Source organism: Pristiophorus japonicus, chromosome 7, assembly GCF_044704955.1.
Source record: "Pristiophorus japonicus isolate sPriJap1 chromosome 7, sPriJap1.hap1, whole genome shotgun sequence".
Taxonomy (NCBI): domain Eukaryota; kingdom Metazoa; phylum Chordata; class Chondrichthyes; family Pristiophoridae; genus Pristiophorus; species Pristiophorus japonicus.
The window spans coordinates 141956402-142100580 of NC_091983.1; the positions used below are offsets into that span (position 1 = coordinate 141956402).

Sequence of the window (144179 nt, forward strand, 5' to 3'; positions counted from 1 at the left end):
GCGAGAACTCTTGACATTTGGAGTCCCTGCCCCCTTATGTCGATGGACTTGTAAGGAGTAGGAGGAAGCTCCATCCGAAAAGACCATCCTGGAAACTTGGGCACAAGGCTGAAACCTTGGGTGCAAGGTGTATCCAGTTTCCAGTATATTTTCTGACTGTTCTGGGAGACTACCAGGAGTTTGCTAGAATGGCTGTGGATTTTGGGGGCCTTTTATTTAAAACATCGGGCCTGAAATCCCGGTGCTGAGCTTCCCGCGGGCGCTCGCCTGAAAATAAGAAAAAAGATCCACACCTATCTTTTGCTCCTGCGCCCTCCAGCGATTCTGGTCGGAGGCCTCCTCTTCCTGCGCATCGGAGCGCGTTCACGTCTTGGAGATGCAGAGGAAGAAGCTGGAGTCACATGGCACTGGACAGCCAATGAAGGTACAGTATTCTCATTGATAATAATGGGAACTCCATAAGTAGGAGTTCTCATTATTATGAATGAGAACCCTCCCCCCCCAACACCCAAACACAAATAAAAAATAAAAAAAAACTCACATATTTAACATTAATTTCAATTAAAGTTAATGAAATGTGTTAGAAAAAATATATATTTTTTGGATTTTTTTTAAGTGTTGTAATTAGGGTTTAAAATAAACGCCTTAGTGGGCAGGATTTTTAACATAAAAATGTGTTTTTTAATTTTATTTTTATATGTTTTAAAACTCTTATGCCGGTAAAAGAAGGCTATGCGCCTGCTTTTACCAGGTGCAAGAGTTTTAAGGACATTCACTGGGCAAGAGATAGGCAAGTAGCACAATCTCACCCATGCGAATGTTCTAGCTGCGGGGATGTGTTGGATCTGTCAAGCTAAAACTTGACAGATCGGAAAAGCTGGTTTTCGGCACATGTGCATTGCACGGTGAAAACCGGCTTTTGTGGGGCCTCGCATATTCCATACGAGGCCGGAATTTCAGGCCCATCATCTGTTGTAACTTCAAAATTCAGCAGAAGAGCCACGGAAACCCCAGAAAAATAGTGTAAATGAACATTTGGTGAAAATATGGCAGATAAGAGGTAGAATCCCCTGTGGAAATTCATTCCAATAGTCTCCTCCGTTGACATTTGATCCAATTTGCTTGTTATTGTAAAAATCTGAATTTATGGCACATGTAATACTCCATATCTATCAAATGGCGCATTATCTGAGTTTTTCTCAGGTTGTTGTGAGTAGACATGTGCAATTGTACACATGCACAACAGTTGAGTTACGAACATATGAAAAGAAGGTCAAGGGGCGTCTGCCAGGGCCATCACTCTGTCTGTTAGATAGCATACCAACCTCCTTGTCACTGGTGGGTCATTGAATATATTTAAGGTGGAGATGGACAGATTTTTGAATGATAAGGGAGTCAAGGGTTATGGGGAGCGGGCAGGGAAGTGGAGTTGAGGACAAGGTTAGATCAGCCATGATCTTACTGAATAATGGAGCAGGCTCGAGGGGCCAAATGGCCGACTCTTGCTCCTATTTCTTATGTTTTTATGTAAGGCGAATTCCTGAGGGAGGGAGAAGAAAATGTGGCAAATTTCAAGGAAAACTTTGGGAAATTCCTACCCAAACCCTTAATAATAGCAGCTAAGCTTTGAGACACAATGACTTCCCATATGCATTACTAGACACACCTGGTCCTCTTCCCTCAATATGTCCCCATTTTCTCAAAAACATAGAACTGGAAGAAATCATGGAGTTGAGGAAATCCAGAACTTTGAAAATGAATCCTAAACCAAAAGCCCACAAGTTTGTTCAATGGCCTTAAACCTTCTAAAGATAAAAAAGAGCTGATAGGATGATCTACAATAATAGATTAAAGGCTGGTTCAGGAAGCTGGGTGAGTACTTTATAAACTTTTTCTTGGCTTCACACCAGCAGACTTCAATCATGTGGCTTTGTAACTGACACAAAGAGAATGAATTTCCACAAAAGTTCTCTTGCTTGTCTGTGCTTCAGCTGTGGAAACTCTCGAAAAGTGGCGCAAAGGGTTTTAAGTTCTTTTTCCAGCATCTACGCAGCTCTTCCACTGAAATTACGGTGGACGAATGGGTGAACACCCACAGAAATTCACCCCAAAACTATTATATTGCATTCCTAAAATCCACGCCAAGAAAAATCAGGAGATAATACAGCCTAACTAGGACATGGGTCATTCCACTAGTGTTTCAATTAAAAATTAATTGGAAAATAAGCAGAATCAGTATTTTCATTGTACTGGGGTTGATGCATCAGCTAAATCCTTCACTTTTTAAGTCAGCTTTCAAAGTAGTTTCACCAAATGTTCTCTTGTACTTATGCTTTGGCATTATGAGGTAGTGCTTTTATGTTATTTTTTAAAATGATGCTCTCTAGCTTGTGCCCTCCAGTAGATCTGCAAAGTAACTTTAATCTAGGCCCATAAATCAGGTTGCAATCCCGATGGTTGTGCTAGAATTCCTCCTGTAGGTGGCATCCAGAACTGACCATGTCTATCCCAGGCCATGCGTATCATCCTGCCCAGTTAGTCTGCTGTAGACCCCTATTATTAACTCAGATCAGATTATTTCATTTTATGTCTTCCTCCGAATATCAAATCAGCTTCCTTAATTTTTAATTATCCTCTTCTTCTCTGATCTTTTCTGTCCTTCCTGAACATTCTACAGCCTTGCATTTACTCCCGTCTTCTGGAATGAGCTGTGTTTCTGTGATTACTGTAATATAGAGGGTGAAATTGGATCGTGTCGGTCTGTGCCGAAATGGGTAGGCCCATAGCACCCCTGATATTGAGCCCTGGCTCTTCTCATTTAAATTAGACTGGCAAGCTGTGGACATCTGCTGCACATCCCCAAACATCTCGCCAGTGAAGCGGGTTTAAATGTACGGCTGCGCCACTGACAGTGGACCTCAGGTAAGTCCTGGGAGAGGGGGAGGCGATTAGGAGGCGGGGTTGATGATGTGGAGAGGAACATAGAAAAATAGGTGCAGGAGTAGATCATACGGCCCTTCGAGCCTGCACCACCATTCAATATGATCATGGCTGATCATTTTTGCAACTTTAGTACCCCATTCCTGCTTTCTCTCTCTATCCCTTAATCCCTTTAGCCATAAGTGCCACATCTAACTTCCTTTTGAATATAGATAACGAACTGGCCTCAACAACTTTCTGTGGTAGACAGTTCCACAGGTTCACAATTCTCTGAGTGAAGAAGTTTCTCCCCATCTCGGTCCTAAATGGCTTACGCCTTACCCTTCGACTATGACCCCTGGTTCTGGACTTCCCCAACATCGGAAACATTCTTCCTGCATCTAACCTGTCCAATCCCGTCAGAATTTTATATGGTTCCATGAGATCCTCTCTCATTCTTCTAAATTCCAGTGAATATAAGCCTAGTCGATCCAGTCTTCATATGTCAGTCCCGCCATCCCGGGAATCAGTCTGGTGAACCTTCGCTGAACTCCCTCAATAGCAAGAATGTCCTTCCTCAGATAAGGAGACCAAAACTCTACACAATATTCAAGATGTGGCCTCACCAAGGCCCTGTACAACTGCAGTAAGCCCTCCCTGCTCCTATACTCAAATCCTCTCGCTATGAAGGAGAACATGTCATTTTCCTTTTTTATCGCCTGCTGTACCTGCTTGCCAACTTTCAATGACTGATGTACCATGACACCCAGGTCTCGTTGCACCTCCCCTTTTCCTAATCTGTCACCATTCAGATAATATTCTGCCTTCCTGTTTTTGGCACCAAAGTGGATAATCTCACATTTATCTACATTATACTGCATCTTCCATGCATTTGCCCACTCTCCTAGCCTGTCCAAGTCACCCTGCAGCCTCTTAGCATCCTCCTCACAGCTCACACTGCCACCCAGATAAGTGTCATCTGCAAACTTGGAGATATTACATTCAATTCCTTTGTCTAAATCATTATATGTATATTGTAAATAGCTGGGGTCCCAACACTGAACCTTGTGGTACCCTACTAGTCACTGTCAACCATTCTGAAAAGGACCTGTTTATTCTTACTCTTTGCTTCCTGTCTGCCAACCAGTTCTCTATCCACATCAATACATTACCCCCAATACCATGTGCTTTGATTTTGCACAGTAATCTCTTGTTTGGCACCTTGTCAAAAGCCTTTTGAAAGTCCAAATACACCACATCCACTGTTTCTCCCTTGTCCACTCTACTAGTTACATCCTCAAAAAATTCTAGAAGATTTGTAAAGCATGATTTCCCTTTCATAAATCCACACTGCCTTGGACCGATCCTGTCACTGCTTTCCAAATGTGCTGTTATTACATCTTTAATAATTGATTCCAACATTTTCCCCACTACCGATGTCAGGCTAACCGGTCTATAATTCCCTGTTTTCTTTCTCCCTCCTTTTTTAAAAAGTGGTGTTACATTAGCTACCCTCCAATCCATAGGAACTGGTCCAGAGTTTATAGAATGTTGGAAAATGACCACCAATGCATCCACTATTTCTAGGGCCACTTCCTTAAGTACTCTGGGATGCAGACTATCAGTCCCTGGGGATTTATCGACCTTCAATCCCATCAATTTCGTTAACACAATTTCCTGACTAATAAGGATTTCCTTCAGTTCCTCCTTCTCGCTAGACCCTCGGTCCCCTAGTATTTCTGGAAGGTTATTTGTGTCTTCCTTAGTGAGGACAGAACCAAAGTATTTGTTCAAATGGTCTGCCATTTCTTTCTTCCCCATTATAAATTCACCTGATTCTGACTGCAAGGAGCCTACATTTGTCTTCACTAATCTCTTTCTCTTCACATATCTATAGAAGCTTTTGCAGTCAGTTTTTATGTTCGCTGCAAGCTTACTCTCATACTCTATTTCCCCGCTGCTAATTAAACCCTTTGTCCTCCTCTGCTGAATTCTAAATTTCTCCGGGTCCTCAGCTTTGATGCTTGTTAGCCACGGTTGAGCCACCTTCCCCGTTTTATTTTTCCGCCAGACAGGGATGTACAATTGTTGAAGTTAATCCATGTGATCTTTAAATGTTTGCCATTGCCTATCCACCGTCAACCCTTTAAGTATCATTCGCCAGTCTATTCTAGCCAATTCACGTCTCATACCATCGAAGTTACCTTTCTTTAAGTTCAGGACCCTAGTCTCTGAATTAACTGTGTCACTCGCCATCTTAATGAAGAATTCTACCATATTATGGTCACTTCCCCAAGGGGCCTCGCACAACAAGATTGCTAATTAATCCTATCTCATTACACAACACCCAGTCTAGTATGGCCAGCTCTCTGATTGGTTCCTCGACATATTGGTCTCGAAAACCATCCCTAATACACTCCAGGAAATCCTCCTCCACCGTATTGCTACCAGTTTGGTTAGCCCTATCTATGTGCAGATTAAAGTCACCCCTGATAACTGCTGTACCTTTATTGCACGCATCCCTAATTTCCTGTTTGATGCCATCCTCAACCTCACTACTACTGTTTGGTGGTCTGTACACAACTCCCACTAACGTTTTCTGCCCTTTGATGTTCCGCAGCTCAACCCATATAGATTCCACATCATGCAAGCTAATGTCCTTCCTTACTATTGCGTTAATCTCTTTAACCAGCAATGCTACCGCATCTCCTTTTCCTTTCTGTCTATCCTTCCTGAATATTGAATACCCCTGGATGTTGATTTCCCAGCCTTGGTCACCCTGGAGCCATGTCTCCGTAATCCCAATTACATCATATTTGCATAGTTAATTCATCCACCTTATTACGAATGTTCGTCGCATTGAGATACAGAACCTTCAGGCTTGTTTTTTTTAACACTCTTTGTCCTTTTTGAATTATGTAATGTGTCCCTTTTTGATTTTTGCCTTTGATTTCTCTGCCGTCCACTTTTCCTTATCTCCTTTCTACCTTTTGCTTCTGCCCCCATTTTACTTCCCTCTGTCTCCCTGCATAGATTCCCATCCCCCTGCCATATTAGTTTAAACCCTCCCCAACAGTACTAGCAAACACTCCCCCTCGGACATTGGTTCCGGTACTGCCCAGGTGCAGACCATCCAGTTTGTACTGGTCCCACCTCCCCCAGAACCGGTTCCAATGTCCCAGGAATTTGAATCCCTCCCTCTTACACCATTCCTCAAGCCATGTATGCATCTGAGCTATCCTGCTATTTCTACTCTGACTAGGACGTGGCACTGGTAGCAATCCTGAGATTACTACCTTTGAGGTCCTACTTTTTAATTTAACTCCTAGCTCCGTAAATTCAGCTTGTAGGACCTCATCCAGTTTTTTACCTATGTTATTGGTACCTATATGCACCACGACAACTGACCGTTCACCTTCCCCCTCCAGAATGCCCTGCAGCCGCTCCGAGACATCCTTGACCCTTGCACCAGGGAGACAACATACAGCAAACTTGGTTATACATCATCCTAGTGAAGTCATTGAGCCTCTTCCTGCATTGTGTGGCATCCTTACTAGCACTAAGGCAATGACATGTATTTAGGAGGTCACCTTATTTAAATATTGGCAGCAACCATCTGCGCCTTTGGGGAATATTAGGTACCCACTATGGGTGGGTAGGAATTAGTAGTGGACACCTTCTGGATTAAGGGATCATGGCAATCTTAGGCCAGAAGCCTTGACGGGGCCTATTATCCCCTGTGTACTTACGTTTGGCAGCTAGTGTTCAGGCCTGGACCCTGTAAGGGTCGAAGATCCAGTGCTACACAAAAAAAAAGGCACCCGGTAACAAGGAAACAGAGCATGGGACCATTCCATACACTCTTTTAATCGAACTTTGGCCAAGGCAAGTCGCAGGAAGAAAGGCAGGCTAGGAAATATGTCTGTGGCCAGACACTATGTTAATTCGGGGGCCACAGGCAGGCTGAGAAGCCAGCCAATCCCGGGAAAGTGCATCCTGGGTCGGCCAATCAGTGAATCGAGCCGGGAAATCGTCGACCAATGGGGAATACCAGGCCCATTTTGTAAAGAACAGCTTACCTGGATCTAATCAAGGAGATGGGCCTATTACCAACCCATTACCCATGTACATAAAGACAATGGGAAAGCCTAACACCTCAGTACATCCTGACCCTGACACAATAGCCAGCCAGACGATTAGGCACCGAGGTGCACAAGAAACAATGCTTTACATTTAACACCTCATCCCCATCTCGACTCAAACAATGAGACATTGATTCAGTTTGGGCGTAACTGAACCGGATATAAAGGCAAGAGCAAGAAGAACACACAGGCGAAGAAGGAGACGCACACAAGAAGGACACACACTCGGAAGGAGACACACTCAGACAGAGACAGAGACCTGACGACACCTCGAAGGAAGAGAGAGGGACTCAGCCTCGCAGCAGATAAAACCTCCGAGGACGACTGGAGAAGCCCGATTTAAGGTGGGACCCACTATACCTGTCAAAAGGGAAACTGTGAGTATCACCCTGGAGTCTTTTCCCAACTGTCAGCTTAGGCGAGTTAGGTGTAAAGGAGGGGGTGGGTGATAGAGTGGGTGTAAGGATTTTAAACTTGTGTAAAACTTTTGATGTGTCCATTCCTCCCATAGACCTTTTCATAGTTCAAGGTGGTTCAACAACCCAATGTGTCGACCTTGTATTTTACTTGGTCCACACTTTGAGGGCTCGTACCAAATGTACATGTGTGTATTAGTCTTTGTGTTGTTTTAGCAATGTAACCTTGTTTAAACGCTCACCTGGGTTTTAATAAAGTAGGACTTACCTGAATTTTCCAGGAACATTTCTTGTCTTTTGCATCTCTGAGTGTTTTATTGTGGGAAGCTCACTATCCACCTAAATTCTGAGGTCAGAACCAGATAGGGGTACAGGACGCCTCAAAAACGTCAAGGTTGCGATTGGATATAAGCGGCCGCAGACATATTGGTGGTCTCAAATATATCACTAAGCTGTAATTGGATATAAGCAGCCTCAGTCATATTGGTGGTCTCAAACATATCACTAAGCTGTAATTGGGTATAAGCAGGAAAAAGAAAAGGTCCACTGGTGATAGCAACTCAAATCACCGTAGTCTGAAGGTTGCGCCCGGTAACCAGCAACTGTAGAAGGAAAAACCCCTACAACCCCTAGGTGAGCCTCACTTTTACTATAGGAAAGGCTCTCGTTTCTCAATGTACCAGCCCTCTAGCTGATTCCAGGTTGGGGGACAAGGAAATTCCTGGCCTGGGACTCCCCTGCCCCAGGTCATGCTCCCTCTGATATGGTTGATATGGGGAGATGGAATTTTGTGGCAATCAAGGTTAAATGGAAATTAGCAAAGCAGACCAAGACCCAGATGCACTGAGCCCTAACCTAATTTTCAGGCCTTCTGCTGCAATCGCGCCGAGCATATGATGAGTGTACAGTGGAAATCCTGTGAAAATTCAGCACTTTTCGCTCCAAAATTAAGGGTATCTGCTTGACTGCCATTGCCTCATCCAGCCCACTACTCAGTTAGCATCATAGAAACATAGAAAATAGGTGCAGGAGCAGGCCATTCAGCCCTTCTAGCCTGCACCGCCATTCAACGAGTTCATGGCTGAACATGAAACTTCAGTACCCACTTCCTGCTTTCACGCCATACCCCTTGATCCCCCGAGTAGTAAGGACTTCATCTAACTCCCTTTTGAATATATTTAGTGAATTGGCCTCAACTACTTCCTGTGGTAGAGAATTCCACAGGTTCACCACTCTCTGGGTGAAGAAGTTTCTCCTTATCTCGGTCCTAAATGGCTTACCCCTTATCCTTAGACTGTGACCCCTGGTTCTGGACTTCCCCAACATTGGGAACATTCTTCCTGCATCCAACCTGTCCAAACCCGTCAGAATTTTAAACGTTTCTATGAGGTCCCCTCTCACTCTTCTGAACTCCAGTGAATACAAGCCCAGTTGATTCAATCTTTCTTGATAGGTCAGTCCCACCATCCCGGGAATCAGTCTGGTGAATCTTCGCTGCACTCCCTCAACAGCAAGTATGTCCTTCCTCAAGTTAGGAGACCAAAACTGTACACAATACTCCAGGTGTGGCCTCACCAAGGCCCTGTACAACTGTAGCAACACCTCCCTGCCCCTGTACTCAAATCCCCTCGCTATGAAGGCCAACATGCCATTTGCTTTCTTAACCACCTGCTGTACCTGCATGCCAACCTTCAATGACTGATGTACCATGACACCCAGGTCTCGTTGCACCTTCCCTTTTCCTAATCTGTCACCATTCAGATAATAGTCTGTCTCTCTGTTTTTACCACCAAAGTGGATAACCTCACATTTATCCACATTATACTTCATCTGCCACGCATTTGCCCACTCACCTAACCTATCCAAGTCACTCTGTAGCCTCATAGCATCCTCCTCGCAGCTCACACTGCCACCCAACTTAGTGTCATCCGCAAATTTGGAGATACTACATTTAATCCCCTCGTCTAAATCATTAATGTACAATGTAAACAGCTGGGGCCCCAGCACAGAACCCTGCGGTACCCCACTAGTCACTGCCTGCCATTCCGAAAAGTACCCATTTACTCCTACTCTTTGCTTCCTGTCTGACAACCAGTTCTCAATCCACGTCAGCACACTACCCCCAATCCCATGTGCTTTAACTTTGCACATTAATCTCCTGTGTGGGACCTTGTCGAAAGCCTTCTGAAAGTCCAAATATACCACATCAACTGGTACTCCTTTGTCCACTTTATTGGAAACATCCTCAAAAAATTCCAGAAGATTTGTCAAGCATGATCTCCCTTTTACAAATCCATGCTGACTTGGACCTATCATGTCACCATTTTCCAAATGCGCTGCTATGACATCCTTAATAATTGATTCCATCATTTTACCCACTACTGAGGTCAGGCTGACCGGTCTATAATTCCCTGCTTTCTCTCTCCCTCCTTTTTTAAAAAGTGGGGTTACATTGGCTACCCTCCACTCGATAGGAACTGATCCAGAGTCAATGGAATGTTGGAAAATGACTGTCAATGCATCCGCTATTTCCAAGGCCACCTCCTTAAGTACTCTGGGATGCAGTCCATCAGGCCCTGGGGATTTATCGGCCTTCAATCCCATCAATTTCCCCAACACAATTTCCCGACTAATAAAGATTTCCCTCAGTTCCTCCTCCTTAATAGACCCTCTGACCACTTTTATATCCGGAAGGTTGTTTGTGTCCTCCTTAGTGAATACTGAACCAAAGTACTTGTTCAATTGGTCTGCCATTTCTTTGTTCCCCGTTATGACTTCCCCTGATTCTGACTGCAGGGGACCTACGTTTGTCTTTACATCCCACCCCTTCCACCTTGCAAACTCTAGTTTCTCTCCAATATTCTCCCAACCCTCAACAGAATCATAGGCCTCTCCATGGTTTGAAACTCGAACGCCTCAATATCCGCCCCCATAAGAAGGTAGCTGGTGTGTGTGCAGCGTGTTGGAGACATGTTCACATATGTAAGTCTTTAACAAACCCCTGACTCTTTTCCGCCCATCATGGGAGGGTTACTATCGATGCCATTTTGTTTATGACACCCACCACTTGTTTCCTCAATTTGTTCCTGACCCAACTCTTCGTCAGTCAATTACTTCAGCCCAATGCTAGGTAGCCTCATCAAACTCTCATTCCTCATTTCTCCTTTAAAATTACTGTCATCGTCCTTTCTTAAAATGCCTGCCCTGACCATTCTGTTCTCTAAAACTACTGTCCCATCTCCAATTTTTATTATTTAACATACCCAGCATCCTTAAAACACTGCAATTACCAACATACAAAGTGCAGAGACCACCAGATAATTTAATTAGTGGGCATGATGCAACAATGTGACATATGGCACCCATTTGTTTGCAACAGCATTTGTGATTGTTATGAAGGCCCCTAAGTGAAGATTTGAAGCACAGTGTTCCTGTCTAGTTTGGAAGGGGTTAAGACGCGCCCAACTATGACATGGCCAGTTGAATCCTGGTTGACAGTCTACATAATAACGTAAGAAATAGGAGCAGGAGTAGGTCATACGGCCCCTCGAGCTTGCTCCGCCATTCAATACGATCATGGCTGATCCGATCATGGACTCATGTCCACTTCCCTGCCCGCTCCCCATAACCCCTTATTCCCTTATCGGTTAAGAAACTGTCTATTTCTGTCTTAAATTTATTCAATGACCCAACTTCCACAGCTCTCTGAGGCAGAAAATTCCACAGATTTACAACCCTCTGGGAAAATAAATTTCCCCTCATCTCCGTTTTAAATGGGTGGCCCCTTATTCTAAAATCATGCCCTCTAGTTCTCGTCTCCCCCATCAGTGGAAACATTCTCTGCATCCACCTTGTCAAGCCCTCTCATAATCTTATACGTTTTGATAAGATCACCTCTCATTCTTCTGAATTCCAATGAGTAGAGGCCCAACCTACTCAACCTTTCCTCATAAGTCAACCCCTTCATCTCCAGAATCAACCTCGTGAACCTTCTCTGAACTGCCTCCAAAGCAGGTATATGCTTTCGTAAATATGGAAACCAAAACTGCACGCAATATTCCAGGTGTGGCCTCACCAATACCCTGTATAACTGTAGCAAGACTTCCCTGCTTTTATACTCCATCCCCTTTTCAACAAAAGCCAAGATTCCATTGGCCTTCCTGATCACTTGCTGTACCTGCATAGTAATCTTTTGTGTTTCATGCACAAGTACCCCCAGGTCCCGCTGTACTGCGGCACTTTGCAATCTTTCTCCATTTAAATAATAACTTGCTCTTTGATTTTTTTCTGCCAAAGTGCATGACCTCACACTTTCCAACATTATACTCCATCTGCCAAATTTTTGCCCACTCACTTAGCCTGTCTATGTCCTTTTGCAGATTTTTGTGTCCTCCTCACACATTGCTTTTCCTCCCATCTTTGTATAGTGTAGGAGGCCATGGACAGAGGGGTCAAGCTGGGAGTGCCTGCTGAGTATTTCCGACATTTTCTGGTTTTATTTCAGAATTCCAGCATCCGCAGTATTTGGTTTTGTAACAGATTGTAACATCTGTATTTCACACTGTTATTCAATGTGTTCTTTATAAATGCGATGGCCGTCAGGGTAGCAGCTCCCGAGGGAGCTCCCCTGCTAAACAGCCCCTCGGCACCTTTCCACCCTCAACCGCCCCCTCCCAAAGTCTAAACTTCCCCAACCCCAGCCCTAGCCCTATTGGACACTTAAATCCCCACTTTAACCCCAACCCCGTGAATCCCAAAAGTTTGGGCCTACCTCAGGCCTCCCGCCATAACACACATCGGAGACTCGGCGCGACCTGGACCTCCCAGCTGGACCTCCTGCGGCGACTCAGCGCAAGATGGGCCTCTCGGCTGGACCTCCTGCGGTGACTGGGCGGCTGGACCTGGCTATCGGGCCTCCACCCACCCCCCCACCCCCCCGCCGCCCATCTAGACCTCTCCTTCCCCACTGATGGCCTGGCTTCCTCTCCTCTTCAAGCACGTGGTGAGTGCAATGGCTGTGACTCCCTCTACTCGCCCACTCTGAACCCCAGTGGACCACTGGCTCCCCCAATGCCTGCCCCCAACCAAGCCTTGGACCACCTACCATTAAGGGCGCTACCCAGTGCCGAGCCTGCGGCCAACATCTCACCATAGGCAACTAGGCCCATACAGCAGTGCCTGGTCTCCAGTCATCTTGGACCCCCCCTGCCACTGGACCAAGACCTCACTCAGCTAAGCCCGTGCGGTAGCCGCTGTGCAACGACCAACCCATGTTAAAAGAAATCACGCACAGGCATCTTCCACTCCTCTAACATGAAGGTCGGGATCTGGAACGTCAGGACCCTCATGGACAACTCCAACAGCGACAGACCGGAATGCTGCACCACCATAGTTGCCCGGGAACTTAGACACTTTGATATCGACATCGCGCCCTAAGCGAGACCCGGTCAGCAGGGGAAGGCCAGCTCAAGGAACAAGATGGAGGTTACACCTTCTGCTGGAAAGGGAAAACAGGGGAAGAACGCCGCCTTCACGGAGTCAGCTTCGTCATCAAAAACGAGCTAGTTGACCGTCTCAAAGGCTCCCCTGCGGGGCTAACAAACACCTCATGACTCTTTGACTCACCCTATCCCAGTGCGCCACAGTCATCAGTGCGTACGCTCCGACACTCGATGCAACAGATGAGGCCAAAGAGGGTTTTTACTCCACCCTCGAAAAATCCCTGACCTGCGTCCCCGCGGGAGACAAACTGATCCTCCTCGGCGACTTCAACGCCAGGGTCGGCAGGGACACAGACCTCTGGGGAGGCATGATTGGCAGAAAGGGGGTAGGGAAAGCCAACTCCAATGGTACCCTACTCCTGACAAATTGTCTAGAGCATGAACTTGTCATCACCAACACCTTGTTCCGACAGAGGGACAAATACAAGGCATCGTGGCAACACCCTCGCTCCAAATACTGACACCTGCTCGACTATGTCATTGTCCGAGCCAGGGATCACAAGGATGTGCACATCACCCGTGCCATGACAGGAGCTGACGACTGCTGGACGGACCACCGCCTAATCAGATCCATCAGTGACATCAACATAAACCCAAAGCAAAGGGGGCAGCAGAGGCAGTGTCGCAAAAAAGTCAATGCCGGGGCACTTAAGAACCCAGCTAAGAGAGCCCTATACACCCAGCGCCTCACAGCTAACCTGACGTGCCTTGATGACCCCGAGATGCAGAATGCCCACAGCGCTTGGTCTGCCCTCCAGGCCTCCATAACTAATGCCTGCAAAGAGACACTCGGTCACTCAACCAGGAAACACCAGGAATGGTTTGATCAGAATGATCAGGAGATCCAAGAGCTAATAGATCGCAAGCGCGGAGCATTTCTGAGTCTGAAACAACAACCCAACTCGGGAGCAACAAAGCAGCATTACAGACGGCTAAAGGCTAAGGTCCAACAAAAAACCTGGGACCCAAAGAACAGGTGGTGGATGGAGAAAGGACAGGAGATACAGCAGCTGGCCGACAGTCATGATGTGCGAGGATTCTTCATTGCAGTCAAGGCCACCTACGGTCCAAACACCCAAGGCTCCACCCCACTACTGGCCAAGAACGGGGAAACACTCATCAAGGACACTGAGGCAGTCAGGGCCCGCTGGTAGGAGCACTTTGAAGATCTCCTCAATCGAGACTCTGTCTTTGACTCGAGTGTTCTCGACTCCATTCTGCAGCATGCTACCCGCCACCACCTCGAAACCCCAACACTGCATGAGGTAGAAAAGGCCATAAGACAGCTAAAAAACAACAAGGCTACGGGAGAGGATGGAATCCTTGCTGAGGCACTGAAGTATGGCGGAGAGGCACTGTTGACGTGAATACACGACCTCATCTCTCTCATCTGGAGGGAGGAGAGCATGCTGGGGGATCTCAGAGATGCAGTGATCATGACCATCTTTAAAAAGGGGGACAAGTCCGACTGCGGCAACTACAGAGGAATCTCCCTGTTATCAGCCACTGGGAAAGTCGTTGCTAGAGTCCTTCTCAACCGTCTTCTCCCTGTGACTGAGGAGCTCCTCCCGGAGTCACAGTGCGGATTTCGTCCCCTCCAGGGCACAACGGACATGATTTTTGCAGCGCGACAGCTGCAGGAAAAATGCAGGGAACAGCACCAGTCCTTATACATGGCCTTCTTCAACCTCACAAAGGCCTTTGACACTGTCAACCGCGAGGGTCTATGGAGCATCCTCCTCGGTTTCGGATGCCTCAAAAAGTACGTCACCATCCTCCGCCTGCTCCACGACGACATGTAGGCCGTGATCCTTACCAACGGATCCATCACAGACCCAATCCACGTCTGGACTGGGGTCAAGCAGGGCTGCGTCATTGCCCCAACCCTCTTCTCAATCTTCCTTGCTGCCATGCTCCACCTCTCAGTTGACAAGCTCCCCGCTGGAGTGGAACTAAACTACAGAACCAGTGGGAAGCTGTTCAACCTTCGCCATCTCCAGGCCAGTTCCAAGACCAGCCATGAACTCATTGAATGGCGGTGCAGGCTAGAAGGGTCGAATGGCCTACTCCTGCACCTATTTTCTATGTTTCTATGTTTTCTATGTAACCTCTGTCGTCGAGCTACAGTATGCAGACGACGCCTGATATTTACCGAGGCGTACAAAAGCATGGGCCTTACACTAAACATCAGTAAAATAAAGGTCATCCACCAGTCTGCCCATGCCACACAGCACTGCCCCCCAGATCCATGGCGTGGCCCTGGACAACGTGGACCACTTCCCTTATCTCGGGAGCCTCCTATCAACAAGAGCAGGCATTGACGACGAAATTCAACACTGCCTCCAGTGCGCCAGTGCAGCCTTTGGCCGCCTGAGGAAAAGTGTGTTTGAAAACCAGGCCCTCAAAACTGTCACCAAGCTCATGGTCTACAGGGCCGCAATAATATCTGCCCTCTTGTATGGCTCAGAGAAGTGGACCATGTACAGTAGACACTGGAGAAATACCACCAACAATATCTCCCCAAGATCCTACAAATCCCCTGGGAGGACAGACGCACCAACATTAGCGCCCTCGTCCAGGCCAACATCCCCAGCATTAAAGCACTGACCACACTTGATCAGCTCCGCTGGGCAGGCCACATGGTTCGTATGCCAGACACGATACTCCCAAAGCAAGCGCTCTACTCGGAACTCGTCCACGGCAAACGAGCCAAAGGTGGACAGAGGAAATGTAACAAGAACACCCTCAAAGCCTCCCTGATAAAGTGCGACATCCCCACTGACACCTGGGAGTCCCTGGCCAAAGACCGCCCCAAGTGGAGGAAATGCATCCGGGAGGATGCTGAGCTCCTCAAGTATCGTCGCCGAGAGCATGCAGAAATCAAGCGCAGACAGCGGAAGGAGTGTGCGGCAAACCAGGCTCCCCGCCCCCCTTCCCTTCAATGACTTTCTGTCCCATCTGTGACAGAGACTGTGGTTCTCGTATTGGACTGTACAGCCACCTAAAAACATGCTAAGAGTGGAAACAAGTCTTCCTCGATTTCAAGGGACTGCCTATGATGATGATGTATCATGAGCAAACTTGGCTACGTTACACTCGGTCCCTTCTTCCAAGTCGTTAATATAGATTGTAAATAGTTGGGGTCCCAGCACTGATCCCTGCACTAGTTACTGATTGCCAATCCGAGAATGAACCATTTATGGTTTCTGTTCGTTAACCAATCCTTTATCCATGCTAATATATTACCCCCAACCCTGTGAACTTTTATCTTGTGCTGTAACCTTTTATGTGGTACCTTGTCAAATGCCTTATGGAAGTCCAAATACACCACATCTTCTGGTTCCCCTTTATCCACCCTGTTTGTTACATCCTCAAAGAATTCCAGAAAATTTGTCAAACATGACTTCCCCTTCATAAATCCATGCTGACTCTGCCTGACCGAACTACCCTATAGTCTGTAGGGTCGGAGATGATATGGTGAATTATAGAAGCATCTGCTATCTGCTCTTTACACCAGTGAGTTGGTAAGTTAAAGTCAAAGGAATCTCCAATTTTCACTTTCTCTAAGTTTATTTAACCCATCTCCACCCACATATCACTTAATCCATGTTCAAATACCTCTGACTTGTTTCTGCATCACCTATAGCACCATAACCACCCTAGTCAAAGTCACCAATGACATCCTGTGTGACTGCGTTATGTTGTGATTTCCACCCTTAACCTCACACAACCTTTGCTATGGTTGAACATTCCATCTTTCTCCGCTGTGTCTCCTCCATGGGTTATCTTTATATGACCGACCTCGCCCCGTTTTGATCCTATCTGTTCCAAAACTATGTCCATTTCCCCCAATAGTTTCTTCTCCTGTGTCCTGTCGTACATCCTTTCCATATCTATATGTTCCCCTCATCTGCAAACATGGGATCAATTTCTATAAACAAGCTGATGACACCTCTACAGTAAAACTAATTTCTGCCTGAAACTGTCCTTGAGAACTATTACGATGAAAAGTGCTGTTTCTTCCCACAAGGTGGCAGCATTGTGCTGCTGCAGTAAATCTTTGGGCTCAATTTTCCCCAAAGCTGTTTTTTTGGTGTACTTGAAGAGTTACGCCTGTTTTTTTTGGGCCCAAGTACGCCAAAAAAAATCTTTCAAGTTTCCCCGTTTGAATTCTTCATTTTAGCGCTGCCTAGCCTGTCGTTTAGTTTTGGGAGTGGAGCCTTATTCTGCGCTAAATAGATCGGGTTGCCATGGTAACCAGGGACACAATGCGGGCTAAGGCTGGAAAGTGAAATATACAGCCAGCTCACAGCAACCAAGCACAAGCACATTACAGCAACTTACCAAGCACATTAAACATTGCAGCAACTTGCCTTCATTAAATAACTAAAGTCCCCTCCACTGCATGCCGGAGCCGGTTCCCGCTCCTATCCAAGACCGAAAGGTCTCCCGGTCCCCACTCCTATCCCTGGCTGAACGGTCTCCCCCCTCCCGGTCCCCGTACCTATCCGAGGCTGAATGGCCTCCCGGTCCCAGTCCCCGTACCTATCCCTGGCCTCCCCAGTCCCAGTCCCCGCACCTATCCCAGGCCGAATGGCTTCCCGGTCCCTGCACCTAACTATACCCGAAAGGCTTCCCTCCCCTCTCTCTCACTCTCTCTTACCTCTCCTGCTGCTGCTGTCTGGGCATCTGCTGTGCTGATTTCCTTACCTGCGCCGATTTTCTTAACTCACCAGAAGGTTTTTCCACAGAGGCCACATACGCCGGCCTAAGAAGAACTGGAATAACTCTGAGTTGGACAAACTTGTCTAACTGGCCAGAATTGGCACGGGTGACAGGTTACGCCCCCATGACTCAAAAAAACAAACCTAAAAAAATCGTAACTCAGTTACGCTGGCGCACATTGATTGGAGAAACTGTTTTTTAACTTAGGCCAAAAAAATTGCCATGCGCCAAAAAAACGGTGCAAATCACTGGGGAAAATTGAGCCCAATATCTTTTCTCCACAAATTCATTGCATACATGCCGATCATAAAAAACTGGAAAAAGCTGGCCAACAATATCAAAAACCTTAAAATCAGTACTGAATATACTAAAAGTGCAGTTATTTATGAGCTGGTCATAACTGAATTGGCAGGTTTACTCAGTATTTAATCAAAACCAAAATATTGTGGATACTGGAAATCTGAAATAAAAACTGATGAAAGGGCATCAACCTGAAATGTTAACTTTGTTTCTCTCTCCACAGATGCTGCCTGACCTGCTGAGTATTTCCAGCATTTTCTGTTTTTATGTCAGTACTTAATCACTTTTACTGCAAAGAGAAACAAAAAAAAAGCATTCCATAGTTATGAATTCTGAAAGTACAGCAGGAGGATGTAACTGGTGAGGTACAGAGATTCAAGACAAATAATTGCACTGGGTGCAAGATTCAAAGGATAACAGTGGGCTAATGAAAGTTTTTGGCAGCAATAAAGTCTGCTGGTTTACACACAGTCTGTGGGGTAAAATGTTTATTGTATCTCCCACACAGCAGGATAAATACTAATCCTCTTAATCAGTTGTGAATTGCAATTAGGAAACATTGAAACAGCTGAACTTTTACTACGTGAAGGTGAGATCAAATACTTATTGAGCAAAATTGCTGTAGAATTGGGCATCACAAAGTGAGGGAAGACAAGATATCTGGTCAGGAAAAGGAGGCACACACTTTATGGGACTCACGAACAAATCCCTGCTCCTGTACCAGACATGAAAGGAGATGGTAGAAAGCAGGCAGCACCAGTCATCCACCACAGTCTCAGATATGATTCCTCACAAAAATCAGTAAAAAGAAATCTGAGACCAACAGAATCCCAGCTGGCCGTCAATGAAATCCTGTAACCAGCCAGCACATACTTACTCCTTCCATGAAGCATTCACTTAGAAAAAAGTTGTAGGTTTGGTGTTTTGGGAATGTGTCGGGTGATTGTGTTCACTTTGCAGTTATTGTATTAATCTGGATTGTGCTTTGATGGGGCGCTTTGATATTCATAGAAGTCACAGACATGCAGGAAAGGGGCAAAGAGGGCTGATGTGTTGTCATGTGATTGTGGTTTGAGGGAATCCCCCTTTATTTGAAAGTCAGAGGAGAAAGAGGTAAGGCTGTGGTGTCTAAGATAGACTTTGGTCTATAGTGATGACATCTGCTATGATGCCTTTTGAGGTCAATGCAGCCTGAAACGCCTTTGCTCCATCCTGTGCTGCTCCTGCATTCTCTGTGCTAATGGCATAAAGGATACACCCTTGGGAGATGCCTGACTTGTTCCTGAGAACTCCTGACTGTGGCTATGGGGTTCAAAATCTTCTGGGGATCTTACACTGTAAGAAGCAGTCAGAAGAAATCCAGATGTAGGCAGAATGGCAAAAGAAAAACACCCGGCTGTAGAAGTTTGTGTTCAAATTGAGCTCGAATGTCAACAGCTTTGCGACCATTTTTGTGCCCGGGCGAAGCGGAATTTATTTATTTTTTGGCGCGAAATGAACCGCACAACATTTTGCGCCCGAGCAGAAATTTTGGCTTTGGTTTTGCGCCGGTGCTAAAACTTATCGCCCGTCCGATTTTTTAAGCATTTTGATGATGTCAATCGGTGTGCAACGCTGCGCTATCGCCCCGGGCGAAAAATTCGTCGATATCGTACGTTTTATCGTCCACCCGGAAATCCTCCCCGAAAAAACAGTCGGACCCAGGTCGGACCCAGGGCGCACCTGGCGCCATCTTGAAAACAGAGCAGAAGTTGAATGCATAAAAGGATTTGGAGAAGGAAGGCTGTGTTTTACACAGTGAAGTTTTATGTGAGTTTATAGTTCATTTTAAAGGATATTTAAGGACATTTAAAAAAATGGAGGTTATACTATCTCAGCCATCATTCCTGGCTGCTTTTTCTATGCAGCGTCGAGCTGGAAGAAGGCTTATTGATGAGCATTTTGAGCGTAATCGAAGAACTTGCAGATGTATAGGAGGGAGGCCTTACCCCCCACGAGTTTACAGGGAACAGTGCTCATACCTGCAGCTCTCTGAGGCACAATGCATTAGAAGGCTGCGCTTCCGAAAAGAGGTGGTCACAGAGAAAAGCCAGCTCATACAGGCAGACCAGCGGAAAGAGGACTACACTGCCCGTCGAGTTGAAGGTGACTGCAGCACTTGCCTTCTATGCCTCCAGTTCCTATCAGGCATCAGCAGGGGACTTATGCTCCATCTCGCAGTCTTTTGTTCTTGGCAGTCCCCTGTATTGAGGATAACCTGCTTCCACACCAAAAAGGGATGCGTTCACAGGTGTTTCAATGAAGGACCTGATATTCCAGTCCCGAACTACATCTTGAAGGGTAGAAGATACCTGTGCGTGGATTTTTTTAACGTATGGTAACCGTTGCATACCAGCCACCACACGGTCTTGGTCCAGTGGCAAGGATTAACCAAGACGACTGGAAACCAGCTCAGCTGCATGGATCTAGTCTCACACATATCGCAGTGTGGACTGGCTGATGCTGACCCTGGGCCCTCAACTCTTCTAGGTCCCGAACTCATGCCTCTCCTGGGCCCTGATCATGTCACTCTACAATCTCTTGCTGCTCCTTCACCATGACCCTATAATAGACTGATGAACAAGGTCAGAGAATGCAGAGTCAGAGGACAAGTAGCAGAATGTCTAGCCAGCTGGCTTCAAAACAGAAAGCAGAGAGTAGGGGTATTCCTATTCTTCTTATCAAAATGTAATACATCACATTTATCTGTGTTGAACTTCATTTGCCAATTATATTCCCATTCTGCAAGTTTATTAATGTCCTCCTGTAATTTGTTGCAGTCCTCCTCAGTATTGACAATTTAGTGTCATCTGCAAATTTACAAATTATGTTTTTGATTCCAAAGCCTAAATCGTAATATAAATTGTGAACAACAGTGGTCCAAGCACTGATCCTTGTGGAACACCACTACCCACCTTCTGCCACTGCAAATAGCTACCTTTTACCCCCACTCATCTCGCAGTACGCTACACATTGCTGCATTCGCCAGGTGACTACTGCACTGTACGCACGCAGGATGGACTTCATAAATTGCCAATGACCAAGGAGGCACAGAATGAGAGGGCTGTAGGTTTTGGATGAATTACTGGCTTCCAAAGGTTCAGGGTGCCATTGGCTGTACGCACATTGCCCTGCGAGCATCTTTACTCAATCCAGATGTTTACCGATATCGAAAGGGGTTCCACTCCATGAACGTACAGATCGTCTGCGACCATACTCAGCGCATCATGGCAGTAAATGCCCAATATCCAGGGAACATCCATGATACTTTCATCTTGCATGAGAGTAGTGTCTCATGCCTGTTCGAGTGTCAGCCACAAGGCCAGAGGTGGATGCTGGGGGACAAAGGTTATGGCCTCGTCACCTGGCACATGACCCACCTCTAGAACCCTCAGACAGAAGGTGAGTATCACTATAATGACAGCCATATAGCCACATGCAACATCGTTGAAAAGACAATTGGAGTGCTCAAGCACCGCATCTGATGCCTGGACCACTCTGGAGTCTGTCTGCAATACTTCCCTCAGCAGGTCTCTGAGTTCATTGTGGTGTGCTGCATGCTACACAACTTAGCCATCATGAGGGAACAGGATTTGTCACAGGGTACTGCAGGACCACCTCAGGAAACAGGAGAGGAGGAGGAAGAGGATGAGGAGCCTGGCGAGGAACCAATGCCACCACTGCCACCCCCACCACCACCACAGAGGAGGCCTCATGGAACTTTTGCCACTGCAAAAGCCTTACGTCAGCAGCTCATAATTCAACGCTTTGCTTGACGAGTGAACGGCATGTTTGACCGTTGCCTGGACACTCTATCCCACCATGTTGACTATTCCCCCTTTTATTCTGCAAATGAGACACTACACAGGAAAGGTTAAGGTGAATAAAAGAATGTATTAAACATACAGTAACGAATAAGATTTATTAAACATTGTAACTTGAATAACATTTATTAAACATTTCAAAACTGGAATAAAATGTATTAAATATTATTGTGAATTGGGAAACTTTAAAAATGTTTATAAATTAGCAACAACAAAACAGCAACAAAACAACAACAAAACAACAACAACCTCCGGCCCCTCCTTCCCCCCCCTCACCCTAACCCCCCCTCCCTCATGTCATGACCCTATTCAAGGTGGCACCAAGACGTCGTGCAGCAAGGCGGCCAGAGTCTTGCTGTATTAGGTGGAAAGACAATAGGAGATGCCATGTGTGGATCCCCAGAGAAGCTCGGGGTATGGAAGGCCTGGATTCTGAGCGGTGAGCCTCTTGCTCGGCCTTGCTAATCACAGGTGATGTGGGTCTGGGTGTGACACTGGGGACTGTAGTGTCAAAGATGGAGGCCATCAATTTTGCATGGGTATTGACAGCCTCAGTGGTTTCGCGGCTCACATTGACAAACTGCGACACAACCTCTATTATGTCCGCGGTTAGTGTCGCAATACTTGTGGGAATCCTACCCAAGTCCGCTAGGAGCTGTTGGGTGAGCTGGACGCTCTCAGCTCCCTCGGAATAGGTTGATCAGTTTGCTCCTCTCGTGGAAGTTCCTTGTCCTCGGCCTCGCCCTCGTCCCCCACCTCACCCCACATGACGGACTGAGGTGGAGGCTTCCATTGCGACTCCTCATCTGGAAATAAAAAACAACAGACGAGTGGTTAGCAGCAGGGGAGGGGGCAGGGTGACATGAGTAAGGTCACATAGCACAGGCTTATTTGAAGGATCGCCACTACCCCATTATATGTAGTCCAAAGACACTGCATCAGATTGCCCCAACCCTCGTCCATAGACATTACATCATATTGCCCGAATTCTAGTCCAGAGACACGACATCACATTGCCCGATCCCTAGTCCACAGACACTACATCACATTGCCCCAATTTTGTAGGACTTACCCTCACTTTTGAACGGGGCTCAGCACCCCCACGGGCACTTGACTTCCCTGAGGCATCGATCAGACTGGCCACTCGCTCCTCTAGGTCTGTTAGAGGCATGGTTACATAAGAACATAAGAAATAAAAGCAGGAGTAGGCTATATGGCCCCTCGAGCCTGCTCTGCCATTCAATATGATCATGGCTCAGGCCCACTTCCCTGCCCGTTCCCCTAATTCCCTTATCGGTTAAGAAACTGCCTATATCTCTGTCTTAAATTTATTCAATGCCCAAGCTTCCACAGCTCTCTGAGGCAGAAAATTCCACAGATTTACAACCCTCTTAGAGAAGAAATTCCTCATCTCAGTTTTAAATGGGCGGCCCCTTATTCTAAGATTATGCCCCCTAGTTCTAGTCTCCCCCATCAGTGAAAACATTCTTTCTGCATCCACCTTGTCAAGCCCCCTCATAATCTTATAAGTTTCGATAAGATCACCCCTCATTCTTTTGAATTCCAATGAGTAGAGGCCCAACCTACTCAACCTTTCCTCATAAGTCAACCCGCTCATCTCCGGAATCAACCTAGTGAACCTTCTCTGAACTGCCTCCAAAGCAGGTATATCCTTTCTCAAATATGGAAACCAAAACTGTACGCAGTATTCCAGGTGTGGCCTCACCAATACCCTGTATAACTGTGGCAAGACTTCCTTGCTTTTATACTCCATCCCCTTTGCAATAAAGGCCAAGATTCCATTGGCCTTCCTGATCACTTGCTGTACCTGCATACTAACCTTTTGTGTTTCATGCACCAGGACCCCCAGGTCCCGCTGTACTGCAGCACTTTGCAATTTTTCTCCATTTAAATAATAACTTGCCCTTTGATTTTTTTCTGCCAAAGTGCATTACCTCACACTTTCCAACATTATACTCTATCTGCCAAATTTTTGCCCACTCACTTAGCCTGTCTATGTCCTTTTGCAGGTTTTTGTGTCCTCCTCACACATTGCTTTTCCTCCCATCTTTGTATCGTCAGCAAACTTGGCTACATTACACTCGGTGCCTTCCTCCAAGCCATTAATACAGATGTAAATAGTTGGGGTCCCAGCACTGATCCCTGTAGCACCTCACTCGTTACTGATTGCCAACCCGAGAATGAACCATTTATCCCTACTCTCTATTTTCTGTGAGCCAATTCTCTATCGATGCTAATATATTACCCCCCAATCCTGTGAACTTTTATCTTGTGCAGTAACTTTTTATGTGGCACCTTGTCAAATGCCTCTGCAAGTCCAAATACAACACATCCATTGGTTCCCCTTTATTCACCCTGTTCATTACATCCTCAAAGAATTCCAGCAACTTTGTCAAACATGACTTCCCCTTCATAAATCCATGCTGACTCTGCCTGACTGAATTATGCTTTTCCAAATGTCCTGTTACTGCTTCTTTAATAATGGACTCCAACATTTTCACTACCACAGATGTTAGGCCAACTGGTCTATAGTTTCCTGCTTTTTGTCTGCCTTCTTTTTTAAATAGGCGTATTACATTTGCAGTTTTCCAATCTGCTGGGACCTCCCCAGAATCCAGGGAAATTTGGTAAATTACAACCAATGCATCCACTATCCCTGCCGCTACTTCTCTTAAGACCCTAGGATGCAAGCCATCAGGTCCAGGAGATTTATCTGCCTTTAGTCCCATTATCTTACTGAGTACCACCTCCTTAGTGATTGTGATTGAGGTAAGTTCCTCCCCCCCTATAGCCCCTTGACTATCCACTGTTGGGATATTTTTAGTGGCCTCTACCATAAAGATTGATACAAAATATTTGATCAGAGTTTCTGCCATCTCCATGTTCGCCAATTCTCCCACTAATTCTCTGGTTTCTTCCACTAAGGGACCAACATTTAATTTAACCACTATTTTCCTTTTTATATACCTGTAGAAACTCTTACTCTTTTTATATTTCATGCGAGTTTACTTTCATAATCTATCTTCCCTTTCTTAATCATTTTTTGAGTCATTCTTTGCTGGTTTTTAAAAGCTTCCCAATCTTCTGTCCTCCCAATAGTTTGGCCACTTTGTATGTCTTTGTTTTTAATTGGATACCATGGTTCTCTGTGGATCGCCGCCTGTCCATCACTGCTCCTGGCGGTTGTGGGCTATCTTTCCCGGCTAAGGTGACAATGGGAATGGTTACCAGAAGGCCCATCTGCCCTTGTGGCTCGCACAGATAGCCATCTGTCATGTATGTAACCTCTATGTAACACCGCTGAAATACTATATATACGTAAGAAATGCACACCTTGACCACAGGGGGTGAACTTGTGGGAGACAGTCCTCACCTGGTCATCCAGTTATATAAAGGGAGGTCCCACGCAGGGTCATCACTTATTGGTGCTGTGAATAAAGGTTCAGGTCATGGAGTGACCTTGTCCATAGAATATGCCTCGTGTGGATTTGTGGTATTGTGTAAAGACTTTACATTGGCGACGAGAAACGGGAATCAACGACCCACAAGAATGGCCACCGGCAGCACAGATGAACGGTACTGTGTCGGTGAGGACTGGGACGATTTCATTGAGAGGCTCCAGCAGAGTTTTGTCATGAAGGACTGGCTGGAAGACGCAGTGACCGACAAGCGAAGGGCTCATCTGCTGACCAGCTGTGGACTTAAGACTTACGCGCTTAAGAAAGATCTGCTAGCACCTGAGAAGCCGGCGGACAAAACCTTTGAAGAGCTCAGCAAACTAATCGGTGAGCACCTCAAACCGGTGAGCAGCATACACATGGCCCGACACAGATTCTATACCCACCGATGTCGGGAAGGATAGAGCATACCGGATTTCGTTGCGGACCTTCACAGTAAGTTCACAGACGCCTGCAGGGGGGAGATGCTAAGGGATTTCTTTATTGAGGGCATCGGTCATGCTGGGATTTTCAGAAAGCTAATTGAGACCAAGGCCTTGACCTTGGAAGCGGCGGCGTTGATGGCTCAGACTTTTATGGCAGGGGAGGAGGAAACCAATATAATATACATGCGCAATTCTGCCTCCAACGAGTCAATATCATAAACGCAACACAGAGCCCTGCAGGCAGGTGAAGGCAGTTCGACACACCTCAGGTAGCAATAGGCCCAAGAGTAAGTCTCCAACAGAGACAATGACAGGCTGAACAGACATTTACGCCCCCCCCTGTGGACAATGCGGCCTGGGATGGGGCCATTGACACCCACTAACAGGGTGCTCAAGAGCAGTCAAAGGGACAATCAGCGAGGAATGCCTTGCAACAGCTCTTTTGTTCGCAACAATGGGAATCTCAGTTCATGCTGGAAGTGTGGGGGCAGACATGCTGCTCGGACTTGCAGGTTTCAACAGTTCGTCTGCAGAAATTGTAATCTCAGTGGCCATTTAGCCAGAATGTGCAGAAAGCCTGTAACCAGGCTAATATACAAGGCGGATGAATCAGATGAGGGGTCTGCGAGGCAGGATGACGCTTGGGGCAAATCAATGGATGCTGAAGTTCAGCGGGTTCATGTGGCAAACATTCACAGCTCATACACCAAAACGCCACCTATGATGATGAAAGTCCTATTAAACGGTATCCTTGTTCGCATGGAGCTGGACACGGGGGCCAGCCAGTCACTCATGAGTGTTCAACAATTCGAAAAGCTATGGCCACGCAAAGCCAACAGACCCAAACTAGAATGCATTGAGATGCAATTACGGATGTATACCAAAGAAATCATTCCAGTGCTAGGCAGTGCAATGTTGGCGGTCACACATTGGTGAATCGGCTGCCGCTCTGGATTGTCCCGGGCAATGTCCCGCACTGTTGGGGAGGAGCTGGTTAGCTGAGATGAACTGGAAATGGGGCCATGTCATCTGTGGAGCGAAGATCATGCTCACAGGTCCTACAGCAATTTGAGTCACTATTTCAACCAGGCGTCAGGACGTTTAAAAGTACCAAAGTAGTGATACGCATCACCCCGGACGCCAGACCAGTGCACCACAAAGCTGGAGCTGTGCCGTATGTGATGCGGGAGAAAATTGAGAGCAAGTTGGACCAGTTGCTGAGAGAGGGCATCATCTCGCCCGTTGAATTCAACGGCTGGGCGAGCCCCATCGTTCCTGTCCTAAAAGCGGATGGCTCGATCAGGATCTGTGGCGACTACAGGCCACTATCAACCAGGTGTCCCTACAAGACCAATACCCGCTCCCGAGAGCGGAGGACCTTTTTGCCACGCTGGCAGGCGGCAAGCTGTTCACCAAGTTAGACCTCACTTCAGCCTACATGACCCAAGAACTGGCCGACGAATCTAAACTACCGACCACCATCACCACGCACAAGGGACTGTTTGTTTAGAACAGGTGTCCGTTTGGCATTTGATCAGTGGCTGCGATTTTTCAAAGAAACATGGAAAGCCCGCTCAAATCCATTCCTGGAACAATCGTATTTCAGGACGACATCCTCATCACCGATTGTGACACCGAGGAACACCTCCACAACCTGGAGGATGTGCTACGCTGACTGGACCGGGTAGGCCTGCGACTCAAGAAGTCTAAGTGTGTGTTTTTGGCTCCCGAGGTCAAGTTTCTGGGCAGGAGGGTTGCTACAGTAGGGCTTCAGCCTACCGAATCCAAAACGGAGGTGATTTGACGAACGCCCAGGCCCTGCAACACATCGGAGTTGCATTCATTTCTGGGACTCTTGAACTATTTCGGGAACGTTCTGCCGAACTTAAGCACATTGTTGGAGCCGCTACACGTGCTCCTGCGTAAGGGTTGCGATTGGTTTTGTGGGGACTGTCAGGAACCGGCTTTCAATCGGGCGCAGAACGTACTTTGTTCAAATAAGTTGTTGACCCTGTACGACCCCTGTAAGAAATTGGTTGTGACATGTGATGCATCGTCCTATGGGGTTGGGTGCGTGTTGCAGCAGGGTAATGCTGAGGGCCAACTACAACCTGTGGCTTATGCCTCCAGGTCGCTCTCTCAAGCTGAGCGGGGATATGGGATGGTTGAGAAGGAAGCACTCGTATGTGTCTATGGGGTGAAAAAGATGCATCGGTACCTTTTTGGCAGGAGGTTCGAATTAGAAACGGACCTCAAGCCGTTAACATCCCTGCTGTCAGACAGCAAGGCTGTCAATGCCAATGGGTCAGCTCGCATACAGCGATGGGCTCTCACGCTCGCTGCATATGACTACACCATCCAGCACCGGCCCGGCACCGAAAATTGCTCAGGCTTCCACTGGCCACCACTGAGGGGGCAGCGGAGCAAAGCGCTGAGATGGTCACGGCTGTCGATGCCTTTGACAGAGCAGGCTCCCCCATCACAGCCTGTCAGATCAAAATCTGGACCAACAGAGATCCCCTCCTATCCCTGATTAAGAAATGTGTCCTGACTGGGGATTGGGCGCCCGCACACGGAGCATGCCCTGAGGAGGTCAGACGGTTTCACAGACGGTTGGATGAACTCTCCATCCAAGCCGACTGCCTACTATGGGGCAGCCGGGTAGTCATGCCCCAGAAGGGAAGAGAAGCATTGATCAGGGAACTCCACAGCGAGCACCCAGGCATCGTGCTTATGAAAGCCATTGCCCGGTCACATGTGTGGTGGCTGGGAATTGATTCAGACCTGGAACACTGTGTTTGCAGGTGCACGACGTGTGCCCAGCTAGGTAATGCCCCCAGGGAGGTCCCACTCAGCCCGTGGCTCTGGCCCACCAGGCCATGGTCACGTATTCACGTAGACTACGCGGGCCCGTTCACGGGAAAAATGTTTTTCATTGTGGTTGATGCCTACTCGAAATGGATCGAGTGCATCATTTTGAATTCATGCACGACATCCACCACTGTGGAGAGTCTGCGCATGGTCTTTGCGACCCACGGCTTGCCGAACATCCTTGTTAGCGATAATGGCCCATGTTGCACAAGCTACGAATTCCGGGAGTTCATGTCGGGTAATGGCATTAACCATGTCAGGACAGCACCGTTCAAGCCGGCCTCCAATGGCTAGGTGGAACTTGCGGTCCAAATCATAAAACAAGGCATGCTCCGGATTCAAGGACCCTCCATTCAATGCCGCCTATCGTGCCTCCTGCTGGCCTATAGGTCCCGACCGCACTCACTCACGGGGGTCCTGCCCGCTGAGCTACTCATGAAGCGAACACTCAAAACTCGGCTGTCCCTCATTCATCCAGTCCTGTCCGACATTGTCGAGGGCAAACGCCAGTCCCAAAATTAGTACCATGATCGAAATTCAAGGGGGAGATGTATAAAAATTGATGACCCCGTATTTGTTCTCAATCACGCTTTGGGACCCAAATGGCTTGAAGGTACTGTAATAGACAAAGAGGGAATATGGTCATCGTGGTTAAACTTAACAATGGGCAGATATGCCGCAAGCATCTGGACCAAGTAAAAAATATGTTCAGCATGGACTCTGAGGAACCTGAGGAAGAGCATGAGATGGTATTCACACCACCGCCAGTGAACGAGCAACAAGAACATTCAGCAGCATGCACAGTCCCTGCGGTCAGCCTGGACAGGCCGGCATCACCACAGGGGACAGACACGCAGGCCAAGGCTCAACAGCCAGAGCCCCAACTGCGGCGCTCCACGAGGGAGCGCAGACCACCCAAAAGACTTAACCTGTGATCCCAATAAGACGTTGGGGGGGAGGTGATGTCATGTATATAACCTTCATGTAACAACATTGCAATACTGTAAAGACTTGAGAAATGCACACCTTGACCACAGGGGGTGAACTTGTGGGAGATACTCCTCACCTGGTCATCCAGGTATATAAAGGTAGGTCCCACGCAGGGTCATCACTTCTTGGTCCTGTGAATAAACGTGCAGGTCACAGAGTGACCTTGTCCATAGAATGTGCCTCGTGTGGATTTGTGGTATTGTGTAAGGACTTTACAGGATGCATGCTATGTTACTGGAGAAGTAAGGGTGAAAATTACAGATGCTCTGGCTACAATCTTTCAATCCACCTTAGATATGGGGATGGTGCCAGAGGAATGGAGGATTGTAAAGTTATACCTCTGTTCAAATAACAGGAGAGGGATAAACTCAGCAATTACAGGCCAGTCAGCCTAACATCAGTTGGCATTTGGAAAATTATGGGCTAACAAAGGAAAGTTGGCATGGATTTGTTCAAGGCAAATTGTATTTAGCTAACTTGATCGAGTTCTTTGATGCCGTAACAGTGAGTGTTGATGACGGTAATGCGGTTGATGTGTATATGGACTTTCAAAACCCATTTGACAAAGTAACACATAATAGGCTTTTAATCAAAATTACAGCTATGGGATTAAAGGGACGGTGGCAGCATGAATACAAAATAGGCCAAGGGACAGAGAGAAGAGGGTAGTGGTGAACAATTGTTTTTCTGACTGGAGGGAAGTATACAGTGGTGTCCCCTAAGGGTCGGTATTATGAACTCTGCTCTTTTTGATATATATTAAGGACTTGGACTTGGGTATACAGAACATAATTTCAAAGTTTGCAGATGAAATGAAACTCAGAAATGTAGTGAATAATGAGGAGGATAGTAACTGACTTCAGGAGGACATGGACAGACTGGTGAAATGGGCAGACACATGGCTGATCAAATTTAATGAAGAGAATTGTGAAGAGATACATTTTGGTAAAAATGAGAGGCAATATGTACTAAATGGTACAATTTTAAAGAACAGAGAGTCCTGGGGGTGTATGTACACATATCTTTGAATGTGGCAGGACAAGTTAAGAATTCTGTGAAAAAAGCATACAGGACCCGTGCCTTTATTAATCGAGGCATAGAGTACAAAAGCATGGAAGTCATACTAAACCTTTATAGAATGCTGGTTAGGCCTCAGCTGGAGTATTGTGTTCACTTCTAGGCACCACACTTTAAGAAAGATGTCAAGGCCTTAGCAAGGGTGCAGAAGAGATTTACTAGAATGGTTCCATGGATGAAACACTTCAATTATGTGGTGAGACTGGAGAAGGTGGAGCTGTTCTCCTTCGTTCAGAGAAGGTTAAAAGGAAATTTGATAAAGATGGTCAAAATCAAAGAGATTTATGATGATCGGGGAAAGAACTAGAGGCGAAATATGTTTTTTACACAGCGAGTTGTTATGATCTGGAATGCTCTGCCTGAAAGGGTGGTGGAAGCAGATTCAATAGTAACATTCAAAAGGGAATTGGATAAATACTTGAAGGGAAACAAATTACAGGGCTATGGAGAAAGAGCGGGGGAGTGGGACTAATTGGATAGCTCTTTCAAGGAGCCGGCACAGGTGTGATGGGCTGAACAGCTTTCTTCTATGCTGATGATTATAGGAGCAAATAGAAGTCAACAAGGACAGGGACTGATGGGTAAGCAGGACTTGATGCACGATAGGATATGATCAGCAGAGTTTTGGAGGAGATAAAGTTTATGGAAAGTGAAAGATGGGAGGCTGGCCAGGAGAACATTGAAAGAATTCAGTCTGGAGCTGACAAAGGTATAAATGAGGGCTTTAGTAGCAGAGAAGCTGAGGTAGGAGTGGAAGCGGGCGATGTTACAGAGTTGGAAGTAGGTGGGCTTTGTGATGGAGAAGATGTGGGGTTGTACGGTCAGCTCAAGATCGAATAGGATGGCGAGGTTATGAATAGTCTGGTCCAGTCTGAGACAGTGGCCAGGAAAGGGGATGAAATCAGTGGTAATAATATGAAGTTTCTGGTGGGAGCTAAAAGTGATGGCTTTGGTCTTCCTAATGTTTAGCTGCAGGAAATTATGGCGTATTCAGAAATAGATGATGGACAAGTCTCAGAGGCAGTGGAGGGGTTGAGAGAAATTGTGGAAAGGAAGATCTGGGTGCCTTCAGCATACATCTGGAAGCTATGTCTACAGTTGATGTTGACAGAAATAAAAATCAGGAGAGATGAAAAGCAGGCCACTGACTTGCTATTATCCATTTTACACCATCGCATCACCTCAAGATCTACCCCAAAGAATGTCGAGCTAAGACCCATGCCTGAGAAATTTCTTTGGAGTTTCCTTTATCAGGGGGTGCGTTAACTGACATACTGCTGTATTGGTTAATTTCAGGATGTTTGGACCCTCTAGGCAGTGCGTGACTTACTGCAGTACAACACAAATATTGGGTCAGACAAGGAAACAGCTATTTATTTGATGGCGGTAACATGAGAATATCAGTCAGCTTCAACAAAAACATCAGAATAGGTCATATTGTGACTTGACACTCAAGCACTCAGGGAAAGAAATATGTCCCAGCACCAAAAAATTCATTAAAATAGAAACTATATATATTTTACTAAGAATTCTGGGAACATTTGTTCATGTAAAAGCAATAAATTAGCTACTCTAAGAAGGCAGTACTGTGTTTGGGTAATATTGATTTTCTGCAAAATCAATATATTCCTGACAGAATTACAGCTACCTGTCAAAACATAGAGAACATGCAGTATACGTGATGATGGCAAAGGGCAAGTCAATCAAAAACAGTTTCCTGGGGCTTAAATACAAAGTACTCTCACTGTCTGAATTCTTCCTATAGTATTGTTGTATTTGGGATATGAACAGATTTGCCAATGGAAACATGTTATAGCTAGCACTGTTATTTTCAGTTCTCCCTCTGACCTTTTACAGTCTCCATGCAGTGACTTTCAATAGAGGCTTGTGCTTACATCCCTTTCTAACTCGGCTAAAATGTGTCCGGCAAGGGCAGCAGAAGTCGTGATGTAACTAGTGGGTGCTTTGACAACAATTATATAATCACATTGAAATCCCTTTTGTTTGCGATACACAGGCAAACTATTTCATAATTTTGTTAAAATTGTATCATGCAGAAGTTTATAGAATCATAGAAGTTTATAGAATCTAGAAATTTAGAAATTGATGACATAGAAGGAGGCCATTCGGCCCATCATGTCCATGCCGGTTTCTATCCTGAAATGGAAAGCGCAGGACACTGTGCCACAACTCTGTCATGCAATGTAGGGTGTTGGTTCATGCCAATGATTCCTCACTCAGTAAGTTCCTGATCTTGCTCATACCCTCAGGGAGGAGACACAAAGTGGAGGCTATACAGTTCCTTTGAGGGAACAATCAGCAGCCCAGTCATCTTAGACTGCTATCTTGCACCTCCGAACAGCTGACTCAAAAATAGCTCTGGGAGAATGTTGAGAGTAGGTCACATGGCTTGAGTGTGAAAATGACAAAGAAAAAAATGAAGAGAAGAATAGGATACCCGAGTTAATAAAATTTTATTTGCGGTCTAAACTCTGATTGAAATTAAAATAAGCTGTTACAGAACAACATGTCTTTCTTTGATACCTGCTGAATTATATTCCAATTTATACCCAGCTCTTCTTCTTCCTTATACAAGTTTTTTCTTTTCACACAAACACTGGTACTCTGGCTGAGATCAGATTGTTAACTCTACACTGTGAAGCATTAAAAAAAAATGAAATGAGAAAAGTCAATTAATCCAATCAAGCTTCACAGACCATGCACATAGACCAGAATATGCATACATCTACAGTCCTACTATTGTGTTCCTAACACAGATGAGGCTGCACACAGGGAAGTTAAAGTAACAGTGACCTCAGTCTTTATTAAGGCACTCCAGAATGAGGAACAGGCCTTAGGGGCCGGCTTATATACAGTGCTTCTAAGGGATGCTGGGATCTCTTGGGACTTCAGGGGATGCGCTCCCTGGTGGCGGAACATAGGAGTGCATGCTTTACTGATACACCACATCACTCTCCCCCAAAGTCAAAATGAAAACTATTTACAAGGTGAGGCAGTCGGGAGCCTTTCTTTCCCTGGTGGACCGCCTCGGTACAAATGTCTGTTCTGGTGTGTTGGCTATGCCCTCGCTGGGCGGGCGTGTTGTTGGCCCTGCAGGGCTGCTGGGTGAGCCTGGCCTTGCTGGGCTGTTGGGCGTGATGGGTTCGATTTCCTGGACCGACGTGGTGTCATTGATCCTTTGGGTGTGTGTTGTGGGCTCGAAAACGGTGGTGTCTGCTGTGGGTTGTTCAGGGCAGTCTGTGAACCGCAGCCTCGTTTGGTCCAAGTGCTTTCTGAAAATTTGTCCATTGTCTAGTTTGACTACAAACACCCTACTCCCTTCTTTAGCAATCACCGTGCCCGCGATCCACTTGGGACCATGTCCATAGTTGAGCACTAACACAGGGTCATTCAGATCAATTTCCCATGACACAGTGCGCGACCATCGTTTACATTTTGTTGCTGCCGCCTGCTCTCGACCCAATCATGCAGGTTGGGGTGAACCAGCGAGAGTCTGGTTTTAAGTGTCCTTTTCATGAGTAGCTCAGCCAGGGGCACCCCTGTGAGCGAATGGGGTCTCATGCGGTAGCTGAGTAGTACTCGGGACAGGCGGGTTTGGAGTGAGCCTTCTGTAACTCGTTTGAGGCTCTGTTTGATTGTTTGTACTGCCCACTCTGCCTGCCCATTGGAGGCTGGTTTAAACGGGGCCGAGGTGACATGTTTGATCCCATTGCAGGTCATGAATTCTTTAAATTCGGCACTGGTGAAACATGGCCCGTTGTCACTGACCAGTATGTCAGGCAGGCTGTGGGTGGCAAACATGGCCCTCAGGCTTTTAATGGTGGCGGTGCTTCCCGACATTATTTCACATTCAATACATCTTGAAAAAGCATCCACCACCACCAGGAATATTTTACCGAAAAACGGGCTCGCATAGTCAACATGGATCCTCGACCATGGTCTGGAGGGCCAGGACCACTAACTTAGTGGGGTGCCTCTCTGGGTGCGTTGCTCAACTGAGCACACACGCTGCATTGCTGTACACAGGACTCTAAGTCAAAGTCGATACCGGGCCACCACACGTGGGATCTGGCTATCGCTTTCATCATTACTATGCCTGGGTGTGTGCTGTGGAGATCCGAGATGAACGTCTCCCTGCCCTTCTTGGGTAGCACTACGCAGTTACCCCACAACAGACAGTCTGCCTGAATGGACAGCTCGTTCTTTCGCCGCGTCAATAGCTTGATTAGCTCTTGCATTTCAACGGGGATGCTGGCCCAGCTCCCATGCAGTACACAGTTTTTTTACTAGGGACAGCAGAGGATCTTGGCAGGTCCAAGTCCTAATGTGGCAGGCCGTGACAGGTGACTTATCATTTTCAAATGCTTCAATGACCATTAACAAGTCTGCGGGCTGCGCCATCATCAACAAGTTTGCAGGCTGCGCCATTTCCACCACCGGGGTGACTGAGAGCACCCACACAGTTCTCAGTGCCTGGCCTATGGCGGATGGTATAGTTATACGCTGATAGCGCAAGTGCCCACTTTTGTATGCGGGCTGAGGCATTAGTATTTATCCCCTTGTTTTCAGTGAACGGGGATATGAGGGGCTTGTGATCGGTTTCCAGCTCAAATTTGAGGCCAAACAGGTACTGATGCATTTTCTTTACCCCAAACACACATGCTAATGCCTCTTTCTCAATCATGCTGTAGGCCCTCTCGACCTTAGACAAGCTCGTGGAGGCATAGGCGACAGGTTGCAACTTCCCCGCAACGTTAGCTTGTTGTAATACACAGCTGACTCTGTACGACGATGCATCACATGCTAGCACAAGTCTTTTACGCGGGTTGTACAATACAAGCAGCTTGTTGGAGCATAAAATGTTTCTGGCTTTCTCAAAAGCAATTACTTGGTTTTTTTCACCATACCCAGTTCCCACCTTTGCGCAATAACACATGTAGGGGCTTTAAGAGGGTGCTTAACTTCGGTAGGAAGTTACCAAAATAGTTGAGGAGTCCCAGGAACGACCGCAGCTCCGTGACGTTCTGTGGCCTGGGCGCGTTCCTGATAGCCTCTGCCTTGGCGTCTGTGGGCTGAATGCTGTCTGCCGCGATCTTTCTCCCCAAAAACTCCACTTCTGTTGCCATGAAGATGCATTTCGTGCTCTTCAGCCGCAGCCCTACGCGATCCAGTCGCTGGAGGACCTCCTCCAGGTTTTGTAGGTGCTCGACGGTGTCCCGACCCGTGACCAATATGTCGTCCTGAAAAATCACCGTGCGTGGTAGCGACTTGAGTAGGCTCTCCATATTTCTCTGGAAGATCGCTGCAGCCGACCGAATTCCAAACGGGCATCTGTTGTAGATGAACAGTCCCTTGTGCGTGTTGATGCAGGTGAGGCCCTTCGAAGACTCCTCCAGCTCCTGCGTCATGTAGGCTGAAGTCAGATCGAGCTTGGTGAACGTCTTGCCTCCTGCCAGCGTCGCAAATAGGTCGTCTGCCTTTGGTAGCAGATATTGGTCCTGTAGCGAGAAACGATTAATAGTTTCATTATAATCGCTGCAAATCCTGACCGTGCCATCACTTTTGAGTACTGGAACAATCGGGCTGGCCGACTCGCTGAATTCCACTGGGGAGATGATGCCCTCGCGTTGCAGCCAGTTCAGCTCGATTTCCACTCTCTCCCTCCTCATGTGAGGTACCGCTCGCACTTTGTGGTGAATGGGTCGTGCCTCTGGGACCAAGTGGATCTGCACCTTCACCTCGGAAAAGTTTCCAATGCCTGGCTCAAAAAGGGAAGGAAATTTGTTAAGAACCTGGGTACATGAGGCCTCATCGACATGTGATAGCACTCGAATGTCATCCCAGTTCCAGCGGATTTTGCCCAGCCAGCTCCTTCCAAGCAGTGTGGGGCCATCGCCCGGGACAATCCAGAGTGGCAGTTCGTGCACCGTGCCCTCGTAGGTGACCTTGACCATGGCGCTGCCCAGGACAGTGATAAGCTTTTTGGTGTATATTCTCAGTTTTGTGTGGATGGGGCTCAGGGCTGGTCTGAGTGCCTTGTTGCACCACAGTCTCTCAAACATCTTTTTACTCATGATGGATTGGCTAGCGCCAGTGTCCAGTTCCATGGCCATGGGTAAGCCGTTCAATTTTACATTTAGCATTATAGGTGGACATTTCGTCGAAAATGTGTGCACCCCATGTACTTCAGCATCTACCTCCTCTCTCTGAGGCTCGAAATTGCTTTGATCCACCATGGACTGGTCTTCCTATGCCATGTGGTGGTTAGCAGGTTTTGCAGTGCTTGCAGCTCGTCTGCAAGCTCATTGGAGGTGCCCCATTGTTCCACAGCTCTTGCAAACATACCCTTTGAAGAGGCATGAATAGGCTGAATGGAAGCCTCCACAATGCTAACAAGGTGTGAATTGCCTTGCATTCAACCTTTGTTGCGGACTCTGAGTCATCTGGATCACCTGAGGCCTGCTGGCAGTTGCAGACTCGTGGTTTCGGCCCTGTACATTTCTGCTCACAAACACAGTTCCAGTTAATTTATGAACATTGCTAGCACTTGTGTGCTGAGAATTTGTTTGGTGTTATCACTGGTGAACTGTGCTATCGCAATGGCGTTACTGAGGGTCGGTGTCTCTACAGTCAAATGTTTTCGTAGGATGGTCTCGTGGCCAATGCCCAGTACAAAAAAGTCTGAGCATTTGCTCCAGGTAGCCATCAAACTCACATTGTCCTGCAAGTCACCTTAGCTCAGCGACGTAGCTCGCCACTTCCTGACCTTCAGATTGCTGGCACGTGTAGAACCGATACCTCGCCATCAGCATGCTCTCCCTCGGGTTAATATGCTCCCCAACCAGTGTACACAGCTCCTCATACGACTTATCTGTGGATTTCACCAGAGCCAGAAGATTCTTCATGAGGCTGTAGGTCAGTGCCCCACAGACCGTGAGGATGACAGCTTTCTTTTGCAGCGCTTCCTTCTCCGTCCAGCTCGTTGGCTACAAAGTACTGATCTAGCCATTCGACATAGGCTTCCCAGTCCTCACCCTCCGAGAACTTCTCCAGGATGCCCACAGTTTGCTGCATCTTTGCGTTGGATTCGTATACTCATCGCCAGTTATTGTGTTCCTAACACAGATGAGACTACACACAGGGAGGTTAAAGTAACAGTGACCTCAGTCTTTATTAAGACACTCCAGAGTGAGGAACAAGCTTTAGGGGCCGGCTTACATACAGTGCTCCCAAGGGATGCTGGGATCCCTTGGGACTTCAGGGGATGCACTCCCTGGTGGCGGAACATGTAAGTGCATGCTTTACAGATACACAACACTCACCAAGGAATCTACCCCATCTATTAATTTCAGAAAACTAAAAGCTGCATGAATACTCCCTGATCCAAAAATGTAATCAAGTAAAATTTTGGCATATTCATCCATCTGCATATCTCCACTATTCAACCCAGACCTGACACAGTCCATGGGCAGCATTCCCTTCTCTGGTCCTTCTCTAGTGACACAAAAATCATTATCACATCCCTGTGACTTCTATGCTTATTCCCAAACTAATATTTATGAAATTCCTTGTTGAAGGAGTTAATTATCTGAACCTCAACTGGTTTTGCTGGCAGTTTGTTCCATATTTTCTCCATATACTTAGGGGAAAAATGGTGAGGTGAAAATTGGTTATGGCCCATTAATGGGTCCATAACCGGTGGTACACTGACAGCATGCACCCCAACCAGGAGGCCTGAAGCCAGCCCAAAATTGGGGCTCAGGCATCATTATCATTCATTGCATGAGCTGCCAGTGCCTCCACAGGCAGCTTTCATATTTCAGTAAGATGAATATGGGCCTAAAGCCTGTTTTCGGTGTCTGACTGAGATACCTAAAAAACAGCCCTAACAAATTTAGCAGTGGCCTATGCAGAATGCAGGTAATCCCACTGCTAAGTTTGTCATTATTGTGCCCATTTTACTTGCAAAAAACGGCACAATGCATACCAATGTCTACGTCAGCTCTTTCTAATCTCTAGTCTTACTTGAAACTAGTTCATTTATACCTCTGTTCTCTCCTGCTTCTATCCATAAGGAGAAATTAATCTTCAACCAGAAAAGTAGAACAAGACAGAGCACAGACTTGTTGCTGCAGTGCCAGGAATAATTTTTTCATTATCAATATCTATTTTCTGGCTGCATACAGAAATGTGCTTAATATATAGAGTGATGAAAAAAGTCGAGTTGAAAAATAGTGGCTTGGAAATTTGTTGACACTGCACCTGTTTTACAGGCATAACAAGAGAGCTTAAGTGTTCAACAGGTGGGCGGCGTGTGCGCATGCATTCTATGCTGGAAATGCATTAGCCACCATATTGATAAAGGCTGAAGTACAGCCATCTAGGACTCATGCCTGAAACAGGCATTAGTCACTTTGCATATGCAAATAAGGAGCCTAACACTGGTTTCATGATCACTTCCCAAAATTCGGTTGCCCTGAACTCAGCCGATGCCAGGATTGCTGCTTTCAGGATAACGAAGTGCATATGTGGCTAAATCAGCTTTTTTTAAAAGAGACCACTGGAGACCTTCACCAGAAAGGTAATTAATCATAATATATATGGCTCCACCTGGTGGACTACTGTGGCATTGCAGCCAGTGCTGTTTACAACAATAAATAGGGAACAGGTCACCTGACTAGAGTTCTTGATGTTAGAAGCCATCTTAAATCTGTGTGTGTTTGTGAGTTGTACTGAAGATATAACAAATGATGCTGAGAATGGGATAAGTGGAACAACAAAGCTGAAATTTTTGTTGGTGGATGATTCAGCCAACCGACAGAGAGGCTTTGAGAGCTTCTCTGTTTTGATTAACAGCTACAAATCCAAGGTAAATTACAAGCACACTTGTCTGAACTGCCAGAGTCCAGATGGCCATGCCTATGGGAATAATAGGGCACTTGAGGGAGTTTCAACACGACCATGAAAGTTTTGGAGCGTATGTGGAGCGGCTAGAAATGTTTTTCACTGCAAATAATAACGAAGTCCCCAATGATGAAAACCATAACCGGATGGTGTTGGAAAGACAAAAGGCTATTTTCTTAACTGAAGCAGAGCTCAAAGTGTATCAAACGTTGAAAAATTTGCTTGTGCCTGTCAAGTCAAAGGACCCAACTCTTCAGCACATTCTAACAAAGTTAGAACAGCACGAAAGTCCTGAGCCCCGAGAAACTGCTGAAAGTTATTGTTTCTGAATACGAGATCAGTTAACCAAAGAAAATATCAGTGAGTACATTGTAGCATTAAAAAAGCTATCTATTCACTGTAATTTCGGAAACTTTCAGGACCAAGCATTGCGTGGCCGCTTTGTTTGTCGGATGAAAAATGATGTGATCAGAAGAAAGTTATTGACAACTCCTAACTTCACTTTTGATTTATCTTCTCAGACAGCTGTGCCAATGAACAAGGCTGACCAATATTCTGAGAATTTCGTAGCACATCCAGTTGTCAGACAACCGAGGTGAATCATCTGCAGGTTAAAAGTAAAAGGCAGTTGGGCCCCAAGGTCTCAGAAACTGGCAATGGTAACAGAGCATTGAAGTCCTGCTAATTTAAGGGTTAAGTCATGTCAGGAGAGCCCAGACCCATGTCATGCTCCTACTGTGCTATGTGGAAAATCAGGGACACTTCCAGTGTCCCTGACTACTATGTTTGCAGGAAGTGTATCCAGCTGCAGCTCCTGACAGACCACATTGCAGCACTGGAGCTGCGCGTGGATTCACTCTGGAGCATCCGCGATGTTGAGGATGTCGTGAATAGCACGTTTAGTGAGTTGATCACACCGCAGGTAAAGATTACACAGGCAGATAGGGAATGGGTGACCATCAGGAAGAACAGTGGAAGGAAGGTAGTGCTGGGGTCCCCTGCAGTCATCTCCCTCCAAAACAGATACACCGTTTTGGGTACTGTTGGGGGAGATGACTCATCAGGCGAAGGCAACAACAGCTAAGTTCATGGCATTATGGGTAGCTCTGCTGAACAGGAGGGCAAGAAAAAGAGTGGGAGAGCTATAGTGATAGAGAATTCTATTGTAAGGGGAATAGATGGGCATTTCTGCGGCCGCAATCGAGACTCCAGGATGGTATGTTGCCTCCCTGGTGCAAGGGTCAAGGATGTCTCGGAGCGGCTGCAGGGCATTCTGGAGGGGGAGGGTGAACAGCCAGTTGTTGTGGTATATAAAGGTACCAACGATATAGGTAAAAAACGGGATGAGGTCCTAAAAGCTGAATTTAGGGAGCTAGGAGTTAAACTAAAAGGTAGGACCTCAAAGGTAGTAATCTCAGGATTGCTACAAGTGCCATGTGCTAGTTAGAGTAGGAATAGCAGGATAGTTAAGATGAATACGTGGCTTGAGCAATGGTGCAAGAGGGAGGAATTCAAATTCCTGGGACATTGGAACCGGTTCTGGGGGAGGTGGGACCAGTACAAACCGGACGGTCTGCACCTGGGCAGGACCAGAACCGATGTCCTAGGGGGAGTGTTTGCTAGTACTGTTGGGGAGGATTTAAACTAATATGGCAGGGGGATGGGAATCTATGTAGGGAGACAGAGGAAAGTAAAATGGGGCATAAGCAAAAGGTAGAAAGGAGATAAGGAAAAGTGGAAGGCAGAGAAATAAAAGGCAAAAATCAAAAAGGGCCACATTACAACATAATTCTAAAAGGACAAAGAGTGTTAAAAAAAACCAAGCCTGAAGGCTCTGTGTCTCTATGCGAGGAGCATTCGTAATAAGGTGGATGAATTAACTGCGCAGATAGCTGTTAACTGATATGATGTAATTGGGATTACGGAGACATGGCTCCAAGCTGACCAAGGCTGGGAACTCAACATCCAGGGGTATTCAATATTCTTGAAGGATAAACAGAAAGGAAAAGGAGGTGGGGTAGCGTTTCTGGTTAAAGAGGAGATTAATGCAATAGTAAGGAAGGATATTAGCTTGGATGATGTGGAATCTGTATGAGTAGAGCTGTGGAATACCAAAGGGCAGAAAATGTTCGTGGGAGTTGTGTACAGACCACCAAACAGTAGCAGTGAGGTTGGGGATGGCATCAAACAGGAAATTAGGGATGCGTGCAATAAAGGTACAGCAGTTATCATGGGTGACTTTAATCTACATATAGATTGGGCTAACCAAACTGGTAGCAATACGGTGGAGGAGGATTTCCTGGAGTGTATAAGGGATAGTTTTCTAGACCAATATGTCGAGGAACCAACTAGAGAGCAGGCCATCCTAGACTGGGTCTTGTGTAACGAGAGAGGATTAATTAGCAATCTGGTCGTGCGGGGCCCCTTGGGGAAGACTGACCATAATATGGTAGAATTCTTCATTAAGATGGCGAGTGACACAGTTAATTCAGAGACTAGGGTCCTGAACTTAAAGAAAGGTAACTTCGATGGTATGAGACGTGAATTGGCTAGGATAGACTGGCGAATGATACTTAAAGGCTTGATGGTGGATAGGCAATGTCAGACATTTAACGATCACATGGATGAACTTCAACAATTGTACATCCCTGTCTGGCGTAAAAATAAAACGGGGAAGGTGGCTTACAAGGGAAATTAAGAATAGTGTTAAATCTAAGGAAAAAGCATATAAATTGGCCAGAAAAAGCAGCAAACCTGAGGACTGGGAGAAATTTAGAATACAGCAGAGGAGGACAAAGGGTTTAATTAGGAGGGGGAAAATAGAATATGAGAGTAAGCTTGCAGGGAACATAAAAACTGACTGCAAAAGCTTCTATAGATATGTGAAGAGAAAAAGATTAGTGAAGTCAAATGTAGGTCCCTTGAGTCAGAATCAGGTGAATTTCTAATGGGGAACAAAGAAATTGCAGACCAATTGAACAAATACTTTGGTTCTGTCTTCACGAAGGAAGATACAAATAACCTTCCGGAAATACTAGGGGACCGAGGGTCTAGCAAGAAGGAGGAACTGAAGGAAATCCTTATTATTTAGGAAATTGTGTTATGGAAATTGATGGGATTGAAGGCCGAAAAATCCCCAGGGCCTGATAGTCTGCATTTCAGAGTACTTAAGGAAGTGGCCCGAGAAATAGTGGATGCATTGGTGGTCATTTTCTAACATTCTATAGACTCTAGAACAGTTCCTATAGATTGGAGGGTACCTAATGTAACTCCACTTTTAAAAAAAGGAGCGAGAAAGAAAACAAGGAATTATAGATGAGTTAGCCTGACATTGGTAGTGGGGAAGATGTTGGAATCAATTATTAAAGGTGTAATAGCAGTGCATTTGGAAAGCAATGGCAGGATCGGCCCAAGTTAGCATGGATTTATGAAAGGGAAATCATGTTTGACAAATCTTCTAGAATTTTTTGAAGATGTAACTGGTAGAGTGGACAAGGGAGAACTCGTGGATGTGGTGTATTTGGACTTTTAAGAGGCTTTTGACAAGGGATTGCACAAGAGATTAGTGTGCAAAGTTAAAGCACATGGTATTGGAGATAATGTATTGATGTGGATGGAGAACTGGTTGGCAGACAGGAAGCAAAGAGTAGGAATAAACGGGTCCTTTTCAGAATGGCAAGCAGTGACTAGTACTGCAGGGTTCAGTGCTGGGACCCCAGCTATTTACAATATACATTAATAATTTGGATGAAGGAATTGAATGTAATATCTCCAAGTTTTCAGATGACACCAAGCTAGTTGGCAGTGTGAGCTGTGAGGAGGATGCTAAGAGGCTGCAGGGTGACTTGGACAGGTTAGGTGAATGGGCAAATGCATGGCAGATGCAGTATAATGTGGATAAATGTGAGGATATCCACTTTGGTGGCAAAAACAGGAAGGCAGAATATTATCTGAATGGTGACAGATTAGGAAAAGTGGAGGTGCAATGAGACCTGGTGTCATGGTACATCAGTCATTGAAAGTTGGCATGCAGGTACAGCAGGCGGTGATGAAGGCAAATGGCATGTTGGCCTTCATAGTGAGAGGATATGAGTATAGGAGCAAGGAGGTCTTACTGCAGTTGTACAGGGCCTTGGTGAGGCCACACCTTGAATATTGTGTACAGTTTTGGTCCCCTAATCTGAGGAAGGACATTCTTGCTATTGAGGGAGTGCAGCGAAGGTTCACCAGACTGATTCCCGGGATGGCAGGACTTACTTATGAAGAAAGACTGGATCGACTGGGCTTATATTCACTGGAATTTAGAAGAATAAGAGGAGACCTAATAGAAACATAGAAAATTCTGACCGGATTGGACAGTTTAGATGCAGGAAGAATGTTCCCGATATTGGGGAAGTCTAGTACCAGGGGTCACAGTGTAAGGATAAAGGGTAAGCCATATAGGACTGAGATGAGGAGAAACTTCTTCACTCAGAGAATTGTGAACCTGTGGAATGCTCTGCCACAGAAAGTTGTTGAGGCCAGTTCGTTTGATATATTCAAAAGGGAGTTAGATGTGGCCCTTATGGCTAAAGGGATCAAGGGATATGGAGAGAAAGCAGGAATGGGGTACTGAAGTTGCATGATCAGCCATGATCATATTGAATAGTGATGCAGGCTCGAAGGGCCGAATGGCCTACTCCTGCATCTATTTTCTGTGTTTCTATGTATCGGTGCCTGGGACAACACATTGCTCAAAGTTGTCCATATGTGAAGGCAGAGCATTTCATTTGCAGGAAAACTGGGCATCTTGCGAAGACATGCCGACTGAAGGGTAAACCAGCTTTCAAAGCTATAAATAGAAATCCCCAGAGACTACATAGCATGGAAGAAAAACAACAGGATGAGCAGGTTTTAGAGCTACACATCATCAGGAGCATGAGGTTAACTAACAGCAATTCGAAAAGTATCATAATCCACATAGATGTTGCAGGAACCAAGATACCCATGGAAATTGACACTGGTGCATCCGTGAGTGTAGTACCGGGGTCGCTGTACCTCGAAAAATTGTGTGATTTCCCATTCGAAAAATCCTAGATAGAGCTGCGAGGCTACTTGAGAGAGAACATTCCTGTGGTAGGTCGTATCACCATTCTGGTGAAATACAAGGACCAAGTTCAAAGCTTGCCTCGATTAGTAGTGGCAGGAGACAAGCCTGCCTTACTCGGAAGAAATTGTTTGGGATCACTGAAGCTGGATTATTCATGTTGAAACGAGATTTACATCAAAGGATGATGTCATCAAAAATTATCCAAAGGTGTTCTGCGAAACAGGGAGTCCAATCCAAGGCTTCAAGGCGAGTGTCAGGGTACAGAAGGACACGAGACCGGTTTACTGCAAGCCACATTCCGTACCATATGCATTCAAGGAGAGAGTTGAGCAAGAACTCTAAAGACTAGAGACTGAGAACATTATCTCTAAGATAGATCTATGTAATTAGGCTACACCCATTGTTGTTGTACCTAAGTCCAATGGTAAGGTAAGATTCTGTGGTGATTATAAAGTAACCGTAAACCAGGTGCTAGAGGGTAATCTGCCCAATACATTGCCAAATGTAAAAGATTTAATCACAATACTGACAGGGGGTCAGATTTTCTCAAAGTTGGATCTTACGAATGCCTACTTACAGCTTGAACTAGATGAGGAGTCCAAGTCATGCTTGACTATAAATACCCATCTAGGCCTATATCAATTTAATAAGCTACCGTTTGCAGTGTCTTCTGCTCCTGCCATACTCCAAGGGGTGATGAACCGGATTTTACAAGGTATTGAAGAGGTAGTATGTTATTTAGATGACATACTAATTTCAGCACCGAATAGGCAAATTCATAATAACATATTGAATAAAGTCCTCAAATGGCTAGAGAAGCACAGAGTATGAGTGTCTGCTCACAAGTGTGAGTTATTTCAAAACTCAGTGGAGTACTTAGGGTACAAAGTAGACAACGATGGTTTACATCCAACCAAGGGAAAGCTGGATGCAATCAGAAATGCACCAACTCCCAAGAATGTCACTGAACTTCGATCATTTTTGGGTGTTTTGAACTATTATGGGAAGTTTCTACCAAATGTGGCTACAGTATTACATCCATTGAATGAACTATTGAAACATAGAAACATAGAAAATAGATGCTGAAGGAGGCCATTTGGCCCTTCGAGCCTGCACCACCATTCAATAAGATCATGGCTGATCATTCACCTCAGTACCCCTTTCCTGCTTTCTCTCCATACCCCTTGATCCCTTTAGCCGAAAGGGTCATATCTAACTCCCTCTTGAATATATCCAATGAACTGGCATCACGAACTCTCTGCGGTTGGGAATTCCACAGGTTAACAACTCTCTGAGTGAAGAAGTTTCTCCTCATCTCAGTGCTAAATGACCTACCCCTTATCCTAAGACTGTGTCCCCTGGTTCTGGACTTCCACAACATTGGGAACAGTTTTCCTGCATCTAACCTGTCCAGTCCTGTCAGAATTTTCTATGTTTCTATGAGATCCCCTCTCATCCTTCTCAACTCCAGTGAATACAGGCCCAGTCGATCCAATCTCTCCTCATATGTCAGTCCTGCCATCCCGGCAATCATTCTGGTGAACCTTCGCTGCACTCCCTCAATAGCAAGAACGTCCTTCCTCAGATTAGGAGACCAAAACTGAACACAATATTCCAGGTGTGGCCTCACCAAGACCCTGTAAAACTGCAGTAAGACCTCCCTGCTCCTATACTCAGAACCCCTAGCTATGAAGGCCAACATACCATTTGCCTTCTTCACTGCCTGCTGTACCTGCATGCCAACTTTCAATGACTGATGTACCATGACACCAGGTCTTGTTGCACCTCCCCTTTTCCTAATCTGGCACCGTTCAGATAATATTCTGCCTTCCTGTTTTTGCCACCAAAGTGGATAACCTCACATTTATCCACATTATACTGCATCTGCCACGTGTTTGCCCACTCACCTAACCTGTGCAAGTCACCCTGCAGCCTTTTAGCATCCTCCTCACAGCTCACACCGCCTCCCAGATTACTGTCATCTGCAAACTTGGAGATATTACTCAATTCCCTCATCCAAATCATTAATGTATATTGTAAATAGCTGGGGTCCCAGCACTGAGCCCTGCGGCACCCCACTAGTCACTGCCTACCATTCTGAAAAGTACCACTCTCTGCTTTCTGTCTGCCAACCAGTTCTCTATCCACGTCAGTACATTACCCCCAATACCATGTGCTTTAATTTTGCACACCAATCTCTTGTGTGGGACCTTGTCAAAAGCCTTTTGAAAGTCCAAAACAGGTCCATTGGAAGTGGTCAGAAGAATGCGATACTGCACTCAAGGAGTGTAAAAGCAAATTGGTAGAGAGCACCATGTTCGTTCACTATGACGTATCTAAGGAGATCAAGCTAGCATGTGATGCCTCTCCATATGGAGTTGAGGCAGTGACCTCTCATGTACTACATGGTGAGGAGGAGAGACCAATTGCTTTTGCTTCACACACTCTCAGTGCCAATTAATGTAATTATGCGCAAATCGAAAGGGAAGCTTTAGCATTAATTTTTGAGGTCAAGAAGTTCCACAAATACTTGTAAGATTGTAAGTTTACCATCTTTATGGACCATAAGCCCCTGACAGCAAACCTCCATCCAAAGACCCCAGTTCCAACATTAGCTGCAGCCCGAATGCAGAGATGGGCTTTGATTTTGTCAGCATATACCAATGATATTGAATACAGATGATCAGCTGATCACAGTTGATTGCCTTCCGCATCACAAGTTACACCAGATAGGGAAGAAATGTTCCCTTTTTCATACATTGATGAATTGCCAGTCACAGCTGAAGAGATTGGTAGAGCAACCAAACGTGACCCAGTTATGTCAAAGATGTATGATTATATTGCAAATGGCTGGCCAAACCAGGTAACAGACAAAGATATTCATCCATTCTTCATTTGTAGGAATGAATTATCAGTCGATAAAGATTGTATCATGTGGGGTGCAAGAGTGATTATACCAAATAAATTCAGGTCCAAATTATTAGGAGACCTCCATGACCAACACCTTGTAATGTGTTTGACCAAGAGTTTTGCATGCAGTTACTTATGGTGGCCAGGTCTAGATAAAGATACAGAGTACATCGTCAGTCAGTGTACGACATGTCAATCAGTAGGCAAGAAACCACCATCAGTACCATTATAGCCATGGAAATAGCCTCCTCGGGTGTGGCAAAGGCTACATATCGATTTTGCTGAGCTAGAAGGACAACAATTGTTCATTGTGATTGATAGCCATTCGAAGTAGGTCGAGGTGTTTCCAATGTGGAAAATAACAACAAGTAAAACATTATACATTTTACGAAGATTATTTTCTTCATTTGGCCTCCCAGAAGAAATTGGTTCTGATAATGGACTACAATTTTGTTCAGAAGAATTTGCACAGTTCACGAGCAAAAAAGGTGTGAAACATACCAAGGTTCCACCGTACCACCCTGCTTCAAATGGTGCAGCAGAGCGCAAAGTGCAAATTGTAAAACGTGCTCTCATCAAACAGATGTTGGATCCAAATCCAAAGAAACGACAGTTGTCATTTGACCACAAATTGGCTAATTTTCGAATGACATATCGTAATATTCCTCATACAAGTACTGGTAGAACACCAGCAGAGTTGTTTCTCAAAAGACAGCCACGAACCAGATTCTCGTTGTTATAACCAAACTTAGCACAGTCCATAGAAGAGAAACAATTAAGACAGAAAGAGAATCATGATAGAGGTAGATTAAAAGAGAGAAATGTGCAATTGAATCAGAAGGTGAGAGTCAAGAACCATCACCATAAATGATTAAAGAGTTACCATGAAGTGTGGTGAAAATATGTGGTCCTCGCACATAGTTGGTCAAGATGTTTGATCATGGACAGGTTAGGTTTATTCACAGCGATCATATTTTACCTACAGACATGAAAGTAGTTGAAGATGGGAATGATTTGATTATTTCTGACTCATCGGATAGTCTTGATACAAGTAAAGTACCAGTAGCATATCCTACATCAAATGTACTGGAAACAAATCCAAGAGTAAGTCAGAATTTAAGTCTGAGTCCGAGTCAGGCAGACAAACAGTCCGAAGTTAGAGAGAGTTGAAATGGAAATCAAGGGCATCCCTTGCATGAAAACTTTCCTCAGGATCAGCCTCGAATGAATCTAAGTTCGACACCAAGTTTGGAAGATTCTGTTCGAAAGTATCCTCTTCAAAACAGAAAAAGTGGTCAAGCTTGATTTGTAAATATGGCAAAATAAGTCCATATCTTTTGTTATGTATAATCATGCACGTTATGTATGATGATTATTTTGTTATGATTACTTCTTCATTAAGGAGGGAGAAGTGTAATATATATGGCTCCACCTGGTGGACTACTGTGGCACTGTAGCCAGTGCTGTTTACAACAATAAAGAGGGAACAGGTCACCTGACTAGAGTTCCTGATGTTAGAAGCCATCTTAAAGCTGTGTGTGTTTGTGAGTTGTACTGAAGATATAACAAAATCTGGGAGAAGGGGGAGTGCTCCTCCAGGCACCACAGCAGTTCTGAAGACTGTTGCCAGCCCCCCTCTTGGCCCCCTCCTGATCGGCTCTCTCCCTCCCGATCGGTTTCCTCTCTCCCGATTACCTCTCTTCTCTCACGATTGCGCCCCCTCTTCCAATCACCCCTCTCTTAATAACATCCAGTGCCTCCCAGAATTTACCTGAGGTTCCACTGCCGGCGACGCAGTGGTCCGTAATTTACATCTACTTCGCTGGTGAGCTGACTGAGGATGTGCAGCAGGTGTCCACAATTAGCAGGTCTAATTTACATGAGGTTCAAGGCCCAATTATGATCAGATTTTGGGCCTACTTGTTCCAGCGCAGGGATCGTTCCATGCACCCAGTTTGCGCCGGTAGGCCACCACTATCCAATTTCATCCCCAGTGCATTCAAATGTCTCAGATGAAGCAGATAACTAAGAGCGTTGAAGGTTTGGATAAAAGTTTATGTGAAAAGATTTCACTCTAAAGGAAAACAAAGAGTAAGTGCATACTTGATTAACTGACATAAGTTATATGTTTTCATGTAACAATGTTCAAAAACAAATTGAAATGGAATAATCCCTGAAGGATCATCAGAAAGCTGAATGCTGTAATAACTTTTGTGATGGAAAATGACACTTTGAATTCAGATGTTGAGTTTTCAATTTTAGCCTCTACTTTCTTCTAAATTTATCCATCGGAGATAACATAAATAAGCATTGAGTACAAAATAAAGCAATCGGCGTAAAGTAAGAGTCTCCAATTCCACATATAGAGGGCTTTCAATCTGTGAAATGGAATGTTTTTTGATTGATGGGTATTCGGTCCAATTGCACAAGAAACTGACATTTCCCATTTTGATTTAATACAAATTTCAGTGATAAGTGAAGTCATTAGTAATTGCAGAGAAATCTGTATCTTCAACTTTCCTGTGTTCTTAATCTGCATTCAAGTCAGCTGGTGCCTAGAGCGGGATGGTTGAAAAAATGGGGGGAGAGAAAATGTAAAAACAAATAAATTAAAATGCAAACATAGAATTATGTTATGTTGTATTTCTGTTATATTTAAACCAAGCCCAAGTCTTTTGAATTTGTGGCCGAATGGGGAAAATTATTGGCTTCTATGGGTGTGTACGAGGTGCGTATGCACTTGAAGGGCCGCGCACTGGATTTTCGTGCAAGAAGCGCATGAGAGAAAACCCAGAATTTGCGATCTCCTTGACAGATCATCCACATCCCCGGAAAAGGGCATCCGTGAGCAGAGTGTTGGCCAATTTGCCCAGTTTCTGCTCATTGAATTTCCGTGAAATTCTTATAGTCTGGTAAAAGCAGGCATAAGACCGAATATAAAAAAATTTTTTTTCAATCGTTTAAACATTAAAACACCTGTAAAATAAGGTAAGGTTACTTTTAGCCCCTTTAAAACATTTACATTTATTTTTCAAAAAATTACATTTTTGTTTTAACTATTTAATTATATTGTATTTTAATTAATTTTATATATGTAATGTTTTTTTATTTATTTGTTATGTTAATGTGTTTTTTATGTAATTCTAACTCATGCTTCTGGGGATCCCCCTTCTTTCATTGGTTGGGCCGACCCATGTGATCCCAGGGGTGCTTGCGAACCGCATGCTTCCCCGGGATACGTGAGCCTTTATGCATTTCTATGCGCAGAGCCACAGGAGCACGAATCTCTGTGGATCCAGGACCATCAGGTAGGTTCGTAGGTTTTTTGCCGGTCGGAGGCATCCGCCTGCGGGAAGTCTCCAGCTGCAAATTCAGACCCAGTATGTTTTTTTGCCTCCCTTACTCTAGATACTTCAGCTTCTGTATTTTTTTAGATTGCTCTCATAGAAGAACCTTAGCGCTCAATGGTCTCAAGTGTATCTTTGCTGGCCCTGATACCTAGGTAAATTTCTGATAATGTGCCCTGGACAACAAATGGAAAACCTTTCTATGAGTTACTTTTGTGAATGAATTTATTCTGCGTCTATATTTTCGAAAAGCGATGGAGATTCCCAACAGACCTTGTTTTATGTTTTTATTTATCAAGTGAATTGAACAAAAGGTAAAAAGCAAATATATAACAAAAGCTTGCAAAGTCGGCCATTTTTTAAAAAACTGCCACACCTCCCCTTTAATTTTCATTCCGCGAGCGGCCTACAGCCCGGTATGTGCCCCGCGAAGCTGTCGCGAGCCCGGGGCAAAAATGGGTCGCTGCGCATGGTGATGACAGCATCATCGCCAGCGCAGAAGCCCAGGGTGCTACCGGTATGAGTAGGGCACTACCGGTTACCGCCGCCATTAAACTACCACAGAATTTCATGGGTGCCGGTAGCAGCGCCGCGTCCGGGCGCTAACGGGATACACAATGACCCAAATTTTTCCCTCTTAGACTTTAATGTAGGGGGCATGTGGTTGATAGTGAGGAAGAAAGCTGCAGACTGCAGGAAGACATGGAGTGGTCAGGTGGGGAGACAAGTGGCAAATGGAATTCAATCTTGAGAAATGTGAGGTAATGCATTTGGGGAGGTCTAACAAAACAAGGTAATATACAATAAATGGTCGGATACTGAGAAAGGTAGAGGAACAGAGGTTCCTTGGAGTGCAAGTCCACAGATCCCTGAAAGTAGCAGGACAGATAGGTAAGGTTAAGAAGGCATATGGGATAATTTCCTTTATTAGCTGAGGCATAGAATATAAGAGCAGGGAGGTTATGCTTGAACTGTATAAAACACTAGTTAGGCCACAGAGAGAGTATTGTGTACAGTTCTGGTCACCACATTATAGGAAAGATGTCATTGCACTGCAGAAGGGGCAGAGGAGAATTATGAGTATGTTGCCAGGACTGGAGAATTTTAGCGATGGGGAATGATTTTCGAGTTGTTTTCCTTGGAACAGAGGAGGCTGAAGGGAGACTTAATTGAGGTGTATAAAATTATGAGTGGCCTAGATAGGAAGGACCTATTTCCCTTACCAGAGGTCAATAACCAGGGGACATAGATTTAAAGTAATTGGTAGAAGGATTAGAGCGGAGTTGAAGAGAACCTTTTTCACCCAGTGGGTGGTGGGGTCTAGAACTCACTGTCTGAAAGGGTGGTAGAGGCAGAAATCATCACATTTAAAAAGTACTTGGATGTGCACTTTGTTCTGTATCTGGAAGGCATGTACTCCCATGTTCCGCCACCAGGGAGTGCATCCCCTGAAGTCCCAAGGATCCCAGTGTCCCTTGGGAGCACTGTATATAAGCCGGCCACTAAGGCCTGTTCCTCACCCTGGAATGTCTTAATAAAGACTGAGGTCACTGTTACTTTAACCTCCCTGTGCGCAGTCTCATCTGTGTTAGGAACACAATAATTGGCGACAAGAATACGAATCCAACGCAAAGATGCAGCAAACTGTGGGCATCCTGGAGAAGTTCTCGGAGGGTGAGGACTGGGAAGCCTATGACGAACGGCTAGACCAGTACTTTGTAGATAACGAGCTGGACGGAGAAGGAATTGCTGCAAGAAGGAGAGCGGTCCTCCTCACGGTCTGCGGGGCACCGACCTACAGCCTCATGAAGAATCTTCTGGCTCCGGTGAAACCCACAGATAAGTTGTATGAGGAGCTGTGTACACTGGTTCAGGAGCATCTTAACCCGAGGGAGAGTGTGTTGTTGACAAGGTATCGGTTCTACACGTGCCAGCGATCTGAAGGTCAGGAAGTGGCGAGCTATGTCGCCGAGCTAAGGCGACTTGCAGGACAATGTGAGTTTGCTGGCTACCTGGAGCAAATGCTCAGAGACTTTTTTGTACTGGGCATTGGCCACGAGACCATCCTACAAAAACTTTTGACTGTAGAGACACCGACCCTCAGTAACGCCATTGCGATAGCACAGGCGGTTATACCCATCAGTGATAACACCAAACAAATCTCTCAGCACACAAGTGCTAGCAATGTTCATAAATTAACTGGAACTGTGTTTGCGAGCAGAAATGTACAGGGTAGAAAGCATGAGTCTGCAACTGCCAGCAGGCCTCAGGTGACCCAGATGACTCAGAGTGCACAATAAAGGATGAATGCAAGGCAATTCACACCTTGTTGGCGTTGTGGAGGCTTCCATTCAGCCTATTCATACCGCTTCAAAGGGTATGTTTGCAAGGGCTGTGGAACAATGGGGCACCTCCAACGAGCTTGCAGACGAGCTTTAAGCTCTGCAAAACCTGCTAATTACAAGTGGCAGAGAAAGATCGGTCCATGGTGGATCAAAGCAATTTCGAGCCTCAGAGAGAGGAGGCAGATGCTGAAGTACACGGGGTGCACACATTTTCGACGAAATGTCCACCTATAATGCTAAATGTAAAATTGAATGGCTTACCCGCTAACCAATCCATCATGAGTAAAAAGATGTTTGAGAGACTGTGGTGCAAAAAGGCACTCAGACCAGCCCTGAGCCCTATCCACACGAAACTGAGAACATACACCAAAGAGCTTCTCATTGTCTTGGGCAGCGCCATGGTCAAGGTCACCTACGAGGGCACGGTGCAAGAACTGCCACTCTCGATTGTCCCGGGTGATGACCCCACACTGCTTGGAAAAAGGAGCTGGTTGGGCAAAATCCGCTGGAATTGGGATGACATCCGAGCGCTATCACATGTCGATGAGGCCTAGTGGGGTACCGCAAGGTTCTGTGCTGGGGCCCCAGCTGTTTACATTGTACATTAATGATTTAGACGAGGGGATTAAATGTAGTATCTCCAAATTTGCGGATGACACTAAGTTGGGTGGCAGTGTGAGCTGCGAGGAGGATACTATGAGGCTGCAGAGTGACTTGGATAGGTTAGGTGAGTGGGCAAATGCATGGCAAATGAAGTATGATGTGGATAAATGTGAGGTTATCCACTTTGGTGGTAAAAACAGAGAGACAGACTATTATCTAAATGGTGACAGATTAGGAAAAGGGGAGATGCAACGAGACCTGGGTGTCATGGTACATCAGTCATTGAAGGTTGGCATGCAGGTACAGCAGGCGGTTAAGAAAGCAAATGGCATGTTGGCCTTCATAGCAAGGGGATTTGAGTACAGGGGCAGGGAGGTGTTACTACAGTTGTACAGGGCCTTGGTGAGGCCACACCCAGAGTATTGTGTACAGTTTTTGTCTCCTAACTTGAGGAAGGACATTCTTGCTATTGAGGGAGTGCAGCGAAGGTTCACCAGACTGATTCCCGGGATGGCGGGACTGACCGATCAAGAAAGACTGGATCAACTGGGCTTGTATTCACTGGAGTTCAGAAGAAGGAGTGGGGATCTCATAGAAACGTTTAAAATTCTGACGGGTTTAGACAGGTTAGCTGCAGGAATAATGTTCCCAATGTTGGGGAAGTCCAGAACCAGAGATCACAGTCTAAGGATAAGAGGTAAGCCATTTATGACCGAGATGAGGAGAAACTTCTTCACCCAGAGAGTGGTGAACCTGTGGAATTCTCTACCACAGAAAGTTGTTGAGGCCAATTCACTAAAGATATTCAAAAATTAGTTAGATGTAGTCCTTACTACTAGGGGGATCAAGGGGTATGGCGAGAAAGCAGGAATGTTCAGCCATGAATTCATTGAATGGCGGTGCAGACTCGAAGGGCCGAATGGCTTACTCCTGCACCTATTTTCTATGTTTCTATGTTTCTCTGTACCCAGGTTCTTAACAAATTTCCTTCCCTTTTTGAGCCAGGCTTTGGAAACTTTTCCGGGACGAAGCTCCGGATCCACTTGGTCCCAGAGGCACAACCGATTCACCACAAGGCGCGTGCGGTACCTCACTTGATGAGGGAGAGAGTGGAAATCGAGCTGGACAGGCTGCAACGCGAGGGCATCACCTCCCCAGTGGAATTCAGCGAGTGGGCCAGCCCAATTGTTCCAGTACTCAAAAGTGATGGCACGGTCAGGATTTGTGGCGATTATAAAGTAACTATTAATCGTTTCTCGCTACAGGACCAATACCCGCTACCCAAGGCAGACGACCTATTTGCGACGCTGGCAGGAAACAAGACGTTCACCAAGCTTGACCTGACTTCGGCCTACATGACACAGGAGCTGGAGGAGTCTTCGAAGGGCCTCACCTGCATCAACACGCACAAGGGACTGTTCATCTACAACAGATGCCCATTTGGAATTTGGTCGGCTGCAGCGATCTTCCAGAGAAACATGGAGAGCCTACTCAAGTCGGTACCACACACAGTATTGGTCACGGGTCGGGACACCATCGAGCACCTACAAAACCTGGAGGAGGTCCTCCAGCAACTGGATCGCGTAGGACTACGGCTGAAGAGGTCGAAATGCGTCTTCATGGCAACAGAAGTGGAGTTTTTGGGAAAAAGATCGCGGCGGATGGCATTCTGCCCACAGATGGCAAGACAGAGGCTATCAGGAACATGCCCAGGCCACAGAACGTCATGGAGCTGCGGTCGTTCCTGGGACTCCTCGACTATTTTGGTAACTTCCTACCGGGGTTAAGCACTCTCTTGGAGCCCCTACATGTGTTATTGCGTAAAGGTGAGAACTTGGCATGGGGAAAAAAACAAGTAATTGCTTTTGAGAAAGCCAGAAATATTTTATGCTTCAACAAGCTGCTTGTATTGTATAACCCGTGTAAAAGAATTGTGCTAGCACGTGACGCATCGTCGTACGTAGTCGGGTGTGTATTACAACAAGTTAACATTGCGGGGAAGTTGCAACCTGTCGCCTATGCCTCCAGGAGCTTGTCTAAGGCCGAGAGGGCTTACAGCATGATTAAGAAAGAGGCATTAGCGTGTGTGTTCGGGGTAAAGAAAATGCATCAGTACCTGTTTGGCCTCAAATTTGAGCTGGAAACCGATCACAAGCCCCTCATTTCCCTGTTTGCTGAAAACAAGGGGATAAATACTTATGCCTCAGCCCACATACAAAGGTGGGCACTCGCGCTATCAGCGTACAACTATACCATCCGCCACAGGCCAGGCACCGAGAACTGTGCGGATGCTCTCAGTCGGCTACCATTGCCCACCACGGGAGTGGAAATGGCGCAGCCTGCAAACTTGTTGATAATGGCGCAGCCCACAGACTTGTTAATGTCGGGAAGCACCGCCACCATTGAAAGCCTGAGGGCCATGTTTGCCACCCACGGCCTGCCTGACATACTGGTCAGTGACAATGGGCCATGTTTCACCAGTGCCGAATTTAAAGAATTCATGACCCGCAATGGGATCAAACATGTCACCTCGGCCCCGTTTAAACCAGCCTCCAAAGGGCTGGCAGAGCGGGCAGTACAAACAATCAAACAGAGCCTCAAACGAGTCACAGAAGGCTCACTTCAAACCCGCCTGTCCCGAGTACTGCTCAGCTACCGCACGAGACCCCACTCGCTCACAGGAGTGCCCCCGGCTAAGCTACTCATGAAAAGGACACTTAAAACCAGACTCTCGCTGGTTCACCCCAACCTGCATGATCAGGTAGAGAGCAGGAGGCAGCAACAAAATGTAAACGATGGTCGCGCCACTGTGTCACGGGAAATTGATCTGAATGACGCTGTGTATGTGCTAAACTATGGACATGGTCCCAAGTGGATCGTGGGCACGGTGATAGCTAAAGAAGGGAGTAGGGTGGTTCTAGTCAAACTAGACAATGGACAAATTTGCAGAAAGCACCTAGACCAAACGAGGCTGCGGTTCACAGACTGCCCTGAACAACCCACAGCAGACACCACCTTTTTCGAGCCCACAACACACACGCAAAGGATCAACGATACCACCCCGGACCAGGAAATCGAACCCATCACAACCAACATCCCAGCAAGGCCAGGCTCACCCAGCAGCCCTGCAGGGCCAACAACACGCCAGCCCTGCGAGGGCACAGCCAACACACCAGAACAGACATTTGTATCGAGGCGGTCCACCAGGGAAAGAAAGGCTCCCGACTGCCTCACCTTGTAAATAGTTTTCACTTTGACTTTGGGGGGGCGGGGGAGTGACTTTGTGGATCTGTTAAGCATGCGCTCCCATGTTCCACCACCAGGGAGTGCATCCCCTGAAGTCCCAAGGGATCCCAGCATCCCTTGGGAGCACTGTATATAAGCCGGCCCCGAAGGCCTGTTCCTCACTCTGGAGTGTGTTAATAAAGACTGAGGTCACTGTTACTTTAACCTCCCTGTGTGCAGCCTCATCTATGTTAGGAACACAATACACTTGAATTGCTGTAACCTACAAGGCTATGGACCAAGAGCTGGAAAGTGGGATTAGGTTTGACAGCTCTTTTTCGGCTGGCATGGTCATGATGGGCCAAATTGCCTCTTTCTGTGGCATAAATTTCTATGATTCTATGATAAGCCTGTCAATCAGGCCGACTTCTGGGCAGGGAACCTGTCAAGGAGAAAAGTCGCACACTGTGGAGTCAAAACTCTACAGCATGTGGGAAAATCCATCCGAAACGCCACCCCGCCCCCGCCTACACAACCCGCTCCGTCAATAGTGGGGCCAGTAGGTCCACTGGGACCATGTCTTTTGTGGATCATGGGGAGGAGGTAGAATCAGTCCGTATGAGGAATTATGAGTGGGAGGCTTTGGGACAAAGATCTCCAGAGTAGATAAGGTCACGAATAGTCTGGGAAATGATGATCCAGAGAAAGGTAGGAGGAGTTGTCGAGAGCCGGTCTTCAGTCTCAACTGTTATGTGTCTGACAGCCAGTTGCTCCTGAATGCAGCTGACATTTACTCAAATTCAGTAAGCCCTGACAATTGTTTTTGGGGATAGTTAATGAGCTTAACCTGTACAATAAGCTAAGTGGAGATGAGCTGAATAGAGAAGGTTGCAGCCTTCGGAAAAAGAAAAATTATACTAGCTCGGTCCCACAGTTAGAAAAGACTGTAAGAAGTAAAAATAAACTGTGTATATAAATCTTGACAACAAAAGAATAGCTTAGCATATAGATTACAACCTTTTATTATAAGAACATAAGAACATAAGAAATAGGAGCAGGAGTAGGCCATACGGCCCCTCGAGCCTGCTCCGCCTTTCAGTAAGATCATGGCTGATCTGATCATGGACTCAGCTCCACTTCCCCACCCGCTCCCCATAACTCCTTATCCCCTTATCGTTTAAGAAACTGTCTATTTCTGTTCTAAATTTATTCAATGTCCCAACTTCCACAGCTCTCCGAGGCAGCAAATTACACAGATTTACAACCCTCTGAGAGAAGAAATTTCTCCTCATCTCTGTTTTCAATGGGCGGCCCCTTATTCTAAGATTATGCCCTCTAGTTCTAGTCTTCCCAATCAGCTGAAACATCCTCTCTACATCCACCTTGTCAAGCACCCTCATAATCTTATATGTTTCGTTAAGATCAACTCTCATTCTTCTGAAATCCAATGAGTAGAGGCCCAACCTACTCAACCTTTCCTCATAAGTCAACCCCCTCATCTCTGGAATCAACCTTGTGAACTTTCTCTGAGCTGCCTCCAAAGCAAGTATATCCTTTCGTAAATATGGAAACCAAAACTGCACGCAGTATTCCAAGTGTGGCCTCACCAATACCCTGTACAACTGTAACAAGACTTCCCTACTTTTACACTCCATCCCCCTTTGCAATAAAGGCCAAAATTCCATTGGCCTTCCTGATCACTTACTGATTGCCAACCCGAGAATGAACCGTTTATCCCTACTCTCTGCTTTCTGTTAGTTAGCCAATCCTCTATCCATGCTAATATATTACCCCCCAACCCCGTGATCTTTTATCTTGTGCAGTAACCTTTTATGTGGCACCTTGTCAAATGCCTTCTGGAAGTCCAAATACACTACATTCACTGGTTCCCCTTTATCCACACTGTTCGTTACATCCTGAAAGAATTCTAGCAAATTTGTCAAACATGCCTTTCCCTTCATAAATCCATGCTGACTCTGCCTGACCAAATTTTGCTTTTCCAAATGTCCTGCTACTGTTTCTTTAATGATGGATGCCAACATCTTCCCAACTACAGATGTTAGGCTAACTGGTCTACAGTTTCCTGCTTTTTGTCTGCCTCCATTTTTAAATAGGGGTATTACATTTGCAGTTTTTCAGTCTACTGGGACCTCCCCAGAATCCAGGGAATTTTGGTAAATTACAATCAATGCACCCACAATCCCTGCCGCTACTTCTCTTAAGATCCTAGGATGCAAGCCATCAGGTCCAGGGGATTTATCCGCCTTTAGTCCCATTATGTTACTGAGTACCACCTCCGTAGTGTTTGTGATTGTGTTAAGTTCCTCTATCCCTCTAGCCCCTTGACTATCCACTGTTGGAATATTATTAATGTCCTCTACTGTAAAGACTGATACAAAATATTTGTTCAGAGTTTCTGCCATCTCCATGTTCCCCATTACTAATTCCCCGGTCTGGTCCTCCAAGGGACCAACATTTACTCTAGCCACTCTTTTCCTTTTTATATACCAAGAGAAACTCTTGCTATCTGTCTTTATATTTTGTGCTAGTTTACTTTCATAGTCTATCTTCCCTTTCTTAATCATTTTTTTAGTCATTCTTTGTTGGCTTTTAAATGCTTCCCAATCTTCTGCCCTCCCACTAGTTTTGGCCACATTGTATGCCCTTGTTTTTAATTGGATACCGTCCTTTATTTCTTTAGTTAGCCACGGGTGGCTATCTTTTCTCTTGCACCCTTTCCTCCTCACTGGAATATATTTTACTTGAGAGTTGTGAAATATCTCCTTAAATGTACACCACTATTCATCAACTGTCCAACACTTTAATCTATTTTCCCAGTCCATTTTAGCCAACTGAGCCCTTATCCTCCCGCATTTAAGTTTACAACTTCTGTCACCAAGTCTTGCCATGTAAATACGAAGGTTCCATTAAAGCAAGGAATTGGTTGGCTACCCGCCCCTTGTCATGCCTCAGTTAAACCCGTAAGTGGCCGGGTTAGGGTCGGATTTCAGATTTAAAAAATGTTAACATCTGACCCAACCCCAATCCACCTGTTTTGGGGTTAAAATACACCCCATTATTTCAGCCTGTGCCTGTCCAACCAAACATTTCTTTTTATCTTGACTCTATTTTCTTCCCCCTTGTCCAGTCTCTACCCAGCTAAATCTGTGACTCTTCTGACCCACTGCTACTTTAACAAATCCCAGCTTTCTGGCCCTAACCATTTCCTTTTCATTATGTACGTACAGTCTCTCTACACCTCCATGCCTCACCAGGGTGGTCTGTAAGCCCTCCACTTATCAATTGAACAGAAGCTGAATTAGCTCCCATCCACCACCATCCTGCTCCAAGTGGCTGAACTTGTTTTCACTTTGAACAAGTTTTCCTTTAACTCCACTCGCTTCTTCCAGATAAAATGTGTCACGAGTGGAACCCACAGGAATCCTAGCTATGCGTGCTTTTTTGTAGGATATGTTGATTATTCTTTGTTCCAGTCCTACTCAGGTTCTCTCCCTGATCTCTTTTTCTTTTACATTGATGCCTGTGTTGGTGCTGCTTCCTGTTCTTGCTCTGATATAGAGAACATCTTTGACCTTGCTTAAAATTTACCACCTTCCCGTGCCTTTATATGGTCCATCTCTTACTCTTCCCTTCCCGGACTTCTTCATCTTTAGCTCTGGGCATTGTCTATCCACCGCCATCTATTACTGTTCCATCTACCTGTATTATTATTATTCCCACCCTGCTTCTTGTAAGAACTCCATTCCCTTTGCTCCGTTTCCGTGTCTCCTTCGCATCTACTCTGATGTTGCCACCTTCCACACCAGAGCTTCTGAAATGTTCTCCTTTATCTTCAGCCAAGGATTCCCTGAATCATGGTTGATAGACCCTCGACCGAGTCCGTCCAATTTCCAGTCCACCTTCCCTCACCCCTTCTCTCCCCTTTCAGAACCTTGATAGGGTCTCACTCGTTCTCACCTTCTATATTACCAGCCTCTGCATTTGACAGATTATCTGTCACCATTTCCACTACCCCAAACATATTTTCCTCATTTGCCTGTTTTAGGCTGTGATCGAATTTCTAGGCCTAAGTGTTTATTTGAATGTGGCTTTGATCTTCCTTCTGAACTTTCAATTAGAAAGCCACAGACAATTATAATTATGATGCTTAAATCAAGTTAAACTGGGACATAGATTTTAATTGCAGCTGTTTTTTTAAAACTCATTGGGGCCAATAATCCTTCTTTTTGGAGCACACCTTTTGCAACTTTGTAAAAAGGGCCATGAATTAGGATGGGGCAGGACCTGATTTCAGAGAATCCATGGGACTTGGAAGGGATGGAGACTCCATTAACTCAAAGCCAGTATGTCAGAGGGAGTGGGGACTCCCAATGTTGGGACTTCCCCATTCCCAGCCTCATAATCAGTGCGGCAGGATTAGTACAGCAGGTGAGGCCAGGCATACTAACCTGCCAAAGTGTAAATGTAGAGGCCACCTGGGGCGCTAAACTGGGATCATGTTTTATAGCCCCAAAGAAACGGTAAGGTAATTTTTTGAGCATATTTAAATGCAACCCCTTTACAAAGTCCTAAGACTGCCCCCGAGATATGATAGCAGTCGCTGGATTTTCTGGCATGTTGGAGAAGGTAGGCACCCAAGATGAGCCCCTAGTAGTGTGGGGACCCCTTTCCCTGATAGAAACATAAAAACATAGAAAATAGGTGCAGGAGTAGGCCATTCGGCCCCTCGGGCTTGCACCACCATTCAATAAGATCATGGCTGATCATTCACCTCAGCACCCCTTTCCTGCTTTCTCTCCATGCCCCTTGATCCCTTTAGCTGTAAGGGCAATATCTAACTCCCTCTTGAATATATCCAATGAACTGGCATCAACAACTCTCTGTGGTAGAGAATTCCACAAGTTAACAACTCTCTGAGTGAAGAAGTTTCTCCTCATCTCGGTCCTAAATGGCTTACCCCTTATCCTTAGACTGTGTCCTCTGGTTCTAGATTTCCCCAACATCGGGAACATTCTTCCTGCATCTAACCTGTCCAGTCCTGTCAGAATTTTATATGTTACTATGAGATCCCCTCTCATCCTTCTAAATTCCAGTGAATACAGGCCCAGTCGATCCGGTCTCTCCCCATATGTCAGTCCTGCCATCCCGGGAATCAGTCTGGTGAACCTTCACTGCACTCCCTCAATAGCAAGAACATCCTTCCTCAGATTAGGAGACCAAAACTGAACACAATATTCCAGGTGAGGCCTCACCAAGGCCCTGTACAACTGCAGTAAGACCTCCCTGCTCCTACACTCAAATCCCCTAGCTATGAAGGCCAACATGCCATTTGTCTTCTTTGCCACCTGCTTTACTTGCATGCCAACTTTCAATGACTGATGTACCATGACACCCAGGTCTCGTTGCACCTCCTCTTTTCCTAATCTGCCGCCATTCAGATAATATTCTGCCTTTGTGTTTTTGCCACCAAAGTGGATAGCCTCACATTTATCCACATTATACTGCATCTGCCATGCATTTGCCCACTCACCTAACCTGTCCAAGCCACCCTGCAGCCTGTGAGCATCCTCCTCACAGCTCACACTCCTACCCAGTTTAGTGTCATCTGCAAACTTGGAGATATTAACACTCAATTCTTTAATCTAAATTGATGTATATTGTAAATAGCTGGGCTCCCAGCACTGAGCCCTGCGGCACCCCACTAGTCACTGCCTGCCATTCTGAAAAGGACCCGTTTATCCCGGCTCTCTGCTTCCTGTCTGCCAACCAGTTCTCTATCCATGTCAATACATTACCCCCAATACCGTCTGCTTTAATTTTGCGCACCAATCTCTTGTGTGAGACCTTGTCAAAAGCCTTTTGAAAGTCCAAATACACCACATCCACTGGTTCTCCCTTGTCCACTCTGCTAGTTACATCCTCAAAAAATTCTGGAAGATTTGTCAAGCATGATTTCCCTTTCATAAATGCACGCTGACTTGGACCGATCCTGTCACTGCTTTCCAAATGCGCTGCGATTTCATCTTTAATAATTGATTCCAATATTTCCCCCCTGATGATGTCAGGCTAACTGGTCTATAATTCCCAGTTTTCTCTCTCCCTCCTTTCTTAAAAAGTGTTATTACATTAGCTAGCCTCCAATCCATAGGAACTGATCCAGAGTCGATAGACTGTTGGAAAATGATCACCAATGCATCCACTATTTCTAGGGCCACTTTCTTAAGTACTCTGGGATGCAGACTATCAGGTCCTGGGGATTCATCGGCCTTCAATCCCATCAATTTCCCTAACACAATTTCCTGACTAATAAGGATTTCCTTCAGTTCCTCATTCTCAATAGACTCGGTTCCTTAGTATTTCTGGAAGGTTATTTGTGTCTTCCTTCATGAAGACAGAACCAAAGTATTTGTTCAACTGGTCTGCCATTTGTTTGTCCCCCATTATAAATTCACCTGATTCTGACTGCAAGAGACCTACGTTTGTCTTCACTAATCTTTTTCTCTTCACATATCTATAGAAGCTTTTGCAGTCAGTTTTTATATTTCCAGCAAGCTTCCTCTCATACTCTATTGTCCCCCTCCTAACTAAACCCTTTGTCCTCATCTGCTGAATTCTAAATTTCTCCCAGTCCTCAGGTTTGCTGCTTTTTCTGGCCAATTTATATGCCTCTTCCATGGATTTAACACTATCCTTAATTTCCCTTGTTGGCCATGGTTGAGCCACCTTCCCCATTTTATTTTTACTCCAGACAGGGATGTACAATTGTTGAAGTTCATCCATGTGATCTTTAAATGTTTGCCATTGCCTATCCACCGTCAACCCTTTAAGTATCATTTGCCAGTGTATTCTAGCCAATTCACGTCTCATACAATCGAAGTTACCTTTCCTCAAGTTCAGGACCCTAGTCTCTGAATTAACTGTGTCACTCTCCATTTTAAAAAAGAATTCTACCATATTATGGTCATTCTTCCCCAAGGGGCCTCGCACAACAAGATTGCTAATTAGTCCTTTCTCATTACACAGCACCCAGCCTAGGATGGCCTGCCCTCTAGTTGGTTCCTCGACATATTGGTCTAGAAAACAATCCCTAATACATTCCAGGAAATCCTCCTCCACCATATTGCTACCAGTTTGGTTAGCCCCATCTATATGTAGATTAAAGTCACCCATGATAACTGCTGTACCTTTATTGCATGCATCCCTAATTTCTTGTTTGATGCTGTCCCCAACCTCACTATTACTGTTTGGTGGTCTGTACACAACTCCCACTGGAGTTTTCTGCCCTTTGGTGTTCCGCAGCTCTACCCATACAGATTCCACATCATCCAAGCTAATGTCCTTCCTTACTATTGCGTTAATCTCCTCTTTCACCAACGTCGCTACCCCACCTCCTTTTCCTTTCTGTCTATCCTTCCTGAATGGTGAATACCCCTGGATGTTGAATTTCCAGCCTTGGTCACCCTGGAGCCATGTCTCCGTAATGCCAATTATATTCATTAATAGCTGCCTGTGCAATTAATTCTTGCACCTTATTACAAATACTCCTCGCATTGAGGCACAGAGCCTTCAGGCTTATCTTTTTAACACAGTTTGCCCCTTTAGAATTTTGCTGTAATGTGGCCCTTTTTGATTTTTGCCTTGGGTTTCACTGCCCTCCACTTTTACTTTTCTTCTTTCTATTTGCCAGAAAATCTGCCAGTTTCAGTGGTGGAGGTTCATGGCAGGTACAACCCGAGCACTTTGGTAGGAAAAATAGAAAAGCCGAGTATTTTTTAAATAGTGAGAGATTGGGAATTGTTGGTCTTCAGAGGGACCTGGGTCTCCTTGTACATGAAACTCTTTTGGAATCTCCTTGTACATGAATCACTGAAAATTAACATGCAGGTGCAGCAATCAATTAAGAAAGCATTGGTATGTTGGCCTTTATTACAGGAGGATTTAAGTATAAGAGTAAATACTTCTTACTGCAATTATATAGGGCCCTGGTGAGACCACACCTGGAGTACTGTGCACAGTTCTGATCTCCTTACCAAAGGAAAGACATACTTGTCTGAGAGGGAGTGCAACAAAGATTCACCAAACTGATTCCTGGGATGGGGGGATTGTCCCATGAGGAGAGATTGAGTATACTAGGCCTATATTCTCTATAGTTTAGAAGAATGAGAGGTGATCTCATTGAAATATACAAAATTCTTACAGGGCTTGACAGGATAGATGCAGGGAGGATATTTCCTCTGGCTGAGAATTATATAACCAGGGGTCACAGTCTCAGACTATGGGGTCGGCCATTTAGAACTGGGATAAGGAGAAACTTCTTCACTTAGAGGGTGGTGAATCTTTGGAATTCCCTACACCAAAGGGCTGTGAAGGCTCAGTCATTGAGTATGTTCAAGACAGATAGATTTTTGAATATTAATGGAATCAAGGGATATGGGGATAGTGCAGGAAAGTGGAGTTGAGGTCGAAGATCAACCATGATCTCATTGAATGGCGGAGCAGGCTTGAGGGGCCGAATGGTCTACTGCTGCTCCTAATTCTTACATAAGAACATAAGAATTAGGAACAGGATAAGACCATCTAGCCCCTCGAGCCTGCTGCGCCACTCAACAAGATCATGGCTGATCTGGCCATGGACTCAGCTCCACTTACCTGCCCGCTCCCCATAACCCTTAATTCCCTTATTGGTTAAAAATCTATCTATCTGTGACTTGAATACATTCAATGAGCTAGCTTCAACTGCTTCCTTGGGCAGAGAATTCCACAGATTCACAACCCTCTGGGAGAAGAAATTCCTTCTCAACTCGGTTTTAAATTGGTTCCCCCGTATTTTGAGGCTGTGCCCCCTAGTTCTAGTCTCCCCGACCAGTGGAAACAACCTCTCTGCCTCTATCTTGTCTATCCCTTTCATTATTTTAAATGTTTCTATAAGATCACCCCTCATCCTTCTGAACTCCAACGAGTAAAGACCCAGTCTACTCAATCTATCATAGAAACATAGAAACATAGAAAAATAGGTACAGGAGTAGGCCATTCGGCCCTTCTAGCCTGCACCGCCATTCAATGAGTTCATGGCTGAACATGCAACTTCAGTACCCCCTTCCTGCTTTCTCGCCATACCCCTTGATAACCCTAGTAGTAAGGACTTCATCTAACTCCCTTTTGAATATATTTAGTGAATTGGCCTCAACTACTTTCTGTGGTAGAGAATTTCACAGGTTCACCACTCTCTGGGTGAAGAAGTTTCTCCTCATCTCAGTCCTAAATGGCTTACCCCTTATCCTTAGACTGTGACCCCTGGTTCTGGACTTCCCCAACATTGGGAACATTCTTCCTGCATCTAACCTGTCTAAACCCGTCAGAATTTTAAATGTTTCTATGAGGTCCCCTCTCATTCTTCTGAACTCCAGTGAACACAAGCCCAGTTGATCCAGTCTTTCTTGATAGGTCAGTCCCACCATCCCGGGAATCAGTCTGGTGAACCTTCGCTGCACTCCCTCAATAGCAAGAATGTCCTTTCTCAAGTTAGGAGACCAAAACTGTACACAATACTCCAGGTGTGGCCTCACCAAGGCCCTGTACAACTGTAGCAACACCTCCCTGCCCCTGTACTCAAATCCCCTCGCTATGAAGGCCAACATGCCATTTGCTTTCTTAACCTGCTGTACCTGCATGCCAACCTTCAATGACTGATGTACCATGACACCCAGGTCTCGTTGCACCTCTCCTTTTCCGAATCTGTCACCATTCAGACATTAGTCTGTCTCTCTGTTTTTACCACCAAAGTGGATAACCTCACATTTATCCACATTATACTTCATCTGCCATGTATTTACCCACTCACCTAACCTATCCAAGTCACTCTGCAGCCTCATAGCATCCTCCTCGCAGCTCACACTGCCACCCGACTTAGTGTCATCCGCAAATTTGGAGATACTACATTTAATCCCCTCATCTAAATCATTAATGTACAGTGTAAACAGCTGAGGCCCCAGCACAGAACCTTGCGGTACCCCACTAGTCACTGCCTGCCATTCTGAAAAGTGCCCATTTGCTCCTGCTCTTTGCTTCCTGTCTGACAACCAGTTCTCAATCCATGTCAGCACACTACCCCCAATGCCATGTGCTTTAACTTTGCACATTAATCTCTTGTGTGGAACCTTGTCGAAAGCCTTCTGGAAGTCCAAATATACCACATCAACTGGTTCTCCCTTGTCCACTCTACTGGAAACATCCTCAAAAAAATCCAGAAGATTTGTCAAGCATGATTTCCCTTTCACAAATCCATGCTCACTTGGACCTATCATGTCACCTCTTTCCAAATGCGCTGCTATGACATCCTTAATAATTGATTCCATCATTTTACCAAGACCGATGTCAGGCTGACCGGTCTATAATTCCCTGTTTTCTCTCTCCCTCCTTTTTTAAAAAGTGGGGTTACATTGGCTACCCTCCACTCCATAGGAACTGATCCCATCATAAGGTAACCCCCTCATCTCCAGAATCAGCCGAGTGAATCGTCTCTGTACCCCCTCCAAAGCTAGTATATCCTTCCTTAAGTAAGGTGACCAAAACTGCACGCAGTACTCCAGGTGCGGCCTCACCAATACCCTGTACAGTTGCAGCAGGACCTCCCTGCTTTTGCACTCCATCCCTCTCGCAATGAAGGCCAACATTCCATTCGCCTTCCTGATTACCTGCTGCACCTGCAAACTAACTTTTTGGGATTCATGCACAAGGACCCCCAGGTCCCTCTGCACCGCAGCATGTTGTAATTTCTCCCCATTCAAATAATATTCCCTTTTACTGTTTTTTTTCCCAAGGTGGATGACCTCACACTTTCCGACATTGTATTCCATCTGCCAAACCTTAGCCCATTCGCTTAACCTATCTAAATCTCTTTGCAGCCTCTCTGTGTCCTCTACACAACCCGCTTTCCCACTAATCTTTGTGTCATCTGCAAATTTTGTTACACTACACTCTGTCCCCTCTTCCAGGTCATCTATGTATATTGTAAACAGTTGTGGTCCCAGCACCGAACCCTGCTGCACACCACTAACCACCGATTTTCAACCTGAAAAGGACCCATTTATCCCTACTCTCTGCTTTCTGTTCGCCAGCCAATTCTCTATCCATGCTAATACATTTCCTCTGACTCCGCGTACCTTTATCTTCTGCAGTAACCTTTTGTGTGGCACCTTATCGAATGCCTTTTGGAAATCTAAATACACCACATCTATCAGTACACCTCGATCCACCATGCTCGTTATATCCTCAAAGAATTCCAGTAAATTAGTTAAACATGATTTCCCCTTCATGAATCCATGCTGTGTCTGCTTGATTGCACTATTCCTATCTAGATGTCCCGCTATTTCTTCCTTAATGATAGTTTCAAGCATTTTCCCCACTACAGATGTTAAACTAACCAGCCTATAGTTACCTGCCTTTTGTCTGCCCCCTTTTTTAAACAGAGGCGTTACATTAGCTGCTTTCCAATCCGCTGGTACCTCCCCAGAGTCCAGAGAATTTTGGTAGATTATAACGAATGCATCTGCTATAACTTCCGCCATCTCTTTTAATACCCTGGGATGCATTTCATCAGGAACAGGGGACTTGTCTACCTTGAGTCCCATTAGCCTGTACAGCACTACCCCCCTAGTGATAGTGATTGTCTCAAGGTCCTCCCTTCCCACATTCCTGTGACCAGCAATTTTTGGCATGGTTTTTGTGTCTTCCACTGTGAAGACCGAAGCAAAATAATTGTTTAAGGTCTCAGCCATTTCCACATTTCCCATTATTAAATCCCCCTTCTCATCTTCTAAGGGACCAACATTTACTTTAGTCACTCTTTTCCGTTTTATATATCTACAAAAGCTTTTACTATCTGTTTTTATGTTTTGCGCAAGTTTACCTTCGTAATCTATCTTTCCTTTCTTTATTGCTTTCTTTGTCATTCTTTGCTGTCGTTTAAAATGTTCCCAATCTTCTAGTTTCCCACTAACCTTGGCCACCTTATACGCATTGGTTTTTAATTTGATACTCTCCTTTATTTCCTTGGTTATCCACGACTGGTTATCCCTTCTCTTACCGCCCTTCTTTTTCACTGGAATATATTTTTGTTGAGCACTATGAAAGAGCTCCTTAAAAGTCCTCCACTGTTCCTCAGTTGTGCCACTGTTTAGTCTGTGTTTCCGGTCTACTTTAGCCAACTCTGCCCTCATCCCACTGTAGTCCCCTTTGTTTAAATATAGTACGCTCGTTTGAGACACTACTTCCTCACCCTCAATCTGTATTACAAATTCAATCATATTGTGATCACTCATTCCGAGAGGATCTTTTACTAGGAGATCGTTTATTATTCCTGTCTCATTACACAGGACCAGATCTAAGATAGCTTGCTCCCTTGTATGTTCTGTAGCATACTGTTCTAAGAAACAATATCGTATGCATTCTATGAATTCCTCCTCAAGGCTACCCTGTGCGATTTGATTTGACCAATCAATATATAGGTTAAAATCCGCCATGATTACTGCGGTTCCTTTTTCACATGCCTCCATTATTCCCTTGATTATTGCCCGCCCCATCGTGAAGTTATTATTTGGGGGCCTATAAACTACGCCCACCAGTGACTTTTTCCCCTTACTATCTCTAACATTTTGAATGATTCTCAGCATCGTGGATGCTTCAGAGTGAATCCACCCTCAGCTCCAATACTGCAACGTGGACCGTCAGGAGCTGGAGGCGGATACACTTCCCGCACACGTAGTCGTCAGGGACACCGGAAGTGTCCCTGAGTTCCCACATGGTACAGGAGGAGCATATCCCGTGACCGAGCTCTCCTGCCATGACTTAACCCTTAGATATACTTAAATTGGCAACAACAATGCTAAAGTTTACTCACTGTTATAGAAGAGAAAAAAGAAAAACTACTCACCAATCACCAGCCAATCACTTACCTCCTTGGCTGTGACGTCACCTTTCTGTTTCTTTCTACTTCTTTTTTGCCTTCCCCCTGTAGCTGCACAAACCATGCCTCTCGCCGAACTCGCGCTGCTCCTGGTCTCGCTGGCCTTTTGTAGGCCTCTCCGATCTCCGGAACTCACGTCTCTCGCCGAACTTGCGCTGCTCCTGGTCTCGCTGGCCTTTTGTAGGCCTCTCCGATCCCTGGAACTCTCGCCTCTCGCCGAATTCACGCTGCTCCTGGTCTCACTGGCCTTTTGTTGGCCTCTCCGATCCCTGGAACTCCCGCCTCTCGCCGAACTCACGCTGCTCCTGGTCTCGCTGGCCTTTTGTAGGCCTCTCCGATCCCCGGAACTCCCGCCTCTCGCCGAACCAGTACAGACCGGACGGTCTGCACCTAGGCAGGACCGGAACCAATGTCCTTGGGGGAGTGTTTGCTAGTGCTGTTGGGGAGGAGTTAAACTATTATGGCAGGGGGATGGGAACCAATGCAGGGAGACAGAGGGAAACAAAAAGGAGACAAAAGCAAAAGACAGAAAGGAGATGAGTAAAAGTGGAGGGCAGAAAAACCCAAGGTAAAAAATAAAAAGGTGCACTGAATATAAAGGGGCTGCAGGAGGGGTCAAAACTAAAAATAATGGTTTAAAAACTAGTATTAAAACATTCTACCTAAACGTACGCAGCATTCGAAAGAAAGTAAATGAGTTGACGGCACAAATCATTACAAATGGGTATGTTCTTAATTGCTAGGATTGCAGGTTCATGGAACATAAGAACATAAGAATTAGGAACAGGAGTAGGCCATATAGCCCCTTAAGCCATTCAATAAGATCACGGCCGATCTTCAACCTCAACTCCACTTTCTCGTCTGATCTTCATATCCCTTGATTCCCCTCGAGTCCAAAAATCTATCTATCTCAGCCTTGAATATACTCAGTGATTCAGCATTCACAGTCCTTTGGGGTAGAGAATTCCAAAGATTTACAAGCTTCTGAATAAATAAATACCTCTTGATCTCAGTTTTAAATGGCCGACCCCTTATCCTGCGACTATGCCCCCTAGGCACTCCAGGTAGAAGAAACAATCTTTCAGCATCTACCCTATCAATCTCCTCAGAATTTTACATATGTTTCAATTGGATTAGCTCTCATTCTTCTAAACTCCAGAGAATATAGGCTCAGTTTATTCAAAATATCTGCCCAAGAAAACCCTCTCAGCCCAGGAATCAACCTCGTGAACCTTTATTGCACCGCCTCTAAGGCAAGTATATGCTTCCTCAGATAAGGAAACCAAAACTGTGCACAGTATTCCAATTGTGGTCTCATAAAAGCCCTGTACAATTGTAGCAAGACTTCCTTACTCTTGTACTCCAACCCCTTGCAATAAAGGCCAACATGCCATTTGATTTCCTAATTGCTTGCTGTACCTGCATGCTATCTCTCTGTGTTTCCTGTACGAGGACACCCAAATCTCTCTGAACACCAACATTTAATAGTTTCTCATCATTTAAAAAAATATTCTGTTTTTCTATTCTTCCTACCAAAGTGAATAACTTCACATTTCCCCACATTATACTCCATCTGCCACCTTTTTGCCCATTTACTTAACCTGTCTAAAGCCCTTTATAGGCTCTTTGTATCCTCCTCACAGCTTACCTTCCCATCTAGTTTTGTATTGTCAGCAAACTTGGATACATTGCACTCGGTCCCTTCATCTAAGTTATTAATCCTGATTGTAGATAGCTGAAGCCCAAGCACTGATCCTCACGGCACCTCACTAGTTACAACCTGCCAACTGGAAAATGACCCGTTAATCCCTACTCTTTTTTTCTGTCCGTTAACCAATCCTCTATCCATGCTAATATATTACCACTAACCCCATGAGCTCTTATCATGTGTAACAACCTTTTATGTGGCACCTTATTGAATGCCTTTTGGAAATCTAAATATACTATATCCACTAGTTCCCCTTTATCTACCCTGCTAGTGACATCCTTAAAAAACTGTAACAAATTTGTTAAACACAATTTTCCTTTCATAAAACCATGCTGACTCTGCCTTATCATATTCTGTTTTTCTAAGTGCCCTGTTACCAAATCCTTAATAATAGATTCCAGTATTTTCCTGATGACTGATGTTAGGATAACTAGCTTGTAGTTTCCTGTATTCTCTCTCATTCCTTTCTTGAATAGTGGGATTTTCATGGTCCTTATATCTTCCAATTGAATTAAACAAACTTCTAGCAAGATAAAATAAGACAACATGCACGTCATGAAGTCTAGCGGCAGCAAATGAAATTTCTGCCAGGTTTCCTAATTGTATATACCTTAAGCTGCGACTACTAACAAATCTAGGTTCACATCTTTTGAAGTTATTATTCGGCATATTTGAGTCATAATTTATCCAACAGATTAAGCTGTTTGAATTAATCATTCTAAAAGGAGTCACTATGTGACCTGGATGGTAGGATGTGGATTTGCACATGGTGAGTTCATAGAATCATAGAATGATACAGCACAGAAGGAGTCCATTCAGCCCATCGTACCTGTGCCAACATTTTGAAAGAGCTATCCAATTAGTCCCACATCCCTGCTCTTTTCCCATAGCTCTCCAAATTTTCCTTTTAAAATATATATCCAATTCTCTTTTGAAAGTTACTATTGAATCTACTTCTACCACCGTTTCAGGCAGTGCATTGCAGACACTGTCAGGGAGGAGACACTGCAGGTTAAACGATTTGCTGTAGTGTGTGATTGGAGAGAAAAAATAAGAGATCATGTTACTTAGATCCACTCGTACGCCTAACTTCCAGCTTATGGTTATCACTGGCAAAATCTTGGAGTAGTTGTTCTCTGCTTTCTCAATCAGGGAAATATGAACAGCAATGGGAATGCTAAAGAATGAAGAAAAATGATTGTAAAATGCAATAACAAATGAGTAAAAAAATGAAATAACAAAGAACAGGAAAGCAAAGGACTGGACAAGCTGGAGAATATTAAGATCTGTATGATTTTTACCTGACAAATATTAATAATAGATTATCAAATGTATGTGGTGTGAAAGAGAACAATTGCGCAGTGACCAAATGTTCATGACATGTATATATGTCAGTTACTTTCACCTCTTTTACCAGTGTTGTAACCATTGTACAGTTTGACAGATATTGGAGATAACTGAATGTGAAAAAGAAAAGCAGAAGGAAGTAGTGTTTTTTTGGTTGTAAAGATTGTATTGGTCTTTTGAAATTTCTGACTTCAACATAGAATATGGCTGTGTATCTAACATAATTATTTAATCCAACACAATAGAAAAGTAAAATTGCAGATGCTGGAAATCTGAAATAAAAACAGACAATGCTGGAAATACTCAGCAGGTCAGGCAGCATCTATGGAGAGGGAAAGAGAGTTAACATTTCAGGTAGATGGCCATTCGTCAGAACTGGAAAATATTAGAGATATAATAGATTTTAAGAAAGTGCAGAGGCAGGGTAAAGTGGGAGGGGAGTAAAAACCAAAAGGGAAGGTCTGTGATAGGGTCGAAGGCAGAGATTAACTAACAAAAGGTATGATTGTACTAAGCAAAAGGAGATGGTGATGGGACAAGTAATGAAACAAAAGATAAGTCTAGAAGAGATGTAAATGGTGCATATTATATCTAATCCATCAATTGTTCTCTATAATGCTTCAATAAAAGTTTATTCTAGTTTCGGTTGATTGCTGTGATATCAATTGAAATAGCTTTCCCATTGTCAGTGTAGTGGGATCACTGGAGAGGTACTTGGGAAGGGGAAGCATTAAGAAAATTGTAATATATGTGGGTAGAACAAATGAAGGACAGCGACATGATGATTTGTTAGTACATGTGCTTGCTTTGTTAGGCCAGAGCGAAATGAGCATGCTCATAGCAAGACCGGAACCAATGTCCTTGGGGAAGTGTTTGCTCGTGCTGTTGGGGAGGAGTTAAACTAGTAAGGCAGGGGGATGGGAACCAATGCAGGGAGACAGAGGGAAACAAAAAGGAGACAAAAGCAAAAGACAGAAAGGAGATGAGGAAAAGTGGAGGGCAGAGAAACCCAAGGCAAAGAACAAAAAGGGCCACTGTGCAGCAAAATTCTAAAAGGACAAAGGGTGTTTAAAAAACAAGCCTGAAGGCTTTGTGTCTTAATGCAAGGAGTATCTGTAATAAGGTGGATGAATTAACTGTGCAAATAGATGTTAACAAATATGATGTGATTGGGATTACAGAGACGTGGCTCCAGGATGATCAGGGCTGGGAACTCAACATCCAGGGGTATTCAACATTCAGGAAGGATAGAACAAAAGGAAAAGGAGGTGGAGTAGCATTGCTGGTTAAAGAGGAGATTAATGCAATCGTTAGAAAGGACATTAGCTTGGATGATGTGGAATCTATATGGGTAGAGCTGCAGAACACCAAAGGGCAAAAAACGCTAGTGGGAGTTGTGTACAGACCTCCAAACAATAGTAGTGATGTTGGGGAGGGCATCAAACAGGAAATTAGGGGTGCATGCAATAAAGGTGCAGCAGTTATAATAGGCGACTTTAATATGCACATAGATTGGGCTAACCAAACTGGAAGCAATACGGTGGAGGAGGATTTCCTGGAGTGCATAATGGATGGTTTTCTAGACCAATATGTCGAGGAACCAACTAAGGGGGAGGCCATCTTAGACTGGGTGTTGTGTAATGAGAGAGGATTAATTAGCAATCTCGTTGTGCGAGGCCCCTTGGGGAAGAGTGACCATAATATGGTGGAATTCTGCATTAGGATGGAGAATGAAACAGTTAATTCAGAGACCATGGTCCAGAACTTAAAGAAGGGTAATTTTGAAGGTATGAGGCGTGAATTGGCTAGGATAGATTGGCGAATGATACTGAAGGGGTTGACTGTGGATGGGCAATGGCAGACATTTAGAGACCGCATGGATGAACGACAACAATTGTACATTCCTGTCTGGCGTAAAAATAAAAAAGGGAAGGTGGCTCAACCGTGGCTATCAAGGGAAATCAGGGATAGTATTAAAGCCAAGGAAGTGGCATACAAATTGGCCAGAAATAGCAGCGAACCCGGGGACTGGGAGAAATTTAGAACTCAGCAGAGGAGGACAAAGAGTTTGATTAGGGCAGGGAAAATGGAGTACGAGAAGAAGCTTGCAGGAAACATTAAGACGGATTGCAAAAGTTTCTATAGATATGTAAAGAGAAAAAGGTTAGTAAAGACAAACGTAGGTCCCCTGCAGTCAGAATAAGGGAAGTCATAACGGGGAACAAAGAAATGGCAGACCAATTGAACAAGTACTTTGGTTCGGTATTCACTGAGGAGGACACAAACAACCTTCCGGATATAAAAGGGGTCAGAGGGTCTAGTAAGGAGGAGGAACTGAGGGAAATCCTTATTAGTCGGGAAATTGTGTTGGGGAAATTGATGGGATTGAAGGCCGATAAATCCCCAGGGCCTGATGGACTGCATCCCAGAGTACTTAAGGAGGTGGCCTTGGAAATAGCGGATGCATTGACAGTCATTTTCCAACATTCCATTGACTCTGGATCAGTTCCTATGGAGTGGAGGGTAGCCAATGTAACCCCACTTTTTAAAAAATGAGGGAGAGAGAAAACAGGGAATTATAGACCGGTCAGCCTGACCTCAGTAGTGGGTAAAATGATGGAATCAATTATTAAGGATGTCATAGCAGCGCATTTGGAAAGAGGTGACATGATAGGTCCAAGTCAGCATGGATTTGTGAAAGGGAAATCATGCTTGACAAATCATCTGGAATTTTTTGAGGATGTTTCCAGTATAGTGGACAAGGGAGAACCAGTTGATGTGGTATATTTGGACTTTCAGAAGGGCTTTCGACAAGGTCCCACACAAGAGATTAATGTGCAAAGTTAAAGCACATGGGATTGGGGGTAGTGTGCTGAGATGGATTGAGAACTGGTTGTCAGACAGGAAGAAAAGAGTAGGAGCAAATGGGCACTTTTCAGAATGGCAGGCAGTGACTAGTGGGGTACCGCAAGGTTCTGTGCTGGGGCCCCAGCTGTTTACACTGTACATTAATGATTTAGACGAGGGGGTTAAATGTAATATCTCCAAATTTGCGGATGACACTAAGTTGGGTGGCAGTGTGAGCTGCGAGGAAGATGCTATGAGGCTGCAGAGTGACTTGGATAGGTTAGGTGAGTGGGCAAATGCATGGCAGATGAAATATAGTGTGGATAAATGTGAGGTTATCCACTTTGGTGGTAAAAACAGAGAGACAGACTATTATCTGAATGGTGACAGATTAGGAAAAGGGGAGGTGCAACGAGACCTGGGTGTCATGGTATATCAGTCATTGAAGGTTGGCATGCAGGTACAGCAGGCGGTTAAGAAAGCAAATGGCATGTTGGCCTTCATAGCGAGGGGATTTGAGTACAGGGGCAGGGAGGTATTGCTACAGTTGTACACGGCCTTGGTGAGGCCACACCCGGAGTATTGTGTACAGTTTTTGTCTCCTAACTTGAGGAAGGACATTCTTGCTATTGAGGGAGTGCAACGAAGGTTCACCAGACTGATTCCCGGGATGGCGGAACTGACCTATCAAGAAAGACTGGATCAACTGGGCTTGTATTCACTGGAGTTCAGAAGAATGAGAGAGGACCTCATAGAAACATTTAAAATTCTGATGGGTTCAGACAGGTTAGATGCAGGAAGAATGTTCCCAATGTTGGGGAAGTCCACAACCAGGGGTCACAATCTAAGGATAAGGGGTAAGCCATTTAGGACCGAGATGAGGAGAAACTTCTTCACCCAGAGAGTGGTGAACTTGTGGAATTCTCTACCACAGAAAGTTGTTGAGGCCAATTCACTAAATATACTCAAAAAGGAGTTAGATGAAGTCCTTACTACTAGGGGGATCAAGGGGTATGGCGAGAAAGCAGGAATGGGGTACTGAAGTTGCATGTTCAGCCATGAACTCATTGAATGGCGGTGCAGGCTAGAAGGGCCGAATGGCCTACTCCTGCACCTATTTTCTATGTTTCTATGTTTCTATACCATGTGATAATATATTACACAGCTTTAAGGAAGCCGGTCTGATGACGCATCATCAAATGACGTCATTAGACCCGCTTCCTTTTAATTGACGGGGAACCTCGCAGGGCAAAATCACTTCAACAGAGCGCGATGGAACCATATGGATGAAAATGTATGTATTCCCCTCTCAAATACAATAAAACTATGGTCCTGCCTTTCCCAGCATTATATGTACCACATAACAAAAACTCCTGGCTTTTTTACTTTTAAGTGAACTACAAATCCTGCAAATGAACTACAAATCTCGTTTAATAACAGGTTTCTGAAGCCTTCCTGATCTCCTGAACGTTTTGGTGTTGAACCAATTTTTTGGCTATTTTGTTTTGATTTTGAACTCAAAGATGGTCCTGTTTCTATCTCAGACTTTTGTTCGAACCTGGCGCTTCAGTTACTGAAGTCTGAACTGAGTCAAACTCATGTATGTGTTCATGATCAAGTGGTTTACGATTATGTCTTGGTTTATCTCGAGCAGAGATCATTTGATCTGCATGAACATTTTGGATTTTGTCACCAATTTCAACCAAATATTTCTTGGTCCCACCAACCTCCACTATGGTTCCTATATTCCACTGGTCTGAACTTGACTTGCCAAGGGGATTGAAACACGAACACACTCGTTTTGTTTGAAACGGCATTCTTTCTGATAGGTGTCATAATAATGTTTCTGACTCAACTGTTTGTGTTCAGCTCTTGAGGCCAAATTCATTGAACAAGTCTCATTCATGTTCTCAATCTCCTCTTCATCAAGAGTTCTGCTGTGATATGTCCAGTTGTAGGCCGTGATTTCGCCTACCATGGCGGGCTTCGTGCAGACGAGGTAGGTGACCGACTGCAACCCCGCTCCCGGTTCCATCGCACTCTGTTGAAGAAATTTTGCCCTGATTTTGCCCTTGTTAAATCTGCCATGTGAGGTTCATGGTCAATTAAAAGGAAGCGGCTCTGATTATGTTATTTGATGACACGCCATCAGCCGGTTTCCTTGAAGGGACCATGCCAACATTTATTTTGACAGTTGTGCTGTCAGTGTTCTGCACTATTGAGATGCTGCAAACACTGACAAGCACTGCACAAAGATGCACGGCTGCATCTAAGCTCTCACATGACTCCCTCCATATGCTTATGAAGGGAGTCAGAGCATGCAGGGAGGTTCTCTTCCCTGCCAATGGGCGGAAGAGACCTCCCCAGGACACAACGCAGCCGGTTACACATTGTAAAGGAGGGCACAAGCAGGGATGTCGTCAGGAGGATCTTTCTGCAGTGGTGCAAACCTTTCAATGGTCTCAGTCGATCATGAAACGTTACTGCAAAGCCACACTCAACCTCATCCTGCCATGCCACATATCACATCCCCATCACTCTGCCTTCCCTACCCTAGTCCTGCACATCCTTACTCACACCAACTTACCTTGCACCTCCATCCATCTCTCTCTCTCTCTATCTACATTATCACATTCTCATCTCACTAGCCACCCCTCACATTCATTCTCATCCACATCCACTCATACTAACTAACAACACACAAGGGTAGGTACTTGGGTCTTTTAGCCAATGTTCATATAACGTTTCTGTTAATGTGTTGCCAAACATTGAAATCTTTATTTTCAACACTTTGCCTTCTTGGACAGATTTGTGTGCACCTTTGGAAGTGGCTTAGTGAGTTGTCGTGAATGATGAGACATAAGGGCACCCCCGGCAATGGTGATGAGTGTGAAAGGAATGCTGGTGTGGGGTGGTGCCAACATGGCACATCATGCGGCAGCCAGGGTGTACAGCATCAACTGAAGTAAATCTGGTCATGGTGAGGCCAGCTGTGGCCTCCCGGGCAGCAATGTGGTCAGATGCTGATGCCCTGTGTCCTGTGCAGCATCAGGTGATTGTGGAGAAGGTTCGTGTTGTTGTTGGTGCTGCTGGTGTGCCTAGTGATGACAGTATGCCTGGTGATGTTGGTGTTGGGGCTGATCATGGTGGGATTCTGAGGACCGAGGTGAGAGAGCATAAATCGTCCCCGTTCTGATGTTAGATATGGCAGCTGAAGTTGAGATGACAGAAGCACTCTGTCAATGGTGAGATATGTAGTTCTAAGGAGGTGACAGTGAATAGGGAGTTTACTCTAAACACCAAAATGCAGAAAGCTGAAAAGTCTTCCAAGTCCTGAAGGCTCCAGCTTCTAAGATTGGAAAGTGAACAGCTGTGAAATGGTAGCTTTCATACCACTTTTGTAGCTGTAAACCTATTCAAAACAATGGAGAGTTGTTGAAAACCCAACTCTGACGTAATCCCCAAGCAATGTGAACATGTGAAAAAGTTGGATAAATGGTTAGTAGGTGGTAAAATGCTGTTCAACTGCCTTTAAACACCCTCTTAACTATTACAATTGGCTCAACCTGCTGCTTAGTGCATTAGTGAGGAACGTTATTGGCTCAGAAGATCAAGATGTTGAATCAGTTTGGGTGGAGATAAGGAATAATAAGGGGAAAAAGTCACTGGTGGGTGTAGTCTATAGGTCCCCTAACAATAGCTACACTGTTGGACGGAGTATAAATCAAGAAATAATGGAGGCTTGTAAAAAAAGAACGGCAATAATCTTGGGCGATCTTAACCTTCATATTAATTGACAAAGCAAATTGGCCAGGGTAGCCTTGAGGAAGAGTTCATAGAGTGTATCCGGGATAGTTTCCTGAACAGTACATTGCAGAACCAACCAGGGAGCAGGCTATCTTAGATCTGGTACAGTGTAATGAGACAGGATTGATAAATGATCGCGTAGTAAAAGATCCTCTAGGAATGAGTGACTATAATATGGTTGAATTTCAAATTTAGTTGGAGGGTGAGAAAGTTGGATCTCAAACTAGTGTCCTAAGCTTAAATAAAGGAGACTACAAAGGTATGAGGGCAGAGTTGGCGAAAGTGGACTGGGAAAATAGACGAAAGAATGGGATGGTTGATGAGCAGTGGCAGACAGTTAAGGAGATTCCAACATTCCATGGACTCTGGATCAATTCCTATGGATTGGAGGGTAGCTAATGTAACCCCACTTTTTAAAAAAGGAGGGAGAGAGAAAACAGGGAATTATAGACCGGTTGTGGGGAAAATTTTGGAATTAATTATTTAAGATGTAATAGCAATGCATTTGGAAAGCAGTGACAGGATCGGTCCAAGTCAGCATGGATTTATGAAAGGGAAAGGGAAATCATGCTTGACAAATCTTCTAGAATTTTTTGAAGATGCAACTAGGAGAGTAGATAAGGGAGAACCAGTGGATGTGGTGTATTTGGACTTTCAAAAGACTTTTGACAAAGTCCCACACAAGAGATTAGTGTGCAAAATTAAGGCACATGGGATTGGGGGTAATGTCTTGACGTGGATAGAGAACTGGTTGACAGACAGGAAGCAGCGAGTGGGAATAAATGGGTCCTTTTCAGAATGGCAGGCAGTAACTAGTGGGGTACCACAAGGTTCAGTGCTGGGACCCCAGCTATTTACAATATATATTAATATTTGGATGAAGGAATTGAGTGTAACAGCTCCAAGTTTGCCGATGACACTAAACTGGGTGGCAATGTGAGCTGTGAGGAGGATGCTAAGAGGCTGCAGAGTGATTTGGACAGGTTAGGTGAGTGGGCAAATGCATGGCAGATGCAGTATAATGTGGATAAATGTGAGGTTATCCACTTTGATGGCAAAAACAGGAAGGCAGATTATTATCCGAATGGTGACAAATTAGTAAAAGGGGAGGTGCAATAAAACCTGGGTGTCATGGTACATCAGTCATTGAAAGTAGGCATACAGGTACAGCAGGCAATAAAGAAAGCAAATGGCATATTGGCCTTCATAGCGAGAGGATTTGAGTGTAGGAGCAGGGAGGTCTTACTACAGTTGTACAGGGCCTTGGTGAGGCCACTCCTTGAATATTGTGTACAGTTTTGGTCTCATATTCTGAGGAAGAACATTCTTGATATTGAGGGAGTGCAGCGAAGGTTCACCAGACTGATTCCCGGGATGGCAGGACTGACATATGATGAAAGACTGGATCGACTAGGCTTATATTCACTGGAATTTAGAAGAATGAGAGGGAATCTCATACAAGCATATACAATTCTGACGGGATTGGACAGGTTAGATGCAGGAAGAATGTTCCCGATGTTGGGGAACCAGGAGTCATAGTTTAAGGATAAGGGGTAAGCCATATAGGACCGAGATGAGGAGAAATTTTTCACCCAGAGAATTGTGAACCTATAGAATTCTCTCCCACAGAAAGTTGTTAAGTCCAGTTCGTTGGATATATTGAAAAAGGAGTTAGATATGGCCCTTACAGCTAAAGGGATCAGCGGGTATGGAGAGAAGGCAGGAGTTGGGTACTGAAGTTGCATGATCAGCCAAGATCATATTGAATGGTGGTGCAGGCTCAAAGGGCCAAATGGCCTGCTCCTGCACCTATTTTCTATGTTCTATGTTTCTATGAGATATTTCATAACTTGCACCAAAAATATATCCCAATGAGAAGGAAAGACTGTAAGAGAAGGGATAACCACCCATGGCTAACTAAGGAAATAAGAGAGGGTATCAAATTGAAAACAAAGGCATACAATGTGGCCAATACTAGTGGGAGGCCAGAGGATTGGGAAATGTTTAAAAGCTAGCAGAGAACGACTAAAAAAATGATTAAGAGAGGGCAGATAAATTATGAAAGTAAACTAGCACGAAATATAAAAGCAGATAGTAAGCGTTTCTGTAGGTACATAGGGCCCAATTTTCCTCAACCCCTTCTTTTGGCGCACTTACCTTAAATGTGCCGACTTTGCACGCTGAAAATGGCGCCGAAAAAAAGTGGCCTCATCCTGCCAACTCTGCCAAGTCTCCGGTCCCAGCGTAGTGTAGATAGCCAAGTGGGGGCGGAGCAAGAGCCAAGTGCAGAAAGCCCTGCCGGCAGCTGCGTGCATGCGCAGTGAAGTCTGCGCGCATGCTCCTCGCCCTCCCAGCGTGACCCGATGCTCGCAGCCCCTATCCCCGGCCGAAGGGATGCCCTGATGTTCGCCGCACCCTATCCCCGGCTGAGTGGCCTCCCGCAGCGGTCGGCCGGTCCGCTGACTTCCCGGGCTGAGGTAGGACTTCAGTTTTATTTTTTATTTATTGATGGTTATGCTTTGTTTAGTGAGGAGAGTTTTGATTGTGGAGGAGGGGTGGGGGGGGTGCGGAGGAGAGTTTTTGCGGGGGGAGAAAGAGTGTTTTGATGGGTGGTGGGTGGGGGGGTGGGGGGGGTGGCGGGGTGGAGAAAGTGTGTTTTGATGGGGAGGGAGGGACTTTTAAAAAAAAACTTGATTCTGCCATAAAGGTAGGACTTCTATTTTTTATTTGTTATTGATTGATTGCTTATTACTTTTTGGCCTTTGTTTAGTGCTTTGTAAGTCTTGGTGCAGGTCCTCTCAGCTTCCTTGTATTTTTTATTTGTTATTGAATGCTTATTTTTCTGCTTTGTTTAGTGCTTTGTAAATCTTGGTGCTTTAAATGTACTAACCTGCGCCGAATTCTTAACTGCACGCAAGGTTTTCAGAACTGGCCACATATGCTAACCTAAGTCGATTTAGAGTAAGTTTTTGCTGGCCAAAGTGGCATAAATGGCCAAAACTGGCGTAAGTGTCTGGAAACGCCCCCGTTTGAAAAAAAAAACTGAACTAAAAAAAATCTTTTTGGGGAAAATGGCATTTTTTAACTTAGCCAGAAAAAACAACTTACTCCAAAAAAAATGATGCTAGTCATGGCCAAAATTGGGCCCATAAAAAGGAAAGAGTAGCTAAAGTGGTCCCCTGGAGGATGAGACTGGGGAATTAATAATAGAGAACAGGGAAATGGCAGAGACGTTGAACAAATATTTTGTATCAGTCTTCATGGTAGAAGACACTAAAAACATCCCAATAGGGGCTATAGGTAGGGAGTAGAAATAAAACGGGAAGGTGGCTCAACCGTGGCAAACAAGGGAAATTAAGGATAGTGTTAAATCCAAGGAAGAAGCATATAAATTGGCCAGAAAAAGCAGCAAAGCTGAGGAGTGGGAGAAATTTAGAATCCAACAGAGGAGGACAAAGTGTTTAATTAGGAGGGGAAAATAGAGTATGAGAGGAAGCTTGCTGGGAACATAAAAACTAACTGCAAAAGCTTCTATAGATATGTGAAGAGGAAAAGATTAGTGAAGACAAACGTAGGATCCTTGCAGTCAGAATCAGGTGAATTTATAATGAGAAACAAAGAAATGGCGGACCAGTTGAACAAATATTTTGGTTCTGTCTTCACGAAGGAAGACACAAATAACCTTCCGGAAAGACTGAGGATCTAGTGAGAAGGAAATCCTTATTAGGCGGGAAATTGTGTTAGGGAAATGGATGGGATTGAAGGCCGATAAATCCCCGGGGTCTGATAGTCTGCATCCCAGAGTACTTAAGGAAGTGGCCCGAGAAATAGTGGATGAATTGGTGATCGTTTTCCAACAGTCTATCGACTCTGGATCAGTTCCTATGGACTGGAGGATAGCTAATGTAACATCACTTTTTAAAAAAGGAGGGAGAGAGAAAACAGATAATTATAGACCGGTTAGCCTGACATCAGTAGTGGAGAAAATGTTGGAATCAATTATTAAAGATGAAATAGCAACGCATTTGGAAAGCAGTGACCGGATCGGTCCAAGTCAGCATGGATTTATGAAAGGGAAATCATACTTGACAAATCTTCTCGAATTTTTTGAGGATGTAACTAGTAGAGTGGACAAGGGAGAACCAGTGGATGTGGTGTAATTGGACTTTCAAAAGGCTTTTGACAAGGTCCCACACAAGAGATTGGTGTGCAAAATTAAAGCACATGGTATTGGGGGCAATGTACTGACGTTGATAGAGAACTGATTGGCAGACAGGAAGCAGAGAGTCGGGATAAATGGGTCCTTTTCAGAATGGCAGGCAGTGACTAGTGGGGTGCCGCAGGGCTCTGTGCTGGGACCCCAGCTATTTACAATATACATCAAAGATCTGGATGAAGGAATTGAGTGCAATATCTCCAAGTTTGCAGATGGCACTAAGCTGGGTGGCAGTGTGAGCTGTGAGGAGGATGCTAAGAGGTTGCACGGTGACTTGGACAGGTTAGGTGAGTGGGCAAGTGCATGACAGATGCAGTATAATGTGGATAAATGTGAGGTTATCCACTTTGGTGGCAAAAACACAAAGGCAGAATATTATCTAAATGGTGGCAGATTAGGAAAAGGGGAGGTGCAACGAGACCTGGGTGTCATGGTACATCAGTCATTGAAAGTTGGCATGCAGGTACAGCAGGCAGTGAAGAAGGTAAATGGCATGTTGGCTTTCATAGCTAGGGGATTTGTGTATAGGAGCAGGGAGGTTTTACTGCAGTTGTACAGGGCCTTGGTGAGGCCTCTCCTGGAATATTGTGTTCAGTTTTGGTCTCCTAATCTGAGGAAGGATGTTCTTGCTATTGAGGGAGTGCAGCGAAGGTTCACCAGACTGATTCCCGGGATGGCAGGACTGACATATGAGGAGAGACTGGATCGACTGGGCCTGTATTCACTGGAATTTAGAAGGATGAGAGGGGATCTCATAGAAATATATAAAATTCTGACGGGACTGGACAGGTTAGATACAGGAAGAATGTTCCCGATGCTGGGGAAGTCCAGAACCAGGGGACACAGTCTATGGATAAGGGGTAAGCCAGTTAGGACTGAGATGAGGAGAAACCTCTTCACTCAGCGAGTTGTTAACCTGTGGAATTCTCTACCGCAGAGAGTTGTTGATGCCAGTTCATTGGATATATTCAAGAGGGAGTTAGATATGGCCCTTACAGCTAAAGGGATCAAGGGGTATGGAGAGAAAGCAGGAAAGGGGTACTGAGGTGAATGATCAGCCATCATCTTAATTAATGGTTGTGCAGGTTTAAAGGGATGAATGGCCTACACCTGCACCTATTCTCTATGTTTCTATGTTTCTAGGAATTTAATACAATCACTGTCACTAATGAAGTAGTACAAGTACTAGGTACTACATAAAATAATGGGACTAAAGGCGGACAAGTCCCCTGGACCTGATACCTTACATCCTAGGTTCTTAAGAGAATTGGCTGCAAAGATCGTTGATGCATTGGTTGTAATCTACCAAAATTCCCTGGATTCTGGGGCAGTCCCAGCAGATTGGAAAACCGCATATATAACGCCCCTATTTAAAAAAGGAGGCAGGCTAAAAGCAGGAAACTATAGACCAGTTAGCCTAACATCTGTCGCTGGGAAAATGCTGGAGTCCATTATTAAGGAAGCAGTAGCGGGACATTTGGAAAAGCATGATTCAATCAAGCAGAGTCAGCATGGTTTTCTGAAAAGTAAATCATGTTTGACAAATTTGCTGGAATTCTTTGAGGATGTAAGGAGCAGGGTGGATAAGGGGGAACCAGTGGATGTGGTGTATTTGGATTTCCAGAAGGCATACGATAAGGTGCCATATAAGAGGTTACTGCACAAGATAAAAACTCATGGGCTTGGGGGTAATATATTAGCATGGATAGAGGATTAGCTAACCAACAGAAAACAGAGAGTCAATATAAATGGATCATTTTCTGGTTGGCAAACAATGACTAATGGGGTTCCGCAGGGATCAGTGCTGGGTCCTCAACTATTTGCAATCTATATTAATGACTTGGATGAAGGACCAAGTGTAATGTAGCCAAGTTTGCTGATGATACAAAGATGGGTGGGAAAGCACATAGTGAGGAGGACACAAAAAATCTGCAAAGGGATATAGACAAGCTAAGTGAGTGGCAAAAATTTGGCAAATGGTGTATAATGTGGGAAAATGTGAGGTTATCCACTTTGGCAGAAATAATAGAAAAGCAAGTTATAATTTAAACGGAGAAAAATTGCAAAGTGCTGCAGTACAGAGAGACCTGGGGATCCTTGTGCATGAAACACAAAAAGTTAGTATGCAAGTACAGCAAGTAATCAGGAAGGCAAATGGAATGTTGGCCTTTCTTGCAAGGGGGATAGAGTATAAAAGCAGAGAAGTCCTGCTACAACTGTACAGGGTATTGGTGAGGCCACACCTGGAGTACTGAGTACAGTTTTGGTCTCCGTATATAAGGAAGGATATACTTGCATTGGAGGCTGTTCAGAGAAGGTTCACTAGGTTGATTCCGGAGATGAGGGGATTGACTTATAAGGTTAGGTTGAGTAGATTGGGTCTATATACATTGGAATTCAGAAGAATAAGAAGTGATCTTATTGAAACTTATAAGATAATGAGGGGGCTCGACAAGGTGGATGCAGAGAGGATATTTCCATTCATAGGAGAAACTAAAACGAGGGGACATATAGTCTTAGAATAAGGGGCTGCCCATTTAAAACCAAAATGAGGAGACATTTCTTCACTCAGAGGGTTGTAAATCTATGAAATTCTCTGTTGCAGAGAGCTGTGGAGGCTGGGTCATTGAATATATTTAAGGTGGAGATAGACAGATTTTTGAGTGATAAGCGAATAAAGGATTAAGGGGAGCGGGCAAGGAATGTGGAGCTGAGCCCATGATCAAATCACCCATGGTCTTATTGAATGGCGGAGCAGGCTCGAGGGGCCAAATGGCCTACTCCTGCTCCTATTTCATATGTTATTATGTTCTTATTACACAAAGGAAATGGATTCCTTCTTGTGCAATGATTGACCTTCGATATCTTCTTAATGCCATTCATTTTTCTTGAATGAATCATCCACGGCCTGCTGATAAGTATTGTTAGTTCTATCAATACTGTACTAGTGTATTTCTGTACTAGTTTTCAATTTAGCTTTGTGTGTGACTCACCTAATGCTTATCTTTGAGCGACTACAACAACAATAATTTATTGTTGTGATCCATGCTCAAAAGCAATACTGATTTTTTTTTTAAAGCCTGATCAAATGACTTTCATTTGGACCATAATTATTTTTATTAGGTCTTCTTTCTCAGCAGTCTCATGTAGAGTTGCAGTAGTCCAGCTGCTGATCCTTTTACTATTTTACGTTAACTATTCCAAGGGGATGAAATTGGGCTCGGTAGTGCCTTTTTTGGGACACTAGAAAACCCCTTAAGGTTCCAAAATTGCGTCCGTGGCACACTAGCGCACTTCTAATGCTAAGTGTGGTGGACACCTTATTAGTAAAGGGCTTAGCGTACATGCACCTAATGTCCGACGGAAGTATGCATGATGTTAATCAGCGTGTAACGTTATTTAGATCAGGATTGGACAAGAAACTGGCAGAGTAGAACTCTGGTCTGACTGGTTAAATACCAATTAAAATATATTGGACAGTTTAATTTCAATTTATGATTGCAAATAACTGTTCAGGATGAGCTGACTTTTCAAATTTGACTTGGGGCAAGTCCTTTGATGTTCTGTTTTTCATCTCTACCACCGATTATCCAAATCAGAAGTAATGCTTTGGATCCAAAATGGTACTTCAAAGAACTTGCTGCTTAAAGGAAAGAGTCAGATATGAGTGCTTCACTACTCTTTAGTAATGGTAGGCTTGTCTATTTACATTGAGTGTCAGGCATTTTAAGGGAAACATTTTCACTCAAAGTAAAGTGATCCAGTTCAATGGTTCTTCAGCAGCTGTATTCATGTAGAAGAGAAGCACTCAAGATACCTGCAATGCATGCATTGACACTTATATGCAACATCGGAGTGGCAGAGGCACATATAATTTGAGATGTGCTCTCAATCAGACTGCATAGGCAGAATATAAATTGAAATGAGCTCAAAGCAGTGAAATATGAGCTTTTGATTTTCCTTCAGTCTTCGTTAAGGGACACTGCACCATTTAATTATTTTCCCCAGTTCTTAATTCAGTTTGAATTCAATAGAAAAGCTGAGTTTAAAGCGATTTTAAAAGATGCTACAATCTTTTACCCTATAATATAAGACCTCAATAGCAACCTAAATCCCACTGGTACCGTACATAACTTTGCAGAGCTCCTCTGCTTGTCAAGTGACAAATTTCATCCCGATGTTAGTTGTATTGAGTTTTTGAAAATAATTGAATTGGGGGAGCTGAATTACAATTAAATCTTTCAATGGTCCCAGAATCCTAACTGAAGTCTTAGCATCTGATACTTGAAGTAAAATGTATCTGATACCACCTACTGATTTACCGATGGAAAAGTGTAATGCTAATAGTATAGTCAGCAATGCCATGTGCACAGGAACAGACCAGTGAAACTGAAGTCCTTCATGCTTATCTGAAAATTTAGCAGAAATATCAGGGCCGAAATTCAGCCTCCTGAAAATGCCCTTTACTGCCAGAAATCGGCGGCCAAGCAGCGAAGTCGAATGGCCGCCAATTTGGAGTCGAATGGCCACCGCTAGAAAAATTCTCCGAGGTGCTTTTTCCGGAAGTCCCCACTTCCTCCCTGCAGCTGCCAGCTCCTCCTAAGTGCGTCATCAAGGCACGCACCACCTATTTCCTGCATCTCAATCGAAATTCTCCATAAAAAATCTTTGTGCCGCCGAGGTGTCCCCGACAGTTTTTTCTGTCGGTGTACTGTGTTCACTGTGTGTGCAACATGGCTGTGCGGTGGCCATTCAAGGGGAGGGTGCACTGCCGCGGCCACCATTTAATTTTTTTGGGCAGCTGATTGCCAGGTCGGCCCGAGAATTATGCCCGCGGGTTCGGGGGCAGCCTGGCAACCCCTCTTGGGTGCCAGACCACTGGCTCGACCAAAACCGTACCTGGTGGCCCAGTGGATCTAACTAAAAGAATCACAGAGTTCGTAGCGGCTCTCCCCTGCAAGTGAAGGGGAAACACATGGTGACGCACAAGTGTCATGACATCATCAGCGTTAGTCCGATGACTGACAGTGGCGGAGACTCCGTCCCGCCTCCACTTCCGCCCCTCCGCTGTGCTCATCGCCACATGACCGTCCCCATTATGATTGACATCCGGACCGCTTGGAAAAAAATGACAAAGAGCTGAATTTCACAGAAGAGGCCACCTCATCCACAGCGGTGGTGAAAACACATCAAAAGCGGTAAGTGCAACCCGTTTCAGGCGGTGGTGAATTTCTACCCCCACAACTCTGAACTTTGACAGCAGATCATTTGCTTGTACTACTCAGGGAAATATATGGCTTGAGGAGTGGTGCAAGAGGGAGGGATTCAAATTCCTGGGACATTGGAACCGGTTCTGGGGGAGGTGGGACCAGTACAAACCGGACGGTCTGCAACTGGGCAGGACCGGAACCAATGTCCTAGGGGGAGTGTTTGCAAGTGCTGTTGGGGAGGAGTTAAACTAATATGGCAGGGGGATGGGAACCTATGCAGGGAGACAGAGGGAAGTAGAATGGGGACAGAAGCAAAAGACAGAAAGAAGAAAAGTAAAAGTGGAGGGCAGAGAAACCCAAGGCAAAAAGTAAAAAGGGCCAAATTACAGCAAAATCCTTAAGGGGCAAAGTGTGTGAAAAAGACAAGCCTGAAGGCTCTGTGCCTCAATGCAAGGAGTATTCAGAATAAGGTGGACGAATTAACTGCATAATAGCAGTTAACGGATATGATGCAATTGGTATCATGGAGCCATGGTTCCAGGGTGACCAAGGCTGGGAACTCAACATCCAGGGGTATTCAACATTTAGGATGGATAGACAGAAAAGAAAAGGAGGTGGGGTGGCGTTGCTGCTTAAAGAGGATATTAACGTAATAGTAAGGAAGGACATTAGCTTGGATGATATGGAATCGGTATGGGTGGAGCTATGGAATACCAAAGGGCAGAAAACGCTAGTGGGAGTTGTGTTCAGACCACCAAACAGTAGTAGTGAGGTTGGGGACAGCAGCAAACAAGAAATTAGGGATGCGTGCAATAAAGGTACAGCAGTTATCATGGGCGACTTTAATCTATATATTGATTGGGCTAATCAAACTGGTAGCAATGCGGTGAAGGAGGATTTCCTGGAGTGTATTAGGGGTGGTTTTCTAGACCAATATGTCGAGGAACCAACTAGAGGGCTGGCCATCCTTGACTGGGTGATGTGTAATGAGAAAGGACTAATTAGCAATCTTGTTGTGTGAGGCCCCTTGGGGAAGAGTGACCATAATATGGTAGAATTCTTTATTAAGATGGAGAGTGACACAGTTAATTCAGTGACTATGGTCCTGAATTTAAGGAAAGGTAACTTCGATTGTATGAGACATGAATTGGCTAGAATAGACTGGCGAGTGATATTTAAAGGGTTGACGGCGGATAGGCAATGGCAATCATTTAAAGATCACATGGATGAACTTCAACAATTGTACATCCCTGTCTGGAGTCAAAATAAAATGCGGAAGGTGGCTCAACTGTGGCTAACAAGGGAAATTAAGGATTGTGTTAAATCCAAGTAAGAGGCATATACATTAGCCAGAAAAAGCAGCAAACCTGAGGACTGGGAGAATTTTGTAATACAGCAGAGAAGGACAAAGGGTTTAATTAGGAGGAGGAAAATAGAGTACGAGAAGAAGCTTGCTGGGAACATAAAAGTTGACTGCAAAAGCTTCTATAGATATGTGAAAAGAAAAAGATTAGTGAAAACAAACGTAGGTCCCTTGCAGTCTGATTCAGGTGGAATTTAGAAGGATGAGAGGGGATCTCATAGAAATATGTAAAATTCTGACAGGTCTGGACAGGTTAGATGCAGGAAGAATGTTCCCGATGTTGGGAAGTCCAAAATCAGGGGACACAGTCTAAGGTTAAGGGGTAAGCCATTTAGGACTGAGATGAGGGGAAACGTTTTCACTCAGTGAGTTGTTAACCTGTGGAATTCTCTACCGCAGAGAGTTGTTGATGCCAGTTGGGGAGGTACCAGCGGATTGGAAAGCAGCTAATGTAACACCTCTGTTTAAAAAAGGGGGCAGACAAAAGGCAGATAACTATAGGCCAGTTAGTTTAACATCTGTAGTGGGGAAAATGCTTGAAACTATCATTAAGGAAGAAATAGCAGCACATCTAGATAGGAATAGTGCAATCAAGCAGACGCAACATGGATTCATGAAGGGGAAATCATGTTTAACTAATTTACTGGAATTCTTTGAGGATATAACGAGCATGGTGGATAGAGATGTACCGATGGTGTGGTGTATTTAGATTTCCAAAAGGCATTCGATAAGGTGCCACACAAAAGGTTACTGCAGAAGATAAAGGTACACGGAGTCAGAGGAAATGTATTAGCATGGATCGAGAATTGGCTGGCTAACAGAAAGTAGAAAGTCAGGATAAATGGATCCTTTTCGGGTTGGAAATCGGTGGTTAGTGGTGTGCCACAGGGATCGGTGCTGGGACCACAACTGTTTACAATATACATAGATGACCTGGAAGAGGGGACAGAGTGTAGTGTAACAAAATTTGCAGATGACACAAGGATTAGTGGGAAAGCAGGTTGTGTAGAGGACACAGAGAGGCTGCAAAGAGATTTAGATAGGTTAAGCAAATGGGCTAAGGTTTGGCAGATGGAATACAATGTCGGAAAATGTGAGGTCATCCACCTTGGAAAAAAAAACAGTAAAAGAGAATATTATTTGAATGGGGAGAAATTTTGGCACAAAAACATATCTTTTCTCCAAGTGCCCCCTATAAAAGGGGAGGGGGACACTAAAAGCACCAGCAATTAAAACAAATTAAACTTTAAAACGTAAAATCAAATTAAAATTTGGTTGCCGGGCGTGATGATGCACTCCAGTCCCTCCGGTGCCCACCTCTCGCGGAAGGCCGCGAGCGTACCGGTGGACACCGCGTGCTCCATCTCCAAGGACACCCTGGACCGGATGTAAGAGCGGAAGAGAGGCAGGCAGTCAGGTTGAACGACCCCCTCGACCGCCCGCTGCCTGGACCGGCTGATGGCACCCTTGGCCGTGCCCAGGAGCAGTCCTACGAGGAGGCCCTCGGACCTACCCGCTCCCCTCCGCACAGGGTGCCCAAAGATCAGGAGAGTGGGACTGAAGTGCAGCCAGAATTTCAGGAGCAGCCCCTTTAAATAATGAAACAGGGGCTGCAACCTCGTGCACTCAATAAAAACATGGAACACGGACTCCACCAGACCGCAGAAATTCCTTGTGCATGAAACTCTTTTAGAGTCTACCTGCGAAAACATAAACATTAAACTGTGCCACCCGACCTGGGTGACACTCCAGACATTTACAAGGCCCATTTTTTTTTTTTCCCCCCTTTTTTGTGTTTTTTTTTTTGTTTTTTCTTTTTTTTTTTGTTTTTTTTTTTGGGCACTAAAATCACAATTTTTCCCCAGTGCCCCCTATAAAAGGGAAGGGGACACTAAAAGCACCGGCAATTAAAACAAATTAACTTTAAAACGTAAAATCAAATTAAAATTTGGTTGCCGGGCGTGATGATGCACTCCAGTCCCTCCGGTGCCCACCTCTCGCGGAAGGCCGCGAGCGTACCGGTGGACACCGCGTGCTCCATCTCCAAGGACACCCTGGACCGGATGTAAGAGCGGAAGAGAGGCAGGCAGTCAGGTTGAACGACCCCCTCGACCGCCCGCTGCCTGGACCGGCTGATGGCACCCTTGGCCGTGCCCAGGAGCAGTCCTACGAGGAGGCCCTCGGACCTACCCGCTCCCCTCCGCACAGGGTGCCCAAAGATCAGGAGAGTGGGACTGAAGTGCAGCCAGAATTTCAGGAGCAGCCCCTTTAAATAATGAAACAGGGGCTGCAACCTCGTGCACTCAATAAAAACATGGAACACGGACTCCACCAGACCGCAGAAATTCCTTGTGCATGAATCCCAAAAAGTTAGTTTGCAGGTGCAGCAGGTAATCAGGAAGGCGAATGGAATGTTAGCCTTCATTGCGAGAGGGATGGAGTACAAAAGCAGGGAGGTTCTGCTGCAACTGTACAGGGTATTGGTGAGGCTGCACCTGGAGTACTGCGTGCAGTTTTGGTCACCTTTTTTAAGGAAGGATATACTAGCTTTGGAGGGGGTACAGAGACGATTCACTAGGCTGATTCTGGAGATGAGGGGTTTACCTTATGATGATAGATTGAGTAGACTGGGTCTTTACTCGTTGGAGTTCAGAAGGATGAGGGGTGATCTTATAGAAACATTTAAAATAATGAAAGGGATAGACAAGATAGAGGCAGAGAGGTTGTTTCCACTAGTCGGGGAGACTAGAACTAGAGGGCACAGCCTCAAAATACGGGGGAGCCAATTTAAAACCGAGTTGAGAAGGAATTTCTTCTCCCAGTGGGTTGTGAATCTGTGGAATTCTCTGCCCAAGGAAGCAGTTGAGGCTAGCTCATTGAATGTATTCAAATCACAGATAGATAGATTTTTAACCAATAAGGGAATTAAGGGTTATGGGGAGCTGGTGGGCAAGTGGAGCTGAGTCCACGGCCAGATCAACCATGATCTTGTTGAATGGCGGAGCAGGCTCGAGGGGCTAGTTGGCCTACTCCTGTTCCAAATTCTTATGTTCAGTTCATTGGATATATTCAAGAGGGAGTTAGATATGGCCCTTACGGCTAAAGGGATCAAAGGGTATTGAGAGAAAGCAGGAAAGGGGTACTGAGGTGAATGATCAGCCATGATCTTATTGAATGGCCGAATAGCCTACTCCTGCACCTATTTTCTATGTTTCTATGTTTCTACTCAATAAATTCATGGAGGAACTCTTTTGTGATTTTGTGCTAGTTTTTTGAAGTGTTGAGGTATAAACGTTGTTTGGTTTCAGTCACTAGATGGCTCCTTTGTCCACATATTTCAGAAAATGTAGAAGAACCATTTGGCTGTGCAAAAAATTATAAAATAGCAATTAGCTAGTCATTTTATATGTAGAATAAAGGATGCCATGATGGGTGAGAAGCCATGACAAGGCTTTAAAAAAAAATCAAAGAATTGTGTTAGCTTTGTAAACCATGAGCTCTAATATTGGGTTCTAGCTTGTAATGCTTATTTTTTTTAATTCATTACCCAGATATGAGCATTGCTGTCAAGGCCAGCATTTATTGCTCTTCCCTAATTGCCCTTGAGAAGGTGGTGGTGAGCTGCCTTCTTGAACCGCTGCAGTCCGTGTAGTGAAGGTACTCCCACAGTGCTGTTAGGGAAGGAGTTCTAGGATTTTGACCGAGCGACGATGAAGGAACGGTGATATATTTCCAAGTCAGAATGGTGTGTGACTTGGAGCGGAACATGGAATTGATGGTGTTCGCATGCACCTGTTGTCCTTGTCCTTCTAGGATGTAGAGGTCATGAGTTTGGGGAGCACTGTCGAAGAAGTCTTGGTGAGTTGCTGCAGTGCATCTTGTAGATGGTACACACTGCAGCCATGATGTGCCAGTGATGGAGGGAGTGAATGTTTAAGGAGGTGGATGGAGTCCTGGATGGTGGGTCTGCAGGAAAATCTGGAATGCGCTGCCTCAAAGGGTAGTAATATCAGATTCAATAATAACTTTTAAAAGGGGATTGGATAAATACTTGAAGGGGAAAAAATTGTAAGGCTTTGGGGAAAGAGCGGGGGAGTTGGACTAATTGGATAGCTCTCTCAAAGAGCCAGCACAGGCATGTTGGACCAAATGGCCTCCTGTTGTGCCGTATGTTTCAATAATTCTATACTTATCATTTTACTCATATAATATACACACTTAAAGTACTTTTCTTTTAAATGGTAGAAATTCAAATGTCTTGAGGCAAGGCTTTGGGCTGGATTTTAAACGTTTCTGTTTCGGGGCAAAAACGGAGGCAGGCCGGGAAAGTTATCGTCCGGGAATAGTTTGCGTCTTGGCACTTAAGTTTGTGCATCTGGGCCCTGCGTCAACGGGTGCAGCTCTAAGCGAGGCATTGTACACCTCTCTTGGCGCAAGGATGGGAAACTCGCAAACTAAAGTGCCGGCCGTGAGCACTCTGAGAGAAGCCTGGGGGGAGCAGTGGGGGAGAGTGGGGGGAGCGGTGGGGGGGTGAAGGAAACTTATAAAAACACAACAACATTCCCAAAACATTGCCCACGCCACCACAACACAAATCACAAAAAAAAGAACAAACATTCACACTTCCCTTTGCAGTCCTTTTCCTTCCTCTCCACCGCCAGCATGGCTGGATCACTCTGATTTCCCAGGCAGTTATTGTGGGCACAATTCCAGGCGGACGGGTCGGGCAGGAGCTCAAACCTGCGCTGGTGTCGCAACCAGCGGCATTGTACACCTGGTGTAGCTCTTCCTGGTGGTGCTGCACAGTGCCATCGCAAAAACGGACCACCAAACACATCTTCCCCTCTCTTCCTCTGACCTCATCTCCTCTAAAGATCCTCCCTCCATGGCCGCCAATCTCATAGTTCCCCAACCCTGTACAGCCCGCTTCTACCTCCTTCCCAAGATCCACAAACAGGACTGCCCTGGTAGACCCATCATTTCAGCCTGTTCTTGCCCCATGGAACTGATTTCTTCCTATCTCGACTCTATTTTTCCTCCCCCTATCGAATCTCTTCCCACCTACATCCGTGATTCTTCCTATGCCCTACACTACTTTAACAGTTTCCAGTTTTCTGTCCCTAACACTCTCCTTTTCACTATGGACGTCCAATCCCTCTACACCTACATTCACCAGGATGGCCTGAGAGCGCTCCGCTTCTTCCTTGAACAGAGGTCTAATCAGTCCCCATCCATCATCACCCTCCTCCGCCTGGCTGAACTTGTTCTCACATGAAACAACTTCTCCTTTAACTGCACTCACTTCCTTTAAATTAAAGATGTTGCTATCGGAACCTGCATGGGTTCTAGCTATGCCTGCCTTTTCATGGGATATGTGGAACATTCTTTGTTTCAGCCATACTCAGGACCCCTCCCTCACTTTTTTTTCTGGTACACTGATGACTGTATCGGTGCCGTTTCCTGCTCATGCCCTGAGCTGGAAATGTCATTCATTTTGCTTCAAATTTCCACCCTTCCCTCGCCTTCACATGGTCCATCTGTGACTCTTCCCTTCCCTTCCTTCAATTCTCAATCTCCATTTCTGTGGATAGGTTAGTGACAAACATCCACTATAAGACCACTGACTCCCACAGCTCCGTGGACTACATTTCGTCTTACCCTGCTTCTTTTAAGGACTCCATTCCTTTCTCCCAATTTCTCCATCTCCGTTGCATCTGTTCTGAGGATGCCACCTTCCACACTAGTGCTTCTGATATGTTTTCCTTTTTCTTCAACCGAAGATTCCCCTCTAGCATGGTTGACATGGCCCTCGACTGTGTGTTAGAAATCAGGGATGCCTAACAATGTATAAAACTGTTATGAATGTATAAAACTGGTATGAATGCTGTGCTTAAATTGTTGTTTTGAAATGGTGACAAATTGTCTATTGAAGATGCTCAGAAATGCTAATGTCTTGGTACCCTGCTGAGATGTTATAGTGTTTTGCACTATGGCAACCATTAGCTGTGGTTTTCAAGTTAAAGCTTCAGTTTGTTTATGTATCTTGAAGACAATTTGTATAGAAAAGGCTTAGAATCGATGGAAATTGCAAGAGTTAACATAAACATGTTGCTACGTCGTAAAAGAGATAACAAGCAGTTTTCTGGTTTGGCCTCTGGGATCAAGGAGAGGATCAGGAAGAGAAAGATAAGAGAGATTTCCACAGGAAGAGATTCTGGGTTAGTGACATGGCCAAAATCAGAAGACTTGCTTAAGGCGGGTTCTTGAAACAAGGATCGAGACAAAAAAACTAGAAGTCTTATTGGATATTAAGGTTTTAGGGATACCTCTATAGGTCAAAAGGTCAGGCCCACCCCTAAAAATAGGTTAAAAGTGATCTCCCGGAAGCTTCTAGTCACAGACGGTGTGAGGTAAGAGCAGAATCAAAGTTGAGCTGGTTGAGCACTTTTTGAGAGTGATCCCATGCTTTACCGAAGGAAGCTTTAGACGAGAGAAAGAGTTATTAAACCAGAGAACTGCTTATGTGCACCAGCCATTTGTCTGATCGGAATCAGTATCAACTACCTGTTGCTTTTGTATGTTTTTGCTATATAGCTAATGAGTTATATTCCGTTTTAAACTCTGATTAAGCACAATGGGCTCGACTTTCCACTTCACATCGCCCATCTGAGGCCAATCTATGGCCCAAAACGGACCTCTATCGCCCATTTTGAGTAAAAAGTGGAAACTAGGCCCAAAATATCGCCGGAAAAACAGGCCCCTAAGTTTCCACTTTGATGGCTGAGATGATCGCCCAAATGATCGCCCACACAAGGCCCATCCCAAGTTTCAGCACTTCGCTGGACCGATGCAAGGCCCAAAAGAATGCTCAAAAATAGTTGCTTTTTAAGGGCCTTATAGAGGGAAATGGGCACTACGGATGCCATTTTTAACTTCGGAGGAAGAGTGGAGAATTAGTTCTGAGTTATTTAGAGAGGAAAATTGACGACAATTGTACTCAGAAATTTTGGACAGGGAATATAAATAGGTATTATCATCTTATTTATGCTAAATAGATCTCATATATTGGAATAATTTAGTTAATAACTTTTACATAGTGAAGTTATTTAATGATATTGTTGGGGCCTATCAAACTGACTGGTACAGAGAGGGCAGACTACAGTGATTAGAGAGTATAGAGTAGAGAGATTATTAAAATTGGTGAAAATAATTATTGATAGTGATTATGGGCCTATGCTTTCCCTGCCTTTAATTGCAACTGCTCACATACTGGCTACTGAAAAGATCAATCGAAGAGGTGGCACAGTAACATGTAGACGGAGACGAAGCCAGAGGAGGAGACCGTATAGCCAACGAAGGTACTTGGAGAAGCAATCCTACCTGAACTTGTCTGAAAATGCTTGTCTTAGGAGGCTGCGATTCCGGAAGGAGGTCATCGATGAGATATGTCAACTCATCAAGGATGATCTGCAGCCTTCCAGCACCATCAGAACCGTTGAGGTAAAGGTTACTGCTGCCCTAGCCTTTTACGCATCAGGATCTTTTCAGGCTTCAGCTGGCGATATCTGCCATATCTTTCAGCACGCTACACATTGCTGCATTCGACAGGTGACTGAAGCCCTTTATGCTCCCAGGATGGACTTCATAAGCTTCCCAATGACCAGAGAGGCACAGACCGAGAGGACATTGGGTTTCTCGAGAATAGCAGACTTCCCCAAGGTGCAGGGAGCAATAGACTGCATGCACATTGCCCTGAAAGCACCCTTAAAGAACGCAGAGGTGTTTCGTAACAGAAAGGGGTTCCACTCCCTAAATGTGCAGCTTGTGGTCGACCACAATCAAACAATTATGACAGTAAATGCTACATTTCCTGGCAGCATCCATGATGCACACATCTTATGTGAAAGTGCTATCCCTGACCTGTTTGCCAATCAGCCAGAAGGTCACGGTTGGATGCTGGGGGATAAAGGATATGGCCTTGCCAGTTGGCTCATGACCCCTCTGTGTAATCCTGTCACTGATGCACAGAGACGGTATAATGAAAGTCACATAGCGACTCGCAACACCGTTGAAAAGACACTAGGAGTCTTAAAGCAGCGCTTCAGATGCCTGGATCATTCGGGAAGCAGCCTCTAGTACCACCCTGATCAGGTAGCAGAGTTTATTGTTGTGTGTTGCATGCTGCATAACCTAGCAATAAAGAGAGGACAAATAATGCTAAATCATGCTGCAGGTCCACCTCCAGAAGGAGATGAGACAGATGAGGCAGCCGGCGAAGATGAAGAGGAGGAACAGGCTGAAGAGGACACGGGCGAGGACATAGGGGAGCTTAATCAGCATGGCGATCTAGCACCAGTACCAGCTCACCTTTCCCGAAGACCGTTAGCCAGTGCCAGTTATACAGCAGCTATGCTTTTGCGTCAGCAGCTCATTAATGAACGCTTCGCATAAACTATTATTGTTGATATTCAAACGTTCAATTATAGTTACGGTTAATCAAAAGTTTCATTTGCGTGGTTAAACTGAATAAACATTGCATTACAATTTTTCTCGAAGTCAAAACATTGCAATGCTTTCATTCACCACATATGCACAGGTGATCACAAGCTTTAACATGACCTAACATGACCTCATTCGAACATCTATAGTACATCACCATTATATATCAGATTATATTATATTAGCATAATATTAAATAATTGAATAACATTGCATAACATCAACTTACATTTTAATTGCATAACATTAAATGCATAACGACGATATTTTCAGTATTTACTAATGATTCACACATTGAACAATGCACATTTCTCATTACTCACATGTCTCAAGGGTGGGTTCGGCCACACCACGGGATGTGACCGAACGGCTTTCTGGGCCCACCAAGGCCACCGCAAGGTAGGGATTCAGTGGCTGCAACATGGCAGAGCCCCTGCCCGTCCTGCACTGCTCCCGATTTTTGATCGATATCTTTTTCTGTAAATGATACGATAACATTGCACGGCATGAGCAAATGTAGCAGGCAATTTAAGACATTGAAGACATTTAAGACTGAGAGATTTAAATGTTCTAATACAAATTAGCATTATGTTGCATATTTCACACTGCAACATTTAACTTTATGCTGGGTTGCATAAATTTATTCATAATTTAGTTATGTTTACATGTAACCAAATAACATTGCAGATTCTAGTTACTATTTACATCATTAAACAATACATAAATATAAATTTCAACTTAATCTAGCGGCTGCTAACAGGCTGTTCCAACGCTTGCGGCACTGGTCCAGTGTCCTGGCTTCATTTGACCACGTCGGCAATCTCTGCCCAAATCCTGCGATATGCACGGGGTGGAGGTTTCCCATGCCCACCTCGTGTCAGATCCTCCCACCTGGTGCTCACTACATTCATCAGGGCTTCATTGGCCTCCTCGCTGAAAGGCTTGGCCCTACGCTTGTCAAGTGATGCCTCCATGTCGATTAATATAACTTTATTCTGACCACAAAATACCTTCTCCTCGCTCTCTCTCTCTCCACGACCTTCACAGAGCTTCTGAGCATGTGTGATGACCCCTGATCTCCCCAAACGCGGGAAAGAACATCAACCTAAAAAAAAACAGCCTGCACATGCGCAGTAATGCGTTGCCAGGGAAACTTTTTTTTTCATTCACTTCCGTTTTCTTTGGGCGATCGTGAGATCGCCGAGAAATGACATTGCCCATTTGACATCGCTGGGCTAAGGCCGAGTGGAAAATCGCAACAAAAAAAAATGGGCCTTGAGCCGGCGATCAGCACGGGCGATAGGTCCCGCATCGCTGGAACAAGGCCCATTTTTTCGGCCTTAGCCTGAAAGTGGAAAGTCTAGCCCAATATATCCACCAAATTAGTTTCACAGTTGATCCTGATTATTAAAGTGAATAGAGGTAGCCTTAACCTGGCATATTTCTAACATGCATCCGTTCTATTTCCCGCAGTTCTACTCTCACGTCTTCCCCTCCCTCCCAGAACCAGCCACCACATTCAACGGATTATCCTGCGCCATTTCTGCTACCTCTAGCGTGATCCCACCACCAAACACATCTTCCCCTCCCCTCCCCTTTCAGCATTCCGAAGTGACTGCACCCTCCACAACACCCTGGTCCACTTCTCAATCACCCCCAGCACCCCTACCCTTTCCCACGTCAGTTTACCATGCAAGTGCAGAAGATGCAACACCTGCACTTTAACCTCCTCACTTCCCACTGTCCAGGGCCCCAAACACTCCTTCCAGGTGAAACAGTGATTTACTTGTACTTGCAATTTAGTATACTATATTCACTGCTCACAATGTGGTCTCCTCTACATTGGGGAGACCAAATGCAGATTGGGTGACCGCTTTGCAGAACACCTCCGTTCAGTCCACAAGCGTGACCCCGTGTTTCCGGTCACCTGTCACTTTAATTCTCCGCTCCACTCCGACTCTGATCTCTCCGTTTTCGGCCTCTTTCACTGTTCCAATGAAGCTCAATGTAAACTCAAGGAACAGCACCTCATCTTTCGTTTAGGCACTTTACAGCTTTCTGGACTCAACATCGGGTTCAACAAATTCAGACCATAACCTCTGCACCTATTTTTTCACATGGCAGCTGTTGATGATTCTGCCATTCCCATTTACACCTCTTCTAGACTCATCTTTTGTTTCTATACTTGTCCCATTATCATCTCCTTTTGCCTTGCACCATCATCCCTTTTGTCTCTTAATCTTTCTTGCCTTCCATGCTATTACAGACCTTCCCTTTTGTTCTTTCCTTTCTTTCCCCTTTCCTGCTGCTGCATTTTGTTAAAACCTGGTACATTTCTAACTTTTTTCAGTTCTGACGCAAGGTCATTGACATGTACCTGATTACAAGCAAGCAAATATGTCTATTCCACTTGCAAGTAGGATACCCATTGGGGCCTGAATTTCATCAGCTACCGCCATGTTTCTTGGCTGTATTTCCTTGTTTTGGGCAGTGTTTCATCGGTGGGAATTTCATCAAAGCTTTACGCTGGCGGTTTTGAAATATCACTGGGGAGCAGACCGCCGACATACAACACTGGGAAAACCGCTCCCGCCCGAAGTATGGGAGCGGTGATCCATACTTCTTGAAACAAAAAGCACCCAGTTGGAGTAGCATTTCGATGGACTGTAGATATGAAGCTCTGCAAAAAAAGGTAAGTGAAGGTTTTTTTTTTATTCCTTTGCAGCGATTCAGTGGAAAAGGGTCCTGTGACTGTTCTCTGATGTTTTATTTTTTATTTTTTGAAAAAATATTTTTCGTGTTTTCCCCCCTCCCTAGGACCGACTCTCGCCTCAGACCTAATTTGACCAGGATTGTGTTTATCGGCGAGAATCCACATGCAACGCCCATTTTTCCTGCCGGGTGTTTTTTTAATCAATTTTCTGCCGGCATTAATTTGCAGAATCTTTGCATTTTTTGGGGCAGTAAATGGGCGGTGTCAGTCTTTGATCAACTTCTAGCCCTAAAATCATGATCAATCTACGACAATTCTTGGTTAGAATTATCGCCCAAAAGTACATTGTATTCTACATTCATACTTTTACGATAACATGCCTACTTTGGTCACTGGATATGATGTAACCCAAGCACCATGTGCTATTCCTTTTTCTAAATCTGACAAACTGCTTTAAATCTTGCAGTGTATCACAGGACTGATTTTTGTGCAAAAATGTTAGCAGTTATTTAAGGCCCAAGTCCTTATCTCCAGCAGATAATTCCACTTCTCAAGCTTTTAGATCTGCTATTATATTTATTCTTGCTCAAGCAGCCTGTTCTGTATATTCAGCAGAATTCAGTTAACTCTCTTGCTGGTCTGCACATACTCTTACTCTCTCTCTCTCTCTTTCTCTCCATGCATTCACTGTATCTCCCTATACTAATTAACTTTAGCGATGCCAAGCTGTTAACCTACTGGGCCATAAATTGCCGCCTCTGCGGGTGTGTACGATGTGCGCGAGCACCCGAAGAGGCCTCACAAATGCTGGTTCTCAGTGTGCACGTGCCGAGAACCGGCATTTGCGATCTGTCAAAATGTCTCGTTCAAACGGAGCTCCCATTATTATCAATGAGAATACTCCATGTTCATTGGTGGTCCAGGCCCACGTGATCTCAGGATACGCTTGCGTTCCTGGGATGTATGAGCCCGTGCGCTGGACTGCACATCTTGGCCTTAGACCATAAGTATATGTTCCTCCGGGGACAACCAGGTACTTTCAGAATTTATTTTTCGTTTGGAGGTGTCTGCCCGCAGAAAGCCTCTGACTGCAATTTTCGGTCCATTATATTACAACTATCCTACAGGGAGCGGAACATTCAGTTAGGGATAATGTTCCAATGGCCCCTTATGCAAATTCATGTAAAGTGTGGATGTCAAGTGCTGCAAGATCAGTCTTGGATTTGATATTGTCCAGTCTTGAATAGTCTGCTGACATTCACTGTTCAGACTCACAGATGAAGAATGGCTACTTGGGTGAGGCACTGAGGTTGGCCAGACCCAAGGAAATCATACCCCAGCAACAGGAAAGGAGGAGAGAAATTGGAAGAAAATATTTTACTAAATAAATGTAAACTGCCAGCTTTTAGCTACAAACTTATGTTTAGAGCTGGCAGTGAACGGGAAACTTAAACTTTACTTAATTGTCTACTAAAAACAATCAACTATCAACTGTAGTTTCATTCATTTTGTGACAAAATTGCAACTAAATACAAAAATGAAGATTTCCACTTAAAAATTGAAGCAGTTCATAATTAACTCTGTAAAAATGATCTCACTTGTAGTGTTAGCGATCAATTCTTCTAGTTTGATGTGTGATTTGACCTGAATGCTACGACCATTTCTGTGGAAATAGTCTATTTTCACAACTTGTACTTATATAGTTCTATGCACATTCTCAGTACGTTCCAAAGCGCTTCACAGTCAATAAATTGCTTTTGAAGTGTATTCGCTGTAATTCTATAAACTGTCACACTTGAATGATTAAACAAAGTCTAAATTATCAACATGGCTTCCCACATAATATTTCAAAATCCTATTTATTAATCTGGTAATTTTGTCAGAATACACATGCTGAACAATATGTTTAAATATTTATCGATCAATGTGGTTCTTTCATGGGACTACACACTCTTGCTTCAGTAACTGATAATTTCTTGTTTTAAATACTCTACTAAAAGCTCTTTGTCTCTGTACTAAAGTGGAGAAGTGAGCCAGAATTTCTGCATCCTTTACACACTTCAGTCATGGTAGGCCGATGGTGGAGGGAATGGATATTTATGTTCATGGATGAAGTGCCGATTAAATCGACTGCTTTGTTATGGATGGTGTCGAGCTTCTTGAGGGTTGTTGCAGCTGCACCCATCCAGGCAAGTGGAAAGTATTTCATTATACTCCTGACTTATATGAGTCATGGACCGCTTCCCATACCTTGGGAGCCTATTATCAGCAAGGACAGACATCGATGACGAAGTCCAACACTGCCTTCAGTGTGCCAGTGCAGCCTTCGGCCGCCTGAGGAAAAGAATGTTCGAAGACCAGGATCGCAAACCCGGCACCAAACTCATGGTCTACAGAGCAATAGTGATTCCTGCCCTCCTATATGCTTCAGAGACATGGACTATGTTCATAGGCACCTCAAAGCACTGGAGAAGTGCCACTAAAGCTGCCTCTGCAAAATCCTGCAAATTCATTGGCACGATAGGCGCACCAACATCAGCGTTCTCTCTCAGGCCAACATTCCCAGCATCGAGGCATTGATCACGCTCGATCAGCTTCGATGGGTGGGCCACATTATCCGCATGCCCAATACTAGACTCCTGAAACAAACACTCTACTCCGAGCTATGTCATGGCAGGAGAGTCCCAGGAGGGCAGAGAAAACCTTTCAAGGACACCCTTAAAGCCTCCTTTAAAAAATGTAACATCCCCACCGACTCTTGGCAATCCCTGGCCCAAGACCAGTCAAAGTGGAGGAGCATTCGAGAAGGCGCCGAACACTTTGAGTCTCTTTGCCGAGAGCACGCGGAAGCCAAGTACAAACAGCAGAAGGAGCATACCACAAATCAAGCACCCTACCCACCCGTCCCTCCAACTACCATCTGCCCCACCTGTGACAGAGACTGTAGATTACACATTGGTCTCATCAGTCACCTTAGAACTTATTTTACTGTGGAAGCAAGCTATCCTCAACTCCGGGGGACGCCTAAGAAGAAAAAGAAGAAGTTGATGAGTCCAAGCCTGGGTGTTGTTCAGGTCTTGCTGTATGCAGGCATGGACTGCTTCAATACCTGATGAACTGCAAATGGAGCTGAACACTGTGCAACCATTAGTGAACAGCCCCACTTCTAACCTTATGATGGAGGGAAGGTCATTGATGAAGCAGTTGAAGATTGTTGGAAAATGTCCTGGGGCTGAGATGATTGGCCTCCAAGAACTACAACCAGTTTCCTTTGTGCCATGTATGACTCCAGACACTGGAGAGTTTCCCCCAATCCCCTTTGACTTCAGTTTTACTAGGGGTCCTTGGTGCCAAACGTAGTCAAATGCTGCTTCGATGTCAAGGACAGTCACTCTCATCTCACCTCAGTTACTTACAGAGAAAGGATTTTACATTCTAGACTGATTCATACAGGTATCATGATTATGCGACTTAGAAAAACTCTATCAGAAATATGGCAAATGTAACTTTCCCTTATTAGTATATAATAATTTGCATAATATATCAAGGACTAAATCCTATTTCCTTTTCATTAATTCAATGCAAAAGTGGCGGAGAATATGTTTTTAGAGTAATGACACCGATTCAATAATAAAAACAGAAAATGCTGGAAATCTCAATGGGTCAGGCATCATCTGTGGAGAGAAAAACAGAGTTAACATTTCAGGTTGATGATCCTTCGTCAGAACTGGAGAATGTTCGAAAAGAACACATTCTTAAAAAGCACTGAAAGGGGGAGGGGAAGAAAGAACAAAAGGGAAGGTCTGTGATAGGGTGGACGGCAGGAGAGATTAGAGAGACAGAAGGGATGAGGGCTGAATTGAAATGGTGGAATAATGACCAGCTGCCATTGGAGACAAAGAGAAAAAAAACATAAACTCGAGGGGCGGGGGGAAGGGAGCCAAAGATGGGCAGGGGTTATGGTCTGAAATTGTTGAACTTGATGTTGAGTCCAGAAGGCTGTAAAGTGCCTAAATGAAAGATGAGGCGCTGTTCCTCGAGCTTGTGCTGAGCTTCATTGGAACAGTGCCGGAGTCCGAGGATGGAGATATCGGGGTGGGAGTGGAGCGGAGAATTAAATTGATAGGTGACCGGAAGCTTGGGGTTACGCTTACGGACTGAACGGAGGTGTTCCACAAAGCGATCACCCAATCTGAGTTTGGTCTTTCCAAAGTAGAGGAGCCCATATCATGAGCAGCGAATACAATATACTAAATTGAAAGAAGTACAAGTAAATCGTTGTTTGATTCAGTGTGCAGCCCTTCATTTGATGTAATTTATGTCAAAGAATATTTACATTTACCAAAAATGTGATAAACTTAAATAGGCTGCAAGTAACATTTTTAATTTGCGTCAATTAATTACACAAAGTTACCAGTAAAATCTGACTCCCTAGAGCACGAAGAAGACAGAATACAATGCATTAAAAAGGTGGGATGGGGAGGGTAAGAATCAGAGTTCTTTGAGCTTTGAGCTCTATGGCTGAGATAATGTTACTTGGCACACACTCACAACAGCTGAAAACTATTGTCTTTGAGGTGAAATGGGAAGGCTGCAAGTTGAGGAGATACTGGAATGATCTCAAGCACAGAGGTAAGGAGATGAAACTGAAAAAAAATGACCACAGTAACTCCACATTATCATGCTAAAATAAAAAATGCATGTATGGGAACCATTAAAAGTCACATCTCATTTATGATCCACATGAAATGCGTAAATGGCTGGAACTTCAATCTTTTTAATTAAAAGAGCATTTCATTTTGCTTTATTTTCTGCAAGCTTTTCTCTATATGTTCCAGCAATCATTATTCATATCCACTCATATGGTCTGAGTTGACAACTGTATGCTTAATTGGTTAGAGTTTTTATGAGATATAACCCATACAACACAACAACAGGAAATATCCCCTTCACAGGTTTTTGGGCAGTTGAAAGCATAACATAGAACTAATTGAGGACTGCATACCTTATTTTCCTAAAATGTTTTTTTGAGACAACAGTCAGCACTCATTAAAGTGGCAAATTTACTAATTGGAAGCATAACTGTATATTATGAGACCTTTAAAAGAATATGATTGGGCAAAAAGCTGCTAATTATCTGATATTATTTGTGGCTCTTACTGGTGATTCCCACTCAAAGTCCTCTGTCAACAGAGGATGATGGGAATATAAAGCAATGTGTATTGTCCTTGTTAAATTATATAAGTTTTGAATATCACTATCCTTATTATGTAGAACCCTAGAAATTTACAGCATTGTAAGCCACCATTTGGCCCATCATATTTATGCCAATCCAAAACTACTTTCAATGTCCTGTGTTCCCAAAGCCCAGTGTCTTCCTTTGCTATAAATATGCATAATTTTCCCCCTCAAAATATGCAATGATGTCTGGTAAAGCACTCCATATGCTAATAACTTTCAGCATAAACATATTTCTCTTAACTTGTCTCCTCACTATCTTAGTGTCAGCTGTGGCTCAGTGGGTTGCACACTCACCTCTGAATTAGAAAGTTGTGGGTTTAAGCCCCACTCAGGGAGTTAAGCACAAAAAATCTAGGCTGACATTCCAGTGCAGTGCTGAGGGAGTGCTGCACTGTTGAAGGTGCAGTCTTTTGGATGCGACGTTAAACTGAGGTTCCATCTGCCCTCTCAAGTAGATATAAAAGATCCCATGGCACTATTTCGAAGAAGAGCAGGGCAGTTATCCCCAGTGTTCTGGCCAATATTTATCCCTCAATCCACATAACAAAAAAACAGATTATCTGGTCATTATCACATTGCTGTTTGTGGGAGCTTGCTTGTGCACAAATTGGTTGCCGTGTTTCCTACAGTACAACAGTGACTACACTTCAAAAGTACTTCACTGACTGTAAAGCGCTTTGCGATGTCTGGTGGACATGAAAGGCGTTATATAAATCCAAGTCTTTCTTTTCTTTCTTTTAGTGATAATTTAAATTAATGATCTCTCATCCCTCATCATAGGCGTAATTGTTTTTCACTATTCAGCCTTTCAAAACTCTTCATAGTTTTAAAAACCTCAGTTAATTATCTTCTTATCCTTCGCTGCTCCAGTGGAAGTCCCAGTACCTCAAATCTCTCCTCATAAATGTAGTTTTTCTCCTTGGCACCCTCCTGCTGATCTACGATATATTGGGTCAAAATTCGATACTACCGATTTTGAGGCAGTGTCACCGGCTGAGATGATTTTTTATTGGCAAGTGTTCGAGGCTGCCCCGAAACGCGAAATTCAGTTTTGCCACATGAAAAGTAGATTGCAGTGTTAAATCATGGTGTTGCACACAAAGTGGTAAGCGGCGTTGAGTGGGCCGTTAAGCAGGGCCTCAACATTCAGGTGTTAGGCAACATTTGGAGCTGCATCACAGACAAAGTGGCACCAACTCAATTCCATTGAGGCGTTGATTGGGTGCCTCAACACCTTGTGGTTATATTCGCTTTCTACGCACTCACTCAGACGGCAAGGATGGCAGACCTAGCAACAGCAGCTTGTCAGTGTGCCCACCGGTTCTCGGACACCGCCATGGATGCACCCCTATATGCCATGGAGAGGTGGCGGGAGTTGCTCAGGGTAGAGGCTGGGATGAGACCACAACCACCAATGGAGGCCTATGGCGAGAAATCTTAGAACGAGTTTCTGCGAGTGACATGGTGGCCAGGACAGCCACTCAATGCCTACAAAACTGGAATGAGATGATGCAGCTGGTGAGGATGAGTATCTTAAATTTGAACCAATAACATGCTGTGCTCTGAGCTCAATGTGCAATGCTCAATGTAGTATTTCAGCATCCATGCTCTAATTGGGTGAGGCCAGATGCAAGGTTCCCATTTGAAGCCTTACCAACTGCATGCGCAGTTAACCTTGCTACTCGGCTCTGCAGACCCGCCCCTCATGTTGTTAACTCCTCAGACTTCATGTCTATCTCTAAGACACTAGCCTCCCCGTTACTGTTAGGTCCTTGCCTCTAATTCAAGCATTGCCACAGCAAGTCCGTGCAGCGAATGGAAGTTACATCGAACTGTGAAGACTCTCACACAGTAACATCTACGAAACTATGTAAGGCACTTGGGACATACTGATAGAAGGGCTCTAACTCAGACGTTCACTTTAATCTCACAGGACAAGCTCGCCCACAACCACAGAGAGCAGATGCGCACTGCAGGAGGGGACTCTGAACTCCAGGACCTGACTCCGTTGGAGAAACACGTCTCGGCCCTGATGGGCGTTCAAGTTGGTGCCGTGGCAGTGGGTGAGGCTGACCCCCCTGAGGACAGTGACAGTATGTTGAGTTCCTTTGCCGCATCCGGCAGGCCACTTAGGCCTGACACCACAATCCTTCAGCTTTTTCCGTGTGATTGCCATTCTCAAATGTGTTTTGCCACTTTTGGCCCCCTACCCTGCAGGTAACCACTCGTCTCTGGCTTTGTGCTTTCAGATGATGACTCAGATGACCATAGGCCTTTCACTGCAGTGACAATTGAGAGGAGGTGGTGGACATCTCTCTGGATACAACAGAGGATCCAGCGTCCTCACAGAGCGGGGCCAGCAGCTTTTTGTCGGAAGATGGAAGTGGTTGATGCTATGGGACCCTGTGGCCTGCAGCAATGCCATGGAGGAGGGAAGATCAGGGGGCCAGCTCCCTGGAGGGTGAATGCACGCCTGAGTGATGCTCAGCAGCACTCGAATGATGAGGCTGACTTAGAGGATCTCACAAGACAGTCATTGCATATGCACAGTGATCTGCTGGGTGTTTTGTCAAAGGGTGCACGAGAGTGTCGATGCACTTGCTTTGAGTGTGGTGGAGGCTGCCTCAGTGATTGCATTTGTGTCTCAGCAGCCCATCATGCCTAACCTTGGTAGATAACGGATGTTGGATGCTTCAAGTGACCATGGGGTCCCAGACATGGTGGCACGGTCTATGGCTGACGTGGCAATAGCCATTGAGCAGCAGGCCGATGCTATGGTAGACCTGCAGACTGTCATGTGACCAATGGGTGGTGGCATCAATCAGCTCTATGGTGTGCTACAGTCACAGTCTGCCCTGATGCAGAGCCAACTTGAAACTATGCAGACTCTGACTGCTGCCATTATAGTGGGGCCCCATCAGTCGCATGGCAAAGCACGGCAGAAATCTGTGCTCAGCCAGATAGCTCCAGATACTGAGGCTCTGCCCCAGGGGAGTAACAGCGTGTCAGGCCTGTTGGAATGTGATGTCCTCTCTCAGGAAGATATCTTTCCACCCTTGCCCCTGCTGCTCTCTGCAACCCATCCATCACAGAGTGCTGCCACCTATGCTGAGGTGATGCAGTCGGCAGCCGGTCCTTCCAGGGCCCGAGCTGGTGCAGAAGGTCCTGCTAGGCCATCAGCTGTAGCAGTGGCACCAACACAGCGACCTTCTACCAGTCTTGCTGCTGGCACTGAGACCTCATTGAGGAGGAGCAGTAGGCCTGGGAGAGGGGGAGGAGGGAATGGATGGGAAAGCACCAAGGAAGAGCCGGTAAATATGTGTGTGCTAGTGGCCAGAACTGCTGACCTTGCTCGAATATGAACTAATGTAAATAATTTCTGTTGGATGAGCCAATAAAAAATTGTGTGGTGCTGGCCAGAGATGCTGTCCTTGTTCCATGATTAAGTCATGTGAATAGTTGCACATGGATGTGGGTGATAATGTTTCAAGGGGACTGGTTTCAATTATTGTTTGCTGTGGATAATGATGTCCTTTACTGTTTCCTTACAGCACACTGGTGTTTTCTGTAAATAAAAATGAGTTTCATTTGTCACAATCTTGTGTTGCCATTTGTATGCATGGAAACTTGCAGGATGAGGCGTGATGTCTTCAGCAGATGTCCAGATGAATAGGTTGGCCAGGTGAGGCGGGGCCCGCAATGTCACAAGCTTACAATCGATGGCCCCCTGAACCCTTGGGAAGCCTGCTATCTTGGCGAAGTCATGGGAGCCCTCATCCAGGTCTTCCCTGGACATGCTTAACTTGATGTAGTCCATTCATTTGCTGAAGAGAGCGTTGGTAACCTGGTGACTGCAGCAATATACTGCAAATTTGTCCGATCACTGCCCTCCATAACTTTGCAGGAGACTGGAAGGAGCCGGTAGCATAGAAGTTCAGGGCTGCTGTTACTTTCACTGCCACTGACAGCGAGGTCCTGGTGCCAACGTCGCTGTCAAGTATGCCTGCAGGAGGTGGCAGAGCTCAGTCATCACCTCTTTGCAGAACCTCAGCCTTCTTAGGCACTGCTCCTCGGACATCTCAAGGTAACAATAATGCGCACGGTAAACCCTGCAACTGTATGGCCTCCTGCCCCTCCATCTGGGGTCTCTCCTCTGGTGAGCATCCACACTTGCCATAAGCCGTTTCTGCAGCCTACGTGGTGTCCGATCACTGCCCCCCATAACTTTGCAGATGTAAAAGCAATATGCTAACTTCAAATATATCCGATGTTGAAGGCAACAATATCTCCGAGACGCTAGTACTGAAGCTTAGGAGTCAGTAGCCGCAGGGTGCCAGCACCTTCGAACTATGCGAGCAGCCAACGCAGCAACGACCGCAAAGACTGGCGCCAAGAAGGTGTAACGAGAAAATGTATAGCGCCCTCTAGCTAGGACGTATCAATATAATGTATAGCGCCCTCTAGCTGGGAGGTATAGGGAGTCGTATTGAGAGAGAAGCTCTGTGAAGGAACGCCATCCATCTTAAGCTCCACCTGGCTGTCTGAGATCTCCCAAATAGAGTTAAGTTGAACTAAGCGTGTTCAAGAGACTGTAAAGTACATGGTGTCAGAAGCGAAGACTTCCGATCTGTCGTCGAACGCATCTACGACTGAAATATTGGAACTGTAAGACTTTTTCGAGCCAATTGAAATTGACGTTAAGCAGTGCAGTGCAATTCAGAGTGTGCTTCCTACACATCCGTGAAGGGCGATAAATAGTCATGAGCTTGTAAAATAATCTAGAGGCATTAGTAAAGTAAACTTAAAGTGGCATAAGTTATTGTAGAGCCTCGATTGAAAAAGTATTTCTACAATTACATGGCCAGAATATTTTACTATTAGACTTGTTCCAGTTCTCTGGGGTATTTGAACTATATACATGTATGTGACAAACTCAAAGTCCTAAACTGTAGCGAGCTATCATGACCACCATGGTGCCAACTCCCGCACACATTCCTCTCCCACCTCCATTCCAGGTGACTGACAATTTGAAAGCCAACTGGAAAAAATTCAAACAGCTGTGGACAGCTATGAAATTATCACGAATATTGTAGAAAAACCAAATAGAATTAGGGTTGCAATGTTTATCACTGCCATTGTCAACAATGCCCTAGGTATCCACAATAATCGTCCCTACAAATCAGAGGAAGACAAGCAGGAAATTGAGATTATTTTGAAGCTCTGGGAACAGCACTGTAAAGGTAAAACCAACATCATCTATGAACGGTACCAGTTTAATAACTGTGTAGAAGGGGATAAGAGGTTTGACAGATATCTCGTGAAAGTGAGAGAGCTAGCATCGTCATGTGATTTTGGCAATTTGAGGGATGATTTCATCAGAGACCGCACAGTCTGCAGAATATCTGATAACACTCTGCGTAAGAGGTTGTTGCAAGAATCAAGCCTAACACTCCATAAATGTGTGATGCTCTGTAAACTTACAGAGGCCACAGTTACGCAAATGAAATCCATGAAGCTCACTAAAACAGACTCTGAAGATGTCAAAGCTGTCAGACAGAAACCCCAACCCACAAAGAAAGAATTCACAGACAAAGAGGTCACGAAGAATTGCAGATATTGCGGCAAAAGATATGAGCTGTCAAAAACTAAATGCCCAGCATATGGGAAGCCAGCACAAGTTGCGGCAAACTAAATCACTTTTCTCAAAAGTGCAGACAAAGTGGATCGAGGCAGAAGTCGACACATAACCCTAAATATAAGGGCAAGCTAAAAGTTCCTGCACTATATGAAGAGAGTTATGATTCTGATTTTGAAGTCATGACTGTAAAAATGCTTGGTAAAGTTGATCGCACAATCAAGGACAAAGCTGACAGAAAATATCCTTACAAGATTATGGCTACCTTCTCCATTAAAGGTCAAATGGTAAAAATGCAAATAGATTGTGGGGCCACATGCAATGTGCTACCTCTTAGCTACTTACCAAAAGGCTTAAAGATAAAAGAATCTAAGACAATGCTGTTACTATATGACAACCATGTAACCATTCCAGGGACTTGGAATGTGCGACTGGAAAATACAAAAAACAAGCAAAAGTATGTTGTGCCCTTTGTGATCATTAAGGGCCAAAGTGCTTCTTCTTGTTAGGCGGTCACTCAAATCGAGGATGACTTGCTTCCACAACAAAAAGGGATGTGTTCAATGAATTTACAGGTGTTTCAACGAAGGACCTAATATTCCAGCTCCCAAAATGCATATTGAGGCGTGGATTTTTTAAACATGTGGTGGCCGTTGCACACCAGCCATCACAGGAGCTTGACAGAGTTTGGTCTTGGTATAGTGACAGTGGCAAGGGTTAACCAAGACGACTAGAGACCAGCTCTGCTGCATGGATCTAGAGCGCACACATATCACAGTGTGAGCTGGCCCGTGCTACCCCTGGGCCCACGCTTCTTCTGGGCCCCGAACTCACGCCTCTCCTGGGCCCTGATCACATCCCTCTACAATTGGATTGGAAAACCGCAAATGTAATGCCCCTCTTTAAAAAATGAGGCAGACAAAAAGCAGGAAACTATAGACCAGTTAGCCTAACATTTGTCGCTGGGAAAATGCTGGAGTCCATTATTAAGGAAGCAGAAGCGGGACATTTGGAAAAGCATATTTCAATCAAGCAGAGTCAGCATGGTTTTATGAAAGGGAAATCACATTTGACAAATTTTCTGGAGTTCTTTGAGGATGTAACGAGCAGAGTGAATAAGCGGGAACCAGTGGATGTGGTGTATTTGAATTTCCAGAAGGCATTCAATAAGGTGCCACATAAAAGGTTACTGCACAAAATAAAAGTTCACGGGGCTGGGGGTAATATATTAGCATGGATAGAGGATTGGCTAACTAACAGAAAATAGAGAGTTGGGATAAATAGGTCCTTTTTTGGTTGGCAAAATGATCACAGTAATGGGGTGTCGTAGGGATCAGTGCTGGGTCCTCAACTATTTACAATCTATATTAATGACTTGGATGAAGGGACCGAGTGTAATGTAGCCAAGTTTGCTGATGATACAAAGATGGGTGGAAAAGCAAATTGTGAGGAGGACACAAAAAATCTGCAAAGGGATATAGACAGGCTAAGTGAGTGGGCAAAAATTTGGCAGATGGAGTATAATATGGGAAAATGTGAGGTTATCCACTTTGGCAGGAAAAATAGAAAAGAAAATTATAATTTAAATGGAGAAAAATTGCAAAGTGTTACAGTACAGAGGGACCTCGAGGTCCTTGTGCATGAAACACAAAAAGTGCACCACTGATTAGCTCACGCACTGCTCAACAGCTACAACCGATAAAAGTGCAGCATCAGAATATCGCGGTGATAAATGAACCACTCAAATCGCAAACTACGAACAAAGCAAATGTCTCGCTAGCATCAAAAACTGATGTCAACAATACATATCTGGATGTGTTTAAGGGACTTGGACACATGCCAGGCACAGTTCACCTTGAACTTAATGAATCAGCGACACCAGCTGTAATGCCACCCAGATGGGTGCCAATAGCGATCAAACAAACGCTGAAAGAGTAACTCGATCGTTTGGAAAAATGACAAATCATCATGAAAGTGGTTGAACCGATGGACTGGGTATCCAGTCTAGTGACTGTACAACATCAAACTAAACTTCAATAAGTTTGAATACAAGAGCTCCCAAGTGAAATACGTGGGACACATACTGTCTCGTGATGGACTCAAAGTCGACCCAAGGAAAGTGGTCACAATCAACGAAATGCAGAAACAGCAGGATCTTGCAGGTGTACAATGATTTGTTGGCATGACAAAATATCTCGCAAAATTCTTGCCAGATCTTTCAGACCTCAGTGAGCCTCTGCGACAGCTTACTCATAAAGACACTGTATGGAAATGCACTGAAGAACAAGACAAAGCATTTGGAGCTATCAAACAACGTTTGACAGATTCTCCGGTGTTCAGATACTTTGACCACAAACTTGCAACCGAAGGTCAAGGAGATGCATCGAGCAACAGTCTTGGGTTCGTCTTTCTGCAACAGGTACAACCAATTGTATATGCAAGCCAAGCGCCCATCCAGCAGAAACGCAATATTCTCAAATCAAAATGGAACTGCTTACTCAAGTCTTGGAATGGAATGAAACCATCAATACGGTCGCAAGATCACATTATGGACAGACCATAAGCCTTTGGTTGTTATACGACGCAAGCCATTATCTGCAGTACTCAAGTGACTACAACGTCTGTTCATTCGGCTCAACCAATATAATGTCGAAATAAAGTATCAACTAGGAAAAGAAATGTACCTAGCAGACACCTACCTTGCACGCATATCTCAAAAATGTGGAGAGTTAACCGACAGAAATGGCAGTGAAATTCATCCACATGGTGGACTGTCTTCCACTCTCCAAACAAGGACTGACTACCATGCAACACACAACTGCAAGCGATTCCACAGTACAAATGGTCATACAACAAATCACAATGGGATGGCCAAAAATGACACATGAATGCCCGCCTGAAATGCATGCATACTTCAAAGTCCGTGACAAACTCACAATACAGGATGGCATAGTCTTCAAAGGCTATCGCTGTGTCATACCAAAATCCCTGAGATCTGAAATTCGTCAGCGACTTCATGCTGCTCTCACTGGCATCGAGAGCACTCTTTGACATGCCAGAGAACCCGTTTACTGGCCAGGACTGAACAGTGATATAAAAGACTACGTTTCAAAGTGTGAAAACATGCAACACTTGGATAAAGAATTAATAAGACAAGAGTTTTGTTGTTGTTTGTTAAACTTGTAGTTGTTCAATACATATATTCATAAGAAGTTAACTACCCGTTTATTTTGAAGCTAACTTGAATTCATTTTTGTTTCTTATGAAAGGAAAGGTGTAACAAGATAATGTATAGCGCCCTCTAGCTAGGAGGTATCAATATAATGTATAGTGCCCTCTCGATAAGAGGTATGGGGAGTTGTATTGAGAGAGAGTGTAAATGGTTTCCCTTAGATGTTTTCGACACACCCGCATGTTACAATAGTTCTAGACCTGGGAGTGATTACTGTACTGAACAGATGAATGAGTCATGGACAAATACCTCGGTCTCAATCGGCAATGCTTTATTAAAGCTAATTCAACACAGCAAAACAAATAAACACAGTGACGATGTAGTACAATAAAATACCCTGGCGTGTCTAAACCGCCCCTATCGCAAAGTACCCAATGTCTAAACCCTCTGCTCGGATCCACAGTGTATGCCCCTATGGTCTTTGCAGCAAAACCTCCCCACTAAAACTCTTACTAAGACTTGTTTGGGAGAACCCACTACACCTCCTCACACAATGGCTGTGATCTTAAAGATGCGTGGGCAGGGATGATGCTCATTGCTTCTCCTGGTAAAAACGTGTCTCTTCTGGTTTCTTCTCTCTATTCCACATGGAGTGCTCAGTTCTTATAGAGGCGAAGCAAGTGAGAGCAAGAGCAAGAGAGAGAGCTGTGGCCACATGGCCCCTTTTATACCCCACTACTGTTTGCCCTTACAGGCCGAATAATGTTTTTCCTTGTTTCGAGGATCCTGTTTGTTTGCCTCTTCTGGCCCAATAAAGATTTTCTTGTTTTGAGGCTTCTGTCTGAGTGGCCCAAGTGTATTCTAGTGATAGCTAGTGAATGGGCTTCGCTTCCAACCGGTCTGGGCTTAATGACTTTCTTTTGTTCTGGTTTCCTGCCTCTCGGGGTTATCTCATTCAGGTAATGGCTCTGATCACTGACCAGTTCATATTTGATCTATCTTTGACGAGTTCACATTGCTTAACAATGGAACCTTCATCTCTGCCCATTACCTGTGATGAGTTGCCTTATCCTAGCCATTGTAACTTCTCAGACCACCCCCGCCATCAGACGTGGATTTCAAGTACAATATGGAAAAGTTCCTGGGCCCCTCCCACAAACAGGCTTCCAGCTTTTTGCAGTGAGAAATAACTATTAAAACGCAATGTCCAGATATGTCCAACAATCCTTGGCGAGCCGATGCTTACAAGAGGCTCTGTGAAGGAACGCCATCTTAAGCTCCACATGGCTGTCTGAGATCTCCCAAATAAATAGTGTTAAGTTGAACTAAAAGTGTTCAAGAGAGTATAAAATACAATGCGAGGTGACATTAGGATTTCCATGGCAGTAGTCGGCGGGGCGGCAAATCTTTACACCCTTGAAAAAGGACAACCGAATTTTCCATCAAACGGCACCCATGCCTAATGCTGCTGGCCAGCCGTTCATGCCCCGTCGTCGCCTCACTCAGGCGGTATCATCTGGCGGTAGCAACTGAATTTCGCCCCTATGTCTTTTATGGCTTTAATATCCTTTCAATCATGTGGTGCCCAAAACTGTGGTCTAAACATTACTTTTATAAATTTATCATTACCTCTTTGCATTTCAACTCTATATATCAAACCCAAAATGCTATTTAAAATAAAACAAAAAATGCTGGAAATACTCAGCAGGTCAGGCAGCATCTGTGGAGCGAGAAACTGAGTTAATGGTTCAGGTCGATGACCATTGGTCAGTACTGAGCGAGTGCAGAACTGTCAGAGGTGTCATCTTGTGGATGAGTTCTGATGAAAGGTCATCGACCGGAAACTTTAATTCTGTTTCTCCATAGATGCTGACCTGCTGAATATTTCCAGCACTTTTTGTTTTTATTTCAGATTTCCAGCATCTGCAGTATTTTGCTTTTGCAAGAATGCTACTGACCTTTTTATAAAGAAGAAAAGAAAGAATGAGTTGCATTTATTTAGCACTTTTCATGACCTCAGCATGTCCAAAATTGCTTCACAGCCAATGATGTACATTTGAAGTGTAGTTACTGTTGTAATGTAGGAAACACAGCAGACAATTTGCATAGAAGAAAGTTCTACAAACAGCAATGTGATAATGAACTTCAGAACCAGTGGGAACCTGTTCAACCTTTGTCGTCTCCTGGCCAGATCCAAGATTTTCCCAACCTCTGTTGTCGAGCTACAGTATGCGGACGACGCATGCGTCTGTGCACATTCAGAGACTGAACTCCAAGTCATAGTCAACATTTTAACTGAGGCGTATGAAAGAATGGCCTTACACTAAACATCTGTAAGATAAAGATCCTCCACCAGCCTGACCCCGCCACACAACACTGCCCCCCAGTCATCAAGATCCACAGCGTGACCCTGGACAACGTGGACCACTTTCCATACGTCAGGAGCCTATTATCAGCAAGGGCAGACATCGACGACGAGATTCAACACTGCCTCCAGTGCACCAGCGCAGCCTTCGGCCGCTTGAGGAAAAGAGTGTTCGAAGATCAGGGCCTCAAATCTGTCACCAAGCTCATGGTGTACAGGGCTGTAGTGATGCCCGCCTTCCTGTATGGCTCAGAGACGTGGACCATATACAGCAGACACCATAAATCGCTGGAGAAATACCACCAACTATGTTTCCACAAGATCCTGCAAATCCCTTGGGAGGACAGGTGCACCAACATTAGCGTCCTTGACCAGGCCAACATCCTCAGCAGTGAGGCACTGACCACACTCGACCAGCTCCACTGGACGGGCCACATTGTTCGCATGCCTGACACAAGATTCTCAAAGTATGCGCTCTACTCGGAACTCCTACACGGCAGGTGGGCCCAAGGTGGGCAGAGGAAATGTTTCAAGGACAGCCTCAAAGCCTCTTTGATAAAGTGCAACATCCCCACCGACACCTGGGAGTCCCTGGCCAAAGATCGCCCTAGGTGGAGGAAGTGCATCCGGGAGGGCGCTGAGTTCCTCGAGTCTTGTCCCCGAGGGCATGCAGAAGCCAAGCTCTGGCAGCGGAAGGAGCGTACGGCAAACCAGTCCCAACCACCCTTTCCTTCAGCGACTGATTTCAAGGGATTGCCTATGATGACGATGATGATGATGATGTAGGAAACACAGCAGACAATTTGCATAGAGGAAAGTTCCACAAACAGCAATGTGATAATGAAACGATAATCTGTTTTATTGATGTTAGATGAGGGATAAATATTGACCAAGACACTGGAGCGAACTCCCTGCTCTTCACTGAATAGTGCCATAAGATCTTTTACATCCACCTGAGAAAGCAGACATGGCCTTGGTTATCACTTCATCTAAACGATGACACCTCTGATAGTTCATCACTCGCTCAGTACTGCACTGAAGTGTCAGCTTAGATTTTTTGCTCAAGGCTCTGGAGTGGGACTTGAACCCGTAACCTTCTGATTCAGTGGTAAAATTGCTACCACTGAGCCACAACTAGCACCTTGTTATAGCTTATGTACCTGCACTCGCACTTTCAAGGAATTATGTATTTGAACGCGGTCTCTTTGTTCATCCACACTCCATTGTTCAACCTCTTTCCATTGATTGAGCATATTCTCCCAGTTCTTGTTTTTCCTCACAAAATGCATTTAGTTGCACCTGATACCTGTCTCCCTGTTTCTTTAACCTCTCCATGTCTTCCTGAAGTCTTTTACATGCATCCTCACTGTTTGCCAAACCTCCTACCTTTGTGTTGTCAGCAAATTTCACAGGTTCCAAACATCTATATATACCAAGATCAAAAGTAGACCCATGGGGTACACCACTTCCAACCTTTCTCTAATTCAAGGAATAGCCAATAATACCAATCCCATGCTTCCTTTTTAACAACAAATTGTGTATCCATGCTTCTATATTTCCTTTTATATCATTCCTCTAATTTTCTGTAACAAGCCTCCTGTGAGACATCTTATCAACCACCTTCCCCTAAATTCATATACACAATAGCATGCACTGCAGCAACTCATCAAGGTTAGTTTGACAGGACCTTCCTCCCTCCGACCTCTACCATTGAGAAGGATAAGAACAGCTATGTTGTGGGAATATCATCAAATCCATCTCACACACAAAAAGAAGTGGTGATAGTTTAAAAAAAATGATTTTTGTGTATTTACTTTTGTTTTAACAAACCAGAAAAATAGCATTCACAGGCCAGAAAATGGGTGTAATAGTACAGTGGTATGGTACTGGACTAGTAACCCACAGGTTATGAGTGTAAATCTCACCATGGCAAGTGTCCTGTCCAAAATGTTAAGATTAACTGGCCATTGCTGTTTGTGGGCCCTTATTCTATGCACATCGGCTGCTAAGTTTGACTATAAAACATCAGTGACTGCACTTCAAAGATACTTCATTGGTTGTGAAGTGCTTTGGGATATCTTAAGAATGTGAAAGGTGCTATATAAATTTAAGTTATTTTTTGCCAGTGTTGCCTACATCTGAGAACACATAAAATAAAATGTGTCCACAGCAGGTCAGGCAGCATCTGTGAAGAAAGGGAAGTAGGATTAATGGTTCAGTGACGTTTTGTTCTGTTTTTATTTCCGATTTCCACCATGTGCACTATTTTGCTTTATGTTAAAATAGAAGACAGCGAGATCCAGGCGATAAATTGGCAGGTAAATCACTTGGTCGATTTAACTGCCTATTCGACCAATTTCTACCAGCTGAGTGGGGTTAAAATTGGTCCCTAGGCCTTTTCCCTGCAGCATAGTGGCCAGTTTGTACTACAATCCAGCAGTGAACAAATATTTTTGAGGGGCCCTCAGTAAGTTTCAGTTCGCTGATTATACTGACCATTTTTGTTACTGCTGTTGTGATAGTTGACTTTTTAAGATGAAACATTTTTGAAAATGAGTTTTTGAGGCACTGCCTAGTTCCCTATTTGAAAACATGAAACCATATACATCCATCCTAACATCAGAACCTGATGACCTCCTATTTTACTGACCGGGTTTGCTAACTTCCACAGTTACTCATTGCAGCATTATTTTTTTTTGCAAATCTAGTACAATTTTGAATTTTGAGATCTGTAATAGAGATGGAGCTGACAAAGAAAAAATGTGATGACCAGTGCTAATGAAATTGATTATTTTAATAATACCACTTTAGTCAGCCAAAATTATAATAAGGTGTAATGGGTCACACAATGGCTCATTAACTGAGAGCATCATAGATTCAAATCCCAGCCTTTGGTGGTACTGTATCCACTTTTGGACTACTTCTTCACATTGTATGTTATTAATCTTTATCAGCTGCATCACTGAGTGCCCAATTAATAGTCAGGATGGGTTGCATTAGATCATGCTTCAGCAACTGTTAATGGCTGCTGAAAGAGTGGTTATGAATGAGGTTATGAAGATGTTTACATTCATTCACTCCTCCATCGACAAGCTGTCTCAGTGGTGTCATACCAGACCATGGAACAAGAAGAAAACAGGAACTAAATACACTGAAATAAATTCTGGGGAGAAAGTTCAATTATTAAACTATTTGCAGGTACACAAAATTGAGTTTTACATTTGGGCTTTTAAAGTACTCTTGATGTTCAAATGGTCTGCCTAATTTCCATAAACCTTACGATCTCAAGCTGATGGGCTAGAACCTCCACTTTTGAGCTTATCACCCAAAAATGGGCGTTATTTCCGACATGGGTCATCATGACATGTGCAGAAGAGGAGACAGACAGAGGGGGAGCTCAGAGGCACTGAAAGCGTGTGTGGCTGTGGTGTGTGGTTGTCTGGCTGTTGTGGGAGGCACGAGGGAGATTCACCAGCAGCAAAAAGCCTACGAAGCACCAAGAACATAGTTGGCACCGAGTTTTAGTCCAACAAATAAGATATAACATGGAAGGGATGGAGGAGGCCCTGGAGCTGGTAAGCAGGAACACTGGTGGCAGAGGGCTCCCAGTTGTCCGAGATTGAGACACTCCATCCCTAGGTTCCGCACCACCACTGTGAAAGACAGATGCGAGCAAGGACCAAGATCCTGCTTCTGCATCAGAGAATGTTACCCCCTCGGCACCCCCCGCTTCCGTACCCATCCAACCAATGCATCTTCATTCATCCCTCACAATGAGGCACCGCCTGAGGAGCTCCTCGGCCAGGTGCCATGGAGCGAGGAGGGGAAAGGATAGAGGTGGTGAGAAGAAAGAGAGGGGGAAGGAAAGTGAGATGCATGTGTGCAGCTGATGGCTGTGGAATATCTCCATCTGGGTGTATGCAATTTGTTGCAATGTATGGGGGCTGGGGACTACGCTCCTGCTTTGCCGTTGTATTCTGTGTTGCTAGACATGTTGACCATGTGATTTATGTCAATGGTGGAAAAAGTGGGATGTGGACGGAGGTTGTATGTTATTGGCTGTGTTACTTATGATTTCAGACCAATGTTGGGATTAAACATTTGTTACTGAACATAACCTTGTTGCGCATTGTCCCAGTACAAACCGGTCGGTCTGCACCTGGGCAGGACTGGAACCAATGTCCGAGGGGGTGTGTTTGCTAGTGCTGTTGGGGAGGGGTTAAACTAATATGGCAGGGAGATGGGAACCTATGCAGGGAGACAGAGGGAAATAAAATGGGGGCAGAAGCAAAAGATAGAAAGGAGAATAGTAAAAATGGAGGGCAGAGAAACCCATGGCAAAAATCAAAAAGGGCCACATTACAGCAGAATTCTAAAGGGACAAAGAGTGTTAAAAAGACAAGCCTGAAGGTTCTGTGCCTCAATGCCGAGGAGTATTCATAATAAGGTGGACGAATTAACTGCGTAGGCAGCTATTAACGATTATGATATAATTGGGATTACGGAGACATGGCTCCAGGGCGACCAATGCTGGGAACTCAACATCCAGGGGTATTCAACATTCAGGAAAGATTGACAGAAAGGAAAAGGAGGTGGGGTAGCATTGCTGGTTAAAGAGGAAATTAACGCAATAGTAAGAAAGGACATTAGTTTGGATGATATGGAATCTGTATGGGTAGAGCTGCGAAATACCAAAGGGCAGAAAACGCTAGTGGGAGTTGTGTACAGACCACCAAACAGTAGTAGTGAGGTTAGGGATGACATCAAATAAGAAATTAGGGATGCGTGCAATAAAGGTACAGCAGTTATCATGGGCGGCTTTAATCTATATATAGATTGGGCTAACCAAGCTGGTAGCAATGCAGTGGAGGAGAATTTCCTGGAGTGTATTAAGGATGGCTTGCTAGACCAATATGTCGAGGAACCAACTAGAGAGCTGGCCATCCTAGACTGGGTGTTGTGTAATGAGAGAGGACTAATTAGCAATCTTGTTGTGCGAGGCCCCTTGGGGAAGAGTGACCATAATATGGCAGAATTCCTTATTAAGATGGAGAGTGACAGTGTTAATTCAGAGGCTAGAGTCCTGAACTTAAGGAAAGGTAACTTCGATTGTATGAGATGTGAATGGGATAGGATTGACTGGCAAATGATACTTAAAGGGTTGACGGTGGATAGGCAATGGCAGACATTTATAGATTACATGGATGAACTTCAACAATTGTACATCCCTGTCTGAAGTAAAAATAAAACGGGGAAGGTAGCTCAACCGTGGCTAACAAGGGAAATTAGGGATAGTGTTAACATAGAAACATAGAAACATAGAAAATAGGTGCAGGAGTAGGCCATTCAGTCCTTCGAGCCTGCACCGCCATTCAATGAGTTCATGGCTGAACATGCAACTTCAGTACCCCATTCCTGCTTTCTCGCCATATCCCTTGATCCCCCTAGTAGTAAGGACTACATCTAACTCCTTTTTGAATATATTTAGTGAATTGGCCTCAACAACTTTCTGTGGTAGAGAATTCCACAGGTTCACCACTCTCTGGGTGAAGAAGTTTCTCCTCATCTTGGTCCTAAATGGCTTACCCCTTATCCTTAGACTGTGACCCCTGGTTCTGGATTTCCCCAACATTGGGAACATTCTTCCTGCATCTAACCTGTCGAAACCCGTCAGAATTTTAAACGTTTCGATGAGATCCCCTCTCATTCTTCTGAACTCCAGTGTATACAAGCCCAGTTGATCCAGTCTTTCTTGATATGTCAGTCTCGCCATCCCGGGAATCAGTCTGGTGAACCTTAGCTGCACTCCCTCAATAGCAAGAATGTCCTTCCTCAAATTAGGAGACCAAAACTGTACACAATACTCCAGGTGTGGCCTCACTAAGGCCCTGTACAACTGTAGTAACACCTCCCTGCCCCTGTACTCAAACTCCATAGCTATGAAAGCCAGCATGCCATTTGCTTTCTTAACCACCTGCTGTACCTGCATACCAACCTTCAATGACTGATGTACCATGACACCCAGGTCTCGTTGCACCTCCCCTTTTCCTAATCTGTCACCATTCAGATAATAGTGTGTCTCTCTGTTTTTACCACCAAAGTGGATAACCTCACATTTATCCACATTATATTTCATCTGCCATGCATTTGCCCACTCACCTAACCTATCCAAATCACTCTGCAGCCTCACAGCATCCTCCTCGCAGCTCACACTACCACCCAACTTAGTTTCATCCGCAAATTTGGAGATACTACATTTAATCCCCTCGTCTAAATCATTAATGTACAATGTAAACAGCTGGGGCCCCAGCACAGAACCTTGCGGTACCCCACTAGTCACTACCTGCCATTCTGAAAAGTATCCATTTACTCCTACTCTTTTCTTCCTGTCTGCCAACCAGTTCTCAATCTATGTCAGCATACTACCCCCAATCCCATGTGCTTTAACTTTGCACATTAATCTCCAGTGTGGGACTTTGTCGAAAGCCTTCTGAAAGTCCAAATACACCACATCAACTGGTTCTCCCTTGTCCACTCTACTGGAAACATCCTCAAAAAATTCCAGAAAATTTGTCAAGCATGATTTCCCTTTCACAAATCCATGCTGACTTGGACCTATCATGTCATCTCTTTTCAAATGCGCTGCTATGACATCCTTAATAATTGATTCCATCATTTTATCCACTAGCAATGTCAGGCTGACCGGTCTATAATTCCCTGTTTTCTCTCTCCCTCCTTTTTTAAAAAGTAGGGTTACATTGGCTACCCTCCACTCCATGGGAACTGATCCAGAGTCAATGGAATATTGGAAAATGACTGTCAATGCATCTGCTATTTCCAAGGCCACCTCCTTAAGTACTCTGGGATGCAGACCATCAGGCGCTGGGGATTTATCGGCGTTCAATCCCATCAATTTCCCCAACACAATTTCCCGACTAATAAGGATTTCCCTCAGTTCCTCCTTCTTACTAGACCCTCTGGCCTCTTTTATATCCGGAAGGTTGTTTGTGTTCTCCTTAGTGAATACCGAACCAAAGTATTTGTTCAATTGGTCTGCCATTTCTTTGTTCCCCGTTATGACTGCCCCTGATTCTGACTGCAGGGGCCCTATGTTTGTCTTTACTCACCTTTTTCTCTTTACATATCTATAGAAGCTTTTGCAGTACGTTTTAATGTTCCCTACAAACTTCCTCTCGTACTCTATTTTCCCTGCCCTAATGAAACTCTTTGTCCTCCTGTATTGAGTTCTAAATTTCTCCCAGTCCCCGGGTTCGCTACTATTTCTGGCCAATTTGTATGTCACTTCCTTGGCTTTAATACTATCCGTAATTTCCCTTGATAGCCATGGTTGAGCCACCTTCCCTTTTTTATTTTTACGCCAGACAGGGATGTACAATTGTTGTAGTTTATGCAAGGAAGAGGCATATAAATTGGCCAGAAAAAGCAGCAAACCTGAGGACTGGGAGAAATTTAGAATTCAGCAGAAGAGGACAAAGAATCTAATTACGAGGGGGAAAATAGAGTATGAGAGGAAGCTTGCAGGGAACATAAAAACTGACTGAGAAAGCTTCTATAGATATGTGAAGAGAAAAAGATTAGTGACAACCAACGTAGGTCCCTTGCAGGCAGAATCAGGTGAATTTATAATGGGGAACAAAGAAATGGTAGACCAATTGAATGAATACTTTGGATCTGTCTTTACTAAGGAAGACACAAATAACCTTCCAGAAATGCTAGGGGTTTGAGGGTCTCGCGAAAAGGAGGAACCGAAGGAAATCCTTATTAGTCAGGAAATTGTGTTGGGGAAATTGATGGGATTGAGGGCAGATAAATCCCCAGGGCCGAATAAGCTGCATCCCAGAGTACTTAAGGAAGTGGCCCTAGAAATAGTGGAAGCATTTGTGATCATTTTCCAACATTCTATTTACTCTGGATAAGTTCCTATGGACTGGAGGGTAGCTAATGTAACACCACTTTTTAAAAAAGAAGCGAGAGAGAAAACAGAGAATTATAGACCGGTTAGCCTGACATCGGTGGTGAGGAAAATGTTGGAATCAATTATTAAAGATGAAATAACGCATTTGGAAAGCAATTTCAGGATCGGTCCAAGGCAGCATGGATTTATGAAAGGGAAATCATGCTTGACAAATCTTCTAGAATTTTTTGAGGATGTAACTAGTAGAGTAGACAAGGGAGAACCAATGGATGTGGTGTATCTGGACTTTCAAAAGGCTTTTGACAAGGTCCCACTCAAGAGATTAGTGTGCAAAATTAAAGCACATGGTATTGGGGGTAATGTATTGACGTGGATAGAGAACTGGTTGGCAGACAGGAAGCAGCGAGTCAGAATAAACGTGTCCTTTTCAGAATGGCAGGCAGTGACCAGCGGGGGTGCCGCAGGGTTCAGTGCTGGTTCCCCAGCTACTTGCAATATACATCAATGATTTAGATGAAGGAATTGAATGTAATATCTCCAGGTTTGCAGATGACACTAAGCTGGGTGGTGGTGTGAGCTGTTAGGAGGATGCTAAGAGGCTGCAGGGTGACCTGGACAGATTAAGTGAGTAGGCAAATGCATGGCAGATGCAGTATAAATGTGGATAAATGTGAGGTTATCCACTTTGGTGGCAAAAACAGGAAGACAGAATATTATCTGAATGGTAACAGATTAAGAAAAAGGGAGGTGCATCAAGACCTGGGTGTCATGGTACATCAGTCATTGAAGATTGGCATGCAGGTGCAGCAGGCGGTGAAGAAGGCAAATGGCATGTTGGCCTTCATAGCTAGGGGATTTGAGTATAGGAGCAGGGAGGTCTTACTGCAGTTGTACAGAACCTTGGTGAGGCCATACCTGGAATATTGTGTTCAGTTTTGGTCTCCTAATCTGAGCAAGGACGTTCTTGCTATTGAGGGAGTACAGCGAAGGTTCACCAGACTGATTCCTGGGATGACAGGACTGACATATGAGGAGAGACTGGATCAACTGGGCTGGTATCCATTGGAGATTAGAAAAATGAGATGGGATCTCATAGAAAAATATAAAATTCTGATGGGATTGGACAGATTAGAGGCAGGAAGAATGTTCCCATTGCTGGGGAGTTCTAGAACCAGGGGTCATAGTCTAAAAATAAGGGGTAAGCCATTTAGGACTGAGATGAGGAGAAACTTCTTCAGTCAGGGAGTGGTTAACCTGTGGAATTCTCTACCACAGAGAGTTGTTGAATATTGGAATCTATGTAGGATCCCCACTACATCTTCACTCTATCAGATGGCAAAAATTATTACTAATAACTTGCATTTCTATATTGTGCTTCTTGCACAGAAAGACCTATCAAAGCTCTTTACAGGGCAGAGGAGATAGAATGGATTCTGCACGGGAGAGAGAAAAGGGAAATCTGAAAAATTAGGCAAGTCCAAAGGCACAGTCGAAGAAAAAGGTTTTGAGGAGGCTGCTAGAAGCAGGAAAGGAGGTAACTAGGTGGAAGAGTTTAGGTGGGGAGTTCAAAGGTGCAGTGTCTGAAAGAGTGACCACTGATGTGGGAGAAAAGAACAAAGAGTAACCCGGTATCAGAGGAATAAATAGTATGTGCAGATACATATGGCTGGAGGAGATTGCTGAGATAGGGTGGAACCATGGAAGAATAGAAAGCAAGGCTAAACATTTTACATAGAAACATAGAAACATAGAAAATAGGTGCAGGAGTAGGCCATTCGGCCCTTCGAGCCTGCACCACCATTCAATTAGATCATGGCTGATCATTCCCTCAGGACCCTTTTCCTGCTTTCTCTCCATATCCCTTGATCCCCTTAGCCGTAAGGGCCATATCTAACTCCCTCTTGAATATATTTAATGAACTGTCATCAACAACTCTCTGCGGCAGGGAATTCCACAGGTTAACAACTCTCTGAGTGAAGAAGTTTCTCCTCATCTCAGTTCTAAATGGCCTACCCCTTATCCTAAGACAGTGTCCCCTGGTTCTGAACTTCCCCAACATCGGGAACATTGTTCCCGCATCTAACTTGTCCAGTCCCTTCAGAATCTTATATGTTTATATGAGATCCCCTCTCATCCTTCTAAACTGCAGTGAATACAGGCCCAGTTGATCCAGTCTCTCCTCACATGTCAGTCCTGCCATCCTGGGAATCAGTCTGGTGAACCTTCGCTGCACTCCCTCAATAGCAAGACCAAAACTGAACACAGTATTCCAGGTTGAAGTCAATTCATTGAGGTACAGGGATCAGGTGTAGATTTTAAAGGATGGAGTGAAACAAATTCATGAATTAGTGTGGATGCAATCTGTGGTACAGGTATTGTGATTTAATTGTAATTTGTGGAGGATGAAAGCCAGAAGTGTTAAAAATGCAAACAATGATATTGCAAGGGCATGAACTTGGGATTTGACAGCAACGAGGATGAGGTAAGATCATGTATGATGACAAAAAATAAAGGAGGTAGAAGGAAGGATTCTTGGTAACAGAACAAATGTGGGGCAGTAAGCTCAGTTCAGGTCAAGCAGTAGGTGGAATTTCTGCACCTATGGACTTAACCTGAGGTGGTAGTCAGTGAGGATGAAAGTGTCCAGGGAACCAGAGAGGATGGAGGCAATTTTGCCTTTTTGAGGTATTTTTAATTATTTGTTCTCAGAACATGGGAAACATTAGCAAGGCAACATTTATTGCCTATCCCTTATACTGAAAAGATGGTGGCAGGCTTTCTTCTTACTTTGCAATGATTTGTTTTTACAACTGTGTGACTTGCTAGGCCAATTCTGATGACATTACGAGTCAACCACACAGTGTTATATGTAGACCAGACTGGGTAGTGGTGGGAATTTCCTTCCTTGAAGAAATTCTGAATACTGTAGTCTGTATCCTCATCCACACAAATTCCAGTTAAACTGCACCTTCATGCTGTAGTGAATTGGAGGAAATTAGTGAATTAGTTGGATTTTTAAGAAAAGTTAACAGCTTTTAATAACAATTTTTCTAGTGCTAGCACATAATTACTAGATTTATTAAGTTCACTTTCACAGCTTCCTATGGTAGAATTTGAACTCATGACCGGGATTGCTAGTCCACTACTCTACCCTAACCCACATCAATCTAACTGTTAGGCATGTGAAGAGTGTATTAAAAGTCTTGGGATTTATGGAGGATGTGACAAGGCAAAGCTGGATGTTGTTGACCTACATGCAAAAGCTGAGCCATGCTCCCAGTTGCATCTTCGAGAGATAGCATAAAAATTGTAGAGAGAAGGTGACCAGAAAGTGAGCTAATGAGCGTATCAGAGATGGCCATGTAAACACAGGAGGAGATACTTTTGGAGGCAACATAATGTTTTTGTTGTAATGGGTATGTGGGAGCAGTTCCAATGAGATAGACTACAGAGGAGAGGCATTGGATGTGAATGCAGGGTTGATGATGTCAAAGACAGGAGATAGGTCCAGGTAGATAGCAAGAAGCATTGAGCCACAGATACAGTCACACAGCATACTATTAGCAATGTTGACACACTTGGTAATGTGGGTGGGGTAAAAGCCAGATTGAAGGGTCTGAAACAGGGAGTAGTGAGAGAGGTGGGAACATAGTGGTGATACAGCATATTGCATTGTGTAAAAAAAACAGAGAGACTATTTGCACTAGTTTTTGTGTGTCCTTCTGCACATGCACGCATTGGACACCACCCCCTTTTTGAGCATGGGCCCTCGATTTGGTCGCGCATGCGCAGTGCGAGGAAGCCGGTACATAGGAACATAGGAACTAGGAGCAGGAGTAGGCCACCTGGCTACTCGCGCCTGCTCCGCCATTTAATAAGATCATGGCTGATCTGATCTTGGGCTCAGCTCCACTTTCTTGCCCGCTCCCCATCATCATCATCATAGGCAGTCCCTCGGGATCGAGGAAGACTTGCTTCCACTCCTGAAGTGAGTTCTTTGGTAGCTGAATAGTCCAATACGAGAGCCACAGACTCTGTCACAGGTGGGACAGATAGTCGTTGAGGGGAGGGGTGGGTAGAACTGGTTTGCCGCATGCTCTTTCCGCTGCCTGTGCTTTATTTCTGCATGCTCTTGGCGTTGAGACTCGAGGTGCTCAGCGCCCTCTCGGATGCACTTACTCCACTTAGGGCGGTCTTGGGCCAGGGACTCCCAGATGTAGTGGGGATGTCGCACTTTATCAGGGAGGCTTTGAGGGTGTCCTTGTAGCGTTTCCGCTGCCCACCTTTGGCTCATTTGCCGTAAAGAAGCTCTGAATAGAGCACTTGCTTTGCGAGTCTCGTGTCTGGCATGTGGACTATGTAGCCTGCCCAGCGGAGCTGATCGAGCGTGATCAGTGCTTCAATGCTGGGGATGTTAGCCTAAATGAGGACGCTGATGTTAGTGCGCCTGTCCTCCCAGGGGATTTGTAGGATCTTGCGGAGACATTGTTGGTGATATTTCTCCAGCAACTTGAGTGTCTACTGTACATGGTCCATGTCTCTGAGCCATACAGGAGGGCAGGTATTACTACAGCCCTGTAGACCATGAGCTTGCTGGCAGTTTTGAGGACCTGGTCTTCAAACATTCCTTTCCTCAGGCGGCCGAAAGCTGCACTGGCGCACTGGAGGCGGTGTTGGATTTTGTTGTCAATGTCTGCTCTTGTTGATAGGAGGCTCCCGAAATATGGGAAGTGGTCCACGGTGTCCAGGGCCGCACCGTGGATCTTGACTAGGGGGCAGTGCTCTGCGGTGAGGACAGGCTGGAGGAGGACCTTTGTCTTACGGATGTTTGGCTTAAGGCCCATACTTTCGTACGCCTCAGTAAATACGTTGACTATGTCCTGGAGTTCAGCCTCCGTATGTGCGTCATCCGTGTACTGTAGCTCGACGACAGAAGTTGGGGTGGTCTTGGATCTGGCCTGGAGATGGCGCAGGTTGAACAGGTTCCCACTAGTTCTGTAGTTTAGTTCCACTCCAGCGGGGAGCTTGTTGACTGTGAGGTGGAGCATGGCGGCGAGAAAGATTGAGAAGAGGATTGGGACATAACCCTTCACTCCCTTATCTTTCAAAAATATGTCTAATTCCACCTCAAATATATTTAATGATCCAGCCTCCACAGCTCTCTAGGGCAGATAATTCCACAGATTTACAACCCTCTGAGAAAATAAATTCTTCCTCATCTCAGTTCTAAATAGGCGACCCCATAATCTTAAACTATGGCCCCTAGTACTAGATCTCCCCACGAGTGGAAATATCTTCTCTGCATCTACCTTGCCGAGCCCCCTCAGTATCTTATACGTTTCAATAAGATCACCACTCATTCTTCTAAACTCAAATGCATATAGGCCCAACCTACTCAACCTTTCTTCCAAGTCAACCCCCTCATCTCAGGAATCAACCTAGTGAACCTTCTCTGAACTGCCTCCAATGCAAGTATATCCCTCCTCAAATAAGGACACCAAAATTGTCTGCAGTATCCAGGTGTGGTCTCACCAATACCCTGTACAGTTGCAGCAGTACTTTGCTGCTTTTATATTCCAGTCCTTTTGCAATAAAGGCCAACATTCCAGTTGCCTTCCTGATTACTTGCTGTACCTGCATACTAACCTTTTGTGTTTCATGCACAAGGATCCCCAGATCCCTCTGTACTGCAGCATTTTGTAATCTCTCTCATTTTAAATAATAATGTCCTGGTTTATTTTTCCTGCCAAAGTGGATAACCTCACACTTTCCAACATTATACTCCATCTGCCAAATGTTTGCCCACTCACTTAACCTGTCTATATCCTTTTGCAGATTATTTGTGTCCTCCTCGCAACTTGCTTTCCCACCCATCTTTGTATCATCAGCAAACTTGGTTAAATTATACTCTGTCCCTTCATCCAAGTCATTAATATAGATTGTAAATAGTTGTGGTCTCAGCACCGGCACCCCACTAGTTACTGTTTGCAAACCGGAAAATGACCCATTTATCCTGACTGTCTGCTTTCTGTTAGTTAGCCAGTCCGCTATCCATGCTAATATATTACCCCCAATCCCGTGAGATTTTATCTTGTACAGTAACCTTTTATGTGGTATCTTATCGAATGTCTTCTGGGAATCCAAATACACCACATCCACTCGTTCCCCTTTATCAACCCTGCTCGTTACATCCTCAAAGAACTCCAGCAAACTTGTCAAACATGATTTCCCTTTCATAAAACCATGCTAACTCTGCTTGACTGTATTATGTTTTTCCAAATGTCCTGCTTCCTTAATAATGGACTCCAGCATTTTCCCAATGACAGATGTTAGGCCAAATGGTCTATAATTACCTGCTTTCTGTCTGCCTCCTTTTTTAAATAGGCGTGTTACATTTGCGGTTTTTCAATCCGCTGGGACCTCTCCAGAATCCAGGGAACTTTGGTAGATTATAACCAATGCATCCACTATCTTTTCATCCACTTCTTTTAAGTCCCTGGGATGCAAGCCATCAGGTCCAGGAGACTTGTCCACCTTTAGTCCTATTATTTTATTGAATACTTTTTCTTTAGTGATAGTGATTGTTTTAAGTTCCTTCCTCCCTATAGCCCCTTGATTATCCATTATTAGGATGTTTTTAGTGTCTTCTACCGTGAAGACCGATACAAAATATTTGTTCAAAATCTCTGCCATTTCCCTGTTCGCCATTATCAACTCCCCAATCTCATCCTCTAAGGGATCAATGTTTACTTTAGCAACTCTCTTCATTTTTATATACTTAGAAGCTCTTACTATCTGTTTTTATATTTCTTGCTAATTTACTCTCAGAATCTATCTTCCCTCTCTTTATTATTTTTTTAGTCATCCTTTGCTGGTTTTTAAACATTTCTCAATCCTCTGTCCTCCCACTAACCTTGGCTACTTTGTGTACCATTGTTTTCAGTTTGATACCATTCTTTACTTCCTTAGTAAGCCACAGATGGTATTCTCTTCTCTTAAACTCTTTCCTTCTCACTGGAATATATTTTTGTTGAAAGTTATGAAATATCTCCTTAAATGTCTGCCACTGCTTATCAACCATCTTACACTTTAATCTATTTTCCCAGTCCACTTTAGGCAACTCTGCCTTCATACCTTTGTAATCGCCTTCATTTAAGATCAGGAAGTCGGAAGTGGGGCCAAGCTGCATGGAGCTGCCACTGGAGCTGGAGCTGTTTCTAGTTTTTGGATTATTTTGAACATTTTTGTGGCCTTCTGTGCAAGAAAAACATCAGAGGTAGTGGGAAAGAGAGAGAGAGAGACTGGGGAGAGCAAGAGACCGGGGAGGTAGAAAGAGAGACTCGGGAGAAAGGGAGCGAGAGAGAGACTGGGGGGGGAGACTGGGGAAGGGAAGAGAGCAAGAGACTGGGGAGGGAGAGAGAGAGAGACTGGGGAGAGAGCAAGAGAGAAATTGATGGGGGAAAGAGTCTCGCGGGTTGGGGGAGAGAGAGAGGTTGGGGAGGGGGAGAGAGAGAGACTGGGGAGGGAGAGAGAGAGAGTGAGAGACTGGGGAGGGAGAGAGAGAGAGAAACTGGGGAGGAAGAGAAAGAGAGAGAGAGAGAGAGACTGGGGAGGGAGGGAGAGAGAGAGAGAGACTGGGGAGGAAGCGAGAGAGAGACTGGTCGGGGAGAGAGAGTCTGAGGGATCGGGGGAGAGAGAGAGAGGCTGGGGAGGGGGAGAGAGGGAGGGAGAGATAGAGGGACTGGGGAGGAAGCGAGAGAGAGACTGGGAGAGCGAGAAAGACTGGGGCGGAGAGAGAGAGACTCGGGAGAAAGAGAGAGAGAGATTGGGGAGGGGAAGAGAGCGAGAGACTGGGGAGGGAGACTGGGGAGGGGAAGAGAGTGAGAGACTGGGGAGGGAGAGAGAGAGAGAAACTGGGGAGGAAGAGAGAGAGAGGGACTGGGGTGGGAGGGGGAGAAAGAGATAGACAGTGGGGAGAGAGAGACTGGGGGGGAGAGAGAGACTGGGGAGGGAGAGAAAGAGAGGTGGGGATGGAGCGAGAGAGAGACTGGTGGGGGAGAGAGAGTCTGGGTGGTTGGGGGAGTGAGAGAGAGGCTGGGGAGGGGGAGAGAGAGAGACTGGGGAGGGAGAGAGAGAGAGAGTGAGAGACTGGGGAGGGAGAGAGAGAGAGACTGGGGAGGGAGAGATAGAGGGACTGGGAAGGGAGAGAGAGAGACTGGGGAGAAAGGGAGAGAGAGAGACTGGGGAGGGAGACTGGGAGGGAGAGAGAGCAAGAGACTGGGGAGGGAGAGAGAGAGAGAAACTGGGGAGGGAGAGAGAGAGAGAGACTGGGGAGGGAGGGAGAGAGAGAAATAGACGGCAGGGAGAGAGAAACTGGGGGGAGAGAGAGACTGGGGAGGGAGAGAGAGAGAGACTGGGGAGGGAGCGAGAGAGAGACTGGTGAGGGAGAGAGAGTCTGGGGGATTGGGGGAGTGAGAGAGGCTGGTGATAGGTCCTTACTATACAGTATAAATGCACATGAGGCCCATGCTTGAGAGAAGGTCAGTCTGTGACCTGTCCTTTATTCCTTAGCACTCCAAGTGATGAAGGTGGGTGGAGCTTCCCCTTTTGTACCTGAAGGCCCAGGTTAGGAGTGTCTCCCACCTAGTGGTCATTGTTCTCACAGTGTACAACTTAGGTCAGATTATATATGGATTACAATGCTGGTTGAATACATGACAGCTGGGGAGGGGGAGAGAGGGAGGGAGGGATAGAGGGACTGGGGAGGGAGAGAGAGAGACTGGGTCAGGGGAGAGAGAGACTGGGGGGGGAGCAAGAGAGACTGTGGAGGGTGAGTGAGACTGGGTTGGTGCGAGAGAGACTGGGGGGAGCAAGAGAGACTGGGGGAGAGAGTCAGAGACTGGGGGAGAGAGAGAGACTAGGGGAGAGAGTCAGAGACTGGGGGAGAGAGCGGGGATGCAGGAGAGGGGTTCGGAGGGGAGAGAGGGAACTCAGAGAAGACGGATTACATTCTTCCACGTGTGACAAGGGATATCATTGGAGTGGATGAATTCCGGAAGTCACGAGACTGTCACTATTCACTTCAATAAACCTGTTAACAATCCGTGACCCACACATTATGTCCCATCTTGGGCTGGGGAGGTCAGGAACTTGGGCTGGGGAAGTCAGGAACTTGGGCTGGGGGAGGTGGTAAAGAACTTTGGCTGGTGGGCATGAACTTGGGCTGGGAGGATCAGGAAGTTGGGCTGGGAGGAGTCAAGAACTTGGGCTGGAGGGATGGATAAGGAACTTTGGTTGGGAGCCATGAACTTGGGCTGGAGAAGTCAGGAACTTGTGCTGGGATGGAGGAGCTCTATATTGTCTGGGGTCTGAAGTCAGAAAGGCCCGAATTACACTTTGCAAACTCACACAGAACTTGGGCTGTGCGGTTCTAATTACTCATTCCAGAGAAACTTCTGGGTGTAGTTTATCCTCGAGGGGAACAATCATAGCTTTTTGCTAGTGCAACTAGCTGCGTCTGTAACAAAAATGAAGGATAGAAATATGGTGGCAGTAGAAAGAATTGAGGCCGAGTGTGTTTTTCTGAGGAGGGAAGTGATAAAATTGGTTTAAAAGGTGTTGGAGAATAGAGACAGACTGATGATGTTGGCAAGGATGGGAATGAAGAGGTGAAGTTAAGTGATCATGAGTTGGGGCACACTAAACCAGACTTGTACTGGCGAAACACAAGCCCAATTTATTTACATTTAAATAATAGACACAGAAAATATATTACAAAATACAAGACTGCTTAATTTTAAACTAAACATATAGGCCAAGAACTTACTTGAAGTTGCACCTGCTCTGCCGCTCCACCTTTGCCGGAAGTGCAGCAGAAACTCTATTTTCACACGTGAATGGTGTTTTTGCCACACTTCTAGCAAAGTATGGCAGTGGACCGGGAGTAGCTCTGAGGAAATTCCTGCCATGAATACAGACAGCGGATACATACTGAGGAAATTGTCTCGAGGAACAGTATTTTCCCCAGGTAAAAAGGTTTATGTGAAATATACGAGCCAAATGTATTTTAGTTTGCTTTAGTTTGGTCGGGGAGACTAGAACTAGGGGGCACAGCCTCAAAATACGGGGGAGCCAATTTAAAACCGAGTTGAGAAGGAATTTCTTCTCCCAGAGGGTTGTGAATCTGTGGAATTCTCTGCCCAAGGAAGCAGTTGAGGCTAGCTCATTGAATGTATTCAAATCACAGATAGATAGATTTTTAACCAATAAGGGAATTAAGGGTTATGGGGAGCGGGTGGGTAAGTGGAGCTGAGTCCACGGCCAGATCAGCCATGATCTTGTTGAATGGCGGAGCAGGCTCGAGGGGCTAGATGGCCTACTCCTGTTTCTAATTCTTATGTACTTATGTACTTTAGGAAGGATGTCATGGCCATGAAGAGAGTGCAGAAGAGATTCACGAAGAATATCCCAGGGAATACTGGTGACAGTTGTGAGGAGAAACTGCATCTCATTTCTTTAGAACAAAGAAGGTTAGTACATGACAGCCGAAGGGTCACAGACCAGAAGCGTTAACTCTGTTTCTCTCTCCACGGATACTGCCTGACCTGTTGAGTGTTTCCAGCATTTTCTGTTTTTGATTCTGATTCGAGCATCCGCAGTACTTTGCTATTGTAAGTTAGCAGATGGAATGCCCTGCCAGGAACAGTCATGGGAGCAAAATCCATAATAAGTTTGAAAGGGAAGTGGGTTAATATTCTGAAAAAGAAAATAAATTAACAGTTGGGAAAAAGGGCAGAAGAACGGCACAAAGTGAACCGGTCTTTCAGAGCGCAGGCTTAATGGGTCAAATGGCCTCTCTCCGTGTTGTGAGATTGTATGCTAATACAAAGTGATGTTGACCACCTCTGTATGGAAGTCGAGACCTTGGACGATGTGGACCACTTCCCATAACTTGGGAACCTACTATCAGCAAGGACAGACATCGATGACGAAGTCCAACACCGCTTAACATCTGTAGTTGGGAAAATGTTGGAGTCCATTATTAATGAAGCAGTAGCAGAACATTTGGAAAAGCATAATTCGGTCAGGCAGAGTCAGCATGGATTTATGAGGGGGAAGTCATAAGAACATAAGAAATAGGAACAGGAGTAGGCCAGACGGCCCCTCGAGCCTGCTCCGCCATTCAATAAGATCATGGCTGATCTGATCACGGACTCAGCTCCACTTCCCTGCCCGCTCCCCATAACCCCATATCCCCTTATCGTTTAAGAAACTGTCTATTTCTGTCTTAAACTTATTCAATGTCCCAGCTTCCACAGCTCTCTGAGGCAGCGAATTCCACAGATTTACAACCCTCTGAGAGAAGAAATTTCTCCTCATCTCTGTTTTAAATGGGTGGCCCCTTATTCGAAGATCATACCCTCTAGTTCTAGTCTCCCCCATCAGTGGAAACATCATCTCTGCATCCACCTTGTCAAGCACCCTCATAATCTTATACGGTTCGATAAGATCAACACTCATTCTTCTGAATTCCAATGAATAGACGCCCAACCTACTCAAGCTTTCCTCATATGTCAACCCCCTCATCCCTGGAATCAACCTAGTGTACCTTCTCTAAACTGCCTCCAAAGCAAGTATATCCTTTCGTAAATATGGAAACCAAAACTGCCCGCAGTATTCCAGGTGTGGCCTCACCAATACCTTATATAGCTGTAGCAAGACTTCCCTGTTTTTATACTCCATCCCCTTTACAATAAAGGCCAAGATACCATTGGCCTTCCTGATCACTTGCTGTACCTGCATACTATCCTTCTTTGTTTCATGCACAAGTACCCCCAGGTCCCGCTGTACTGCAGCACTTTGCAATCTTTGTCCATTTAAATAATAACTTGCTCTTTGATTTTTTTCTGCCAAAGTGCATGACCTCACACTTTCCGACATTATACTCCATCTGCCAAACTTTTGCCCACTCACTTAGCCTGTCTATGTCCTTTTGCAGATTTTTTGTGTCCTACTCATACATTGCTTTTCCTCCCATCTTTGTATCGTCAGCAAACTTGGCTACGTTACACTCAGTCCCTTCTTCCAAATCATTAATATAGATTGTAAACAGTTGGGGTCACAGCACTGATCCCTGCGGCACCCCACTAGTTACTGGTTGCCAACCAGAGAATGAACCATTTATCCTGACTCTCTGTTCTCTGTTAGTTAGCCAATCCTCTATCATGCTAATATATGACCCCAACCCCGCGAACTTTTATCTTATGCAGTAATCTTTTATGTGGCATCTTGTCAAATGCTTTCTGGATGTCCAAATACACTACATCCACTAGTTCTCCTCATGTTTGACAAATTTGCTGGAATTCTTTGAAGATGTAACAAACAGGGTGGATAAAGCATTGGTTAACGAACAGAAAACAGAGAGTCGGGATAAATGGTTCATTCTTGGGTTGGCAATCAATAACTAGTGGGCTGCTGCAGGGATCAGTGCTGGGACCCCAACTATTTACAATCTATATTAATGACTTGGAAGAAGGGACTGAATGTAACGTAGCCAAGTTTGCTGATGATACAAAGATGGACGAAAAAGCAATGTGTGAGGAGGACACAAAAAGTTTGCAAAAGGACATAGACAGGCTAAGTGAGTTGGCAAAAATTTGGCAGATGGAGTATAATGTTAGAAAGTGTGAGGTCATGCATTTTGGCAGAAAAAAATCAAAGAGCAAGTTATTATTTAAATGGAGAAAAATTGCAAAGTGCTGCAGTACAGTGGGACCTAGGGGTCCTAGTGTATAAAACACAAAAGATTAGTGTGCAGGTACAGCAAGTGATCAGGAAGGCCAATGGAATATTGGCCTTTATTGAAAAGGGGATGGTGTATGAAAGCAGGGAAGTCTTGCTACAGTTATACAGGGTATTGGTGAGGCCACACCTGGAATACTGCATAGAGTTTTGGTTACCATATTTAAGAAAATAGATACTTACTTTGGAGGCAGTTCAGAGAAGGTTCACTAGCTTGATTCTGGAGATGAGGGGGTTGATTTATGAGGAAAGATTGAGTAGGTTGGGCCTCTACTCACTGGAATTCAGAAGAATGAGAGGTGATCTTATCGAAACGTATATATTATGAAGGGGCTTGACAGGGTGGATGCAGAGAGGATGTTTCCACTGATAGGGAAGGCTAGAACGAGGGAGCATAATCTTAGAATAAGGGGCTGCCCATTTAAAACTGAGATGAGGAGGAATTTCTTCTCTCAGAGTGTTGTAAATCTGTGGAATTCGCTGCCTCAGAGAGCTGTGGAAGCCAGGACATTGAATAAATTTAAGACAGAGATAGACAGCTTCATAACCAATAAGGGATTAAAGGGTTATGGGCTGCGGGCAGAGAAGTGGACCTGAGTTCATGCTCGTATCAGCCATGATTGTGTTAAATGGTGGAGCAGGCTCGAGAGCCATATGGCCTACTACTGCTTCTATTTCTTATGTTCTTATGTTCTTATGTTAAGTGTGCCAGTTCAGCCTTCAGTAGCCTGAAGAAAAGAATGTTTGAAGACCAGGATCGCAAACCCGGTACCAAACTCATGGTCTACAGAGTAGTAGTGATTCTGGTCCTCCTATATGCTTTAGAGACATGGACTATGTACAGTAGGCACCTCAAAGCACTGGAGAAGTACCACCAACGCTGCCTCCACAAAATTCTGCAAATCCATTGGCAGGATAGGCGCATCAACGTCAATATTCTCTCTAAGGCTAACAACCCCAGCATCAAGGCATTGACCACGCTCGATCAGCTTTGATGGGTGGTCCACATTGTCCACATGCCCGATACTAGATTCCTGAAACAAACACTCTACTCCGAGCTACGTCATCCCAGGAGGGCAGAGACAATGCTTCCAGGACACCCTCAAAGCCTCCTTGAAAAAATGTAACATCCCCACCAATTCTTGGGAATCCCTGGCCCAAAACCGCTTAAAGTGGAGGAGAAGCATCTGAGAATGCGGAGAACACTTTGAGTCTCTCCGCCGGGAGCACGCAGAAGCCAAGTACAAACAGCGGAAGGATCATATGACAAATCAAGCACCCCACCCACCCATCCCTCCAACCACCATCTGCCCCACCTGTGACAGAGACTGTAGATCCCGCATCGGTCGGATGGTCAGAGTAGATAGCAATCTAGAATGCTAAAGAGAAAAGAAAAGGAAGCAATGCAGGAAAGTGATTGTGGTAACAATAACTAGATTATGTCAGGAAGAGATAGAGCATACAAACAAAAGAGTGCACTAATAAATAGGTTCCCGGTAAGAAAAAATTGCAATAAGACAAATAGGGCTATAGTACAAAATAATGTTGAGATGTTTAATAATGTTAAAAAAGACAAATTTAAAAGCATTGTATCTGAATGCACGAAGCATCTGTAATAAGGTAGGCAAATTAACAGCGCAAATAGATGTAAACGGATACAATATAGTTGCAATAACGGAGACATGGTTGCAGGGTGAGCAGAGTTGGGAACTGAATATTTAAGGATATTGGACATTTAGACAGGCAAAAAGGAAGAGGGAGTAGTGTGGCTTTGTTAGTAATGGGTGAAATCAGAGCAATAGTGAGAAAGGATATTGGCTCAGAAAATCAAGATGTAGAATCAGTCTGGGTGGAGCTAAGGAGCACCAATAGGCAGAAAACATTGGTGGGAGTTGTCTATCGGCCTCCAAACAGCAGTGGTAGTGTAGGGGACGGCATCAAACAGGAAATTAGAGATGTATATAGCAAGGGTACTACAGTAATCGTAGGTGACTTTAATCTACATATAGACTGGCCAAACCAAATTTGTAATACTACTGTGGCAAATGAATCCTGGGGTGTGTACGAGATGGTTTTTTAGACCAGTATGTTGAGGAGCCTATTAGGGAACAGGCTATCCTAGATTGGGTATTGTGTAATGAGAAGGGGTTAATTAACAGTCTTGTTGTGTGGGGTCCTTCACGGAAGAGTGACCATAACATGATTGAATTCTTTATTAAGGTGGAAAGTGAAGTAGTTCAATCCGAAACTAGGGTCCTAAATCTAAACAAAGGAAACTACGAAGGTATGAGGAATGAATTGGCTATGATAGATTGGAAACATTCATTCAAAGGCATGACGGTGGCTAGGCAATGGCTAATATTTAAGGAACGAATGCATGAATTGCAACAGTTATACATTCCTTTCTGGCGTAAAAACACAAAAGGAAAAGTGGCCCGACCATGGATAACAAAAGAAATTAAGGATAGTATTAGATCCAAAGAGGAGTTATACAAAGTTGCTAAAAAAAAAGTAGTAAGCTTGAGGATTGGGAACAGTTTAGAATTCAGCAAAAAAAGAACCAAGAGATTGATTTGGAGGTGAAAAATAGAGTATGAGAGTAAACTTGCAAGGAAGATAAAAAACAACTTCAAAAGTTTCTACAAGTACGTAAAAAGAAAAAGATTAGTGAAGACAAATGTAGGTCCTTTACAGACAAAAATGTGGAACAAGGAAATGGCAGAACAATTAAAATAAATACTTCGTTTCTGTCTTCACGGAAGAGGACACAAATAACGTCCCAGAAATGCTATGGAACCAAGGGTCTAGTAAGCAAGAGGAATTAAAGGAAATGATTATTTGTAAGAAAATAGCGTTGGAAAACTAATGGGACTGAAGGCAGATAAATCCCCAGGGCCTGATGATCTGCATCCCAGAGTACTAAAAGAGGTAGCCATGGAAATAGTAGATGCATTGGTCGCCATCTTCCAAAATTCTATAGATTATGGAACAGTTCCTGCAGATTGGAGGGTGGCAAATGTAACCCCACTACTTAAAAAAGGAGGGAGAGAGAAAACGGGGAACTACAGACCGGTTAGCCTGACATCAGTAGTAGGGAAAATGATGGAGTCTATTATAAAGGATGTGATAACGGCACACTTAGATAATTTCAATGGGATTAAACAAAGTCAACATGGATTTCTGAAAGGAAAATCATGTTTGACAAACCTACTGGAGTTTTTTGAGGATGTAACATAGAATAGATAAGAGAGAACCAGTGGATGCAGTGTATTTGGATTTTCAGAAGGCCTTTGATAAAGTCCCACATAAGAGGTCAGTGTGCAAAATTAAAGCACATAGGATTGGGGGCAATGTATTGACATGGATTGAAAATTGGTTAATTGACAGGAAACAGAGAGTAGGAATAAATGGGTCTTTTTCAGGGTGGCGGGCAGTGACTAGTGGGGTACCACAGGGTCAGTGCTTGGGCCCAGCTATTCACAATATATATAAATGATTTGGATGAGGGAACCAAATGTAATATTTCCAAGTTTGCTGACGACACAAAACTAGGTGGGATTGTGAGTTATGAGGAGGATCCAAAGACGCTGCAAGGCGATTTAGATAGGTTGTGTGAGTGAGCAAACACATGGCAGATGCAGTATAACATGGATAAATGTGAAGTTATCCACTTTGGTAGGAATAACATAGGGACAAAGTATTATTTAAACGGTGATGGCTTGGGTGGTGGCGATGTACAGAGGGACCTGGGTGTTCTTCTACAACAGTCATTGAATGCAAACATGCAGGTGCAGCAAGCAGTTCGGAAGGCAAATGATATGTTGGCCTTCATTGCAAGAGGATTTGAGTACAGGAGCAAGGATGTCTTACTACAGTTATGCAGGGCCTTGATGAGACTGCACCTGGAGTATTGTGTGCAGTTTTGGTCTCCTTACCTAAGAAAGGATATACTTGCCATAAAGGGAGTGCAGCGAAGGTTCATCAGACTGATTCCTGGGATGGCAGGACTGTCGTATGAGGAGAGATTGGGTCGACTAGGCCTGTATTCACTAGAGTTTAGAAGAATGAGAGGGGATCTCATTTAAACATATAAAAATCTGACTGGGTTGGATAGACTGGATGCAGGTAGGATATTTCCCCTGGCTGGGAAGTCTAGAACAAGGGGTGACAGTCTCAGGATACGGGGTAGGAAATTTAGGACCGAGATGAGGAGAACTTTTTTCACGCAGAGGGTGGTGAACCTGTGGAATTCCCTACCACAGAAGGCTGTGAAGGCCAAGTCACTGAATATATTTAAAAGGGAGATAGGTAGATTTCTAGAAACAAAAGGCATCAAGGGGTATGGGGAAAAAGCGGAAATATGGTGTTGAGATAGAGGATCAGCCATGATCATATTGAATGGCGGTGCAGACTCGAAGGGCCGAATGGCATACTATTGCTCCTATTTTCTATGGTATAGCCATTCCACTTCACGTCACTCATATATCGCCCATAAATCACCCAAAACGGCTGGCTATCGTCCCTTTTGAGCAAAAAAGTGGAAACTCAGGCTGGAATAGCGCCAGAAAATTAACCCCCCAAGTTTCGCCTCACATCGCCGAGCTGATCGCTGACATGATCGTCCGTACATCGCTGAGTGGAACTTTCGGCACATCGCTGGGCTGATCGCTCGCCAAGAACATCGCTGGAGAATAATTGCTTTTCCTGGGCCTTCCTCACAGAACTGGGCACTACGGATGCCATTTTGAATTTCAGAGGAAGGGAGGAGGCAGCTAAAAAACTCGAGCTTATATATTGTGAGTTATTTAAGGGTCTTTTACAGATAGATCCACTCACATTTATACTTATATTTAATTATACTGATATTAGCTTAGTTTTTTTTACTAAAAAGTGCATTTCTAGCAAGTGAAAATAATATTATTGATAGTGATTGGGCTTATGGTTTCTCTGCCATTACTCATAACTGGTCAGATGTTGGTTTCTGAAAGGATCAATCGAAGAGGTGGCAGAGTATTGCGGAGATAGAGGAGACAGAGGAGGCGAGCGTAAAGTCAATGAAGGTACAAGGAAAAACAATCTTACCTCAACTTGTCTGAAAACACGTGTCTTAGGAGGCTGCGCTTCCGGAAGGAGGTCATCGATGAGATATGCCAGCTCATCAAGGGGGATCTGCAGCCTTCTA

General features: G+C 44.8%; 1 long non-coding RNA gene across 1 annotated transcript; it reads right to left on the bottom strand.

Moving 5' to 3' along the window:
• Positions 1-22598: 22598 nt before the first annotated feature.
• Positions 22599-101712, bottom strand: LOC139266868 (uncharacterized). Its single transcript, XR_011593789.1, has 3 exons — positions 101512-101712; positions 99458-99611; positions 22599-22672 (listed from the first exon to the last, which is right to left on the bottom strand). It is a non-coding gene; the product is annotated as an uncharacterized lncRNA (long non-coding RNA).
• Positions 101713-144179: the final 42467 nt, after the last annotated feature.